The sequence below is a fragment of the Schistocerca serialis genome, chromosome 2, assembly GCF_023864345.2.
Source record: "Schistocerca serialis cubense isolate TAMUIC-IGC-003099 chromosome 2, iqSchSeri2.2, whole genome shotgun sequence".
Taxonomy (NCBI): domain Eukaryota; kingdom Metazoa; phylum Arthropoda; class Insecta; order Orthoptera; family Acrididae; genus Schistocerca; species Schistocerca serialis.
Window position 1 is genome coordinate 614,814,883 of NC_064639.1, and position 121,896 is coordinate 614,936,778.

At 43.1% G+C, this 121,896-nt stretch overlaps 1 protein-coding gene and 1 non-coding gene across 2 annotated transcripts; one reads left to right on the top strand and one right to left on the bottom strand.

The window, feature by feature from the left end:
* Nucleotides 1-2,798: 2,798 nt before the first annotated feature.
* Nucleotides 2,799-120,240, bottom strand: LOC126455644 (cytochrome b5-related protein-like). Its single transcript, XM_050091411.1, has 7 exons — nt 120,103-120,240; nt 37,752-37,956; nt 24,388-24,600; nt 14,342-14,529; nt 14,072-14,263; nt 13,752-13,973; nt 2,799-3,718 (listed from the first exon to the last, which is right to left on the bottom strand). The coding sequence occupies exons 1-7, from the start codon at nt 120,123-120,125 to the stop codon at nt 3,427-3,429; spliced, it is 1,335 nt and encodes a 444-aa protein (XP_049947368.1). The 5' UTR covers nt 120,126-120,240; the 3' UTR covers nt 2,799-3,426.
* Nucleotides 81,230-81,336, top strand: LOC126458760 (U6 spliceosomal RNA). The gene has a single exon (XR_007585727.1). It is a non-coding gene; the product is annotated as a U6 spliceosomal RNA (small nuclear RNA).
* Nucleotides 120,241-121,896: the final 1,656 nt, after the last annotated feature.

Sequence of the window (121,896 nt, forward strand, 5' to 3'; positions counted from 1 at the left end):
GTAGTGAAGCAACGGGGTCTTCAAACCAATCATTAAGTTGAGGACAACATTCCTTTTCATCATGTAATACCAGACGATTATTTACTCTGGCTCTTTACATACAAAACAGTTATAGCAGATTTTAGCTTCATGCATCCAATGCATGCTGACTGCGAATAACAGTGCACGTGGAGCTTCATCCAGCAAAATATTCGGTAGCGAAACAAATACTCCTGCGACTTTCTCTGATTAGCTGCGATAAGGCAACCTTCTCAGGCAGTGACATCTATACATCAGACCATTCAGTTATCATTTCTTGCAGGAATCAGTCTGCCTATGAGAAAAACGCCTAAGTGATATGCTTTATAATAACTTTAATTTGCGATAGTTTTTACGCGTTGAGTCTGTTTCCTTGTCTATTGTTTAAAAAGGAGTCCTGATACTGCTGTAAAGTTACTTAAGAAATTACCTGCAAAGGTAAGGAAAAAATCGAGAATCCTTAAAAAGGCCAAAGAAAATTAAAATCGTATCTTCTCTGCTACTTGTGTAAGTTGTTTGCTTATGTATATAAGCTGTTTGCTTATGTAGATACAAAATTGTAGAGTCCCCTTAGGAGCTGAGAAGTTTTGCTGTTCGTTGTTAATAATTTCTCTTCCAATTAACGAAGTACACAACCAGTCGCGGCCGAACTCGCCAAGCGGTTCTAGGCGGTTCAGTCTGGAACCGCGCGACCGCTACGGTCGCAGGTTCGACTCCTGCCTCGAGCATGGGTGTGTCTGATGTCTTTAGGTTCGTTAGGCTTAAGTAGTTCTGAGTTCTAGGGGACTGATGACCTCAGATGTTAAGTCCCATAGTGCTCAGAAAAAAAATGGTTCAAATGGCTCTGAGCACTATGGGACTTAACTTCTGTGGTCATCAGTCCCCTAGAACTTAGAACTACTTAAACCTAACCAACCTAAGGACATCACACACATCCATGCCCGAGGCAGGATTCGAACCTGCGACCGTAGCAGTCGCGCGGTTCCGAACTGAGCGCCTTAACCGCGAGACCACCGCGGCCGGCATAGTGCTCAGAGCCAGCCACAACCAGTCAGGTGCCGATTTTTATTTATTTTCAGACTCGTTCAGGTTTCGATACCACTAAGGATATCTTCTTCGTGAGAACAATGAGTTACTCGGATCGCATTACGTAAAACATGTTATTTCCATCACGAGCAGAGGCGCTTAGGTGACACACAGACAATATGATTAAAATCCATTAAAACTGTAAGATTAAAAACAAATATGGCTATTTAGCAGACAAACTAGTTAGTTTGACGTTTGTCTGCTCAATAACCCCACCTGTTCTTAACTTTACAGTTTTAATGGGTTTTAATCATGTAGCCTGTATGTGACTTGAGCGCCTCAGCTCGTCATGGATGTACACGCTTTACGTAATGTAATCCAGGTAACTACTTCTGAAGAACATACCCTTAACGGTATCAAAACCTGGATCAAGCCCAAAAATAAATAAAATCGGCAACTGACTGGCTGTCTACTTTAATAATTGGAGACTTACAGTTGCTGCTAACGGCCACGTTCATGATTGACATTTCTCTTCTTACAAGATGAAGATAACTGCTTAACATGAGCGTTAATCATTGTACTGCTATGTTTCTGGTACGTATTTCCTCTAAGAGTTCTACAGATCCGAAGCATTAATACGGATGTTCTTCTTGGGTATAGCTGATTTCCCTATGATTGTTGACTGTACATAATAACTCGGTGGTAGTAGTTGGTAATTCAGATGTACTTCTGGACGCATTGGCAGCTGCTGTAAATCATGTCTCTCCCCTTGCCACTTCTGGCAGCCTCCATTTAAATTATCTTTTGTCACGAGATATGAACAACTTGCTTACCGATAGTGTAAAAACATCACATCCACTACAAATAACATTTCTTTGGATCAAGTGTACTAATTTCCAAAAAATAAAACACTTCCCTTGAACAAATAAGTAGGTTCACCAAAGTAATGTAAACGACTTAACTCAATATTAATTTGGTTCTCTCTTTTGTACACAGATCAATTCTGGCCATCAAATTTAATGCATACTTGGAAAACCTCAACTTATCTGGCATCTCGTATTCAAAACTTTATATGATGTGACAATGTAAATAGTAAATACGTATTTCTAAGCTAACACTCTGCGACTCCGTCACAGAAACCAGCATCGTTCGCCTCGCACTCCGTCGGATTCTCGTAATAGTAACCGTAAATAACCGTAAATCTGCCCATCGTGTGACGTCCCCAATTTGTAAGCTCTTGTAGGGCTACAGCCATAAACACTAAAGCATGCAGAGGAAGGACAAACAGATATGAGACTAAACAATATTAAATTAGCTGTCTCTTTCTGTCTTTTATCGTTAGGCCTCGTGAGAGCAACCAAAAACATCTTGATTATCTTCACTACCCATCATCTACCTTCCTACCCAGTTTTATCCAGCATTTATGCCAAAAAAAACGTGTTTAATGACATTACTCGTGTAAATATTAATCACGTAGTGATAAATAGACATCATCCAGTACGTTTAATATAGCTGAGGAAGATATTTTCTTCCTTTTTTTAAATTTTAAACTGGCAATATTACCCTGCAGTTACGGTCCTTTTAAGCGCAAATAAATTATCGTAGTTTAATTACACCTAATTGTTAACACAGTCTACAGAATTAGTTTCACTGCCGGTATGTCTTAATGAATGTTGACTTGCCGTATATCTCCGAAGGTCTTCATTCACGATGAAATCTGCAAAAATGAATTAATTAATTAATTAAAACACAAATAAAAATCAACAAAGCTTTATTGAAATCCCAGTGACTCATTCACAGCCGCTTCCTAAATATACGATGAAAACGTACCAGTCACTGCTCTTACTAGACACGTGAGTGGGACGATAAGAATAAATGAATAGTAAAGCTGACAAAGTAAGCATCCATTGATACTGATGAACTGCAACTAAAAGTAGGATGGCCAACTGCCTATAAGATTAAGTGTACCAATATGGATTTCCATTTTTAAGAGATGCTCGAGAACGTTACTTTACCAACACTCGAGTTGATATAGCTAGTGCTCTAGTTGACAGCACTTAACATTTTTATGTTGGTTGTAAAACATATTTACAGTTTTAACAAACGACTTGATATTTGAATCACATTATCATTACATATTTCAGTCTCACGCAATGCTTTTAGCAAATATACATTTTTTTTCATTTCTCTTTCAAACCAGGATACATTTTATAGTAATAAGGAGAAGAGAAAAGGCTGTATCGTGTCGTCGACTAAATCATCATACTAACACCCTCCATTTTTTCTTCGACAGTTACAGCTACGAAAACAACACAGTGTTACCCCAGGTAATAAAGGCGCTCTAGGGCTTTACTTAGACGACATCTTATGATTTCGGTGGTACTAGTGCTTTCCTGAACCAGGAGGAACTGTGTTGGGCTTTGTTCTCGCGACCTGTAAATATGCGCCTCGGACCAGTTCACTGAAGCTGGTATCATTGTATTCGATGCCAAACTCGGCACACGTCTTCTGGAACGCAGGGTACAGCTTGTGCAGGATCCTGTGGTCAACTGTAGGAAACAGGTGATGTAAGCCGTGATGTCCGAAGAACGTAAGCGCTAGAATATCCGAGCTGGATATCACAGGCCGGTCTCTTACAGCATCCAGCTGCTGAATACCCCAATCCAGATCAGCCCTGAAAAAGAATAATTTGGTGATGAGTGATACCAGAAACAAGACATATATCTGTCGTTAAGTAATATCAAAATTTTTCTTGTTTAGTTACATTTAATGTTACAAATTGCGCAAAAATATCATTACGCCTGTAAAGGCTGAAGTCGGAATTTTAATTACCACCATAAATCTCTATAGGACTACAAACTACACTTACAAAATTTCGTTGATTACCACTACTAAAATTAATTTGGAAAAGAGATAATTCGTATTTTTTTCGCAACTGCCACAGCACTCGACAGATATAGATATTATTTATTCGTCTTTGTATTCGTGAATCGGATGCGTAGGTAATATTGACTCGTTTACTATATAGTGATTCATTTGAAATGCCTTCCCAGTTGTAGGAATGAATTTTCGGAGGCGTTGTCGACATAAATACCGACAGCGTGTAATTGCATGAAATAATGAAGGTGTTAAGACAAAATCATCCTCTGACAGTATTTTCCTTTTGTGTACCGTGACTACAAGAGTGTTTCATAGTGCAAATGCGTTGATTATTCCGTACGTTACACGTGTTGCTTGACGTCCTTCCTCGTATTCCGTTTTCCCAATGACGGCCTTTCCTGTTCAATGACTCCAGATTATCACGACGAGAAATTGCAGAAAATCATACCAAATTACTTCATTAATGAATTTCATTTCCATCTCAAAATGGTTCAATTGGCTCTGAGCACTATGGGACTTAACTTCTGCGGTCATCAGTCCCCTAGAACTTAGAACTACTTAAACCTAACTAACCTAAGGACATCACATACATCCGAGCCCGAGGCAGGATTCGAACCTGCGACCGTAGCGGTCGCGCGGTTCCAGACTGTAGCGCTTAGAACCGCTCCGCCACTCCCGCCGGCTCACTTCCATCTCATAAGTATTCTTTAGAAAATGTTAACATCCCAAAGCGGAATGTTGTTACGCTTATTCACGGTAAGTTACTCCTAGATGACACTTCTCCACTTCTTTCGATATGTATACGAATATTGAAGCGAATAGTGTCAAACAGCTTCAAAATGAAATCCTGCGTTCACGAACTATAATGAGAGCTACTGAACTGTAAAATGTAAAAATACTAGCGGAGAAACACGTCGTTGCCCAGGTATGTATTTATAGCTGTACGTTCGCGCCGGTACCCGGCTGCGTCTGGCCTTGTGCGCGTAATGGTGCCCCTTAGGGAAATGGCAGCAAGAGAGGGGAAGAAAACCAATGTGCACTCCGTGTTCGTACCGGGGGGAGGCATTCCAGATGTGGAAAGGGTCCTTCCGGATGCCATGAAGGGTACAGGGTGCACCCATCTGCAGGTGGTCGCTATGTCGGCACCAATGATGTGTGTCGCTATGGATCGGAGGAAATCCTCTCTGGCTTCCGGCGGCTATCTGATTTGGTGAAGACTGCCAGTCTCGCTAGCGGGATGAAAGCAGAGCTCACCATCTGCAGCATCGTCGACAGGACTGACTGCGGACCTTTGGTACAGAGCCGAGTGGAGGGTCTGAATCAGAGGCTGAGACGGTTCTGCGACCATGTGGGCTGCAGATTCCTCGACTTGCGCCATAGGGTGGTGGGGTTTCGGGTTCCGCTGGATAGGTCACGAGTCCACTACACGCAACAAGCGGCTACACGGGTAGCAGGGGTTGTGTGGCGTGGGCTGGGCGGTTTTTTAGGTTAGATGGCGTTGGGCAAATACAGAAAGGGCAACAGCCTCAACGGGTGCGGGGCAAAGTCAGGACATGCGGGGACCAAGCAGCAATCGGTATTGTAATTGTCAACTGTCGAAGCTGCGTTGGTAAAGTTCCGGAACTTCAAGCGCTGATAGAAAGCACCGAAGCTGAAATCGTTATAGGTACAGAAAGCTGGCTGAAGCCAGATATAAATTCTGCCGAAATTTTTACAAAGGTACAGACGGTGTTTAGAAAGGATAGATTGCATGCAAACGGTGGTGGAGTGTTCGTCGCTGTTAGTAGTAGTTTATCCTGTAGTGAAGTAGAAGTGGATAGTTCCTGTGAATTATTATGGGTGGAGGTTACACTCAACAACCGATCTAGGTTAATAATTGGCTCCTTTTACTGACCTCCAGACTCAGCAGCATTAGTGGCAGAACAACTGAGAGAAAATTTGGAATACATTTCACATAAATTTTCTCAGTATGTTATAGTCTTAGGTGGAGATTTCAATTTACCAGATATAGACTGGGACACTCAGATGTTTAGGACGGGTGGTAGGGACAGAGCATCGAGTGACATTATACTGAGTGCACTATCCGAAAATTACCTCGAGCAATTAAACAGAGAACCGACTCGTGGAGATAACATCTTGGACCTACTGATAACAAACAGACCCGAACTTTTCGACTCTGTATGTGCAGAACAGGGAATCAGTGATGATAAGGCCGTTGCAGCATCCCTGAATATCGAAGTTAATAGGAATATAAAAAAAGGAAGGAAGGTTTATCTGTTTAGCAAGAGTAATAGAAGGCAGATTTCAGACTACCTAACAGATCAAAACGAAAATTTCTGTTCCGACACTGACAATGTTGAGTGTTTATGGAAAAAGTTCAAGGCAATCGTAAAATGCGTTTTAGACAGGTACGTGCCGAGTAAAACTGAGGGACGGGAAAAACCCACCGTGGTAAAACAACAAAGTTAGGAAACTACTGCGAAATCAAAGAGAGCTTCACTCCAAGTTTAAACGCAGCCAAAACCTCTTAGACAAACAGAAGCTAAACGATGTCAAAGTTAGCGTAAGGAGGGCTATGCGTGAAGCGTTCAGTGAATTCGAAAGTAAAATTCTATGTACCGACTTGACAGAAAATCCTAGGAAGTTCTGGTCTTACGTTAAATCAGTAAGTGGCTCGAAACAGCATATCCAGACACTCCGGGATGATGATGGCATTGAAACAGAGGATGACACGCGTAAAGCTGAAATACTAAACACCTTTTCCAAAGCTGTTTCACAGAGGAAGACCGCACTGCAGTTCCTTCTCTAAATCCTCGCACTAACGAAAAAATGGCTGACATCGAAATAAGTGTCCAAGGAATAGAAAAGCAACTGGAATCACTCAACAGAGGAAAGTCCACTGGACCTGACGGGATACCAATTCGATTCTACGCAGAGTACTCGAAAGAACTTGCCCCCCTTCTAACAGCCGTGTACCGCAAGTCTCTAGAGGAACGGATGGTTCCAAATGATTGGAAAAGAGCACAGGTAGTCCCAGTCTTCAAGAAGGGTCGTCGAGCAGATGCGCAAAACTATAGACCTATATCTCTGACGTCGATCTGTTGTAGAATTTTAGAACATGTTTTTTGCTCGAGTATAATGTCGTTTTTGGAAACCCAGAATCTACTATGTAGGAATCAACATGGTTTCCGGAAACATCGATCGTGTGAGACCCAACTCGCTATATTTGTTCATGAGACCCAGAAAATATTAGATACAGGCTCCCAAGTAGATGCTGTTTTTCTTGACTTCCGGAAGGCGTTCGATAGAGTTCCGCAATGTCGCCTGATAAACAAAGTAAGAGCCTACGGAATATCAGACCAGCTGCGTGGCTGGATTGAAGAGTTTTTAGCAAACAGAACACAGCATGTTGTTATCAATGGAGAGAAGTCTACAGACGTTAAAGTAACCTCTGGCGTGCCACAGGGGAGTGTTATGGGACCATTGCTTTTCACAATATATATAAATGACCTAGTAGATAGTGTTGGAAGTTCCATGCGGCTTTTCGCGGATGATGCTGTAGTATACAGAGAAGTTGCAGCATTAGAAAATTGACGCGAAATGCAGGAAGATCTGCAGCGGATAGGCACTTGGTGCAGGGAGTGGCAACTGTCCCTTAACATAGACAAATGTAATATATTGCGAATACATAGAAAGAAGGATCCTTTATTGTATGATTATATGATAGCGGAACAAACACTGGTAGCAGTTACTTCTGTAAAATATCTGGGAGTATGCGTGCGGAACGATTTGAAGTTGAATGATCATATAAAATTAATTGTTGGTAAGGCGGGTACCAGATTGAGATTCATTGGGAGAGTGCTTAGAAAATGTAGTCCATCAACAAAGGAGGTGGCTTACAAAACACTCGTTCGACCTATTCTTGAGTATTGCTCATCAGTGTGGGATCCGTACCAGATCGGGTTGACGGAGGAGGTAGAGAAGATCCAAAGAAGAGCGGCGCGTTTCGTCACAGGGTTATTTGGTAACCGTGATAGCGTTACAGAGATGTTTAATAAACTCAAGTGGCAGACTCTGCAAGAGAGGCGCTCTGCATCGCGGTGTAGCTTGCTCGTCAGGTTTCGAGAGGGTGCGTTTCTGGATGAGGTATCGAATATATTGCTTCCCCCTACTTATACCTCCCGAGGAGATCACGAATGTAAAATTAGAGAGATTAGAGCGCGCACGGAGGCTTTCAGACAGTCGTTCTTCCCGCGAACCATACGCGACTGGAACAGGAAAGGGAGGTAATGACAGTGGCACGTAAAGTGCCCTCCGCCACACACCGTTGGGTGGCTTGCGGAGTATAAATCTAGATGTGGATGTAGATGTAGATAATGTTTATGACGTCGTATCTTCTGAACCATGTGTCTTACAATGATATAATATTGAAGGTTCATTCATCGGTATACTTGGTTACTGTGTGCGATATTTATTGCGAATACAGTTAATAGCAAAGAAGTAATAAACTTAATAGTCATGCATAATGCCGCAGTTTTTCACGCATATCACTGCTTATGACGTTATGTCTCCTGGACTATATGCCGTACAATGATATAATATTGTACAATATCCGGATATTGCCTGCTTAATTTATTGCGAACAGAGTTAGTATCAAAGAAGTAATAAATTTAAACGTCATACACAATGCGGTAGTTCTTCATGCATTTCACTGTTTACGACGTCATATCTCTTGAGCTATGTGCGGTACAATAATATAATTTTGCGTTTATATTCAGTGCTGTATTCGCATAATGTCTGTAAATGTGTCTTGCGTACAGTTAGTAGTAAAGAAGTAACAAATTATAACGTCATGCCTCATGAGGTACTTTTACTGCATGAACAACGGAAAAATGGAAAGGGATAAACAGTTTTCATTTCATCATTTTCTAGGGGTTGTCATCGAGAAAAAATTTAGTAAATGTTTGAAATAATGTGTTAAGTTGCAAGGCTCTAAATGCTATCATTCTCAAATACTGGATGAATCAAGTCTGGTAATTCACGCGTCGCAGGCCACGCTTCTTTTTCACCCCCTACCCCTTTGACAAGTAGTGGACCTTAACCCCTCACGGCGATTGTCGCCTGACAGTAATATATATATATATATATATATATATATATATATATATATATATATATATATATATATGCACCAAGTTTAGTTGGAATCGATCCTGTGGTTTAGGAGAGAGATGGAACAATCATACAAACACACACATAAACACCATACCCATTTTTATAATATGTACGAATTCATTCGACAGTGCTTTAAGAGTACGCTCTCTTAGGTATATGAAGCTGTCCATTTGTAGGCTACACGGAGTGGTGACAACCAGTTTCAAGTCACACACAGGACACGAACTAAACTACTCGGACAGCACAGATGCAGAAATGATTAACTTTTGTAGTTATCACTTTCTGGAGACAGTGTACTTTATTTATACACTGAAGAGAAAAAAAATACGATCACCTGCTTAATAGCGCGTTGGTTCATCTTTGCACCGCAATAGCTTAGCGATTCTGCGTGGTATGGATTCGACAACTGTTTGGTAGGTGTCCAAAGGCACCGAATGTCTACGCACAGTTCATGCAATTCCCGTAAATTACGGGCCGGTGGTTTCTGAGTACAGAGATAGCGCCTGATATAGTCCCAGATGTGTCCCGTCGGGTTCAGATCAGGTGAATTTGGCGGTCAAATCATCAAGTTCTTCAAATCAATGAAGCGCATTGCCGTTGCTGTTGGCGAGGACATCAGGAAGAAGGATGGTCCGCAGTAATGTTCACCTACTCCACAGCTGTCATGGTGCTTTCGAATACTACCACAAGTCCCACGGAACCCAAAGTGATGGTCCTCCATAGCACAATACTGTCCCCACCGACTTGTGCCCGTGGCGCGGTGCATGTTTCGCACAGCCTTTCACCTAGATAATGGCATGTTCGGACACGGCCATTGACTTGTTGTAGCAAGAAACCCTTCCACTGATCCACGGTCCATCCTCTACGATCAAGCGCCCACTGCAGTAGTAACTGACTGTGTCGTTGGGTTAATATGGGAACACGTAGCATTCGTCTGCTGCCGAGTCCCATATTGAACAATGTGCGCTGAACGTTGCGCTCCGAAACAATTGTGTTTGCACTAGAATTATACTTTCTCATCTGATCTGCAAAAGATCGCCGCCCATTATGCTTTACACAGCGGACAAACCTCTGACCTCAATGCTCTGTGATGAGGCGTGGACGCCTAACACCTTGGCACTTGGTCGTGGTTTTAGCGTCCTTCAACCACTTTCCACAGACGCTCACGACAGTAGCAAGAAAACAGCCTACCAGCTTCGCCGTTTCCGAGACGTTCGTTCCAGGCGTCGGGCCGTAACAAACTGCCCTTAAATAGATTTTTCCATTTGCGGCCAGCATCGTCGTTGGAATGGTTCATCATTCGACTGTGCTCAGCTTATATATAGTCCGTTAATATCGGAAAACGTACAGATTCACGGAATAATGTACGTACATACCTGAGATGACACAAGACTACATTGAAATAAAACCGGCCAGCAGATGGCGCTGGACAGCAACACATCAGTAACTCCGCACGAGAATCGAGTATAAAATGAGCTACAGTGAGAGAGGGAGACAGATATGCCAGCAATCGCGGTATGTCGACTTTACCAGAAGAGGCACTGTTAGTGAAGCTTTACTATCAGAATGGAGAATCTGCCACTGCAGCTTTAAGATCCTGTCATCGCCGTAAGAAGAGTATTCGAACAGGTAGAAGTCCTGTGACAAATGTCATTGTGAGGAAAATGATAACGAAGTTCGAAGTTTGTTTAGACATACGGCCTCGCAGTCTACTGCTGCTCGAACACTTACGGAATAAATCGAGACTTTAACGGTTTCATGTTCGTATGGTCAAATCAGCGCTCGTGAATTTGCACGTCACTCCAGTAGCCCACGCACTAGTGTTTGGAGAGCACTAACGCGTACCCTCCAATATTATACGTAAGAAAATCCAGCGTCATCACGAACTCTTAGCCAACGATTCTGCAAGGCGGAGAGCATTTGGGTGGGGAAGATGACAACTGGTTGTCTAAAGTGTTGTGGATCGACCGAAGCCCATTTCCAAGGGTCTGTCAACATCCACAACACAGAATCTGGGCTACCGAAAGTCCTGTAACTATCGTGGAAACCCCATTGCATGACGAGAAGTTCAGTGTTTGGTGTGAATTTATCACATCAGTCGTGGTTGGACCGTTTCTCTTCGAGGAACTGTGGGTGTCATTCTCAAATTGTCAGCGTGACGGGTGCAAGGTACGCCGGTATGTTATAGAATCGCATTGTCCCTAGCCTGGCTGATAAACACCTGCTGGAAGGTACGACTTTTATGTAGGATGGCTGGTACACGTGTGAAAAATTTCTCCCGCGTATCTTTTGGTGAGGATCGCATGCTGAGCCCCCACTTCCGTCGTGCTTGGTCTCCCAGATCAGCAGACCTCAATCCGGGTGATTATTATTGGTTGCGGGGTTACCTGAAGGCGCAAGTCTACTGCGATCGTCCGATCTCATTAGGGATGCTAAAGGCCAAGTTCCGACAAAATTTCTCAACCATACTTAGTGATGTGATGTGATGTACAGTGCTGTTCACAACATCATCACTCGACTACAGGTGTTGTTGATGAATGGCGGCCGGTAGGTTGAGTATTTGTTATAAATAACATTGCTTTGATAAAAATCAATCGTTGTGCTAATTACCGCTTTTGCATCATAAGAAGCGCCATCTGTCGATCATTTTGTGCAATTTTTTGTTTCAATAAAGCCCTATGTCATTACAAGCATGTGTGTCAATTTTTACCTCTCTACCTACATATTCCGTGAAGTCACTACAGTCGACATAATCGTCCTGAGAGATTCAGCAAATGTTTGGACGATTAAGGTAATTCACATTTATTGTTCCGTCTCAGTTGTTCACTTTTTTGTTTGATTACATGTTTCGAGCAATCTGGATAATCTTCAGATCTGAAACAAAGCAAAACTAAATATGTATTAACTAATATTTTACAATGAATAGACAAGACAAGATAACCCCCCTTCCGTAATTTTACGATCTTCATTTTCCTGACTGTTTACAAATGGTGCAAATAGTTCTGAGCACTATGCGACTTAACTTCTGAGGTCATCAGTCGCCTAGAACTTAGAACTAATTAAACCTAACTAACCTAAGGACATCACACACATCCATGCCCGAGGCAGGATTCGAACCTGCGACCGTAGCGGTCGCTCGGCTCCAGACTGTAGCGCCCAGAACCGCACGGCCACTCCGGCCGGCGACTGTTTACACATCCATTGTTCTGGGCCTATACTTCTAATACTTTAGCTGAAAAAATTGTTATACAATTTTATTTTTAGATTTTCAGACCAAGAACTTGTGACTTTATAATTTTAAAGCTGCACCCTTTGGATATCTTTAAATATACATTCAGTTTTCGCTGCTTTATTTCCACTTTTATAATCTATTGTTTTATCCCTTTTTACAGTTTAACGCATCCACTCTGGTATCTTAACAGAAGGTTTTTTACGTTACTGACGTTTTGCAACTTTAGTTAAGACCCTGTCTTGTTAAACTCATAGCATCCCTGCCACTATCCCTCCCTCCCTAATTCCCCCGTCCCTCGCCTTCCCAATCCCCCTTCCCTCCATTTCGTAATTTCACTGGTTTATGCCATTTACATTTTACATATCCATTGTTCTGCACTATAAGTCTTTCGACGAGAATTTTCAAATAATTATAAGTTCTATAATTATAGCACGATCTTTTTTGTTAAATTCATGTCATCCCCACCACCCACCTACCCTGCTTCCTCTCCCTGCCTCAGTCAGTTTCACTCCATTTCCCCTTCTCCCTAACTCTAACATATACCTGTTCAAAACACTGGCCGTAGTTGCAAAACACAGCACTTTAGTGTGTGGTTCTGAGTAGACAAGACGGGTTGCTCACGCAACTACTTAGGAAAATTCTACGGTTGTGAACCATTCTTTTCTTTTCTACTTATTGCAAGATATTAGACTCTACATATTTGGTTTTAAATCTGAAGATGATCCACACTGATCGAAACATGCAATCTAACTAAAAAAATGTTCAGCTGAGACGGAACAATAAATGAGAATTATCTTAATTCCTTGAAGTATTAGATTTTCAAATGTTAACGGCATTTTACGTTACCAAGCACTTTCGTTAGCGTGTCACTTGGCTGCAACGCCACCAAGCGTTACTGAATCTCAGGCCGAGCAATGATTGTTAGCGTCCAAGCAACTATTATCCGTCCTATGATCAAACAGTGATCTCTTGCAAAGAATTCCAGAAATACGCTACTTACTAGTTCGTATTGTTTCTCATTCAATGCCGTTTCTCTGTCTGATACAACGAAGGTGTACAAATCCGTCTAACGAACTTAGTGCATACCGCCAAAGAGACAGGTAAATGACAAAATAGAAAGGTAGCTCTAGTATGACTGTGTCTAGTTTGTCAGAAAAACGCACGCGTGTATTTATAACTAGCATCCCCCTCTTGTCTTTACATTTGTTAGCATCTGAGGATGGAGCTCTACTGCTCTGAAGCCCGCCATGTAGTTAGACAAATAAATTCTCATTACAACTGAAGCGGATTCTTACTTTACGAATATTCCTGTGGACCGCTTCTCTGCTTGTGGCTGGTTGTATCCTACAACAAGCTCTACTGTAACCCATTAAAAAAAATTCCGTCAGTATAAAGCGATGCACCCTGCCAGAAGACTTACCGTGGAGTATCTCCATCGTGGAAGATCAATGGATGGTGATGAGCTGCAGTAAGTCCGATAAAAACGAAAAACAGACTTCCACAAACTGTAATATACGTCCACATGTAAAGCGCTTCCAGCAATGATGCCCCAGCAATGAAGACCATTGACGCAGGTATTATCAGTGGGATAAGGTCTGATTTCCTCATTTCAAGTTTGCTGCCTCTAAATCTGTCAACCACCCTGAAAAACGATAGCATGTACCGGTGCCTATAGTACTAGAGTACAATTCATATACAGTAAATATGTAGTTTGCTGCCACGTTCATTCTCATGACTCACCTGGATATACAGCAAACATGGAAACTAATCGCCCCCACGATAGGAGAATAAATCCAACTGACATAACGAGTAAAAAAGTTCTTCTCTTCAAATGGTAAGAATTTGAACCATGGTTCAAACATGGATACCTCGAGATCGAGAAGAGTGTTGGTGTACAAATGGTGGCTCAGTACGTGACTGATACGCCAATCTCTGAAAAACACAGTAGCAGAAGGTAAGATGTATCGATTAACGTACTGGGTTTATTCGATGCACAGGTGGCCCTAGTACCTGGATGACATCATCGAGAAGTCGAAGTAGTACATTCGCAGGTTGTCCTTGAGATGCGTGAAGTTGTGGGCGCAGATGGCGGTGAAGGCGAGCAGCAGGCCCGCCAACATGGCCACCGCGAAACTGTGTGTCCAGGCGGCCACGACGCTCAGCGCAAGCATTGACGTCACCAGCGAGTCGGCCAATATCTGAGAAACAAGCAGCCGTGTTAGCCTATGAAAAAACTCGTATTTGCTGGCTAGCAAACAGACGAACACGGAGACCTCATCCACAGTTTCAAATCCACCCTAATGTCAAAAAGTTGTAACTGCAAAAGTTATCTAACAAAATACACTACTGGCCATTAAAATTGCTACACCAAGAAGAAATGCACATGATAAACGGGTATTCGTTGGACATATATATTATACTAGAACTGACATGTGATTACATTTTCACACAATTTGGGTGCATAGATCCTGAGAAATCATAGATCCTTACACGAGGCATCACAACAATGTTTCACCAGGCAACGCCGGTCAACTACCGTTTGTGTATGAGAAATCGGTTGGAAACTTTCCTCATGTCAGCACGTTGTAGGTGTTGCCACCGGCACCAACCTTGTGTGAATGCTCTGAAAAGCTAATCATTTGCATATTACAGCATCTTTTTCCTGTCGGTTAAATTTCGTGTCTGTAGCACGTCATCTTCGTGGTGTAGCAATTTTAATGGCCAGTAGTGTATCACAGTCTTCTAGATGCATCCATATATGTTTTCTTGAAAGTAATCCACGGAAAGTAATTCAACGAGCTAATATTGAAGTGTTGCTTAAAAAAGTGGGTGTGGCAGGAATATCGCGTCACACATTTAATTATTTTTCAACCACTTTGGATGTGATTCATAATTGAAACTTTGGGAACTTATTCTCCATAAGTTCTACTAATGAATAAAAAATGAAAACTAACATTTTCGGTTAATTTCATGAACGTTCCCCCTTAAAATTAGTCGAGTATGTATCGATATTTTTACATGCTACCGGGTTCTGCCACGAAAATTAGTCTCTCTATAAGTGTCACAACAAAATATAAAATACAGTCTTATTCTCACTTTTGTTTTCATTAAATCAATGTAACATCACTTATGAGAGAAGCCCCTTATATTTATTTAATTTACTAACCTGTATTATGTTGAATTTATGACTTCGAATAATATCCGTACGCCCATAATATTTTCATAGTATTTTTTCGTGAAAAACATGGTCTAATTTTGATGTGTGTTAAATATTAAAAGCGGAAGTTTAGCCATTCAACGGAAGTTCTGGATGCTTCTAGCACAATATGTAATTGATATACACTGTAATTCTGGAAACAAAATCCAGGACCAATTTTTACTTTCGTTAAGGTTATCAACTCAATCTGCCGCCCAGATGCTGATGCCAACTGCAAGATAAGTAACCTATTCTTCGTTATACAGTTTTCCTCATAGATTTTCTCTATATATATTGCTAAATAGTGTTGGTCACTAACATGCAATAAATTTAGACTTCTAATATACACCAATAAACACTAATTGGGAACATCATAAAGGAAGACCCAGAAAAGTCTCATCTGTGTACCTCTGGGCGTTAACATCATTATTGCGATCAAGGACGTAGATGTGGCTATCTTTTGTTAAACATGAAACATTAAAGCAACATATGAAAATATACAGACTATGCTGATGTTACTTAAAGAAAACAGAAAACCCTCACCATAGATGGATACAACAAAAACTGAAACAAATCTACTCTCGGAGTTGTTGCTGTTATGGTCTTCAGTCCAGAGACTGGTTTGATGCAGCTCTCCATGCTACTCTAACTTGTGCAAGTCTCTTCATTTCTGAGTAAATACTGCAACCTACATCCTTCTGTATCTGCTTAGTGTATTCATTTCTTGGTCTCCCCCTATGATTTTTACCCTCCACGCTTCCCTCCAATACTAAATTGGTGATTCCTTGATGCCTCAGAACATGTCCTACCAACCGATCCCTCCTTCTTGTCAAGTTGTGCCACCAATACCTCTTCTCCCCAATTCTATTCAATACCTCCTCATTAGTTACGTGATCTACCCATCTAATCTTCAGCATTCTTCTGTAGCACCACATTCCGAAAGCTTCTATTCTCTTCTTGTCTAAATTATTTATCGTCCATGTTTCACTACCATACATGGCTACACTCAATACAAATACTTTCAGGAAAGACTTCCTCACACTTAAATCTATACTCGATGTTAACAAATTTCTGTTCTTCAGAAACGCTTTCCTTGCCATTGCCGGTCTACATTTTATACCCTCTCTACTTCGACCATCATCAGTTACTTTGCTCCCCAAATAGCAAAACCCATCTACTACTTTAAATGTCTCATTTCCTAATATAATTCCGTCAGCATCACCTGATTTAATGCGATTTCATTCCATTATCCTCGTTTTGTTTTTGTTGATGTTCATCTTATAGCCTCCTTTCAAGACAATGTCCATTCCGTTCAACTGCTCTTCCAAGTCCTTTGCTGTCTCTGACAGAATTACAATGTCATCGGCAAACCTCAAAGTTTTTGTTTCTTCTCCATGTATTTTAATTCGTACTCCAAATTTTTCTTTTGTTTCCTTTACTGCTTGCTCAGTATGCAGATTGAATAACATCGGAGATAGGTTACAACTTGCTCAGTATGCAGATTGAATAACATCGGGGATAGGCTACAACTCTGTCTCACTCCCTTCTCAACCACTGCTTCCCTTTCATGCCTCTCGGCTCTTATAACTGCCGTCTGGTTTCTGTACAACCTTCTTTCATGATTCTTAAACCAAGTGTTAGCCATGATTAACTTATGCTCTGTACAAAATCCTATCACGCGGCTTCCTCTTTCATTCCTTATCCCATTCCATATTCACCTACTACTTTTCCTTCCCTTCCTTTTCCTACTATCGAATTCCAGTCCCCCTTTACTATTAAATTTTCGTCTCCCTTCACTATCTGAATAATTTAGATTTCTTCAATCTCTTCATCATCTGCGGAGCTAGCTCGCATAAAAACTTGTACTACTGTGGTAGGCGTGGGCTTCGTATCTATCTTGACTACAAAAATGCGTTCACTTTATTGTTTGTAGTATCTTACCCGCGCTCCTATTTTTTATTCATTATTAAATCTACTCCTGCATTTACCCCTATTCGATTTTGTATTTATAACCCAGTACTCACCTAACCAGAACTCTTGTTTCTCCTGCCACCGACCTTCACTAATTCCCACTATATCCAACTTCAACCTATCCATTTCCGTTTTTAAATTTTCTAAACTACCTGCCCGATTAAGGGGTCTGACATTTCACACTCCTATCCATACAACCCCAGTTTTCTTTCTCCTGATAACAACGTCTTCCTGTGTAGCCTTCGCCCGGAAATCCGAATATAGGACTATTTCACCTCCGGAATATTTTACCCAATAGGATGCCGTCATCATTTTAACCATACAGTAAAGTTGCATGCCCTCGGGAAAAATTATGGCTGTAGTTTCCCTTTGCTTTCAGCCATCCGCAGTACCAGCACAGTAAGGCCATTTTGGTTAATGTTAGAAGGCCAGATCGGTCAGTCATCGATACTGTTGCCCCTTCAACTACTGAAAATGTTGCTGCCCCCCGTTTGTCTGGCCTCTCAGCAGATACCCCTCCGTTGTGGTTGCACCTACGGTACGGCTTCCTGTATCGCTGAGGCACGCAAGCCTCCCCAGCAAACGGCAAGGTCCATGGTTCATGGGGAGGGGGGGGGGGGGGAGGCCCTCAAAGACATATGGTGAAACTACATGATCTGTTATTACCCCACCCATCCCTCAAAACAGTGAGGCGTCTGCAGGACATCCAGTTTCTCCGTCAATACGGTTTGCAGGTCCGAAAGTGTCCGAGGTAGAAGTATCACCTGTCCAACAGTACCTGCAGGCGCTCCAATCGCGTAATGCCCCCTTCTTCAGTCTCTCAGCACTGTGGCTAAGAACGTTGTCGCTCACATAAATGAAAGCTGCCACTCCACCGTGGAAGAGTCCAACATATCCCTCCTCAGTTTCGGAAGAATATCATTCTTCTGTGATCGACCCCGCTTACAAGAAACGCGGTGATGTACTTACAGTGATCATTATACCCTCTTACAGCATGAATCTACAACCACAGTAATTGACACATAATGTTACATTTAGGCAACTCCAAGCACGGATCAATCGGAGGACAGTATCCCTGCCCTTTCCCATTGATCCTAATCGCAATCAATGCTGCATTATGGCACATCGGTGGGTGAGAAGCATTGGATTGGCGCACACCGCATGCGCATTCTAGCTTGTAGAACGGCATCGTGCAGGTTTCACTAGGTGCTTCTTAAAAAAGTGGGGGCGCCTGAAGTCTGGAGCAGTTTGTACAAAAGAAGCGGATTTGTTCCTTTACGCCAAATATGTAATTAATTGTCCTCTGTTTCTTTCAAACCCTTCGCGACCTTCTAATATATACATGCACAGTTGTTCCTCCAATAGCAAAAATAGCAAGCAGAGAAATTTCTCCCCACACATGTTTCTTATTATCAACTATCGAAAACAATAATGACTGGGAAACTCTACAGTGATTGATTAATCTACATAGAGTATTGATTGCCTTGTGGTCCTGCTAGGTCATTGTGTATGTTGATCAATGTAGTTCGCGACGACTACAATGAAAATTGTTCCTCAAATTTTAATTGTTATTTTATGGGTTCTTCCTGATCACTCGTTATCGTTAAAATTTAATCTGTCCAGTTATACTCAGTGTTTGTATTTTGCTGAGTATTTTAAAGTTCAAAAGACTGTGACTGCCTCTTGCAAAGTATAGTTAAATGGAAAATAAGATACAGATTGTACGAAATAATAAAAGAGATAGTAAAAGGCAATACAGATGGGCTCTTATTTGAGAGCTTCACAACAAACAAAAAGTAATTTTGGTATCCGGATGCATCCAAGTTTTGCTAAACGATCCAGTAGAACACGTCCTATCGTACTTTTTGTGGCGTAGTTTGTTCACCCCTTCAAATGTGATAAAGTTTCAAGAGCTAATAACTTCTTCTTTCAAGCTCTTTCAAGCGTGTCTAAATAAATAACCCAGATATTCCGATGAGTTGAACATGGAGGCCATAACATTGCACCACATGGATCGTTCCACTTTACTGGAAATATTGTTACTTAAATACTACTTTCTGCATTTTCCAGAATGTTCTGGAAACGTAATCAGCACCAAACATGGAGTGAAGAGTTGTTGGCTTCTGTCTCGGGTTCTTCGGCCGAAATTTGTTTGACGATTTTTCTGATGACATCGCCAAAGCTTCACCCTTCATTGCTAGTGGTTTTTTCTGCGGTGGTTTCTTCGTTATCTAGTATCTACATTAGAAATGAGAGATCAATTAAAGAAGAAAACTTGACGCAACACCGGAAATCAATGCTCCAGAAGTGGAAAAATGTTATTATGTGAATGGTGTGACCCAGCTCGTCGCAGTAAGCTTACTAGGAATTGCTGTCACACGATCATATACATAGCGTTGCAGTAATCAAGGAAAATTTTGAAAATCAATGTTTGTACTGTTCTTCAGAGGCAGAATTTAAAATACTGAACACAAGACGGAGACTTCTGGTGCAGCTCAGGGAAATATGTTTGGTTGTTTAGTTGGGGGGAGGGGATCAAAAAGCGAGGTCATCGGTCCCATCGGGTTAGGGAAGGAAGTCGGCAGTGCCCTTTCAAAGGAACCATCCCAGTATTTGCTTGAACCGATTTGGTGAAATCACGGAAAACCTAAATCAGGATGGTCGAACGCGGGTTTCAACCGTCGTCCTCCCGAATACGAGTCCAGTGTGAGTATGTTTGGACTGCTGCCGCCTACACTTACAATTTGTGATGAGTGAACCCACGTCTGATGTGCGCTGGGAACGACAGTGTGCACACCACAGTATACGCCATATCTCCGATCTTCTTGACAACATTTAAGTTTGTCAACGCTCTATACTCACGCACTATTCTTAGATATCAGCATAACCATAAGAAAGAGCAGTATTTTAAAGAAAGAGAGGACGCAGAATATTATCTTGGACGTAGAGATTTAACGACAGCCACAGATGTAACTTTAGGAATGTCCCCCGGGAAATATATCGAGATTGTTTCTGTTCATCTTGCCAGATAATGTTAACAGTAACCTCAGTTTTTTGCAGACGATGCAGTTATCTGTATTGGATTACCATCTGAAAAAGCTGCAGAAATATTCAGTCAGATTTTGACAACATTTCCAATTGCCCTTCTCCACCATCCCTGAAAGTTTGTAACATCATTACGCAATCGCGTACTGTTAATCAAAAACTAAACAACAGTATTTCCAAATATTAACCCTTCAATTAATTGGTTTCCACTGTGAGCTTGTTTGCATAATCATATTAATATACCGGGTGATCAAAAAGTCAGTATAAATTTGAAAACTGAATAAATCATGAAATAATGTAGATAGAGAGGTACCAATTGACACACATGCTTGGAATGACATGGGGTATTATTAGAACCATAAAAATACAAATGTTCAAAAAATGTCCGACAGATGGCGCTTCATCTGATCAGAATAGCAGTAATTAGTATAACAAAGTAAGACAAAGTAGAGATGATGTTCTTTATAGGAAATGCTCAATATGTCCACCATCATACTGTAACGTCTAGTAAGAAACAAAAACAACATATTATGTAGTAACGAGAAAATTATATGTATCATATTGTGTTATTGTATAAAATTATGTATTTTTTTTTATTATTTATTTTTGAGAATATCTGCGTCGGCGAGTAATGAAACCGCCACAGACGATAAATGTCGAACAAAGATTAAAATAAGTAACTAGTATATAATACGTGACGAATAGCAATTTCTTTGTCTTCTTCATCTGGGAGTCGAACGAGTAAGATATCCTGTGTCGTAGTAGCGAACGCTAGTGTAGCATTCTTTTGTCGAGACTAAGCAATGTACGCCATTACGTGTGAATTCACAAGGTCTGTAATCACTGAGATATTTAAAGGTTTTAATAGAGGTGTTTAAATGAAAACTTGTATTATTTATTGTTAAGCTTGCTTGCATATTATCCCATCCTGTTGAGACATTTTTCAGTTATATAAATATTATCTGTGGTGCTGAGCTGCGTGGAGAACGAAGAGCCGCTGCCGCGGCGTATTTAAACGACTTACAATATAGTCGAGCATACCGCAAGGAAGCGGTAAAATAATAGTAAAAATAATATTATTTCTTTTAGCTCCCAGACTGGCAGTGAAGATCAGCAGATTTTATGATGTGTTGCAGATTGACGCGGGCTGTTGATAGGATATAATTTACAGTGCAAATAATTTAATGTACCTTCAGGATCTGATAGGAATCTTGCTGTGCTCCGTTCTGATCTGGCAAACTTTATAGTGACAACGTATTTTTTAATGAGAGTCTCATGTTCTTGGGCTAGTCGTGGTATGAAATAGCATTTTAACGAGAAATAAAATCCACTGCGAACTTGTGTTTTTGAACGATCACACGGACTGTAACATCAGTGCTCATAACAAAGTAATTTCAACTTTTAATCACTATGAAGTAGGGAAGATATATTGATTCTTAGCATGAGTTGCAGTTACGAAAAATCGTTCCTTAAATTGTAGGCCAGATACAGAACAATAAGACTTCCATATATACATTTTATTCCGCTAAAGGGTAATGATGATAAAGAAAAGCAAAGCACAGCATTATTAACAGATATTTCGCGGCTCTTTTCGTATATGCAATAATAAAAAACGTGAAAATACCTCAACAATAGCTGTAGTCGAGGAATAATGTTGTGAACAGCACTGTAAAGCATGTCCGGAGTTATGGTGAGGCATTGGCGTCGGATGTTGTCTTTCAGCATCCCTAGAGATGTCGGTCAATCACGATACACTTGCGGCTTCAGGTAACCCCAAAGACAATAATCGCACGGACTGAGTTTGAGGTCTGGGGACCTGGGAGGCCAAGCATGACGAAAGTGGCGGCTTAGCATACGATCATCACGAAACGACGCACGCAAGAGATCTTTCACGCGTCTAGCAATATGGGGTGGAGCACCATCCTGCATAAACGTCGTACGTTCCAGCAGGTGTTTATCAGCCAGGCTGGGGATGATGCGATTCTGTAACATATCGGCGTACCTCTCACCCGTCATGGTAGCAGTTTTGCTGTCCAGCGCCATCTGTCGGACGTTTTGTGAACTTTGTTTTATTTTTTTGTTCTAATAAAACCCCATGTCATTCCAAGCATGTGTGTCAATTTTTACCTCTCTATCTACATTATTCCGTGGTTTATTAAGTTTTCAAGTTTGTACTGACTTTTTGATCACTCGGTATGTATCAAAGATTAATTTATACATTTTGGCGCCCATCTTGGGGTAGTTAGCATTTCATTAACTCAAACCTTACTCTGGCAAAATCTTGGGGCGTTTTCCAAGTATGGTCTTGGATTAAATAAGACACTATGGTTTCGTTACAAATCAATATGGAAACCACAAAAAACATAACACTGGATATAACAAAATAACTAAAAAAATACCCTGTGGAGAATTTTATAAACAACGCGATTTGCTACTTTAATTATGTTTAATACCAATATTTCCTTTAGTACGACTCGTTTCGGCAGCATTATCAGATACATCTCGGGTAATTATGCATTATTTTGTTTGACAACATGCACCATAAGTGCGACATTTTTGTTAGTGTGTGTGCGAGTGGAATTAAATACCGAAGTTTTTCTATTTAACAGTTGTATTTGGATCGTATCCCCCTGTAAATTACTTCGCAGAATTTAGCAGCTAATCTCACCGGCACACTCACCAACAAAACTATCGTACCTCTGGCATATGCAGACATAAAAAACATATAAATGGTGTCCTATGAAGAACTGAGTGCATAATAACATATAAATTTATTGACGAAATTAAGTAATTCACATTATATTGCAGTGTACGCCACCTGCGTGGTGTATGAAATATGTTGTAACTCAAAGGTTCTGCATGTGCCCTCTCGTTCTTTCGATGAAATTTTACATAATTTTTCAACGTACTTACACCTATAGTTCTGAAACCAAACTCTGAATTTGACCTTGAGCTCTGGAAGAGGTCGTGGTTTCTTCGTGTGCAGATAAGACTTCAAAAATAATCCACAGAAAGGAATCACATGGTGTCAAATCAAAAGATTTTGGTGGCCAGTTCACGTCATCATTGCGAGAAATCACCCGGCCAGGGAATCTCTCTCGTCACTAGTCCATTGTTACAATCGACACCCGGCCGTCTTGTTGAAGCCGAACTACTTCAGCATTCACTCGGTCCAGTTCAGACCACGAAATCTCTCTCTTGCGTTTGGTTCGCCGACCACTGTTAATGCGCTTCCACCATCATCTTTGAAGAAGTGCGGCCCAGCTATTTCCTCGGCCCAAATGCCACACCACATAGTCATTCGTTGTGGATGTGATGGCATCTCCACAATTACTCGAAAGTTTTCTGTGCCGTAAATCCTAAAATTTTGCTTGTTCGCGAGGTCATTCAGCACAGAGTGCGTCTCATCAGTGAACATTATTTTCAATATGACATTGTTGTCTCCTCTTTGTTTCGCAAGCACCCAATGGGTAAATGCTCGGCGCTTGAGTTGAAACTAGCTATCTGCACAATATTAGTCACCTTCGTAATACGTTTTCACTACAACAGCATGCTGTCCTATCGTGAAGCACTCTATTGCTAACCACAAAGGAAACAGATCTCCCAACTTGTGGAACAAGAATGGCAGGCATTTCAAAAGTTGCGTTCTTTATGGGACGCCCTTTATAATTAATAGATGGGCACTCGATGACAGCAGCATGTTCCCACAACGCTTCGTACAGAAGTAAATATTGATATTAAATGAGACTGAAATAGCTAATTGTGTTGATTATAAAATATACCTCTTACCTCGATATACTTTGCATGCTGTTCAGCTAAGTCCAATAGCAGCTACGTGTCTTACCTTAGAGTACATGGTACCTGTTGATCCGACGTATTTTTCATTCGCTAATGCTTCACGTGCTCGAGCCTTGAGCGTGCGATAAAAACCGTTCTCCTTAAAAGTGTACGGTGAGTTTCGTCGTGTCCTCGCATCCCTGACGTAGAACTGCTTCAACATGACGTCCGCGACGTTGCGGATGTGGTGTACTTCGAAAGCCTCGGTGATGTCCGTTCCCTGCGAGTAGGCGATAGGGGCGTTATGACTGTGTGCTTTCATGTCCACATCATTTGTTACATAGAAGCTAGCAAAACAAGACATCATCATAATGAGTATGTAAATACACTACACAAGAGAATATGTCTTTTAGTGGATGTGCCCAGTAATGTTACAAGTTTACTTCTTTATCAACGTTATCAATTCATTTTAAAGGATGTAAAAAAATAGTTATTGTGGTGAGGAAATTAATTTTATCTAATACAGTCTACTTGGACTACAGATTTTTGAACACAGTTTTCGGAATATAACAGATCTAATAATCCGTAATTTTAAATGAACTGCCATCCACAACAAAATCCCTCGCATTTTTAAGCCATCGTAAATGATATTCCGCAGACGCATGGCCAGCACTTTCTAAACCTGACAATAATGTCCCCTCAACATTGATTCTATGGCAACTGGTAACGTTGACATTTTCTTTATTTTGACAATACCAGCTTTATCCATTACGCCATGTTTTTTGAAGAGTTAAGAATTGTATTTACGGTTCAGTTACTCGTGACTGACACAGACTTGAAATTCCATCATTCTAATTCAGCAATATTCCCAACAAAAGCAAACTATAATCTGTGAGCTACACTATGTGATCAGAAGTATGCGGACAACTGTTATTGGACATTAATATGGGCTGTGTCCACTCTTCGCCTTTGTGACTGCTTGAACTTCGCTGAGAACATTTTCAGTGTTGTGTCTGAATCTCCGTGAAGGAATGGCAGCCTATTATTCCTCAAGAGCCGAAACAAGAGAAGTTAGTGATGGGTGCTGGGGCCTGGAGCGAATTAGACGTTTTGATTCATCCCAAAGATGTTCAGGTAAGGACTTTCGCAGGCCAGTCCATTTCACAAATTCCAATGCACACAAACCATTGCCCCACAGATGCTGCTTTATGACAGGGTGCACTCTCATGGCGATACGTACTGTGACGAAAGAGAAGGTGGAAGGGCTGCGTTGAGTGGTGAGTGATCATAATTTTAAAACTTTTACACTGACGGAAAAAAATCGCAACACCAAAAAAATAGCTAATGTAGAGTAATGAAATTTCGGGATTACATATGTCTAGGCAACACATTTAAGTGATTAATACACTAAGATCACAGATTAACGTAAGCGCGAGATAACCCATTGCAAATGTGAAATGCTGGTAAATTAACAACAGGTGTGACCGCCAGAATGTTGAACACAACCATGCAAACGTGCCTGAATTGTGCTGTACAAGTGCCGATGTTAAATATAAACGTAGGCTTCCTCGGCTGTTGTCACAGTCAATAAAATTCTTCTGGGTTTGAGGCCGCATTGTCATCTGTAAAATTCCGACGTTTCGGCGACTGTTGCAAGGCACCTTCCTTAAGGTGTATTGCTAACTGCTGAATGAGCACTAGTTTGGATACTCATATACTATGGAGGAGTGCTGTCATTGGATGTGACGGCGAGGAGGAAGGGTATTAGGAGTTCATTTTATAGGTCTTTGCATTGCTTGCTGTCACTGGCGGAAATAGGCGTTTTCCATTGGAGTTTCCTTTACTGCTTGCCATTGGTGGAAATCGGCGAATAGGAGACTGAGCGGAGTCTACAGATGACAATACGGCCTCAAACCCAGAAGATTTTATTGACTGTGCCAGATGTTAGTTTGTGAGATGGAGTTCCATGACTGTTGTGCTTGGCTGCTCACTATAGGGATGATTAATGCCATTTGTAGATGACGCTGGAATCGTCCTCCGGTTACGTCCCATATGTGCTCGATTGGAGACACATCTGGTGATCGAGTAGGCCAAGGTAACCTGTCGACACTCTGTACGGCGTGTTGGGTTACAATAGCGGTATGTGGGCGGGCGTTATCCTGTTGAAAAGCATCCCATCGAATGCTGTTCCGAATAGTAGCATAACAGGTCGAATCACCAGACTGACGTACAAATGTGCAGTCAGGATGCTTGGGGTTTCCACGAGAGTGCTCTTGCTGTCATACAAAATCGCACCCCGGACCATAATCCCACTATAGTTTCAGTGTACCTAGCACGCAGACAGGTTGGTTGCAGCCCCTCAGCTGGCCTGCTGCTAACAAACACACGGCCATCACCGGCACCGAGATAGAAAAAGCTTTCATCTATAAACACAACAGACCTCCACATTTCCCTCCAATGAGTCTCACTTGACACCAATGATGTCGCAAATGCTGGTGGTTTGGGGTCAGAGGAATACACGCTACAGAGCGTCTGGCTCAAAGCTGTCCTAGAAACAGTTCGTTGTGTCACTATGGTGCGAATTGCTGCTGCAGATGCAGTACGATGCGCCAGAGTCATACGCCGAACGCAATGGCTTCCCTCTCGGTAGTGCCACGTGGCAACCCGGGGCCCTTTCTTCTTGTAACCGTGCATTTTTGTGACCGCCGCTGCCAGCAACTATGTACAGTGGCTACATTCCTGCCATGCCTTTCTGCGGTATCGCAGAAGGAACATCCAGCTTCTTATAGCTCTATTACACGATCTCGTTCAAATTCAATGAGGTTTTGATAATGGTGTCTTTGTTGTCTTAAAGGCATTCTTGACTATCAACGCACCACGCTCAATCTCAAAGGTAACTAACGCTCACGACCGTTGCTGCGTGTATTTAAAGCAAACCTGATTTGCATCCTCATAGTGGCACTACTAGCGCCACTCTTATACGATTAGTGCGAAATTCTCATAGTCATCATCTTTCAGTGTAGAATTACGTTTACCAACTTTAGTTTATGTCGCACAAACCCTTCTTAGTGTTACGACTTTTTTCCGTCAGTATATTTAACAACATGGCAGAAATTTTCTTTCATAATTACTATTAAAACTTATAAGAATATTGCCTTAAAATCCAACAACAAATGTCTAACAAGAAATATTCAATAGCAGAAAAATGACCTTTAAATTGAGGCAAAATGCAACAACTACTTCAATTACTTAAATCCAAATCCATGTAATACGCCACAAGGATAGTAACCATAATATCGAAAGCTAATTACATGATAAAGCTATACTGGGGCCATTCGCAGAATGAGAACAATTTGAAAACAGACATCGCGTTCAAAAATTAATTGACTGCACACAGGCCAGAGCACCAAATATAATTTTGTTATAACAGTGAGAACAGGTATGTGAAAGTTCGCTCTGAATAATCGTGCCCACAGTCTCTGCCAAATAACACAAAGACAAGAAATTTGAAATATAACAAGATGCGAGGAATTTCGTTTCAATTCAAAATTAGAACAGGATGAGAGAGCGTTTTCAAATAACTTCCCAAAATAGCTTTAAGGTCTTGTACACGAAACTGGCAATATGAGCAACAACATTAACAAGAATACGCAAGGTTCATGACTCGCTCATTGCCTAAGGAACCAGAGCGTACTACAACAGCACTAGACCGAAGGCACCAAAATATGCCAATGGTTTACTTTACTTAATTGTGTTAAAAGGATACGATAAAATAACCCAATGGTTCACTGAGTACTATTGCACAATTGGCTGGAATGGTTATGATACAAGTAGGGATACTCTATTATACTGTAAAACCAACACCCAATAATAAATAATCACCTCAGTACAGTCTAAGAACCTGTGTATTCACCAATAAGACAGTCTGCTCAGTCGTATAAGGATTGTACCGGTCGTATAAAGAACACAGTGCACAACAACTTGAGCCAAAAGTGAGGGGAGCGCTGTAAGACAACACACTCGCACAGCTCAAGACGCTACCCCAATTCGCGCTTTCCTGAAACCACCAGGAACAGACTGCTCTATAGGAAACAGCACCGGGCTTGCCATACTCCCGCTGTTCGGAAAGCACACTCAGCTTATGGGCCGCCGACGAGACCACGGCCACTCCACTGTCCGATGAAATCCGTCCTGTTCGGCTGCTCGGTGGCACTCAGGTTGCCTCTCATGTTGCTTGCTTAGTCGTGCCCCCCATTCTCCCAATGCGTCCAGCCGGTCTCACACGCTGACTCTCGCCAGCTCTGGTGTCGCCGTGGCGCTCTCGCTGGCAGCGCCCTCGTGGAGTCGCACTGCTGCAATCACAACTCTAAATTTGCTGCTTTTCAATCTGCCGTGGCTGAGTGTGATGGAACACATACAATCATCGTCTCCCAACTCGTTCTCAACTGTACAACTGTACTGAATGTTGTAAAATTTGTTCATGTCCTTCCACATTTAGCATTTTCTTAAACGCAATAAGGGGACCACACCCAAACTACAAAAAGACGCCCACACCCAACACCACCTCCTGTTTACTTCTCCGTTCACACTACACACGATGGCAGGTAACGTCCTCCAGTTATTCGCCAACCCAAACCCTTCCAGAAGGTATAGCGTGATTCATCGTTCCAAATCTCTCGTTTCCATCCACCAACACACCAGTGACTTCGCTCTCTACGCCATCTCAAGTGTCATTTCTCATTGACTACAGAGCTCTGTAGCTTGCGAGGCACTGTTCGACCATTGTGCTCCAATCTTTTTAACGTTCTCCACAGAGTCATTGTGCAAGGTGGACTGCTGGTAGCACTTTGGAATTTACGAATGATTCCTTCCGCTGATTTCAGGCGATTTTCTACAACCACCCTCTGCAGTCCTTCGATGGAAAGGTTTACTATTGAAATTCTGAGAGATTACGTTCCAGGAAGGGTCGGACAACATTTTTCTTCGTCCCACACATAGCAAAATGATCACAATGAGAAAATTCAATAAATTAAAGTTAACAGAGAGGTTTACCGGTAATCATTCTTCCCACGCATCATTCGCGAATGGAACAAGACATAAAGCATCAGTTAATGCTACCAGAAAAAATAGCCTTTGATACACGCCGTCTGGTGGCTTGCCGAGTATTGTTGCAGAAGTAGATGTAGGCGGCCACTGTCCGTCAGTATATAATAACTGCGTGGTGTTGATTTAGGTGGGGTTGTTCGTTCCCGTTTCCACTTCACGGTCACATCGCCAACGGTCGATTTGGGCAGCTCTAGAAGGGTTGAAATTTCCCTAATGGATTTATTATTCAGCTAGCCTTTACTCCGCGGCTTCACGAGCGTACATGTTCGATACATACATATTGCACATATCACTTCTTCTCCCCTCCCTACTAACAGCTGTTTCTCCTGCCACCTCTCTGTGTGCCTCTTCTTCCCGCCTCTGCCTGTCCACCTCCTCCTCCCCAGTCTCTCTGTCTCTCCATCTTCTAAAACCCCCTTCTCTTTGTCCATCTTCTCCATCCCATCTCTCAACACATATCTTCCTCTGCTTTTCTCTGTCCATACCCTCATCTACCTCTCTCTGTCCATCTCCTCACCATTCTTCTCTTTTCACCTGTTATCTATGTCTTCCACCTGCCTCCTGCATGTCCCTCTCTTTTTCCCTTTCTCTGTCTACTTCCTTCTCTCCCTCTCTGACCATTTGCCCCACTCCCCTCTTCTGTACATCTCCTGCTCCCTCTCTCTCTGTAATCCCATGCTCCTTCACACACACTCTGTCCGTCTCATCCTCCTTTACACTCTGTGTATTTCCTCCTCCCCTCTCTCTACGTCTCATCCTCCTTCCCACTCCCACTGTCCAACTCATCCCCTCCTCTCTCACTATCTTCTCCCACCTATCTCTCTAATGAGCTTTGATCATCTATATGTGGTGCTCCTGTAAAGTATGCCAATACTAGTTACACAAAATGCCTCCTCCCCAACTCTCTGACCATCTCCTCTTCCCACTCTCCCTGTACATCCCCTCTCTTTTCCCTTCTCGCCCCTCTCTATGTACATCTGTCACCTCTCTATCTCTCTCCATCCCATCCATGCACCTCTCTCTGTACATATCCTCCACCCCCTTTCATGTCCATATCGCCTGCTTCACGCTCTATCCAACTCCTCCTCCCCTCTCTCTACATCCACCATCCACTTCCACCTTCCCCCTTTCTCTGTCCACCTGATCCCCCCCCCCCCTCTCTCACTATCCACCCCACCCCCCCTGCACTGCTGTTCAGCAGTTCAAAACAGATCAATGAAGCATGCTGATACTACTCTCACAACGTGTTTGTTACGTCAGACAGCCAACATGTCAGAGGCATGAATACCATTTCTTGCCACTGATGTGAACACTGTCCTACAAATCAAGTCGATAAGGCAGGCAATACCATTGCAACACAAGCCTGTTGTGCAGGGCAGCCTATACATCAGGGTCTGTACATATATATATATATATATATATATATATATATATATATATATATATATATATATATATATATATACACACATGCACTGCTTTGTATATACGAGAAATTTTACCTCATGGATCTGCTCACGTACACATTTGATACTTATATTGCACACTTCACCTTCTCTCCCTTTCGGTGTTCAGCTTTTCCTTCCCCAGTCTATCTGGCTGCCCCTCCTCGACTGCCTCAGTGTCCCTCCCCACTGCCCACCTCTCTCTGCCTATCCCATCTTTCTCCCCTGTCAATCTTCTCCTACCCTCTGTCCATGTCCCCTTCCCCACTCACTCTGTCCATCTCATCCTCCTCCACATATTCTCGGTCCACCTCATCCTCTCCTGTCCCACAATATTCATCTATTCCCACCACTTCTCTTTGCTCAGCCAAGTCCATCTGTGCATGTAGTCCCTACAAGTTAGGCCAATACTACTTGCACAGCTCACCACCTCCCCTCACCTCCCTATCTCTCTGTCCATCAACTTCTCCCCCTTCTCTATCTGTCCACCTCCTTCTCCACCCCTTTCTCTGAACACTTCATCCTCCTCGCTCTCTCACTATTCAACTCCTCTCTCCCTCTCTCTGCTCATATCTACATATCTGCATTTCTTGGCCCTGTAAAACGAATCGGTGGAGTGGGTCAATACTATTCCCAAAACATGCTGGACATGCAGAGCAACCTGTATGTCAACAGCTGGAAAATCGTTAGCTGCCCTGCAAAGCAGATTGATAAGTCAGGCTGATACTATTCCCACAGAACATGTCTGTCATGCAGGGCAGCCTATATTGCAGGTGAATCTATAAAAGGGCTTGGGAGCAGATCTGGGAGATACATACTTAATGTCTGCTATATATATTTTACAATTTGCCCTGTAACAACTCAATTGAAGTCTATTCTTTCTTTATGAATATATATAGAGAATAGATTTCAATTGATCTGTTACAGGTAAATTATAAAAGTCAGAAACACTCGATGGAGGAAAGTTCGATGTTTTTATCGAGATGTGGTGGTGTTTGCTTGTAGATACATCACGACTACACCATAAGACCATCAGAAAGACTCTCATATAGACAATGTAGTAACAAGCATCACTAACATAGAGAAACAATTGAAAGATTTGAAAGCAAGTAAGTCACCAGATGGAATCACAATTCGGTTTTACCAAGAGTACTCCAAGGCACTGGCCCCTTACTGTGGTGTGCGTACTGTAAGACCTTCAGTATGCACACGATCAGATTATTTGACTTGTCGCTCTAACGAAGTAGGCGAGTGTCAGCAATATGTCTCGTGGTCTTATCATGGCATGTTTATCTTCTGCCGTTAGGTCAGACGATAGAAATGCCACTTGCACGCTTAGAGAAGCAGATTGACGGCGACCAAAATTGACAATCTGAAGTTCCTTTGCTATTGGTACGTTAATCTTATCCTCACATATATCTCTGATACTTGACAAAAGTGTCTATACGTTTATCTTCACGGCTATGTACAGGAATATGGTAATCTTATTAGGCGCAGACTGAAACTTGACTATAGACTGGTACAGACAAATGTAGAACTCGTACAGACTGGTACAGACTAATGCAGACTGGTGCAGACAAATGCAGACTGACTAATCGGAGGTCTGTACACTCGTTATAATACCTCGCGCGTTCGTGTATCACTGCGCGAGTGTGATCCGCGAGGAAAACAGGTTCTACGTTAGCAGCAATCTCATTGGCTGCGTTACATATTAATACGCGGATCGGCGGAAGCAGAATTTGGTCCGTCTCTATGGCAGCGCTTTCTCGTAGTGCGGAGACGGACGAGCGCTGCGCCTGCACTGTTGTGTTTAGCGGGGCGCGCTCTAGTGGGAAAGTTGTGTACGCACTGACTACGTGGAAGTATGTACACAACACTTACCTAGCTTGAATTTATCGTGAATCTCTCGCCCAGCACAAATCCCAGGCGACCGGAAAATAGTGCAGGTGACTCCTATCTATAGGAAGGATAAAAGAACGGACCCGCATAATTACAGACCAGTACCCCTAACTTCGGTTTCCTGCAGAATCCTTGAACATATTCTCAGTACGAATACAATAAATTTTCTTGTGATTGAGAAGCTTATGTCCAAGAATTGCTCGTGTGAAACTCAGGTTGCCCTTTCTCACATGATAAACTGCGAACTATGGATGAAGGACAACAGGCAGATTCCATATTTTTAGATTTCCGGGAAGCACTTGACACGGTGTCCCATTGCAGTATACGGAATAAGTTCACAGTTACGTGTGTGCCTCTAAGACTTTGTAAGTAATAGGACCCAGCATGCTGTTCTCAACGGCGCGTATTCATCAGAGACCAGGGTATTGTCAGGAGCGCCCCAGGAAAGTGTGATAGGACCGCTGTTGTTCTCTATACACATAAATGATTTGGTGGACGGGGTGACAGCAATCTGCAGTTTTTTGCTGATGGTGCTGTGGTGTATGGCAATATGTCGAATCTGAGTGACCGTAGGAAGATACAAAACGACTTAGACAAAATTTCTAGAGGTGTGATGAATGACAGCTAGATCTGAATGTGGGGAAATGTAAGTTAACGCGGGTTAGTAGGAAAAACTAACCTGTAATGTTCGGATACAGTACTAGCCACGTACTGCTTGACGCAGTCAAATCGTGGAAATATCTGGGTGTAACGTTGCAAAGCGATATGAAATGGAACGAGCACGTGAGAACTGTGGTGGAGAAGCGAATGGTCGACTACAGCCCATTGGGAGAATTTGGGAAACAATGTTTCATCTGTGAAGAAGATCGCATATGTAACGGTGGTGCGACCTATTCTTGAATACCGCTCGAGTGTTTGGGATCCGTACCAGGTTGGATTGAAGGAGGACATCGAAGCAATTCAGAGTCGGGCTGCTAGATTTATTACCGATAGGTTTGAACAACACGTAAGTTTTACGAAAATGCTTCGGGAACACAAATGGGAATCCCTGGAGCGAAGGCGACGTTCTTCTCGAAGAACACTGTTGAGAAAATTTAGAGAACCGGCATTTGAAGCTGACTGCCGAATGATTCTACTGCCGCCAACATACATTGCGCTTAAGGACCACGGAGATAAGATACGAGAGATTAGGGCTCATACGCAGGTATATAGATAGTAGTTTTTCCCTCGTTCTGCTTGCGAGCGGAACAGGAAAGGAAATTACTAGTAGTGGTAGGGGGAATTCTCCGCCACGCACCGTACGACGGCTTGCGGAGTATCGATGTAGTTCTAAGAGAAATAATTTTGTGTGCTGGAATTTGCGCGAAGTCAGTCCATTGCTCAAGTGTAACATGTACCCTCCCATCGATTTTGCAGCAGCCGCCAATGAACAAGCAGATTTATAGCTGGCATGGAAAATTCTCGGAAGTCGGTTGCATACACAAAGGGAAGTGGTCGGCTACACACGTCAGATGAAAATGTCGAGCGCATCCGAGATGCATTCACACGGAGCACTCGGAAGTCTACAACATGGGCTGGCCAGGAACTTCAGTTTCCTAAAACAACAATGTGGCTTGTTCTTTAACGACGCCTGGATATGAATACTTACAAGTTGGAGTTACTGCAGCAGTTGTATCCCGGTGACCATAACAGATTGCAAAGGACAATTTTTCCGAAGGACTCATCTTTTCGGATGAATCGACGCTTTAGCTATTGGGTAAAGTAAACAACCACAATGTAAGAATTTTGGGATCACAAAATCCTGGCGTCGTCGTTGAACATAAAGGAGACTCGCCGATACTGAATGTGTCATGTGCCGTTTCTGTTCACAAAGTTTATGGACCTTTCTGGAAGTGCCGCAAAAATGTTTGTTTCCTCAACTTCACAAAGATTCTAATGATTTCATTTTTATGTGTGATAGCGCCTAACTTTCACCTTGAGATGCGGCGTTATGTAACCAACAGCATCCCACAACGTTGGGTTGGAAGAGATGGACAAGATGATGTTCTTCATTGCTTTTGGCCTCCCAAGTCACCAGACCTCTGACCTCTGACCTGAAGCGGTAGATAAAAGACAAAGTACACTCCTGGAAATTGAAATAAGAACACCGTGAATTCATTGTCCCAGGAAGGGGAAACTTTATTGACACATTCCTGGGGTCAGATACATCACATGATCACACTGACAGAACCACAGGCACATAGACACAGGCAACAGAGCATGCACAATGTCGGCACTAGTACAGTGTATATCCACCTTTCGCAGCAATGCAGGCTGCTATTCTCCCATGGAGACGATCGTAGAGATGCTGGATGTAGTCCTGTGGAACGGCTTGCCATGCCATTTCCACCTGGCGCCTCAGTTGGAAGAGCGTTCGTGCTGGACGTGCAGACCGCGTGAGACGGCGCTTCATCCAGTCCCAAACATGCTCAATGGGGGACAGATCCGGAGATCTTGCTGGCCAGGGTAGTTGACTTACACCTTCTAGAGCACGTTGGGTGGCATGGGATACATGCGGACGTGCATTGTCCTGTTGGAACAGCAAGTTCCCTTGCCGGTCTAGGAATGGTAGAACGATGGGTTCGATGACGGTTTGGATGTACCGTGCACTATTCAGTGTCCCCTCGACGATCACCAGTGGTGTACGGCCAGTGTAGGAGATCGCTCCCCACACCATGATGCCGGGTGTTGGCCCTGTGTGCCTCGGTCGTATGCAGTCCTGATTGTGGCGCTCACCTGCACGGCGCCAAACACGCATACGACCATCATTGGCACCAAGGCAGAAGCGACTCTCATCGCTGAAGACGACACGTCTCCATTCGTCCCTCCATTCACGCCTGTCGCGACACCACTGGAGGCGGGCTGCACGATGTTGGGGCGTGAGCGGAAGACGGCCTAACGGTGTGCGGGACCGTAGCTCAGCTTCATGGAGACGGTTGCGAATGGTCCTCGCCGATACCCCAGGAGCAACAGTGTCCCTAATTTGCTGGGAAGTGGCGGTGCGGTCCCCTACGGCACTGCGTAGGATCCTACGGTCTTGGCGTGCACCCGTGCGTCGCTGCGGTCCGTTGCCAGGTCGACGGGCACGTGCACCTTCCGCCGACCACTGGCGACAACATCGATGTACTGTGGAGCCCCACGTGTTGAGCAATTCGGCGGTACGTCCACCCGGCCTCCCGCATGCCCACTATACGCCCTCGCTCAAAGTCCGTCAACTGCACATACGGTTCACGTCCACGCTGTCGCGGCATGCTACCAGTGTTAAAGACTGCGATGGAGCTCCGTATGCCACGGCAAACTGGCTGACACTGACGGCGGCGGTGCACAAATGCTGCGCAACTAGCGCCATTCGACGGCCAACACCGCGGTTCCTGGTGTGTCCGCTGTGCCGTGCGTGTGATCATTGCTTGTACAGCCCTCTCGCAGTGTCCGGAGCAAGTATGGTGGGTCTGACACACCGGTGTCAATGTGTTCTTTTTTCCATTTCCAGGAGTGTATTTGTCCACCCGCCCCCCTTTCCCCTGTGGCAGCTACTCAGCAAGAGCTGAGAAATCGAATTGTTGAAACTATCGATTCGACTACGTAGACAAGTAGCTGGAAGGTTTAGCTAAATTTTGAAAATGAAACGTTTTTAACTGTCACTGTGGTTTCCATTTCGCGACCGATCGGACCTTGATAGAAAAATATCCCTCGTAAAATAACGTATCGTACGGTAATTCGTCTTCTCCATTTAAAAGGGAAAAACATTACCACTATCCAAGCTGAGTTTGTAGAACTATACAGCAACAATGCGTCATCATTTTATCCAGTGGTTAGATGGCGCAGACCCTTCCAGCGCGATCGAACAAGTCAGGACGACGAGAAAGATGTGGCAGATCATCTCTGTGGAGAACCAGCGATCGCAAACGAAGTCGAGACTATATGCTCAAGACTGGTAGACTGGTGTATCACAATCCAGGAAATAGTGAAAAAACTTAAAATCAAATATTAATCAGTTTTCAGTGTACTGCACGATATTTTGGATATGACATAGGTCGCACTCTGTGGATTTCGTGACTGCTCTCGCCCATTCAAAAAGTTCGTCAAACCGAGGCAGCAGCAAATGTGTTAACATATGTGTCAGGACAGTTCAAAATGGTTCAAATGGCTCTGAGCACTATGGGACTTAACTGCTGTGGCCATCAGCCCCCTAGAACTTAGAACTACTTAAAACTAACTAACCTAAGGACATCACACACATCCATGCCCGAGGCAGGATTCGAACCTGCGACCGCTGCGGTCGTGCGGTTCCAGACTGTAGCGCCTAGAACCGCTCGGCCACTCCAGCCGACGTCAGCACAGTGACTGGACATTCTCTGTTAATTCTGTGGCTAGGTGATCGATGCTACTATTAGTGATTTTGCAAGACTGCAGCCATTATGCATTTACGAGTGCTTTATTTCCTTTTAATGCGTTGCTTAAATTACGTATCTGAATAAATCGATAGCGTTCTGATTGCCAAGTAGTCGAGCCGGCATGGGACATTAAACAGACAAGTTATGTTTTCTGCTCTCGCCTGGTGCCTTGTAATAGTTGCAACTTAGTGACTGATTCTCATAGTTACTTGTGCTTGCAACGCTCTGTAGTGAACCGACGAAAGAGGTTCCCTGATAGTTGCAGTACTCTTGGTGCGGCTATCTCGCGCGGTCATTAATGTGATTTTGCGTGTTTCTCTACGTGCTGCCAACTGCGAGGGATCAATTCTCACCGACTGTACTACAGTCACGTGGGAAATAAAAACAGACTCATACGGCAAACGCATAATCCCGTGTCTATTGTGTCCACAAGCTACTGCTGACGACATTGCACTGTATGGTCGTATTTCGTATGAAACTGAGACCCTACTAAATGAGTTAGATCACGAGTCAAGGTGTGTGCGGTTGGTGGAGACTGTTGGGTATACCTTGGTGAGAGTGATCCAGTCCGCGCCACCAGGGTGGGACTTTTCCCAGCCGGACAGATCGTAGAGGCGGTCGTGGACGCGCCACAGGCCCTCGGCGCCATCATCCTCCCGCCGGCCCTGCAGCCACATGCCTCCCGTGTGGAGAGGCCCATCGCGGAGGGACGGGTACTTCCACAGGCCCGGCAGCGACGACCTGGACTTTTCCCTGCGGACACAGAAACAGTTTTCCGTATTCGACATATCACGGCTGCGTCTTTTGTTTTGGAATATGTTAATCATCAGACTACAGAACGCTATAAGAGTGAACCAGAAAAAACCTCACGTTATCAGGAACGGCTATAAAGCAATATTATATAAATTCCGTAGAATTTTTGGAACACGTGAGGCAATACTGACCTTATGACTTATCTTAGAAGCTAGGTTAAGGAAAGGCAAACCTACGTTTCTAGCATTTGTAGACTTAGAGAAAGCTTTTGACAATGTTGACTGGAATACTCTCTTTCAAATTCTGAAGGTGGCAGGGGTAAAATACAGGAAGCGAAAGCCTATTTACACTTTGTACAGATACCAGATGGCAGTTATAAGAGTCGAGGGGCATGAAAGGGAAGCAGCGGTTGGGAAGGGAGTGAGACAGGGTTGTAGCCTAACCCCGATGTTATTCAATCTGTATATTGAGCAAGCAGTGATGGAAACAAAAGAAAAATTCGGAGGAGGTATTAAAATAAATGGAGAAGAAATAAAAACTTTGAGGTTCGCCGATGACATTGTAATTCTGTCAGAGACAGCAAAGGACTTGGAAGAGCAGTTGAACGGAATGGACATTGTCTTGAAAGGAGGCTACAAAATGAACATCAACAAAAGAAAAACGAGGATAATGGAATGTAGTCGAATTAAGTCGGGTGATGCTGAGATAATTAGATTAGGTAATGAGACACTTATAGTAGTAAAGGAGTTTTGCTATTTGGGGAGCAAAATAACTGATCATGGTCGAAGTAGAGAGGATACAAAATGTATACTGGCAATGGCAAGGAAAGCGTTTCTGAAGAAGAGAAATTTATTAACATCGAGTATAGATTTAAATGTCAGGAAGTCGTTTCTGAAAGTATTTGTATGTAGTGCAGCCATGTATGGAAGTGAAACATGGACGATAACTAGTTTGGACAAGAAGAGAATAGAAGCTTTCGAAATGTGGTGCTACAGAAGAATGCTAAAGATTAGCTGGGTAGATCATATATCTAATGAGGAGGTATTGAATAGGATTGGGGAGAAGAGGAGTTTGTGGCACAACTTGACTAGAAGAAGGGATCGGTTGGTAGGACATGTTCTGAGGCACCAAGGGATCACCAATTTAGTACTGGAGGGCAGCGTGGAGGGTAAAAATCGTAGAGGGAGACCAAGAGATGAATACACTAACCAGATATAGAAGGATGTAGGTTGCAGTATGTACTGGGAGATGAAGAAGCTTGCACAGGATAGAGTAGCATTGAGAGCTGCATCAAAGCAGTCTTAGGACTGAAGACCAAACAACAACAACAACATGGCATTTAAAAAAATTAAATATGTTAGATGATTTTGTTAAATTGTCTATATCACAAATACGATGGGCGTTCAATAAGGAATGCAACACTTTTTTCTTGGTAAATTTCAGTTGGAAAAGTGCGAAATTTGTTGTGTGGCATCGTGGAAAATTCCCGCTTCAGCCACTATAGTTTCACGAAGTTCCCATGGGTGGCGGAGCTATGCCTAGCCTTTCCAAGCAGACAGCTGTCATTGAGTTTCTTTTCGCGAAAAACCAGAGCATCACAGGTATAATAGGGGCTTGCAAAACGTTTAGGGAGACCTGATGGTGAACGAAAGCACAGTGAGTCATGGGCGAGGCGTCTGTCATAATTGCAACAAGGTCGCGTAAACTGTCCGATCTCCCGTGTGCCAGCCCGTTGCACACACCTATGATTCCTGCATTGTTGGAACATGCCGACACTCTTATTCGAGGAGATCAACGAATCACAAACACCTCACTGCTGGACGTCTCTGTTGGTAGTGTTGTCTGATGTCCCCCCTTGGGCTGCAACGATCAACTCCGAAGTGTATTTTGCTACTCGCAGGAAACTGAAGAAACAGCTTCAACGTGTTCGTCATCACAAAAATGCAAACGAAATTCTCTTTCTCCATGACGCCGAACGGCGTCACAGAAGTCTGTGTAGCCGAGTAGAGCTCACAAAACTTCATTTGACTGTTCTTCAAAAAAAATGGCTCTGAGCACTATGGGACTTAACAGCTGTGGTCATCAGTCCCCAAGAACTTAGAACTACTTAAACCTAACTAACCTAAGGACATCACACACATCCATGCCCGAGGCAGGATTCGAACCTGCGACCGTAGCAGTCGCACGGTTCCGGACTGCGCGCCTAGAACCGCGAGACCACCGCGGCCGGCGACTGTTCTTCCTTAACCACTTTACAGCCCGGATCTCGCACCTTCCGAGTTCCATCTGTTTGGCCGAATGAAGTATGCTCTCCACGATAAGCATTCCGTAGATGACGAGGTGGTTATTGATGCAACAAGACGTTGGCTGCGATGTCGACCAGTACAGTGGTATCTTGTAGGCGTACACAGCCTTCCAATAACGTAGAGTAAGGCCGTCGCACTGATCTGAGATTATGTTGAAAAACAGTTCATTGCAGCCACAAGAGTGGGGAATAATATGAGGTATTGACATCGTGAATAAAACCGACCTGCTTTTAGAAAAAAGAGTGTTGCATTACTTATACAAGAACCCTCTTAATATACGATGTTAAAATTTGATAACTGCAAGGTCGAAACAAATTAATATGGCGACTGCCCATGTTCGACGAAAACGTGCAATAACTACCAACACATTACATGTGGCAGCACTAGCAGTGGAGGGTATATAAAGCATGTGGGGGGGAAACAGTGCAGTCGTTGTCGTAATGCGGAAACAGAGCAATTTATCTGACGTCCAAATGGGCTTGAGCATGAGCTCTCGAGCCGAGAGTGGAAGCAAGTGCGAAACGGCTAAGTCTGTAAACTGTTCGCGTGCCGCCGTGGTTAAACTATATGGTTACAGAGATGTGGATGGACGAACAGACGTGCAGCCGTTGAGCAACTGACCGCTCAGACGAACTAAGGAGCTACCCACAGTGTCTCCTCAAAGACCAGTCAGCGAACTTTGCTGGGTATGGCCCTCCACAGCAGGCGCCTGGTTCACGTACCCATGCTGACTGTGTTGCTCATCAGTGACGAAGGTTGGGATTCGCACGCCAGTATCCAACTGGACGTCCACTGTGTGGCGAAAAGTGGCCTTTCAGATGAATCATGTTTTTTGTTCCATAGAACATATGGCCGTTGACGGGTACGGCGTATAACGCGTGAAAGCAAAGAGTCCAGGCTGGAGGAGGGAGCGTTATAGTCTGAGGAATGTTTTCTGTGACATTCCCTGGGTGATCTCGTCATTCTGGAAGGCACAATGGATCGACACAAGCATGCATCTATCCTTGCGGAGCATGTCCAACCCCACCTGCAGTTTTGTTTTCTTTTCCTCGGCATGATGCCATCGACCAGCAGGTTGAGTTTACCGTACTGCCCTGGCCAACAAAATCGCCGGATTTACACCCAATCGAGAAACTGTGAGACCGTCATGATCGGGCTGCTTGCGACATGGTTCCTCAACAGAGGAACCTAGCGCAGTTGGCCACAACACTGCAATCGGAATAGCGCCACATTGCTATCGATATCTTCCAGAACCTCTTTAACTCTGTTCCTGCACACCTCTCAGCCGTCCGCGCTGCAAAATGTGATTATTCAGCCTTTTGACAGGTGGTCACGTTAATACGACTGGACAGTGCGGTTTCGGCTGTTCATACAACCATCTTCAGATCAGTCATGTTAAAGTATTATGTCAGCGTATAGAATAACTTGTGAAAACCAAAGAAATAAAATGTAAGTAGATCATGCTGCTCAAATTTGAATGTCACCTACACAAAACCATAACAAGTCTTGTTTTTGTTTTGTTCTGATAAGTTATATTTTGTAACGACGAAGTATAAATATTTTATAGTCGACTGAAATTTTATTAAGCACGGTCTAGGATCAGCCTTTTATTACGTTGGTATAGCCAGCATCTTATTGACGTTGTCTCTTATATGAGCATCTACCACTTAGAGAGACCATTCGGTCAATCCATATTCTATACACAGATATAATACTTTACCGTGATTGATCTGAAGATGATTATCTGAACAACCGAAACTAGTTATCAAATTTTAATAAACATATTATTTGTCATCCAAATAAACTTAAAAATTTTATAGTTAGTTTTTATTTTTTTATTTTAATTTCATAGATTCTTAAGGAGTTTTTTCTGAGTACCTTGGTAAAAGGCAAACGTAGTCTTCTGTGGCTCGTTAAAGTCCAACTGCAGTTCGTTTGATTTCTTACCTCCATATACATTTCTATTGCTCTGAAAATATATGCACAACAGTGCAAACATCGACGGTCTTTTTGGAAACAAACTCGTTTCATGCAATAACGGTATTTGTCGCTGACAACAGTTATGCCCACATTATTCTTCGCCCTCAAGCTTGCACTCAGAACTAGTTAGTTCTCTCTCTCCTTCTCTCTCTTTCTCTGTTCCTTCTTTCTTTCTTTTTTCTAACAGGGGAAACTGTCCATCGCGACCCCCTCAGGTTTAATGGTAAGAGGGCCCAGTGCACAGCTCTTCAAAAGTTGAACACAGATCAACACCAGGAAGAACGTGTACGGAACAATAAAAAAAAGTAAAATTGAAACAGGAGAAGAAGTGGAATTATAGGGTAGCTCGAAACAGTAACGGCGTCTTGGTGAAGTAGTCATGGTGTTGGACTGACAAGTAGGCGAGTCCTGTTCAAACCTCCCTGGTATCATTTTTTTTTTTTTTTTTCAAATTTGTGTCTGTGTCGTGGTGTAAAGTACGTTTGCAACAGCGGGGAGTAAAGAAGAAACCTATAATGTCAGTTGATTCTGCACAACTACTCTGTTAGCAGCCGAAAGGAATTGGCATTCGAATGGGAACCGCAAACGTTTGATGACAAGGCGACAGGTCAACCGAACCCTCCATCGGAAAACACGTCTGGTGTGTCATACACGGCATTAATGTCAGTACGTGTGTCGTATGATAGGAATCTCTTATCAACGCACGTAATTTGTACCCCTGGTAAGTGACTGAGATATGCCTCCTTGCCCAAATTAGGTGTTCGAATGAATGTGAATGTGATCACTCCCAAGGAAATGAGTAAAACACAGCAGTTTGTCACATAAGGTGCAAAAAATGAACGCAACGGTTTCAGAGTCACACAGTTTCTCTGTGCTCTGTCAAAACAAATGTTTTTAATGTTTTTAAGTTGCATTCCGTTTTAGGAATTTTGACTGTTGAATTCCTTTGTTGTATTGTAGTTCACACCCGTTTATTTATTGTTTTCGTTTCTGTGAGACGTCTATGCAGCATCTCGCCTGCTCTCACTATTAATCACGTTTACTTGCGACTGTAACGTATTCTTACCACGTGATTCACATTCTATAACCAATGTATAGTATGATAACTCCTAAGACTACAGAGATGATGATGATGATGTTTGGTTTGTGGGGCGCTCAACTGCGTGGTCATCAGCGCCCGTACAATTATCCAGTCTTTGCTCAGTCCAATTTCGCCACTTTCCTGCATGATGATGAAATGATGAGGACAACACAAACACCCAGTCATCTCGAGGCAGGTGAAAATCCCTGACCCCGCCAGGAATCGAACCCGGGACCCCGTGCTCGGGAAGCGAGAACGCTACCGCGAAACCACGAGCGGCGGACTAGGACTACAGAGAGAGAACAAACATTTCAATGACAATACGGACAATTCATAATGTTGTGAAAAAAAAGAAAATAAAATTTATGGCGCGAGGGTGTTCTGAACAGGGCTCGTCTACTTGACAGTACAACACTTTGACCGCTTAACCACGACACCACGGCTGATCACTTTCGTTCAATATTGCACTTCTTAGCTTGGACCGTTCAGTGCTTTTATTTAGCTTTTTTTTCACAGTTCAGTATAATTTCTTCCTGTTTTTGTGCTTGATCTGTGGTCAGGTTTATGCGGGCTATCCACTCGCCCATCTTACCAGTAAAACAGAGGGGTGTGCGGTGGAGAGCTTCCCTTCTAAGCAATGTTAGTTGTATGTCAAATGTGGTATACAGGCCAGCACGAGCCTTATATTACATTGAGGAGTTAAGAGTTAGCTGGGGGAGGTGCTGATCGATCAAATGGAGTTATCTAGAGTCATGCAGTGGAGTCACTTCGCCTTTCCGAGGTTACCGGTAACATGGGTATCGAAATAAAATGGTTCAAATGGCTCTGAGCACTATGGGACTTAACATCTATGGTCATCAGTCCCCTAGAACTTAGAACTACTTAAACCTAACTAACCCAAGGACAGCACACAACACCCAGCCATCACGAGGCAGAGAAAATCCCTGACCCCGCCGGGAATCGAACCCGGGAACCCGGGCGTGGGAAGCGAGAACGCTACCGCACGACCACGAGATGCGGGCAGGTATCGAAATAAACTGAAGTATTCATATCCTTGGTCACATTTTGATTTATTTAAACTGATAACTGGTTTCGGTTTTACATCCATCATCAAGTCTTAGAAAGTACTGAGGCGCATAGGATACGAAGTTGTAACAGCAAAGTGAGCCTGGTAGAGCTATATAGGTTTGAACGAAGCGGTATGGCCAAACTTACAGGAAACATTCCTCACACATAGACAAAGAAAATATGTTACTTGGATATGATCCGAAGACGCTTTATTTCCATGTTAGGTCTCATTTTCTACTTCTCTTCACAGTCACATTAATCGTGGGAAACACACAGAAACATAACGTACCAGCACTGCATGAAACATTTTATTACATGAAATGTTCAAAGCAGGCCCTACCCTCTTGCTTATATTATACACTCCTGGAAATGGAAAAAAGAACACATTGACACCGGTGTGTCAGACCCACCATACTTGCTCCGGACACTGCGAGAGGGCTGTACAAGCAATGATCACACGCACGGCACAGCGCACACACCAGGAACCGCGGTGTTGGCCGTCGAATGGCGCTAGCTGCGCAGCATTTGTGCACCGCCGCCGTCAGTGTCAGCCAGTTTGCCGTGGCATACGGAGCTCCATCGCAGTCTTTAACACTGGTAGCATGCCGCGACAGCGTGGACGTGAACCGTATGTGCAGTTAACGGACTTTGAGCGAGGGCGTATAGTGGGCATGCGGGAGGCCGGGTGGACTTACCGCCGAATTGCTCAACACGTGGGGCGTGAGGTCTCCACAGTACATCGATGTTGTCGCCAGTGGTCGGCGGAAGGTGCACGTGCCCGTCGACCTGGGACCGGACCGCAGCGACGCACGGATGCACGCCAAGACCGTAGGATCCTACGCAGTGCCGTAGGGGACCGCACCGCCACTTCCCAGCAAATTAGGGACACTGTTGCTCCTGGGGTATCGGCGAGGACCATTCGCAACCGTCTCCATGAAGCTGGGCTACGGTCCCGCACACCGTTAGGCCGTCTTCCGCTCACGCCCCAACATCGTGCAGCCCGCCTCCAGTGGTGTCGCGACAGGCGTGAATGGAGGGACGAATGGAGACGTGTCGTCTTCAGCGATGAGAGTCGCTTCTGCCTTGGTGCCAATGATGGTCGTATGCGTGTTTGGCGCCGTGCAGGTGAGCGCCACAATCAGGACTGCATACGACCGAGGCACACAGGGCCAACACCCGGCATCATGGTGTGGGGAGCGATCTCCTACACTGGCCGTACACCACTGGTGATCGTCGAGGGGACACTGAATAGTGCACGGTACATCCAAACCGTCATCGAACCCATCGTTCTACCATTCCTAGCCCGGCAAGGGAACTTGCTGTTCCAACAGGACAATGCACGTCCGCATGTATCCCGTGCCACCCAACGTGCTCTAGAAGGTGTAAGTCAACTACCCTGGCCAGCAAGATCTCCGGATCTGTCCCCCATTGAGCATGTTTGGGACTGGATGAAGCGTCGTCTCACGCGGTCTGCACGTCCAGCACGAACGCTGGTCCAACTGAGGCGCCAGGTGGAAATGGCATGGCAGGCCGTTCCACAGGACTACATCCAGCATCTCTACGATCGTCTCCATGGGAGAATAGCAGCCTGCATTGCTGCGAAAGGTGGATATACACTGTACTAGTGCCGACATTGTGCATGCTCTGTTGCCTGTGTCTATGTGCCTGTGGTTCTGTCAGTGTGATCATGTGATGTATCTGACCCCAGGAATGTGTCAATAAAGTTTCCCCTTCCTGGGACAATGAATTCACGGTGTTCTTATTTCAATTTCCAGGAGTGTAGAACACTTTCCTAAATGAAATGTTCAAAATGCCCTCCGTTGTACACTAAGGTAACAAAGTCACCGGATACCTCCTAATATACCTCCTTTTTCCCGGCTTAGTGCAGCAATTCGACATGGCTTGGACTCAACAAGTCATTGGAAGTCCCCGGAAGAAATATTGAACCATGCTACCTGTACAACCGTCAATAGTTGTGGAAATGTTGCCAGTGCAGGATTTTTTGCACGAATTGAACTCTCGATTATGTCTCCTAAATGTTCAATGGGATTCATGTCTGGCGTTCCGGGTGGCCAAATCATTCGTTCTAATCACCAGAATGCTCTTCAAACCAGTCGCGAATAACTATGGCCAGTGACGTGGCGTATTGTCATCCATAAAAATTCCTTCATTGTTTGGGAACATAAAGTCCATGAATGGGTGCAATGGTCTCTAAGTAGCCAAACATAACCAGGATACAGTCCGTTCCACGTAAACACACCCCCCACCATTATGGAGCCATCGCCAGCTTGCAGAGTGCCTTGTTGACAACTTGGGTCCGTGGCTTCGTGGGGACTGTGCCACGATCTTACCAACTGAAATGGAGACTCGTCTGACCAGACCACGGTTTTCCAGTCGTCTAGGCTCCAAATGATATGGTCACGAGCCCAGGAGAGGGGCTGCAGGTGATGTGCTGTTAGCAAAGGCACACAGGTCGGTCGTCTACTGCCATAGCCCATTAACGCCACATTTCGCCGCACTGTCCTGAAGGATACGTTTATCGTATGTCCCACATTGAGTCCTGTGCTTATTTCACCTAGTGTTACTTGTCTGTTAGCACCTACAATTCTACGCCGCCTCTCTAGGTCGTCAAGTGTCGGCCATCGGCCACTGCGTTCTCCGTGGTGAGAGTAATGCCTGAAATTTGGTTTTCTCGGCACACTCTTGACATTGAGGATCTCGGAATACTGAATTCCTAACGATTTCCGGAATGATCTCTCCTTTGCGTCTACCTCCAACTACGATTCAACATTCAAAGTCTGTTAATTGCCATCGTGCGGCCATAATCACGAGTGAAACCTTTTCACGTAAACCAGTGGGGTACAAATGACAGCTCCGCCAATGCACTGCCTTTTTGTGCCTCGTGTACGCGATACTACCGCCATCTGTATAGGTGCATACCGCTACCCCATGACTTCTGTCACCTCAGTGTACATGCATCAACTCGTCGTCGCATGAATCCTCATGGGCTGATGTATCCCTGGAGAACCACATCATCAACAAAGATTTTCTGTCATCGTTTGGGACGGCATTATCGGTGACAGTTAGAGCCTTGTGATCTTCCACCCAGGCACGACGTAGTAACTTACCAGATTTTTCTAAAGAATACTCTACCTGTTCTGCTACAACATGTCCCTTTACGAGTACGAGAAAACATGTGCTTCATGCATGATGGAGCCCCTCTTCATTTCAGTGTTAAGGTTCGTAGACTTCCAAATAGCGCCTTCGGTAACACCTTGTATGATGATGATGGTATGGCATTGAAGGCGAGGAGCAGCCTTCCTCTCCGACTCCACGTGGGTGAACCAGTTTCTTGGCCTCCACGCTCTCCGGACCTCAACCCACAGTAATTCCATTCGTGCGGGCATTAGAAAGCTCTTGTGTACAGAACCACAGTGCGGATGTACAGAGCCCTCGTGCCCGTCCTGTGGAAGGCTGTAAAACAATACTCAGTTCTCCAGGCATACGTCAATGTATTAGATATTCACTGTGACGTCTGGCTGATGCATGCATCCTTGCTAATGAAGGGTATTTCGAACAATTCATTTAGGAAAGCGTTTCATACTGTAACCTAGAGGGTAGGGCCTATTTTGAACATTTCATGTAACGCTGCTACGATCTATTTCTGTTTGTTTTCCACGAGAAAAGTGATTATGAAGAGAAGAAGAAAGGGGGCCCTAACGAGGAAATAAAACGATATTTTTTTTTCTATGTATGAGCAATGTTTCCTGAAAGTTTAGGTACACCTGTGTGTCACACCTTGTATGATGATGATGGTATGGCATTGAAGGCGAGGAGCAGCCTTCCTCTCCGAGTCCAGTCGCCGAGTTGCGCAGATGCAAGTCTTTGCAGCTGACACCACATAGAGTAACTTGCATGTCCATGATGATGAGGACAACACAACACAATGTCTCCGAGCGGAGAAAATCTCCGACCCGGCATTGAATCGAACCTGGACCTGCTGCATGGCAATGCGATGCGATGAGTACTCATCTAAGGATGTGGACTACATCTTTATGATTCCACCCCACAGATCGTATCTTCGAATTTCTGTTAAAGCAATCGAACTGTTGCACTGCCGAAATCAGCGGTGTAATAGTTGTACTTTTTAACTTTATCTCGTGGGTTAAATCCTTATAAACATGACAGAGATAGTAAGGCAAAGTACTGATCGCTATCAGTATTGCAGTTATTTCGGTATCACGATTATGTGAGTCATGAAAGTCTAGACATCATTGCTAGCATCTCAAACGTGGTATCGTGACGTTGTGAGACCTACAAGGCAAGCAAGGGATTGTTACATTTGATGAATCTGTCACTATTGAAATTATATCATGGGACCTCCGCACCACAAACCGGAAACATCAAAAATGGCTGGTTGAAATGGCTCTGAGCACTATGCGACTTAACTTATGAGGTCATCAGTCGCCTAGAACTTAGAACTAATTAAACCTAACTAACCTAAGGACAACACACACATCCATTCCCGAGGCAGGATTCGAACCTGCGACCGTAGCGGTCACGCGGAAACATCAATCATTGGCTGCAGAGAAACTCTGCAACTTAAGTGCGACGATCTGGCATGGTTCACCACGACTTTATGAGTGGTGAGAGTGCCTGGTTGCGTTTATGTGCAAGCTGTTGGCCAAAAGTGCTGCGATCTCCAGAAATTTGTGCATGACCTCATCGGCCTACAGAGGTAATGTGCCGTAGTGTAGTTGGGGCATCTCTAAACTGTTGATTACTGCCGAGCGTATGGTGACGGTAAATTAGTGATCACTGAAGAAAAAAAGGATGAAAGGATGTATTCAGCAGGTAGAGACGAGAAAATGCCGGAAATTATGAAAGTAGAATATGAAGCTAGGAAAACGGAGAAATAACTTCTTTGAGGCATGGCGCTGCGAAAGCGTATCCATGCTACAGTCCACGAGCTCTACGTCGTTGCAAGCACGCAATCCCGCTACACAATATATCTGCACTACCATCAACAAAGGAAATGTTAATCGGCAAACATGGACCAACTTTCCGCAGTGCTAGTTACATAGTTCATAAAAAATCATCCGCCTCACTTTAACCCGCTAGAGAAGTTTAAAAAATCACAGCCCTGACACTATTGATCGCAAACCTGTGGCAATCCAATTGCACTCAGATAGATATCAAGATCCTACTTCTGGACCTGAAATATAAGATACTGACAGTCTCCGTTGAACCTATAGGTAACTCCTTCCAACATCGCTGCAACGTTAGCAATTAAAAAATCTTGGGAAAATATGAAGTACGACAAACCACATCAATACGCGACACTTCAGTGTTCGCTGTAACAAAACAATTTACTTATACTTCAACAATCTTTTTCGAGTTCGTTTCTTCGACGAGCACCACCTCCACCAAACTATTAGCTCCGCAACCTAACCACGAGGCTGCCGCTCTATAATGATTCCCATTTGCACTAAATAAAAGTACACTCGACTGTGAAAGTCAAAATTGTCGATCATCAAAGTTGTTACCATAAAATTACGTACGCCTGCACTTAAATGACAACGTCCATACACAAAACTTGCAATCCCTGCTAACACTACAACTCCTAGTATTGACCACGCTGGTGCTGCTTCTTCCCTTCATGAGGCTCCATAACCAACTCTTCAACTTTCCGAGTTCCAAGCAGTCTCGAAAATTCGTTAAATATGTAAGGCCTTTTAACAAATCAGCGCTGTGGCTACAGAATATCACTTACGGACGTTCTCGCTGACTAAGTCTCTCGTCAACTATAATCTATTTCGTTCTGTCGCCCGACAGAACGGCAAAACAAATCGTAACGTAATTTTCCTAACTAACGAATAGAAACGATCGTGTGATGTCATGGCTCAACATACTGATCGTATCACGGAATGTATATCGGAGGCACGCCAATGTCTGGATCCTGAACAGAAATTGGACTCGAATTATTCGAAATAATATAGACGAGACGTAAAATTATTATCCAACAGTTTTCATACTGTTTGAGGTAAATCGATGTTTATGATACAACAGTATTACATTTACAATGGGACAGTGTGCTTTCTATGATATTTCAAGCCAGAATCCTTTATTCTACATTAATAGCCTTCTGTTTCTTCGCTTCTTTCAACGATACAGACGACAAAATAGGAGAGCGAACACAAGAGACTTCTCTGCTTCGTCACCTGCAAAAATAACTAGCTGGACAAACTGAAACGCTCAGAACCTTTCACTATGGCAAAAGTATTCCCGCCGCTGATGGGAATGGTGTGATGATAAGGAGTCCCTACAGAGGCAAACATCAGTCTAGTAGATTTATTTTTGGTGCAATTTACGCCTCTGTCATCGATAAACTGCCAATATTGTGCCTGCGTTTTATACAGACACCATTGACTGAAGCATGCCTTAGCTATGCAAAAACTTCGCCTCTTGAATGGATTGATTTTTGATAAACCCTAAAATGATAACATACATCAAACAATTGTATAGAACACATAATTTTTTTCAGATACGTAAAACGTAGTTACAAATTTCGTTCACGTGTCCTTGATTTATATTTAAATATGTGTAAAATTAGAAAACTGTGTCTCGCCCTATCATAAGTGAAGTTAAATGATAACGTCTTAAGTAGTGAACACTGATATAAATATTGTCTTAGCTAACGTAAGTAACTTTTGTAATAGTGTGTCATATATGGGAATTTTACCAAGGTTACTAATAAAGCATCGTTTTTCAGTCTGTTATGTACATTAAGGGTGTAATGGAATGTAGTCGAATTAAATCGGGTGATGCTGAGGGAATTAGATTAGGAAATGAGACGCATGAAATAGTAAATGAGTTTTACTATTTTGGGAGCAAAATAACTCATGATGGTCGAAGTAGAGAGGATATAAAATGTAGACTGGCAATGGCAAAGAAAGCGTTTCTGAAGAAGAGAAATTTGTTAACATCAAGTATAGATTCAAGTGTCAGGAAGTCGTTTCTGAAAGTATTTGTATGGAGTGTAGCCATGTATGGATGTGAAACATGGACGATAAATAGTTTAGACAAGAAGAGAATAGAAGCTTTCGAAATGTGGTACTACAGAAGAATGCTGAAGATTAGATGGATAGATCACATAACTAATGATGAGGTATTGAATAGAATTGGGGAGAAGAGGAGTTTGTGGCACAGCTTGACTAGAAGAAGGGATCGCTTGGTAGGACGTATTCTGAGGCATCAAGGGATCGCCAATTTAGTATTGGAGGGAAGCCTTGAGGGTAAAAATCGTAGAGGGAGACCAGGAGATGAATACACTAAACAGAGTCAGAAGGATGTAGGTTGCAGTAGGTACTGGGAGATAAAGAAGCTTGCACAGGATAGGGTAGCATGGAGAGCTGCATCAAACCAGTCTCAGACCACAACAACAACAACGCTACGCAGAGCGTCCTCAAGGTCTCTGCCGTCACTGTTCGCTACATTACAGTGTCCGCATACAGTCGGTTACGTCACACACTCCACAACCAAGTTCGGCGCTAGGTCATTGTCCTCAGCTACTTCAAAGTATGCCATTCATTCTCACTGTTTACACACAGTCTGAGATCATAGCGCCGCGCGCAGGGACCGAGCAGGGTCCTTGCTGTGTCACTACTCACGCGTAGGTTGAAGCAAATGTATTGAGACTCAAGTTGACCACCATGGCTCTCAAGAGTCACTACTTTAGTTTACTGTACTTGGTACTAAATGTTCCGCGCTGTGCCGCTGGATTGTGTTCAGAACACACTCACAGTTTTGCACATACTAGCACGCTTCCATCAAACGCTGTCACAGTTTCGTTCGTGCTATATAAAACAATGCTGATTTGGGCAAGCTTCCCCGCTTCTGTCAGATTGTGCTGAAGCCATGACATAACGCCGACCCTCAGTTGTACAGTGGTAAGCTCCGTAGGTTCAAATAGTTCCCTGGATTACACTGAGGAAAGGACTATATTCAGCACTTCCTAATACTAACCTGCAATAATTTCGAACAGCAAAAATAAATCTAAGTATCTACCCACTTCGAAAATCCTAAACTCGTACCTCAGCCACCTTTATTATGCCCATTAAAGGACCCACTTTATCTCGTTAAACTAGTACACGTCCATACATTACACGCTCCTTACAATTCCCGATGGCAGATAACGAATAAGACTATCATCAGGTATATGTCTGATTAACACATTCGTCTGTGTCCTGGAGAGATGAGAAACGATAGTAACTTCCAACCGAAATGTATGTTAACATGTTTCTTATCATTCTGCTAACTAAATTCGTACATCCGGTCTAAACCTCTGTAAATTCTGCTAACTAAATTCCTACGTCCGGTCTAAACGTCAGTAAAGTTAATGCCTGAATAGCACGACGCATCAATCCCGCATTAACCTACGAACATAAACTTATTTCTAAGCAAACACGTGAATGCAGGTAAACCTGAAACAAAGGGTATTCCTACATCTAAGACAAGCATACATAACATGAATGTAGCACTTACTCCTAACTTCTAACATGCGAGACATGTGTGACGTGGGATACACACACATTGTATATGTATGATTGGTGATACAAGAACTCCACCGACCCTAACTATCATGTGTTGTTTAGAGACACCTTCTGAGAATTTTGGTACAAGGGACCCACGGAATCCAGCGGCTCGTTACAGAGCAACAACCTAGTCGAGATTTATTCGGTTTATTACCACAATCACCCTTGTTTGTGTGAAAATGCCTTAACAACAGTGAAGAAGCCTGCAATATCCAATAACCAAAAGGTACACCACACAACACAGAATAACGCAACAACCCGCAGACGAAACGCTGTAATTTGATGTTGCCGTCATACCGGGGACAGCTTAACATAGCGTCGTTGTATCGCTCGTATATTGCGTACAGTGAACCCATACACGAGGTGCATATCGACCAACTCTTCAGCAGTAAATCTATTCACATACTGTGTCACTGTTAACGTACAACTAACACTGCGGTAAACACAAACCCAAGACAAAACAGGACAACGCTGAAGGCAAGCTTGAAGGCGAAGAGTGCTGTTGTCGACAGCAGCTACCATGAGAGAATGGAAATAAGACACACTGTGCACACCGTCGACATTTGCACTGTTGTGCAGTGTTTTCTGTGCAGCACAGGTTCGAAGCTAACTGGGGCAAAAAACCAAACTATTTGCAGCAACTCGGCAACGAGCCGCCGGAGACCACGAGTCCCTCATACGAAAACGCTAAGCTATCCCTGAACAAGCTCTGAATGTTTGTAGCTAAGCTCTGATTCACCCTGTGTATACAGTGAGCTTCAAAGTTTTTGCGATAACCGTCACGGGGTGATAAACCACGTCATGATGAACAACTTTTGTTAGAGACAAAATGTTCACTGAAGCTTCAGGGCGACATCTGCATACTACCTACCCCAGTAAACTGATAGAACCATTTTCAACACGAAAACCTTAAGAATGAGTGTCTCAGGAAAAAGATATTCGAGACGCTCAGCCTAACCCCACTCACGGAGAGCAGGTAATTCGCTTGTAAGTAACAACACATTGCACACATGGAGTTCATAGTGCCTACGTCTTGCCACCTGTCAAGGGCATAATCAATTATGAAAGACGCCTAGTGTCGCCGAGAAGCTTCAGCGAAAATTTTTTCGCTAACAAAAGCTGTTCCCTGTGACGTGATCTAACCTCCACTAGACGTTTGATGCAAAGATTTTGAAACACACAGTATATTTTTGCAGGTACATTAAGTGACGGATATAGATATTGCATGCAAAACGTATAATAAAGAAGTGAAAAATTAAAATACGAATTACAGACAATGGCTGCGAGTGGGCGTTGATCTAAATCAATGGGGGAAGTTGAAACTTTGTGCCAGACTAGGTTTAGAACCCATGTCTCCTCCTTACTACGCAGATGTGCAGACCACTGCGCCGTCTGGACACCATGGTCATCACATCTGTACGGGCTATCCTGTCCCGTCAGATCCAAATCCTCAACTTATCCGCACACTACTAGTGTAGTGCCCCTTGTCCATTATCGTCATTAGTCGCTGAATTTCGCCGATTCCCGTAAGAGTTCGACCCTGGGGTACATCTCCACTGAAGAGATCATTGGCCGTCCTCGCCTAATATATACGTGATGACTGGGCATGTCAGAAAGAGAGTTAAGGCGTCATACCTGCTGCTGAAGTTTTGCTGCATCAACAGCGAAAATGTAGTAAACGATAAACTTTTTTTCATTTCATCACTTTGGGGGGGGGGGGGGGGGGGGCCGGCCGAAGTGGCCGTGCGGTTAAAGGCGCTGCAGTCTGGAACCGCAAGACCGCTACGGTCGCAGGTTCGACTCCTGCCTCGGGCATGGATGTTTGTGATGTCCTTAGGTTAGTTAGGTTTAACTAGTTCTAAGTTCTAGGGGACTAATGACCTCAGCAGTTGAGTCCCATAGTGCTCAGAGCCATTTTTGAACTTTGGGGGGTGTCAGCGAAAACAAGTTTCGTAAAAGTTTGAAATTTTCTTTAAACTTCTTTGGACGTCGCTAAGTGCTCTCATTCTCAATTATGGATGAATATAATGTGGGCAATTTCCGCGCCATGAATTTGGCTGTCTCCAGATATACCCACAGTTTCTAAGTGCAAGTATTGCTGAGTTAGATCTTTAACGTAATATTATATGTAATAATAAGTAGATTATGACAGCATTTTCAGTTAGAAACTTCGGTCAATAACTACACGAAATATTGAAAATAGATTTTTACTACCCCTACGCTGCAACTGGTAGCGAATTCCGGGACAGCGCGTTGAAAAGGAAAGATGACTGATTGACTGAAAGACCAAGTGTTAAGGAATTTTCTGGAGTTGTTATAGAATATTGAGCATCCGATGACGGGCCGTCACTATGTGTGAAGGCAGGCATTGGCGTTTTGTGGTATGTGGGCCGAAATTATAGTTTTTGTCAGTTTTTCTCTTTATAAAGTTATATTTTGGTGTCCACAGAGTGGGATCTTTTAGCCGCAGACTTGTGTTTAGTTGTTAGACTAACAACTATCTGAAAGTGTTCCTGTCGTATCAATGGACTCGGTGACATTCATTAGCAAGTTAGAGCACAAAATACACAGAAGAACCAAACAGACTGGTGCATCTGCCTAATATCGTATAGGGCCCCCGCGAGTACGCAGAAGTGCCGCAACACGATGTGGCATGGACTCGACTAATGTCTGAAGTAGTGCTGGAGAGAGCTGACACCATGAATCCTGCAGGGCTGTCCATAAATCCGTAAGAGTACGAGAGAGTGGAGATCTCTTCTGAACAGCACGTTGCAAGGCATCCCAGATACGCTCAACAGTGTCCATGTCTGGGGTGTTTGGTGGCCAGCGAAAGTGTTTAAACTCAGAATAGTGCTCCTGGGTCCACTCTGGAGCAATTCTGGACGTGTGGGGTGACGCATTGTCTTACTGGAACTGCCCAAGTCCGTCAGAATGCACCATTGAACATTAATGTATCGCTGGTGATGAGACAGTATGCTTACGTACGTGTCTCCTCTCAGAGTCGTATCTAGACGTATCAAGGGGTCCCACATCACTCCAACTACACGCGCCACACACCATTACAGAACCTCCACCAACCTGAACAATCCCCTGCTTAAATTCAGGGTCCATGGATTCATGAGGTTGTCTCCATACCCGTACACGTCCATCCGCTCGATACAATTTGAAGCGAGACTCGTCCGACCAGGCAACATGTTTCCAGTCGTCAACAGTCCAATGTGAGTGTTGACAGGCCTAGGCGAGGCGTAAAGCTTTGTGTCGTGCAGTCATCAAGTGTACACGAGTGGGCCTTCGGCTCCGAAAGCCCATATAGATGATGTTTCGTTGAATTGTTCGCATGCTGATACTTGTTGCTGGCCCAGCATTGAAATCTGCAGCTATTTGCTGGATGGTTGTACTTCTGTCACGTTGAACGATTCTCTTCAGTCGTCGTTGGTCCCGTTCTTGCTGGGTCTTTCTCCTACCGCAGCGATGACGGAGTTCTGATGTTATACCGGATTTCTGATATTCACTGTATACTCATGAAATGGTTGTACGGGAAAATCCCCACTTCATCGGTACCTCGGAGGTTCTGTGTCCCCTCGCTCGTGAGCCGAATGTAACACCACGTTCAAACTCACTGAAATCTTGATAAGCTTCCATTGCTGCAGCAGCAACCGATCTAACAACTGCGCCAGACACTTGTTGTCCTATATAGACGTTGCCGATCGCAGCGCCGTATTCTGCCTGTTTACATATCTCTGTATTTGTATACGCATGCCTACACCAATTTCTTTGGCGCTTCAGTGTAGAATGTTTGATATTTAGTGACAGTTTTACGCGAATAGTTTTTAACTGCTATCGAGAGATTGAACTTTTCTGATATTCCAGGTACATTATGAGGAACTAACTGCGAGGTTACCTGAAAATTATTTTCAGCATATACTATCCAGTCCAGTGGTTGGATCAGCTGTTGCTCTGATCCAAGCAGATACTGAAATGACTTAAAATCTGCAAGGCTAATGACGATTATTAAAAGTGTTTTACACGTATAGGAGTGCAAGCGGGTCATCCATGTCTGCAAGTAAAACGCTACCTACATAAGTAGACACGTAATTACGCCACGCAATAGATTCATGTGCGTCCCATATCACGTGTCCACATGGACAATGGCAGTGGACTTTTCTACTAGACTTCGCGAGATGAATGGGATACGGAATACTAAAAATGTTATGCTTGATCTCGAAAAATGGAGGTGGGTAAGGTCCACAAGATGCTCATGTAGATAGCAGCCAAAAATAGAAAAGTTTATGAAGGCTATACTTGATTAAAAATTATTGGATATTAAGAAACAAGTTCGTAGGTTCTAAAAAATTCTACATCTGGCTAAACAAATGGAACAGCATGAAAAAGTCACGAGAAGACGATGAAAAATGGTTTATGTGGTATAAGCAAACTAATGATGTTTCAGTCCCAAGCTTTATCAAGAACACATACTATGTTGAGAATCTACCGAAAGCTGAAATAAGAACTTCTAACCGTCAAACCCGTCTACAGCTAAGAAGAGTGCATGCGGGTGGTGAATTGAAGTGTGAGGAAAATGACCTTCCAATCTCTCTCTTCTTCCCCGCAGCCGCCTGTGGACAGCGGTATTAGTCGGACGAAAAGTTTTGCCCAATTAACCAAGTTCATAATCAACCTTACTCAGTCGTGTTTTGTTGTTACGTTCATCCTGCATACGCATAAATGGTTCAAATGGCTCTGAGCACTATGGGACTCAACTGCTGAGGTCATTAGTCCCCTAGAACTTAGAACTAGTTAAACCTAACTAACCTAAGGACATCACACACATCCATGCCCGAGGCAGGATTCGAACCTGCGACCGTAGCGGTCTCGCGGTTCCAGACTGCAGCGCCAGAACCGCGCGGCCACTTCGGCCGGCTTGCATACGCATAAAATGGCAGTGTATCGTGCACACTGACTGATGTGAATACTGTTTTCGTAGTAATGACTGTGTATACAAACTACACCTCCTACAATGCGTTGATTCGATACAATACTCGTCACATCTTATTCACTTAAAACTTGTTAATGCACGTGTTCTTCCATCTGTTTGTCGCTTAAGAAGGCATGTGTTGTCTGCTTGCGGGTTTCACACGAATTTTACCTTCCCCACTGGTTTTCTTCTCATTTTTTTTATTTACAGCGCCAGTGTGAAAGGTGACAATTCTTGTGAAACGTGCATACAAACATCATAACTTCATTGTAAGCAAGAAACAGATGAGAACCACCTTTCTCCTCCAAAGATCTTTTAACTAAATAAGATGAAACTTATGTCGTAACAGCAAAACGAATTCATGTGTACATGCACATTACCAACATTAATAAACTATTTATCCAACAGCTACCGATACCATTGCAACACAAGAGAAGAAGCTGATCGTTATTATGTGGAAGTATTAGATGTTCTAAATGTATGATGACTTAACACATTTACGTCACCTGTATGAAAGGAAGTAAGTCACGTTATGTTGATGCAATTTCATCCAGATGATGTTTTTAGAACGGCGCTTGCTACTCTGCTCTAGACTACGTCACAATGCACAATCACTGGCAGCCACATTCCTGCCATAGGCATTCTCCTCATCTGCAGACAGCACATAAAGAAGCACCTAATGTGTTTCTGAAGTAATATTTACAGGTCATTTCCAGATCGCTGTTAGTTGCTACCCCCTCCAGAAAACGGGCGATGTAATGACTTGATCTCATAAAAGATAAATGTCAAATCTATGACAGTCATGGTGCGGTCTACGAAAATGATTTTCCGTTCTGCTGCGAAGAGCGGAAAATCATGAAATCCTTTTACTCCGTTGTAATGTGCTAAATGGGACGTTTCATTCTCGCCTTTACATAATCCGTGAAGTAACAGCTGGAAACGGGAAATAATTGAATAGATTTATAAAATCTATTGCAACATAAAAAGTGTCCTTAAATTCCGTTTCAGCTCCATAATAGAATTATTTTCTGCTCAAAATAGTAGCAAGAGATCACTCCACAGGGGAGTCCTGTTACACAAACGTCTGCACAAAACGCCAGCATCCCCAGGAACAGGGAAACTGACATGCAGAAAAGCTGTCAGACCAGGATGAACGTGGGAGAGCAACTGACCAGTTACAGAGAAATGCCAAAAGGCAAGGACTGACCAGCAACTACCATTCCTATGGGATTTGCTTATGCGAGAGCAGGTGCTTGAGGCTTCAGGTGAATAGACAGGGACCGACCGCAGCAAGCTGTACGAGAGAAGAGGCCATTCAACCTGTAGGCGCAGGAGGATGAGTGAATGATGTTGAGAGATCCTTTATGCAGTTTCGTTCTCTATAATGTAAGTTAACTGCCAGTAGCGCAATTATTCCACGCCCACACGCATTGTCGTCATGCCCAGGAGCTACAATCTGCAAAATATAACGACACATGGCACAAGAGGAAACATCCAACAAGTGCCAGACGTAGTGCAGTGATAAATGCAAGGGAAGAAAGGAATTTCAAAGTTTAACGTAAAGTCGAAAACCAGAACATTAAGGCGGAGCACAAGCTCAATTTTCGGAAGGATGGGGAAGGAATTATGCTGTGCCTTTCAAAGGAACGATCCCGACAGTTACGTTAAACGATTTAGTGAAAGTGTGGAAAACTTCAACCTGCTTTATTGAGCATCTAAACTGCCCCCCCCCCCCCCCCCCCAACCATCACCAGGTATTGGCGGAAAGCGGTTCAAAGCCCCGTCCGATAATTCAGGTTAAGTCTAGTGTCTTACCACTGTGTCACATTGTTCAATACTGCGGTGATTAAAGGGTGCTTTCTATAAACGTAAGAGGTCCGCCCATATACACTGGTGTCCAAAATTAAAGCATCAAATTGCTATTTCCACGTCAACAGATGTGTTCGTGTTCTGCACGGGAGATGGCATTCGGATCAACGGACAACCACGCCAGCAATGACGTCAGGACACCTACCAAGCGGGGTAGTGTTTGCAGGGTAGTCCCACATCCAGAATCACTGTGTACGCTGTCACAGACGGTGCAGTATGGTACAGAGAAGACACCTATAGATTCTGTGCCGTAGTGGGCCACAGGAAGAATGGAAGCAGTAGACTCGCACACTGATGTGGCCGATGGCTTAATGTGAATCGTTCTGCTGTTTCTCAGATGAGGCGACAGTTTCTAGAGACAACAACTGTATGCCGGAGACCAGGAGGACAGGACTGACCACGAAAGAATGGACCGTTATTTGGCTGTAAGGGCACGGTGGTACGGCCTTAGTACTGCACTGCAACTGACATCTGATCACGCAGCATCGCCAGGACGTGTTGTATCGGTCAAACGGTGTACAGAGGGCTTCAGCAGAATGGCCTTTATTGTTGGAGAACTGCTGTCTGTTTATTTCTGGCGTGTCTTCACAGAAGGGATCGTCTAGAGTGGAGTCGTGACATGCCACGAGGACGGTCGAATAGTGGGCCAATGTTCTTTTCACAGATGAGTCCAGATTTGGTCTGGGGAGTATTGCTGGACGGATTCGCATCTGTAGGGCACGTAGAACACGATTTCGGGACCCACACATTGTGGAAAGAGACCGATATCGAGGAGGATCCCTAATGGTGTGGACGGGGATTATGTTCACGACTTGGACATCTCATCATCAAACTATACGGGTGAATCAGCAGGATTTAACTAATGGCATGTACCGTGAGGAGCTCTTGGGTCTCAAGCGCGGTTGCTGCGAGGTGCTTTGGGCCGAGACTTCGTACTGATGGACGATAGTGTTCGACCTCAAACAGCACGGGTAGTTGACTTTTTCTTTCTTTTTTTGAAACGGAAGGTATCGCACGCATGGCGTGGCCTGCTCGTTCTCACAATTTGAATCCCATAGCTGGGCTGCATTAGGAAGACGGGTTACATCACCTCAGCTTCCACCTACCACTCTCAAAGACTTGCGAGAAGCTCTTCAAGTAGAATGGGCGTTATTGTCTCAACATGAGATTGATGACATCATTCACACAGCATGTCCCGCAGTTGTCAGACCTGTATTGCAACCAGACGTGGTGTCACACACCATACTGACCACATTAATCGGTTGTCAGAATGTGTGTGCAAATCCGTTAAGTTGAAAAAAAAAACGAAGAACATTTTCGTCTGCCATTATGCATGTTGCAGTTGATTTCGTTTACTATCACCTGTTTATACTGTTTTGTGACAAAATAAACGCAACCTTGTAAAGTTCCGTTTGTTGGTTTAATTTTGGACACCAGTGTGTGATATCCGGGACGTTGAATTATGAGCACTGAGAGATGAGAACAACATCTGCCATCATGTCCATGACTGGTCAGACCTGAAAATGCAATAATAACCGCCGCCAACTGCCAAGGGAGCACATCAGAGCAGCGTACACTCTTGCCAGAAAGCGCGACGATGCTTGCACGTCAATGACTGCCACCGACGCATCACTGAGCAGTTGCAGCCGGCCCGAATGCCTCCGAAAACGTCTGTTTCGGCAATGACATCACGACTTACGTATGTAGGGACCTGCACAGCGCAGCAGAACCGATATCTCTTTCTACGGAAGGGGACAAACATGCAAAACGCCTAAAGTAATATGGAGTAGCGCCTGAAAAAGTATAAAAACGCTTGCTAATAGGACATGTTGTAGTCACCAACAGCAGCACTTTATTAGTTATTTATTCTCCTATACATATTTTTAGTATTGCCCAGTTTTTCATGGGAGACATAAAACAGTGCATGCTTACAGTGATGCTTTTCCTCAGTGCCCAAAACACGTCCGGATGAATAAATAAATAATAAAATAAAAGAGACATAAAATACAGGAAACAAAATGATATCTACAACTTGACAGAAGCTAGATTACAGTTATAAGAGTCGAAGGACATTAAAAGGTGACAGTAGTTGAGAAGGGAGTGTTATTGAGTCTGTTCATTGAGTAAGTAGTAAAGGAAGTTAAGAGGAAATTTCGAAAGGGAGTCGAGAGGGAAGAAATATAAAACTTATGTTTGCCGACAACATTCTAACTCTGGCATAGACGGCACAGCACTTGGAGGAGCAGTTGAACGGTACGGATAGTGTCTTGAAAAGAGGTTATAAGATGAACACCAATAAAAGTAAAACAAGGATAATGGAATGCAGTCGCGCGAAGCGATGTTGAGGGAATTAGAGTAGGAAATGAGACACTAATAGAAGAGTTGTAGTGTTTGGGCAGCAAAATAACTGACGATGGCCGTAGTAGAAAGGGTACAAAACTCAGAATAGGTGTAGCAAGAAAAGCGTTTCTGAAAAATTGGTGCCAAAAATCGTGGTTTTTCGGATATATCATGACAACTGATACGGATTTTCGAAAATGAGAAAATATCGTATTTAGAAGAATATCTAAAGAATCTACCGTGAAAAATTAGAGCCATTTGCTATGGTTTGTTACTTAGATAATTGCGGGCCACTGTGCAAAAACGGTTAAAAACCGGTTTTGATGTTTTCTGAAAAGTACGGTAACTTTGAATCTCAGTATTCGGCAACGGATTATAATACCGAAAAAACTTTCGACGTTCTTCGAGAACATTCGGTTAAGAACATACGCTAAACATTTCGACGATCTGCTATGAATAGAAATTATATAAGGTGCCATCTCCACAATTCGTACTTCTCGTACCCAAAACGCATAGATTTTCGAGGTTTTCTCAGGAACCACCGACGAGCAAATGGTGATTTTACAAGCTGCCTAAGGTCCACCCTAGACCACACCTAATGCAAAAGAACCAAGCGATTTACTCCATTTGCATCGCGGTGGACTGGTTATCTGACCGGTGTACCAAGCCAATAGTTAGACTATGGGCGAATTGTAATCCTTGACTTCATCAAGACGTAGGGAGAGTTTGATTGGCGAAGGTCAATCCAGATAGAACGAGAGTTATCTCATTTGTCAGCAGCGAGCGGCGCAGACAGCAGTCATCGCAGCTTACGGTATTGTGCGCTACAGCTATTGCGAGCCCCATATTTCTTCCACAACAGTACACTTCACTGCATTTCACACGCGACAGCCTCGACCATACCTAGCAACATTCTAAAGGATAATATTCAAATTGAGTAGGCGCGCCTCTCAGCCGTTCTGCCAAGTCAATAACAATCTTAAACTTTGTATAGAAATTTCATTAGCGAATCCTATCCCTGAGAAGTAACTTCACATTCCGAAAAGAACCAGGATATAACTTGTTCAATTCATAACTAAAAGTGCCATTGTGATTTCTCAGAATTTTTGCAAAATAAATAATAATTTTCGTTAGTTTCATGTTTTTCTTACACTAACTAGCACTACTCCAGTACCCAAGTATCCCGCCGGCCGAAGTGGCCGTGCGGTTAAACGCGCTGCAGTCTGGAACCGCAAGACCGCTACGGTCGCAGGTTCGAATCCTGCCTCGGGCATGGGTGTTTGTGATGTCCTTAGGTTACTTAGGTTTAACTAGTTCTAAGTTCTAGGGGACTAATGACCTCAGCAGTTGAGTCCCATAGTGCTCAGAGCCATTTGAACCCAAGTATCCCACTAGTTACGTAAGAAATTTTTGTGAATTTTTGTGTCATTTTCTTACAGCGGACGACTCCAGAAGATATTTATTGCTCAAAGTTTTTCAGGCATTTCACTTTTGAACATTAGTAGCGTCTGTCTGACTCCTGTAGTAGTGTGGGGGTGGAAACTGCATCTTGCAGGAGCCACAGGGTAAGGGGTACATCTCAGATTAATCCGTTGCGCAGAATAACAGAATAGCAGATCAACCCCACACACACCACAATGTGATCTACCCATCTAATCTACAGCGCTCTTCTGTAGCACCACATTTCAAAAGCTTCTATTCTCTTCTTGTCTAAATTATTTATCGTTTACGTTTCACTTCCATACAAATACTTTCAGAAACGACTTCCTGACATTTAAATCTATACTCGATGTTAACAAATTTCTCTTCTTCAGAAACGCTTTCCTTGCCATTGCCAGCCTACATTTTATATCCTATCTACTTCGACCATCATCAGTTATTTTGCTCCCCAAATAGCAGAACTCATGTACTACATCAAGTGTCTAATTTCTCATCTAATTCCCGCAGCATCACCCGATTTAATTCAGCTACATTCCATTATCCTAGTTTTGCTCTTGTTAATGTTCATCTTATATCCTCCCTTCAAGACATTGTCCATTTCGTTCAGCTCCTCTTCCAGGTCCTTTGCTGTCTCTGACAGAATTACAATGGCATCGGCGAACCTCAAAGATTTTATTTCTTCTTCATGGATTTTAATTCCTACTCCGAATTTTTCTTTTGTTTCCTTTACTGCTTGCTCAATATACAGATTGAATAACATCGGGGATAGGCTACAACCCTGTCTCACTCCCTTCCCAATCGCTGCTTCCCTTTCATACCCCTCAATTCTTATAACTGCCATCTGGTTTCTGTACAAATTGTAAATAGCCTTTCGCTCTCTGTATTTTACCCCTGCCACCTTCAGAATTTGAAAGAGAGTATTCCATTCAACGATGTCAAAAGCTAAGTCTACAAATGCTAGAAACGTAGATTTGCCTTTCCTTAATGTATTTTCTAAGATAAGTCGTAGGGTCAGTATTGCCTCACGTGTTCCAACATTTCTACGGAATCCAAATTGATCTTCCCCGAGGTCAGCTTCTACCAGTTCTCCCATTCGTCTGTAAAGAATTCGTGTTAGTATTTTGCAGCCGTGGCTTATTAAACTGATAGTTCGGTAATTTTCACATCTGTCAACACCTGCTTTCTTTGGGATTGGAATTATTATATTCTTCTTGAAGTCTGAGGGAATTTCGCCTGTCTCATACATCTTGCTCACTAGATGATAGAGTTTTGTTAGGCCTGGCTCTCCCAAGGTTGTCAGTAGTTCTAATGGAGTGTTGTCTACTCCCGGGGCCTTGTTTCGACTTACGCCTTTCAGTGCTCTGTCAGACTCTTCACGCAGTATCATATCTCCTACTTCTATAATATTATCCTCAAGAACATTGCCCTTGTGTAGCGATGTATATGTATATGCGATATATCACACAAAAAACACTGTGATTCGACTTGTCACGCAAAACATTGTCAGTGCTAAATGGAATTAGAACCCATCACGACAGATGTGTGTATTTTTTACACGAATGGGGTAAATAACGATCCCCACTTTATGACTGTGGAGAACCACATACTATCAGACACATCACAGAAGAATGCCCCACAAGATCATTTTATAATGTTAGACCAGAAGAGTTCCTTCTGGTGAATCCAATGACATACAATTATACACTCCTGGAAATTGAAATAAGAACACCGTGAATTCATTGTCCCAGGAAGGGGAAACTTTATTGACACATTCCTGGGGTCAGATACATCACATGATCACACTGACAGAACCACAGGCACATAGACACAGGCAACAGAGCATGCACAATGTCGGCACTAGTACAGTGTATATCCACCTTTCGCAGCAATGCAGGCTGCTATTCTCCCATGGAGACGATCGTAGAGATGCTGGATGTAGTCCTGTGGAACGGCTTGCCATGCCATTTCCACCTGGCGCCTCAGTTGGACCAGCGTTCGTGCTGGACGTGCAGACCGCGTGAGACGACGCTTCATCCAGTCTCAAACATGCTCAATGGGGGACAGATCCGGAGATCTTGCTGGCCAGGGTAGTTGACTTACACCTTCTAGAGCACGTTGGGTGGCACGGGATACATGCGGACGTGCATTATCCTGTTGGAACAGCAAGTTCCCTTGCCGGTCTAGGAATGGTAGAACGATGGGTTCGATGACGGTTTGGATGTACCGTGCACTATTCAGTGTCCCGTCGACGATCACCAGTGGTGTACGGCCAGTGTAGGAGATCGCTCCCCACACCATGATGCCGGGTGTTGGCCCTGTGTGCCTCGGTCGTATGTAGTCCTGATTGTGGCGCTCACCTGCACGGCGCCAAACACGCATACGACCATCATTGGCACCAAGGCAGAAGCGACTCTCATCGCTGAGGACGACACGTCTCCATTCGTCCCTCCATTCACGCCTGTCGCGACACCACTGGAGGCGGGCGCACGATGTTGGGGCGTGAGCGGAAGACGGCCTAACGGTGTGCGGGACCGTAGCCCAGCTTCATGGAGACGGTTGCGAATGGTCCTCGCCGATACCCCAGGAGCAACAGTGTCCCTAATTTGCTGGGAAGTGGCGGTGCGGTCCCCTGCGGCACTGCGTAGGATCCTACGGTCTTGGCGTGCATCCGTGCGTCGCTGCGGTCCGGTCCCAGGTCGACGGGCACGTGCACCTTCCGCCGACGACTGGCGACAACATCGATGTACTGTGGAGACCTCACGCCCCACGTGTTGAGCAATTCGGCGGTACGTCCACCTGGCCTCCCGCATGCCCACTATACGCTCTCGCTCAAAGTCCGTCAACTGCACATACGGTTCACGTCCACGCTGTCGCGGCATGCTACCAGTGTTAAAGACTGCGATGGAGCTCCGTATGCCACGGCAAACTGGCTGACACTGACGGCGGCGGTGCACAAATGCTGCGCAGCTAGCGCCATTCGACGGCCAACACCGCGGTTCCTGGTGTGTCCGCTGTGCCGTGCGTGTGATCATTACTTGTACAGCGCTCTCGCAGTGTCAGGAGCAAGTATGGTGGGTCTGACGGACCGGTGTCAATGTGTTCTTTTTTCCATTTCCAGGAGTGTATGTGTGGTCTGTGTTCACTAGGGCACATCCGAAAAACAGACACCACATATACAATTGTATAGACACACTCTACCGATGTAAGACTATTTCAGTGTGGATGCATACCCTCGTTCGTCCCCTGCAGTGAGGCTGCAAGGAATGGGGAAAATGAACAAGGACACAACATCTGTGGTCAGCAGCACTTGAGAATTTGGATCGGGTGGGAAGCGCGTCCGGTTGGCCGAAGCGCTTAAGGCAACGGTTCTAAGGAAATGGAGCAATCGGGTTCGAGAAATTTTCAGTTGCAGCTGTTGAATTATTTCAACGACCCAATTAGGTATGTCATACAGATTTCCCTTTCGTTAGACTCCGAAGTCGATAGATTATGTAAATACTCTAAATATTTCTTTAAAAGATTTTATATCGTAAATATTGTGCTCTACACACTATGTATTTTTTCAGTGTGTTAAAAAGCCATACGATAAATAAATAAATAAATCTATAAATTTAATCGGGTATTCTTCCTACTATACTGACTATGCCCAATAAGGGAAATTTCATTATTTGGCATCCATTGTTTTTTTAATGTTAACAGACACCATTGCAAATCGATTAAGCTAAGCTCACCTTCAGTCAACTGTATTTACTTCCGAGCATACAGAGCAAAACAGATAATTATTGCCTAGCAAATGGAAAAGCTCAGCGAAGACGTGTACCTGCGCAAGCACTTCAAGGATTGTCGGAACTTCTTCGTGAGATGACTGTAATCACGAAGAAGCGTTGCAAAGACGGAATACCAGAATACCAGTTCCCCACCGATGACACTCATTCGATGCTGTTGCGCAAGAAGTAAGTGAGCACGCATCCTCTTGGAAGGAAACTCGTGTTACGTAGTACGTATTGTAATGGGAAGAGCATACGAGCCAACAAAATGTTAGCTATACACGCAAAATTTCTGTGTCAGAAAACCGGAAACCATTTGTAGACAAAGTAGGGCGCAGAGGGTGGGAAGAAACCTAGAATTAACATAATAATTCACTCATTTAAAGGAGTACCTATCAAAAGTTTAATATCAACATGGGTAAAAGGCAGGTGAAATTTCTCTCAGCAAATTATGCATGCAGCAGGTAAGCTAGAGGATAGAAATTCGTGTGTGAGATATCGAGGGAGGTGGCGCCATGGCTGGGCACGGGACTCGCAGTAAGGCAGAGTGGCGTTCTAATTCCTGTGTGGTCATCCAAATTAAAGTTATCTTTGCATTATCCAAATCGCTTTATGCATATTTCGGAAAGATTCCTGTCAAAAATCACAGCTGAGTTTGTGCTCTTGGTGTAAGACTATCCCTGCCGTTGACAAGGCATACTCTATACTCTCCTTCTTTTACTACCTGAAATAGTAAGGTATACTTCTCTTCGCCTACAGCGGCTAGTACCATAAAGAAGTCTATTGTCTGAGCGAGTATAGAAGAGAAAAGTCATGGACTGTGGGAAATCCTCAAATGAAGAGAATCGAGGTGTTTCATATGTGTTATTACAAAGGATACGAAAAATTAAACGAACTGATAAGAAATAACGTCATCAATAAGATCGACGAGGAAAGGCATGTGTGTTTCCGGCAATCGATCACAGCGGGGGGGGGGGGGGGGGGGGGGGGGGAGAGCGACATAGTGACAAATATGGCAGCATCTAATTAAAACGATGACCTAAAGGGAATTACGGAAATTATAAATGTGCTCCAACTTGAGGTCGGATCAACCTTCTATAACTATTGCACAAAAGCGGACGAAAAGCGCATCGAAGAAGCAGAGCAGCGGATGACAGAAGCTACCAAAGAGGCCCACAGGACTATCATGGCCATGAAGAAAATGGAGGAGGACCTCCTTCTGGGCCTGGAAGGATTGCTGTATGGTCCAGGCATCGCTGACTAGAGCTACAGGGTGTTTCAAAAATGACCGGTATATCTGAAACGGCAATAAAAACTAAACGAGCAGCGATAGAAATACACCGTTTGTTGCAATATGCTTGGGACAACAGTACATTTTCAGGCAGACAAACTTTCGAAATTACAGTAGTTACAATTTTCAACAACAGATGGCGCTGCGGTCTGGGAAACTCTATAGTACTATATTTTCCACATATCCACCATGCGTAGCAATAATATGGCGTAGTCTCTGAATGAAATTACCCGAAACCTATGACAACGTGTCTGGCGGAATGGCTTCACATGCAGATGAGATGTACTGCTTCAGCTGTTCAATTGTTTCTGGATTCTGGTGGTACACCTGGTCTTTCAAGTGTCCCCACAGAAAGAAGTCACAGCGGTTCATGTCTGGCGGATAGGGAGGCCAATCCACGCCGCCTCCTGTATGTTTCGGATAGCCCAAAGCAATCACACGATCATCGAAATATTCATTCAGGAAATTAAAGACGTCGGCCGTGCGATGTGGCCGGGCACCATCTTGCATAAACCACGAGGTGTTCGCAGTGTCATCTAAGGCAGTTTGTACCGCCACAAATTCACGAAGAATGTCCAGATAGCGTGATGCAGTAATCGTTTCGGATCTGAAAAATGGGCCAGTGATTCCTTTGGAAGAAATGGCGGCCCAGACCAGTACTTTTTGAGGATGCAGGGACGATGGGACTGCAACATGGGGCGTTTTTCGGTTCCCCATATGCGCCAGTTCTGTTTATTGACGAAGCCGTCCAGGTAAAAATAAGCTTCGTCAGTAAACCAAATGCTGCCCACATGCATATCGCCGTCATCAATCCTGTGCACTAGATCGTCAGCGAATGTCTCTCGTGCAGCAATGGTAGCGGCGCTCAGGGGTTGCCGCGTTTGAATTTTGTATGGATAGAGTTGTAAACTCTGGCGCATGAGACGATACGTGGACGTTGGCGTCATTTGGACCGCAGCTGCAATACGGCGAACGGAAACCCGAGGCCGCTGTTGGATCACCTGCTGCCTAGCTGCGCGTTGCCCTCTGTGGTTGCCGTACGCGGTCGCCCTACCTTTCCAGCACGTTCATCCGTCACGTTCCCAGTCCGTTGAAATTTTTCAAACAGATCCTTTATTGTATCGCTTTTCGGTCCTTTGGTTACATTAAATCTCCGTTGAAAACTTCGTCTTGTTGCAACAACACTGTGTTCTAGGCGGTGGAATTCCAACACCAGAAAAATCCTCTGTTCTAAGGAATAAACCATGTTGTCTACAGCACACTTGCACGTTGTGAACAGCACACGCTTACAGCAGAAAGACGACGTACAGAATGGCGCGCCCACAGACTGCGTTGTCTTCTATATCTTTCACATCACTTGCAGCGCCATCTGTTGTTGAAAATTGTAACTACTGTAATTTCGAAAGTTTGTCCGCCTGAAAATGTGCTGTTGTCCCAAGCATATTGCAACAAACGGTGTATTTCTATCGCTGCTCGTTTAGTTTCTATTGCCGTTTCAAATATACCGGTCATTTTTGAAACACCCTGTATGTGTAAGTTAACTGAAAAAAATGTAACCCAAAACTTTCAACGTCTTCTCAAAACCGTATTTTTCAAATTAGCCGACAGCATAACTCTAAAACGGTACATGTCTCAACACGTAACATATCACGACTTAGCATTTTACAATTATCCGATTTATGCTAATTGAAAGTGTTTAAAAACGAATAATACTAAATTATTTTGTTACATGTTCAATACGACGATTTCGGGAATTGCAGCCGACAACCAATGTTCCATCTGCAAGAGGTCCTTCCATCTGGTGCAGCGGTTATAGAGAGCATCCGATATGAACACAAAAAAGATTTCTTACAGGCAAAAGTGTAAGGAATAAAACTATATCATAAGATTTAGAACTGCTTCTTATTTAACTTGAAAAAATGCAAAAATAATCTTTTTCCATGCGTTCAAAGAAGACTACCCCTCTAAGGCATGAAGAATATCTTCTATGATACTAGAGGAAGTCGTAGAGGGAAAAAACTGCAGAGCAAGCTGAAGACTGGAATGCATCCAATAAATAATTGAGGACGTTATTATTACACTCTGAGACGAAGAAGTTGGCGCAGTAAAGGAAGTCGTAACTCGCCGCATCAAGCCCGTCAGAAGACTGAAAAAAAATCGAAATTTGATTACCAGTGATTTCCTATGTACTTATGCCATCACTATGTGCTTATACCATCTAGAAATGGCCCTTTGTACGCCGCCAAAGACAGATAGTAGGCTCCCATAATTGCTGACGACGTGGCTACGTTGAGACACACGCAGCGTGGGGTAGCCGAGCGGTCTAGGGCGCATTGTCACAGTCCGCGCGGCTTCCCCCATCGGAGGTTCGAGTCCTCCCTCGGGTATGGGTGTTGTTCTTAGCATAAGTTAGTTTAAGTTACATTAAGTAGTGTGTAAGCTTAGGGACCGATGACCTAAGGAGTTTGGTTCCATAAGACCTTACCACAAATTACCAAATTTTTGAGACACAAAATCGGAATGGTAGGTACGGTGATACATGCCAACCGGCGGTCGTCGACTTGGACGTACTTACAATTATCTGCAGTACTTGTGAAGGATCGTATAACGCAACATAAAATAAAACAGATATGTATCAAGAGGAAATAGGCTTGCGAATTAGAAGTGTTCAAAAAATGGTTCAAATGGCTCTGAGCACTATGGGACCTAACTTCTGAGGTCATCAGTCCCCTAGAACTTAGAACTACTTAAACCTAACTAACCTAAGGACATCACACAACACCCAGTCATCACGAGGCAGAGAAAATCCCTGACCCCGCCGGGAATCGAACCCGAGAACAATTTTTCATCTGTAAGATATTATATCTATTTACAACAACGAGTGTAATACCTAAATACAAGCTGCAAGATGAATTTTCACGAGCAGCATAAATTGCAAATCGAGAAGGCACAGCCACCGACTGAACATCAGTAACATGTCAGTGGAAAGCGATGCAGCAAGTATGAGAGTCACGATGGTCGGATATTATCCTCAGAGATCAGAGCAGTCACTCAGAGGAACAAAGCATAAATAATTACACGATAACGCGCCGGTATTTGAAAGGTGCATGCACGATACCTGATAACGTGGTCCGTATCTGACATCTCTACAGCTCACACTATCGTAACTCACTCCAGAAACCCGTAGCAGAGAAGTGATTGTGGAGCTGATTGTAAAGATAGCGGAGTCAATTCGATTAGATATCACAAGGACGACAATGGAAAAATTGAGAGTATGCATACTCTCGGTGACGCACACAACTTACAGTATATTACTGCAGAACGTAGAATCGCATGGGACTGCGAAACAATCTTATACTTGTCTAATAAAACCGTGTGCAACTGATAGGAATACTTCAGCAACGATAGCATTAAAACATATTACCAGATTCGGAATGGTGGCCATTATGCTGGCACGATCATCGTAAGGACTTAGAAGAGAACAGTAAACAACACAAATATGAGTGCTATAGAAACACACAGTTCTCGATTTCCTTAGAGTACAAAGTACCCATGCATAAGATATAGAGGCAAGTAAGGACGATAACTAGTATTAAATTACATGCACTGTAAGACCTGTGAATGTAGAGAAGAAAGGCAGAGGCCATATGATACCTGTGAAAGCAACGTAATCTGAAACGAGACATTACCAGATGATGATTTCACTATAAGAATTTAAAAGCCGTTACCTTGAACTCGAGAGATTACTTAACAGTCGCATCGGTAAATTCGGCGGTAAGCACGCGACAACAAGTTCAAGAGAACTCCACATAGGCGGATAATCCGCAGTACTGTTCCTAAATCTACATCTACATCTGTACTCTGCGAATTATTGTGCAGTGCGTGACTGGGGGCACTTTTTCATTGTTCCATATCTTAAGGTTAGGAATTATAGTATTTACAGAAGAATGGAAAATCTGTAGAGCGCAGACCCAGGAGAGGTCAGATTGGATTCTGGTGAAATGTAGGAATACATGAGGTAATACTGACCCTGCGATGGATATTAGAAGATAAACTGATGAAAATCAAAACTACGTTCATAGAATTTGTAGATTTAAAGAAAAATTTTGATAATGTTGACTGGAATACATTCTTGGAAATTGTGGAGGTAACGGGTATAAAATACAGGGAGAGAATGGCTATCTACAGCTTGTACAGAAACTAGATTCCAGTTATAAGAGTCTAAGGACATGAAATGGACGTAAGAGTTCAGAAGGGAATGGAACAGGATTGTAGGCTATCACAGATGTTATTCAATCTATATACAGAGCAAGCAGTAAAGGAAGCCAAGAGAAATGTTGAATAGGAAAGAAAGTTCAGGGGCAATAAATAAAAACTTTGACATTTGCTGATTAGATTGTAAAGACTTGGAAAAGAAGTTGAACGGAGCGGATAGCGTCTTGGGAAATCATATACAGAAGTAAAACAAGGATAATGCAATGCAGTAAATTAAATAAAGTGAGGCTGAGGGAAATAGTATTGGGGATGAACCATGGTATTAAGGTCGAAATACAGAGCATATAAAAAGCAGATATGCAAATAGCAAGAAAAACATAACTGAAAGAGAGTTACCTGCTGACATCAAAAATAAATTTAAATGTGAGGAAGTCATTCTTGAACGTTTATGTGTGGAGTATAGCCTTGTATGGAACTGAAACGTCGGCGATAAACAGTTCAGACAAGAAGAGCATACAATTTTTTGCATTCTACATCTATGCCGGCCGATGTGGCCGAGCGGTTCTAGGCGATTCAGTCTGGAACCGCGCGACCGCTAGGTCGCAGGTTCGAATCCTGCCTCGGGCATGGATGTGTGTGATGTCCCTAGGTTAGTTAGGTTTAAGTAGTTCTAAGTTCTATGGGACTGATGACCTCAGATGTTAAGCCCCATAGTGCTCAGAGCCATTCTACATTCACGTGATTACTCTGCTATTCACAATAAAGTGCCTGGCAGAGGGTTCAAGGAACCACCTTCAAGCTGTCTCTCTACCGTTCCACTCTCGAACGGCGCGCGGAAAAAACAAGCACTTAAATTTTTCTGTCCAAGCCCTGATTTCTCTTATTTTGTCGTGATGATCATTTCTCCCTATGTATGTGGGTGACAACACAATATTGTGCTACAGGGGAATGTTGACGAGATACCTACAATAGAATGCCATCTCCCATGCCAACCAGTATGGTCATGTGACATTCAACTCGCACTTTTTTTTTGTTTGATGTACTGAAAGCCATGGATCCAGGCAAGCAAGAGAATGAAGCACTTCTCGATTTCCGAAGAGCGTAAATGTACCACTGACATCATGAGGCCTTCAATGAATCGTCAGTTCGATACTCTACGGAAGCTTAGGTTGAGACTACGGCTTAAGTAGACTAAGCAGATCAAATGGATGTAAATTGCAATAGTTATGAAGTGATGGAGAGATCTGTACAGAATAGGCTAGCATGAACAATTGCTGCAGAACATAATTGATCAGAAACGATGATGGAACCCAATATAATTTAATGATACGTCCAAATAAAAAATGCGAAAGCCTAATGTGACTTGTGAGTGTGTTTGTTTATGTGCACACAAAGTAAAATCGATGGCTAGTTCGACATGTGCCGTGCAGCTTGCAGTTGTGTCGCTGCCGATCGCAGGTGGTGAGACCGACGGCCAGTGTGTGCTGGTCGCTTTCACTCCCTATTAGCTACACGTGACTCTAGGAATTCACAGTCAATCTACAACAAAACCAAGGTAAGAGGGAAAATATTAGTACTGTCATCTATCACAAAAAATGTGTCCTTTCGCAGGTTGTTCATCACGGATTTTTGGCTACTGAGTTTTAATATGACTCTGGTTCCCAGTCGTTAGATGCACTGCTACGCTCACACATACACTACTGGCCATTAAAATTGCTACACCAAGAAGAAATGCAGATGATAAACGGGTATTCATTCGACAAATATATTATACTAGAACTGACATGTGATTACATTTTCACGCAGTTTGGGTGCATAGATCCTGAGCAATCAGTACCCAGAACAACCATCTCTGGCCGTAATAACGGCCTTGATACGCCTGGCCATTGAGTCAAATAGAGCTTGGATGGCGGGTACAGGTACAACTGCCCATGCAACTTCAACACGATACCACAGTTCATCAGGAGTAGTGACTGGCCTATTCTGACGAGCCAGTTGTTCGGCCCCCATTGAGCAGACATTTTCAATTGGTGAGAGATCTGGAGAATGTGCTGGCCAGGGCAGCAGTCGAACATTTTCTGTGTCCAGAAAGGCTCGTATAGGACCTGCAACATGCGGTCGTGCATTATCCTGCTGAAATGTAGAGTTTCACAGGGATCGAATGAAGGGTAGAGACACAGGTCGTAACACATCTGAAACGTAACGTCCACTGTTCAAAGTGCCGTCAATGCGAACAAGAGGTGACCGAGACGAGTAATCAATGGCACTCCATACCATCACTCCGGGTGATACGCCAGTATGGCGATGACGAATATATGCTTCCAATGTGCGTTCACCGCGATGTCGCTAAACACGGATGAGACCATCATGATGCTGTAAACAGAACCTGGATTCATCCGAAAAAAAAATGTCGTTTTGCCATTCGTGCACCCAGGTTCGTCCTTGAGCACACCATCGCAGGCGCTCCTGTCGGTGATGCAGCGTCAGGGGTAACCGCAGCCATGGTCTCCGAGCTGATAGTCCATGCTGCTGCAAACGTTGTCGAACTGTTCGTGCAGATGGTTGTTGTCTTGCAAACGTCGCCATCTGTTGGCTCAGGGATCGAGACGAGTCCGCACGATGCGTTACAGCCATGCGGATAAGATGCCTGTCATCTAGACCGCTAGTGATACGAGGCAGTTGGGATCCAGCACGGCGTTTCGTATTACCCTCCTGAACCCACCGATTCCATATTCTGCTAACAGTCATTGGATCTCGACCAACACGAGCAGCAATGTCGCGATACGATAAACCGCAATCGCGATAGGCTACAATCCGACCTTTATGAAAGTCGGTAACGTGATGGTACGCATTTCTCCTCCTTACACGAGGCATCACAACAACGTTTCACCAGGCAATGCCGGTCAACTGCTGTTTGTGTATGAGAAATCGGTTGGAAACTTTCCTCGTGTCAGTACGTTGTAGGTGTCGCCACCGGCCCCAACCTTGTGTGGATGCTCTGAAAAGCTAATCATTTGCATATCACAGCATCTTTTTCCTGTCGGTTAAATTTCGCGTCTGTAGCACGTCATCTTCCTGTTCCGGTGCGACATCGCAATTCGGGGGAAACTTGACAGCTGATGCTGTGTGCACGTGCGTCCAAAAAGTTCCGAGACTGATTTTATTCCCGGCATATAAGTAACGGTAGCCCAGTAACTACGGTGGCAGCTTGAACTAACATCTGTAAACAACAGATGTGCATTCCACCAGATAGTGGACTGCGTTAAGCAGTGGACGTGAAAACGTATTGTGTCAACGTTGTGTCACAAATCACAGTGGAGCAACATCTCTAAATCGAGTGTACAAGGCGCTCTCCAAAAAGTTTTGCAGAAGAGAAAAGTCCGTGAGAAGTTCTTCCGCACATCGTGATTCGTTAGCAAAAACAACGATACGTGCACGCCTGCTGCGACTTGACTGAAATGCAAAACGCAGACAATTCTTTTCTAGAAAAAAATCATCACAGGTGACGAGACTTAGTGTTATCAGTACGAAACTACCACAAAACGACGACCTGCAGAAATTCACGAGAAACATCAACGCTTTGACCACAGAATCTGCGTTCAAGCCAGTGTGACGCGCGAGTTGAACAACATCCCAAAGAGAAACTTTTCTGTGAGTTTCACGTAGTTGTATGAACGTTCTGCGTGTTTGAAGTTCATAGGCTTCTGTGCGATTTACTGAAGTGGAGAGAGCCTATGTAGAATACCTGAAGCATTAAAACAACCATCTTAACGTTTCTCTGTTTTTCCTCAATACGGTCTCGAAACTGTTTGCACTGACAGGATGCAAAGATATTTTAAAAAATTGGAATTATGTGACAATTTAAGAAACATACAATAAAGAGTGGATCATCACTGCAGTGTTGCAGTAGCCTGTATAACGTCATTCCTCCAAGGCCAGAAATTAGGTGAAACACAAACTGCTCGAGCATTTTAGAAGTGAACATGTGCACTTCAGCCCCAATGAGGAAAGGCCACAGCAAAAATCATATATATTCACGTCACACAAACAGCGAATACAATGGCTGAGATTGTACGTTTAACTCTGCTGATATGAGCTATTAACTGCCAAAGGAAGTGCGCACTATGACAGAAGGCCGGCCGCGGTGGTCTAGCGGTTCTAGGCGCTCAGTCCGGAACCGCGCGACTGCTACGGTCGCAGGTTCGAATCCTGCCTCGGGCATGGATGTGTGTGATGTCCTTAGGTTAGTTAGGTTTAAGTAGTTCTAAGTTATAGGGGACTGATGACCACAGATGTTAAGTCCCATAGTGCTCAGAGCCATTTGAACCATTTTGGACTATGACAGAAAAGCCAGTAACGAGAACTGAGATAGTGAAATCCACAGGATTATGTTTTGAATACATTGCCGCTGAAAATATTGAAGCACTAGCCATTGCGTAGTGGTGTAAGACGAAGTGCACTCAGTTCGCGTGTTGTTATCGAAAATAAAGTATCTACAAGGGTCTAAGTAACTGATCTGCAGTGTTCATGCAAATAAGGGCGGATGACATGAGAAAAAAAGATTTTAACTTTTTTTGTAGGAGATCGCTAACAGCTGGTATATATTTTAGCAAGTGCATGACACACAGCTTCGTATTTCATTATTAGAACCGGTTTCGGATATCTACCATCTTCACCTAAAAAAGAAATGATAGTTACAGAATGCGTGCAGTGCCTGTACTAAATAATCAGAATCTACCAAAGACAGTGGGAGTAATAAAATCAGAGTTCTTCCCATTGTCCTTTCGCAACAATGACACAACAAGCAGTAACGAGATCCAGGTGCAGAAAGAAAAGCTACTGCACCACTGACGATTCAAGTATGTTTATGAACACGGTACAGCGAACGCTATAAACATTGAAAATTCTACAAAATATGATTAATCCTTCGTACCTTAATGTAGGCGAGACTTGTGCCTTTTATTTACGAATAGCCCAATAATGATTAAAACAAATGTCACATAAATAAAATTTATATGGAAGGTAGAGCTATGAATCTTCTGTTGGTGTCTATGGGCGCGAAGTAACGGTTTACAAAACCATACGCAGGGAACGCCTACGTTGAATCAGCGATAGAATTCATTAATAATACGAAAAAAAAATTATCCTATAATACTTGCTTCTCACCTGTCAAGTCAGTGCTTTAAATTACAGGGCACACTTACCAGCATAATCCTTTCTCTCATTACAGTCACTGGCTTAATTCGACCTAAAATACACGCCAGTAGTTACTAAACACAAACTGCTCCACTATCAAGTGATGTTACTACAGTGGACGTATTCCTGAAATGATACTGGTAGTACTTACTTCATCTGGTCACAGTTTATTTTCGCCAATATAAAACAAATATCCTCCTGCGGCGCAGCCAAAGTTCACACTAAAACAACGCACCGACTGACCAGCTGTATCAACAAGATAAGGCGCCGTATCTAAGAACAGCTCTCAGACAGGCGGCTGAAAATTATAGCAGTTCAGTGCAGACAGCAGGCATCTCGTCTCTGCTTAGACTAACTAAGCCTGAGTCACATTCTGGCGCAGCTCCTGTAGCAGTCTGAAATAAACTGTCATCGACATACAGGATGAATCCGTGATGAAGTTACGAACCTTTACGGATGATGAAGAAGCGTCAGTGTATCAGTTTGAGGTAATGGCCCCTGGTCCGCAAACGAATGAGTCGAAAGCTACATGCGAAAATCTTTCTGATACCTCTGACAGAGGACGTCTTCTAGTGCAAGCTTTTTGCTTTCTATATTGCATTAGAACGTAGTATGGACCAAAACAAGAAAACATGTCCAGTAACCATGCCTCTAAAGTGTATAAATTAAGAGCTTTGAGTACTTGATCATCTTCGCTACTCTGAAACACATCTTTTCTACTGAACTAGTGCTGCTAGCTCTGAACAACTGCTTATAGCTCTTAGGGTATACATTGTAGAGTCCTTGTTTACAACATTTTTTTCTTGTTTTGATCCACACTACCTCCTGCCAAAATATGGAGAGCAACAAGCCTGCAGTAGTAGAAGTTCACCGCCAAGTAGATAAAAACGATTTTCGCTTATAACTTTCTATTCGGTCGTCGCCGGACCAGGGATCCTTACCTCAGATTGCTACATTTACCCTTCTCCCCATCACTGGAAGTTCGTAACATCATTACGGAATCACTTTGTACAAAAAGCGCCACCGCTGTTTTCCAAAAGAATGCAGTAGATGGTTATACATAACAGGCCTGCGCGGATAAGAAAACTGAGATCATCATCCGCACAGCATCCGAAATTAGTTTATCGACATCAACATCCGCAAATATTAAACTTTTTCTAGACCCCTTTAACCTGTTCGGTACAGCGGATGTCTTACAGTGGAGTGCCCTAAGTTTTCGTCTGATGAGGAACTTGAAGGCCGAATATGACCGACTTTTAACACAGCACAGCCTATCATATGTTTGATACGTTCTCTAAGTTAATACTAACTGTCGTGATCAATGAAAAGAATTTTGTGAAATTTTTTACTGATAATTTCTGGAACATTAGGAAGACAAGTAATATCGAGCTACAAGCTGTCTCACACTGCATGCTGTTTAAAGTTATTATCAAATTCAAAGAAACAGTGAACCAGGTTAACTCGTTACTGGTGGCGTTGTGGTTTTCTGCCGGCACGGTAACCCATCGTGTTCGGTCAGGGAATTGGCAACCCTCTGCAATAAAAAATTTAAAAAAACTGAGCAAAGTTCTCATCGATAGAATCTGAGAGATGTCATGCGACAGCCGCATAGAAACGCAGAAGAAAAACTATGAAAAAGAAATAGAAGCAAAATACAAAAATAAAGTAGTAAAATGTATGACTGGAAGCCGAAATGACACGGGATCGAATCCCGGTCGACCACAAATTTTTTCAGTCTCACTTCCACGTAACCTTCACCTCTCAGTGATGTCAAGATCACCAGAAACGACACATGAATGTGATTCTGCGTTAAACAATAGGCCGCCTTTCGCTGGTTGTATAACTGGGGTAGGTTAGGGGCTCGCAAGTCGCCGAAGTATCGTCCGATTGAAAGACATGAACCCGGCCACTGAGCAACTCTAAACTATTGTTTTACTTTTCAATGTTATAAATGCTATGTTGTGTACTTTTAAATATATTTAAAAATAACTCTGGCAGATTCAGTGACATTACTCAGAAGATTATTTAAGACGTGTATGTGACACACGAAGAAACAGCATTCAGAGCGTCAAGATGATGTGGATTCAAACAATGAGGCGAATATTCTGATAGATTATGTATATTAACCTACTATATTGCAGTGCCTATGTTTTTATGACGTACTCCTCAACGTCCTTCAGACATGAAGAAATGTAATCGCAGTTGCGAATGTGATCAAACTCCAGCTGCACAGTGTATTGGTGGCAATGAAAATTCTGCGTGTGCCAGACCGGGACTCAAATCCGGATTTGCCGCTTTACGCGAGCGGTCACCTCAACAGCCATCCGAGGGTGCCTCCAGGAGTGACCCAGACTTCCATACTCTTATGTCACCCTGTGTCTACGTCCTGTACTCGCAAAATTGCCCCGATTCCAGCATTCACGTCATAGTAAAAACACAGGCACTAGAATGAGATTTTCACTCTGCAGCGGAGCGTGCGCTGATAGGAAACTTCCTGGCAGATTAAAACTGTGTGCCGGGCCGAGACTCAAACTCACATCAGCGCACGCTCCGCTGCAGAGTGAAAATCTCATTCTGGAAACATCCCGCAGGCTGTGGCTAAACCATGTCTCCGCAGTATCCTTTCTTTCAGGAGTGCTAGTTTTGCAAGGTTCGCAGGAGAGCTTCTGTAAAGTTTGGAAGGTAGGAGACGAGGTACTGGCAGAAGTAAAGCTGTGAGGACGGGGCGTGAGTCGTGCTTGGCTAGCTCAGTTGGTAGAGCACTTGCCCGCGGAAGGCAAATGTCCCGAGTTCGAGTCTCAGCCCGGCACACAGTTTTAATCTGCCAGGAAGTTTCAACACAGGCACTGCAATGTAGTATTTCATGCCACGACAAGGCCGCTACGATAACCGTAAGTCTCTCCATGTACGGGAATCACAGCAGTTACATTTTCTGCCTCGTGATGACTGGGTGTTGTGTGGTGTCCTTAGGCTAGTTAGGTTTAAGTAGTTCTAAGTTCTAGGGGACTGATGACCATAGATGTTAACTCCCATAGTGCTCAGAGCCATTTGAACCATTTTTGAACAGCAATTACAGGAGTACGGAACGTAGACACACGGTGGCATACGTAAGTTTGGGACAGTATTGGAGGAGTGCTCGTGTGGTCGAGGTGTACCCGCTTCAGCGGTACGTAGTCAAAAATTAGAACAATACAGAGAAGATTAACATGGCCCCTGCGCAAGGATTGCACTCAAAATAATAAATAATAATAGCAAAAAAGGCGATTAAGGAGACCGCTCGATTGAAATGCGAAATCCGGGTTCGAATCCCAGTCTGGAAAAGATTTCCATTGTCATCAGTACATTGTGCAGCTGAAGTCTGATCACAATTCATAACTGCGAATACATTTCTTGTATATTAAAAGGGGCTTCAAGTAGCTCTGTGGCAGCTTTCGGTAATTGCGTAACTGACCTCTGTTATTGCAAGCGAAACATGAATGATTCAAGAGTGAAGCAGCTGCTGGTACGTTGGAAACTGGATGCACGTGTTATTGTGCAGAAAATCAGGAAGAAGGACCTTGTAGGTGTCTACCCCATCTATGTCACTGTACATTGAAACCAATACAGCGGTAACAATACTGACTTAAAACAATAATAAAAGTTATTATCTTAATACTCGCACTTTCCTCTAATTTTTAGCCGCAAAGTAATTATTAATATGGTTATCCGCAGATGTACCTGCGGATGTCCGAATTGGATCAGGCTTTTATTCTCAAACTCCTCATTACCGTCCGCGCATATCTACACAGTGTTAGAACCAATCGTGACGATACAGGTTGCAGCTTAGGCGGTGGCCAAGAGGAGATGCTCTTGTTATTTATTTATTCTGATATTTTTCCGCGATGTGGAGTGCTTGCTGTGTCGCCTTGACTGAAAGTAGAACACCAAGGGAATTTTTACACCCCTACGTTGGCTTAGGGCCAGCAGTGATCAGTGAAGCATGGAATGGCTTTTTCTGTTGGAATATATTTTTCCGTCCGGTATTGGTGCTGACTGGAGGTGTTCGTCAGCTATAAGAATACTGTGTGATTGAATATTCTCGTCTTTTAGAATGTTAATCATGATTAACTTCGCAGGCATAAAGAGGTGTATGAACATGAGGTACTTCATTCCCATAGGCCCACAAAGGGTTGACACGGAAATACGCAGAGATGTGCGATTCCACTAAAACATATACTGGTACAAAAGGCAGTGAAATGGAAACGGTACAGATGGAAAACAGTAAGTAAACTATTTGTTTATTCAAAAACAGTTCAAATGGTTCAAATGGCTCTGAGCACTATAGGGCTTAACATCTGAGGTCATCAGTCCCCTAGAACTTAGGACTACTTAAACCTAACTAACCTAAGGACATCACACACATCCATGCCCGAGGCAGGATTCGAACCAACCGTAGCGGACGCGCGGTTCCAAACTGTAGCGCCTAGAACCGCTCGGTCACTCCAGCCGGCTCAAAAATAGTTGCCATAACTGTTAATACATATATCCCACTGTGAGATAAGACGGCCAAGGCCTTCATGGAAAAATGTTTTGCGATTGCCTACGAAATCATGATCGTATCCAGGCATGCACCTCGTCGTCGAAACAAATCGACGGCCACTAATATCTTTCTTCCGGGCTCCGAAAATATGAGAATGGCGGTGTGAGAGATGGGGACTGTATGGAGGATGGGCAAGGGCTTCCCAACGAAACTGGAACACGGCGCCACAGTCAACGCACAGGGGTACGCGCGCCATCACGTCGAAACACCCAGGATTGTTGACGGATGGCATCATTCTGTTGCGGGGTAACGCCTGCTCACACGTTGTCAGGTTGTTTTGACTGCGCCGGCCTCTGTGGCCGAGCGGTTCTAGGCGCTTCAGTCCGGAACCGCGCTGCTGCTACGGTCGCAGGTTCGAATCTTACCTCGGGCATGGATGTGTGTGATGTCAGGTTAGTTAGGTTTCAGTAGCTCTAAGTCTACGGGACTGATGACCTCAAATGTTAAGTCCCATATTGCTTAGAGCCATTTGAACCAATTTGTTTTGACTGCGCTACGGAACTTTCGCTGGGAAGCCCTTACACATCCTCCATACAGTCCCGACCTCTCCGCATGCGATTTCCATATTTTTGGAGCCCAGAAGATAGATATTCGATTTGCTTTTGACAAAGTGATGGATACCTGGGTTCAAACATGGCTCCGTAGGCAGCCCCAAACTTTTTATATGAAGGCACTAACCGTGTTGTCTCACAATGGGTTAAACATGTTAACAGTTGTGGCGATTACCTTTGAAATTATAAACAGTTTACTTACTTTTTCCGTGGGTACTATATTGCTCAACCTGTGTTGTTCTAATGTACCTTGCAATGTCCTTCAGATATGCATGCATTTCTGAAGGACATTGCGAACTACCTTAGAACATCATAGGCACTACAATATAGTGTTTCACACATAATGACTGGGCTTTCACATGTGGAATTTGGGTCGGTCCTGAGAGCGTGCTCGTGTGACCGATGCGGTCCAGACGAGTCCCGGTCCGTGCACAGATTTTCATTGTCATCAGTGCATAGAGCAGCCAAAGTTTAGCAATATTTGCAAATGCGAATAAGGCTCTCGTACTCCATCTGTCTCGTTTTCATTGACGTACAGAAACTCCCTCGACCGAAGATAATCCTTGCATGGATTTTTTAATGATGATACCTTTCAGCATCTCGCTCATTCATAACCGTCTGCTGTCGCCTTCGAAACCAGCTGGTGCTCATCTTTAAAAGGGACAAGTGTCCAGTGATCACTTGCTCAGCAAGGCGTTGGTCGCCACCTGTAAGTGCTCCCTCATCTTACGTATTGTGACTTTTTTACTCGAAGAAGGTCACCTCACTTTCGTATAAAGTCTCTTGCGTAATTGGTCAACGTGTACACTTTCGGTGGATGCACCAACAACAGGTGATATTTTTCGAGTGTCCGACTTCACAATTCATAATCGGCATCTGTTGCGAACTCTTGCGTTTCGTCCCTGGACCTCGTGGTCACAATACCCTGGCACAACATACAGGTTGTCCGAGAAGGAATGGTCAGTGATCAGATATATGACACAAAAGATCACTCGAACCAAGAAAGTTTAGTAAATATGGACTCTAAAAAGCATACCTTAAGAGTTCAGTAGTACATATGTGTTTCGTAGTAGCGAAGATGAACAACTGCTCATAGCTCTTAAGGTATGCACTTTAGAGCCCATGTCCACCGGAAATTTTTTTCTTGTTTTGATCCATACTACCGCCTCTCAAAGTACAGCAAGGAAAGAACCCGCAGTAGAAGAAAGCTGTTTCAAGCTATCGAAGATGAAGAAGCTCTCATAGTTCTTGAGGCATATATTTTTGAGCCCTTGTTTACTAGATTTTTTGCTTCGAATTATCGTTCCTGTCATATTCATGAATATTGACCATACCTCCTGGGACACCCTGTATTCGCAAAATGCAGCCAAGCATTTAATCAACTAGCAATCTCTGTGTTATTTTGACCTGTCCCTGCAGTCTGTCCGTGGTTCTCTGTAGCAGTTCATATCCGACCGAATACTTAAGACACTGGATTTGTTTTCCGCGGTACGGAGATTCAGATGCCTGTCAGGACAGGTAGATTTTGGTTTTCTGTAGTTTCCCTAAATCGCTTAAGGAGACTACCAGGACGGTTGGTGTGTGAACGGGCACTGCCGTATTTCACGCCCATTTCGAAGTTAGAGCTTGTGCTCCCTCTGTAAGGACTCCGTCGTCGACAGAACGTTAAACTCTCATCTCTAAAGGAGATTGTAAGGTGCCTCTTACGTGAGGAAGACATTTTTACCGGTTTTAATGAATTATTGTCTCTCATTGATGTATTCACGATAGTTACGAAGTGCTGTAGTCCGTATACGGCCATGAATCGGAGAGCATTTCCGGCGCCTGCTGGCTAGGTGACGAAGCGCCCATATAGTAGGTGGGGCTCGGCGCTGGACCGTAGCAACAAGCGTTAGCCTGGAAAATATACATGTCGGGAAGTACCGCCATCTTGGCGCCAAAGTCACCGATATTGTTTATTTATATTTAATAATTAAAGTCATTTATGACAACATGAACACTAGGAAGAGCCTCTGGATGTTTAAAACTATTTATCATAAATTTGCCTCGTTAAAATTCGCACCCGTTCATTAACAAATGTATATCTTAGTAAGTACGAACGTGGTCGGAAATCCACGAACGGTGACGAAACTAGTAAGAGATACAGACTGCGCGCCAGAGTCAGCAGTCGGCGTTAAGAGCTCTTCCTGTCTTGTTCGATGGTAGCCATGCTCTCGGTTACGAGTAGTTTGTGACATGAGTGTTTCATTATTGATCTAATATGAATAAAAGTGATATTACGGTATTCTGAATGTTAATTTCGAGTAAGTAGATACCCCAAAGTTGACCGACAGCAATTTCAGATAATTAGCTTCCACCGATCGAGACATCCAATGCGCCAATGAAGAATCTGCTCGGGACGACATTTACGAGAGCTGCATCGCGCACAGGTAGCAGGAAATCCGACGACACGACCCACCAAGGCGGATCAAGGAAGGTCCGACTTACACTCGTAAATTCCGAGTGGAAATGCTGACCAGTCATACTGTACGTCACATATACCACCCTCTACGGACTCGCGGCTGAGCTGAGTAATAACAGTATCAGTTTAGAAGTGAGAGGATCTTGTATTTGGCACCGCTGGTGGGGAAATAAAACTGCCTGGGAGGAAGAGCATTAAGAAGACAGTTACCAAATCTTGCATTTGGCGTCCATTTCGGTGGCATAAAGCTGTGTGAGAGGAAGAGCATTAAGAAGACAGATGCCAAGTTTGCACTTGGCGTCCATGACGTCGGATAAAAGGGCGTAGGCGGAGGAATACTATCAAGAAGATTGTTATTGAAGATACCAAATTTGCATTCGAGAGTGCCGACTTTTAAAAAGTATTACGAACAGCAAGTAATAGTGATTTAAAGTGACTGAAACGGAAGCAGGAAGTGAATAGTGAACATACAACTGGTAGAGGGTAGCAACATTAAAAGTGAACGGTACGCGTCGCGGAGTGCGTAATTGGTGTCGCGAAACGCAATAAAGTCGTGTTGTGGAAAAATCGCGTATAAGGATTAGGAACATTTCGCGGTCACGAGTGGAACGATCGATCGTCGGGAAGACATCGAGGAAAAGGAGGCGGCAGCAACGGACGTCGCAAGAACCGCCACAGATACAGAGGAGGCAGCAGCGCGCGGCAGGCAGATCGCAGGAGCGGCGTAACAGGAGTGCGCCGGAGGCGCGCTCGCGGCAGTTCGGTGTTCGACACTCGGGCGCAGCGGTCGGGCCAGCCTCAAATTAATGCCACGGCTGGAGAACAACGAAATTTACCTAACGTAAGTGGAACTTTAAACATTCTAGGGGTGATCGATTCGAGATTCGGGTGCAGAAGGGTATGTTGTTGCGAAACGAGAAAACGTTAAAATGAGTGACTTAACAGAAAATATAGAGCAAAATATGGCCCAAGCCAACGCAAATTTAGTGGAGAGTAGCGATGAATTGTTAACACTTGCTAGGTCTAAAGAGCGACCGGAAAGTGAAATGGTTGGGGTAGTAGGGAATGATGAGCAGGGAAAGATGGTAGAAAGTTTAGAAACGACAGAAACAGGGGCTTAGTCTCCCACTGGAAACGTTGTTAGAGAGGGTGCAAACACAGTACCGGAGGCTATACAGGGTAGAGGTGAAGAAATGGGCGTCAGGGAAATGTTGATAGCTATAATGAATGGTAACAAAGCGTTGAGTAAGAAAATAGAGGAAATTAAGAAAAATGCTAATAGGCTAGATGAGTATATCAAAAAAGCTGACAATAAATTCACTGACATAGAGGGAAGGATATCAACAATAGTAAAAGAGCAGAAAACGGTAGCAAGTGATTTGTCAAAGAGGATAACCACAAGTGAGACTGCAATAGTGCATCACAATAGAGATATCAGTGAACTTAAACAAAGTACCACAACTTTCGATAAATATGTTACTAAGGAGATTAAAAAGCAAGAAGGGGAAATATCCAAAGTAAACGAGAGAGTGGAGGAAGTAAAGTCAGAATTGTCGGATTTGGTAGAGAATAATACTAAAGAGATATCTGACAGGGTAGCTAGTATTCAGCAAGAAGTCAGTGATTTTAAAAACAGTGACACTGATATCTTTGCTGAAAAGGTAGAAAAGAAATTAGATGCTAAATTTAAAAATCTAAGGGAACAGGTAATAATAGTGGAAAAATTAATAATGAGGACCACTATCTCAGGGTGTGTACTTTCCATAATTTCGATGCGAGAGGGAAGTTACATCCCAAAGCATTTATAAAGCAATTTAAAGGGGTTTTGCCAGAAAATCGAGACGACAGAAGAAAAATAGGTTGTGTCAGTAGCGGAATGGAAGGGGACGCTCTGTCGAGGGGAATGAGAGCAGGAGAAGCATGCCAAAGTTATGACGAATTTATTAAGAAATTTTTGGACAAATATTGGTCTAATAGTACACAAGGTAATGTGCGTTTTCTTGGGAGTGGGTACGATAGTTACAAAGATTATTTCCGGAGTTTACGTAAAAAAAAATTGTATTTAGATAATCCAGTGAGTGAGGAGGATCTTATTGAAGTAGTGTTGGTGAAACTGCCGATATCTGTGCAAGAAAAGCTGATAGGCATACCTAAAAAGAAAACTGAGGACATATTACAAGCACTTGATCAGTTAGATGCTTTATCAGCGGAGGAAACATCCAGTAACGGCTGGAGTGGTGAAAATTGGAGGCCAAAGGAAAATGAGAACTGGAGAGAGCGTAACAGGAATCACAATAACATGAGGGATAACGAGAGGCGTGATAACGGGCATAACAGACGTGGTAGAAGAGGCTGGAACCGAGGAGGTTCGAACAGCCATGGTAATAGACGGTACGAAGAACAGGGAGAGAGATATGAGGGTGGCAGGACCGAAAGAGGTCCCGAAAGAGAAATTACCGAGCTGAAAAACTAGAGGGGAGTTCGTGTGGAATCCAAGCACGAACTCAAATGAACAGTGGACCAATACAGATCAAAAGGGTAATAAAAGAGGATTGGTGCGATATTAAAGAAACTCTTTTAGAGGAAGATGAAATGGTGAGTAAGGAAGAGTATCAACTGATAATAGATGTGGATATTAATGGTATCGAAGCAGTAGCAGTCATTGATACAGGTAGTGAGTTGTGCGCCATAGCAGAGAGCCTTTATGACCAAATAAGAGATCAGGAAGAGGTACCTATGTTACCGTTACAAGGTGTTAAGAGTCGTGGGTGCAGTATGAGGAAAAAGTAAGGTAATAAAAAACCAAGTGTTATTGGAAGTGAGATTTCAAGGAACTGTGTTGGAAGTTAATGCTGTAATGGTACCTGACCTATGCGTAGGGCTTATATTAGGGATGGATTTATTGGTATACCATGCAGCTGCTGTAGATTTAAAAAGGGGTAGTGTGATCCTGACGGTAAATGGTACTAGAAACGAGTTTAAGTTTGGCAAGCCATTCAAGCTAAAGAGACGGCGCAGGGAAAATTCTACCTGAAAATAATGCGTGAGTGTTCCCAACGGGGAGCAGATTCGAAGGGGAGTGACTAGGAAAGAGAGACGAGAGCCACTTGAGGCAGAATGGTCAGTAGAAGATATCAAAGCTAAATTAAGTAATATCGATGATATGGACCAAGGTGCAAAAAAAGATCTAGGAGAGTTGCTGGTAAAGTATCAGAAAGTATTTTCAAATAGACCTGGGTTAATGAAAGGAGAACCTTATGAGTTTGAAGTCAAACCGTACCAACCATTCAAACTGAGACCCCATGTGATACCTTTGGCAAGAAGGGAGGCAATAGAAAAAGAGTTACAAAGGATGATAAAATTGCAAATTATCGAAAGATCGACGAGTCAATATTGCAATCCGTTAGTATATGTGACAAAGAAAGATGGTTCAGTGATAGTAACCCTGGATGCTAAGATATTGAATAAGATAATAGAGCCTCAGAATGATAGGCTAGAATCTCTTGAAGAATTGTTGCAAAAGTTCGAAGGGGCCAGTAAATTATTTAGCCTCGATATGACTGCCGGGTACTGGCAAATAAAATTGTCTGAGAAATGTAAACAGTACACAGCTTTTGTATATAGAGGCAGGTGTTATCATTTCAAAGTTCTCCCATTCGGATTGAATATATCGGTAGCAGCGTTCATAAGGGTGTTGGATAACATACTGGGAGAAGAATTATTGTCTAGAATCACCGTTTATGTGGACGACATCCTGATTGCTGCCAGTGATTGGCAAGAGCACAATAGATTCTGGCAGACGTGTTGAAAGCGTTTCAAGAGGGCAATGTTACCGTGAATTTAACTAAGTCCGAATTCGGAAAGAGCGAAATACAATTTTTAGGGCATATTATAACAGCAGAGGGTATTAAGCCGAATCCTAAGAATTTGGAGTCTATCAAAGAATTCCCACAGCCAAGAAACAAGAAACAAATAAAGTCGTTTCTCGGTTTGTGTAATTTTTACCGAAAATTCGTGGATAAACAGGTATTAAGTGCAAAGTCACTGCATCATTTAACCGGAAAGAATGTACCTTGGGTGTGGACAGAATAGTGTCAGAAAAAGTTCGATAACATAAAAGAAGCTCTATGTCTGTCAGCAGATAGTTCAGACTTTGTAATTGGTGCCCACCTATTCCAAGAGACGGAAGAGGGGGTAGAACATCGAACTATCGGACTCGCGAGTAGATTGTTGACAAAATGCGAGCGTAACTATACCGTTACTGAAAAGGAGGCACTGGCCATAGTATGGGCCTTCAAAAAGTTCAGATACTATTTAATGGGTAGAAAATTAAAAGTATATACAGACCACAAGGCTTTATCTTTTATGAAAATCTGCAGATTAACACACGGCAGACTCACTCGTTGGACTATAGCTCTCCAGGAATACCGATATGAGATACATTACAGACCTGGTAAAGACAACGTAGTAGCGGACGCGGTGTCCAGATTGCCATTGGGGATGAACCAGGAGAATCAAGATTTGTCGGATTCTCGAGAAATCCATTTGTTATATATGAAAGGGGTGGAATATGAGGATAAGATTAAAGGGTATCTGAGGAATATATCACAGGAACAAGAGAACGACGAAAGGTTGCGTAAGGCAAAGGAGAAATGGGAAGAAAATCAAGAACCACAAGTGAGGCAATATTACCTAGTAGAAAAGGGAATACTATATCGCAGGACTAACCTGGTGTGGAAAAATTGGAAGTTGTGTTTGCCTGAAAATACCATAAATGATTTTCTCTGGTATATTCACATGAGCTATAGACATTTCGGACCTAAAAAGTGTTCTGAAAAATTGGCAGAAACATGTATTTTCAGTAATCTGGTGAAGATGGCTTGAAAGGTACTGGAAAGATGCGAGAAGTGTCAGAAAACGATGACACCTACAACTAGTAGCAGGGGGCGGATGTATTGTATTATGCCGGTAGAAATAGGAGAGATGGCATCGGTGGATGTATTCGGGCCACTAACGATCTCAAGAGGGTGGTTTAAATACGTTTTGGTGATAATGGATGTATTTTCGAAATTTTTGAGGCTGTATCCCTTAAGGAGATGTACAGGGAAAATAATGGCAAATGCGTTAGAATAGGATTACGTTCGCACCGTGGGTAAACAAAAAAAATGCTCAGTGATAATGGGTCTCAATTCGTATCCAGAGTATGGAAGAAGATGCTGGAGAAGTTGGACATCAAACCATATATATAACAAGATTTCACCCAGCTTCGAACCCGGTAGAGAGAGTGATGAAAGAGCTGGGACGGATTTGTAGGGCTTACTGCCACGACCATCACACTGCTTGGGGAATGTATATTAAAGAGTTTGAGGAGATACTGAACGAACTGCCACATTCGACAACTGAGGTATCTCCATATGAGTTGTTAACGGGCAAAAAGCCTAGAAATATGCTTGAGAATGTAGTGAAATTCCCAAAGAGATCAGACATGACTGTAGAAGAAAAACGGGAATTGGTGTTAAGCTGGATGAAAGAAAAAGGGGCTTATCGGAAGGCAAGGCATGATAGGAATATTATACCCAAGGAATATGTAGCGGGAGACGTAGTACTGGTTAGAGCTCACAGGAAATCGTCCAAAATTGACGCCGAAATAAAGAAATTTTATGAGATTTTTGAAGGTCTTTATGTGGTAAGTAGGGTACCACACCCTAATGTCGTGGAAGTGGCTCACCCTGAGTCGAAAGTAGTCAGAGAAATTTACAATGTAGTGGATGTAAAACGATATCGTTGTAGTTACAGGGAAGCCTCATAAGTTGACGAGCATGAATAGTAGCTGCCAGGCAGATATCTCTTTAGCGTAAAAAGAAAAAAAAAATGAAAAACACTCTAATCTGGCGTAGCAACTAACTTATTTGTGTATTAAATATAGAAAGACATGATATTATGGAAAGAATCTGTAATAAACATAAGGGGAACGAGGAAATCATAATATTTACTTTGAGAGTAGGTCAGTAGTTGAATGACCCAGTGTCGATGAATGAGAGGCGGGGTGTTACGTCACGCGAGGCACCTGTTGGACTTAATGAGCTTTTCTCTAACCGGCCCAGCTGACGGGTCGGTGCCCTAGCGTCTGAGAGTGACGTCATGAGGATGTGTCTACGACTTTGTTTACAAACGAAGGCTTACATACTGACACAGTGGTGTTTAGCAGGATGAACTGTAATGAAATGTGGTACATAAATCTTAGTATTATTATTGCTTTATAGCTTTGTTATTTGATTCCCCAGGAACTGTCGCAAAATAATGTTTTGGAAACTGTATTGTATAACAAATTGCCTTGTATCTTGGTTATTCATTTTGTATTGGTGTTATTTGGGAAATGTTTATACTCTTTCACTATTTCAATTACTCATTTATATATTGTGCTTTATCTGGAAGTATAGGTGTTCATAAGGAGAGCATGGGAATTAATATTCTAATAATATGGTGACATAGAAGAGCAATAATACAGAACGATTAATAATCTTGTAATGAAAATTTTAAAAAAAATTTGTTTACGTCCAATTAAAAGAAAAAAGAAATACTGAGTTAAAGGAAAAGTTAAAGATCTCAATGGAAAGCAAATGACCAAAATGTAAAGGCTACTCCTAGAATTTTGCAATACCACGATTTTGTTATTTCCAAAATTGCGATTTTGTCTCACTAAAAAAGCACAATTCTGGAAAGAAACAACGGAGGGAATATGTAAGGTGCCTCTTACGTGAGGAAGATATTTTTACCAGTTTTTATAAATTATTGTCTCTCACTGATGCATTCACAATAGTTAGGAAGTGATGTATAATTAAAGTCATTTATGACAACATGAACACTAGGAGAAGCCTCTGTATGTTTAAAACTGTTTATCACAATTTTGCCTCGTTAAAAAACACACCCGTTCATTAGCAAATGCTAATCTTAGTAAGTACAAACTTGATCGGAAATCCACGAACGGTGACGAAACTAGTAAGAGATGCGGACTGCGCACCAAAGCCGGCAGTCGGCGTTAAGAGCTCTTCCTGTCTTGTTCGATGGTAGCCATGCTCTCGGTTACGAGTAGTTTGTGACAGGATTGTTTCCTTATTGATCTAATAGGAATAAAACTGATATTACGGCATTCTGAATGTTAATTTCGAGTAAATAGATACCCCAAAGTTGACCGACAGCAATTTCAGATAGTTAGCTTCCACCGACAGAGACATCCAATGTGCCAATGAATAATCTGCACGGGACGACATTTACGAGAGCTGCACCGCGCACAGGTAGGAGGATATCCGACGACACGACTTACCAAGGCGGATCAAGGAAGGTCCGACTTACACTCGCAAATTCCGAGTATAAATACTGACCAGTCATACTGTACGTCACATATACCACCTTCTACGGACTCGCGGCTAAGCTGAGTAATAACAGTATCAGTTTAGAAGCGAGGGGATCTTGCAAGATTGCTTAGAGAACAACTGTGCAACTCATTTTTTCAGTACAGCACGCGTGCTGGTTTCCCCAATAGGTCGGATTAAAGGAAGACGTCGAAGTAATTTAGAGGCTTGTTGCTAGATTTTTTACCGGTAGGTTGTATCAACTCGCACACGCCCGGAAAGCCGATCGCGCTTACTGCACCAGCCGTAATGCCACAGTATTGTGACAGTGCACTTGAGCGGCCGAAGTGGCGAAGTTCTCGGACGACGGTCTCATGCTGTTTGCTGTGATTCTGGATGAATAAAAGGAAAAAAAATGAAAAACGGAAGTGGGTTCATCAGGCGTTGAAAAAAAAAGTAACAGAAGGGGAATTAGCGACTCTGTGCAGTATGAGGCGAAGTATTATGAATATTTCAATACGTCAGAAAATTCGTTCAACACTGAACAAGTAGTCAGTTCATTAGAGAAAGCGAACACACAATGGAGAAAAGGCATTACACCAAGAGAACGACTCGCCATTTGCTTGATGTTTGTTAGTGTATAATATAATTATCTCATACTTGGACAGTTTATTGGTAAATAATTACACTAGTCAACAGCCATTTTGCATCTGGGATGTGATACATCAACTATTATGTATTTTGGTGTGTAGAATCCGAATATACCTTTCAAAATGTTCTAGCACGTATCATTTTTTAGTTTTTAAAGGTTTTTTATTTTTCGTATTCAGTATTTCGCTTTTTTCTGTTTTTATGTGTAATTGTTGTTGGATTTTTTTTTCTTTTTTGCCGAGGAGAGCTAGAAGATCTACAAATTGTCGGTAAATGGTTGGTGTGGTAATCCAGTGGTGTGAAAGAGATCCTCAGTGAGTGTTTCCTTTGAAAGATAGTGCAAACTTTCTGTTTTTTGATCTTACCCTAAGAAAAATGGCAACTAGTAAATCTCGTTGCTGCCTAAGCCTCCTCGACAACTTTTGTTATATGCGTGGAAACTCACTCCAAAAGCCCAAAGAAAAACCAATCACTAATTTGGTTAAGAAGCATTTAAATTGCATTTTCATTGTCCTGTTGGTAATCAAGATAAAAATTTTGCACCTCGTATTGACTGCGTAGCCTGTACTACAACCTTAACCGAGTGGTTGAAAGGAAAACGCCGAGCCATGCCATTCGCTGTTCCGACGGTGTGGTGTGAGCCTAATGACCATTATTCAGACTGTTACTTCTGTCTTACAAATATTTCGGAACATTCAAGCAAAACTAGACATAAAATAAAGTATCCAAAAGTATCTTCAATGCATTTACCTGTGATTTAAAAGTTTTGCACTCCTTACGGGTTCACAGGCTTGATTCACGAAATACTGCTGCTTTTTGTGCCTTTGTGACAACTTTGACACCAAGAACCATTATGCCGTTTCTAGAAACGTAGATGTGAATAACACCCCATTGGTTGAGCTCGATCAAATCATTTTGCCTCCCCTTCGTATCAAGCTGAGCCTTATCAAGAACTGGTCCCTTTAATCCCACAAACCAACCAACCTTATCAAGAACTTTGTAAAAGTTCTGTATAAAGAAGGTGAGGCCTTCAATCACTTAAGAGAAAAGTTTCCCAAATTAAGTGAGGCAAAGCTCAAAGAGGGCATATTTGTTGGACCACAAATAAGAAAATTTCTGAAAAATCCAACCTCTGGTACCAAACTCACAGATATCCAGTTAGCTGCTTGGTCTTCTTTTAAAGCAATTGTGGAGGGCTGTTGGACAACTATAAGAACATGGGGTATAGAATGTCGCTTAAAATTCACTTTTTACATTCTCACCTAGATTTCTTCCCGGAAAATTTGGGAGCCGAAAGCGATGAGCATGGTGAACGCTTTCACCAAGACATTCTTACCATGGAACACCTTTACCATGGCCATTCGAACCCTTAGATGATGGGTGACTACTGCTGGGATCTTTTTAGGGAGAGTGATGAAACGGCAAACAAAAGAAGAGCTCCGTCGTCGCATTTTTCAAAGACGATTAAAGGTGAAACTATCTTCTGAACTAATTTGTACCTTTTATTAGCATCATGCCCGTATATACATACAAAATAGCATTGATTTCAAACGTTCTGAATGTGTATTTTCGTTTGACTTAATTTTGTCAATTTTCGCTGTTACAATTTTTTATTTTGCTGTGTATCTAGGAAATGATGACGTCATAGAGAAAAACTGATTTTACCAGTGTATTCAGCACCCCAAAATTAGACAATTCCATCCATTTACAAACCAGATGCAAAAAAAGTTTAAATTTGTTAACTAGTGTTGTATGAAATCAACAGTTATTATTATTCACTTCTGCTGTATAGGCTTGTGTGTTTCCTTGTGTTTCACTCGATATTGGTTTATTACCGCTAAGACCACCTGTGAAATTTTCGTTTGTAATATACCTACTGTTTACCTTTATCCAGATATGTGGCCTCTGGAGATGCGCTAAATACGATTACATTTGGCCATGGCGTGGCGCACAGTGCAGTTCACAAAATCGTATTGAAACCTGTAAGATTATTGTACCCAATATGATGAGTAAATTGTGCCTTCTCCGGCAAAAGAAATGTGGAAGAAAATCGCTAAGGGTTTTTATGAAATGTGGCACTTTTCCCAACTTTTTGATGGGCTAGACTTTGGGTGAGAAGGACTTTTATGTTCAAGCACCACCGAATATCGGATCACTATTCTTTAATTGCATAAAGACATCGTCCATAAGTTTGTTGCCTTTTATAGACGTTTAGTGTAATTATATTGCTATTGATGTTGGGCCATGTGGAAACAAAATGTTGAAGCTCTAGCCAATACTTTCAAAGAAAACCTTTTACCTAGCTGACTGTGTTTATTAATGTAAAACCAGAAATATATACGTATGCACGTACCAGTTGTTTTTATTTCTGCTGCTGTTTTATTCCAGACTATATTCTTCAGCTCTGTGTCCATGTATTTGGGATTGGAGAGATCATACGACACAGGATAGTTCCGCACTAACTCAATAAGTTTTTTGTCATTCATGTTTACGATGATAAACTACCGGCCGACAACGCAACACGCCATGTACAGGCAGTGAAGTGAGAAAATATCGGCCCCAAGATACGGTGTCGGCGGGAGCACCGTTTGCTCTGTCATGGCCACACCGCGGGCAAGTGTGAGCACTGCCTCGTAACTTCCCAGAACAATACCTTCAAATACGTTGACGGTATAACGGGTAACTCCGGGCACAGTCGCGTAATTGATGCGTGTGAAGCGGCTTTAATACAGGTCTGGCAACGCCTTCTGTTTTCCAGTTACTGCAGGTAGGGAACTAGTGTGGGACATATTAGTGATGGATGACGTTGATCAACCCATAGAGCATTACATTACGAGAAATCAGGCCTGCAGTGGTGAAGTTTGAATATTGTGCCAGGCCTTTTTTTAACGGTTAGATCTTTTTTCAGTTGATTTTATTTGTGATTCGAAATATCTGCCGGCCGGAGTGGCCGAGCGGTTCTAGGCACTACAGCCTGGAACCGCGCGACAGCTACGGTCGCAGGTTCGAATCCTATCTTGGGCATGGATGTGTGTGATGTCCTTAGGTTAGTTAGGTTTAAGTAGTTTTAAGTTCTAGGCGACTGATGACCTCAGAAGTTAAGTCCCATAGTGCTCAGAGCCATTTGAACCATTTTTTCGAAATATCTATTGTTTTACATGGTTCAGTTTTTTATATATTCTTGTCTTTAGATATTGATTTGAATATGAGTGTCATGTTTTTGGGATCTATTTTTTTAACACAGTGACATACATGATAACAAAAACATACATTTACATACAAAAATACAAGCACATTACAATATACACACGATATATTGATCAAGGGGCAAAAATAGAATGTGATACCTAGGAAATTAGGGACACGCATAAGAATAATAATAAAAATGAGCAAATTACATTTAGGGACATTATAAATTTTTGGAGAGGCAAAGAACAGATGGAAAAGACACAGTGCATTTTAACAAAGTATACTTGTGCTTAAGAAAGAAAGAAGAAGGAGAATGCGAGGAAGAGGAAAGGAAGGGAGAGGGGGGGAGGGAGGGTTGAGGGAGGGATGTAGAACATTTCTTTCTAAAGACCTTATTTAAAATAAGTGGCACAAAATAGTACAAAATTTATTTGCATTGCTTCTCTGTAAAGAGAGAGTCCGCCCCCGGTAGCTGAGTGGTCAGCAAGACAAAATGTCAATCCTAAGGGTCCGGGTTTGATTCCCGGCTGGGTCGGAGATTTTCTCCGCTCAGAGACTGGCTGTTGTGTTGTCCGTATCATCATCATTTCATCCCCATCAACGCGCAAGTCGCCGAAGTGGCGTCCAATCGAAAGACTTGCATCCGGCGAACAGTCTACCCGACGGGAGGCCCTAGTTACACGACATTTTATTTTTGTAAAGAGAGCATTTTGTTTTTGCATATTTTGTTTTCATACGATAAACTGAAACACATGAAACAAAAACAAACTGGAAACACATAAATATTAAACACTGTTTCACAATAAATTTATACACGAAAAAATAAAACACACAATGTTTAAACTGATTCGAAATGTTGTAGAATGGTCTTTGGCGACACGTAGCACTTACGTATCGGGACTCGAACCCAGATGCCCCGCTATTTCCATAACGGTGTCAGCCATCTGCACACGCTTCCCGTCCATTCCATATTCTCAATCTGTCGCGCGCTACTAGCGATCCCATCCATTAGCCTCGCTGCTCGTACCATTTGCCAAGTTCCACCGTGGGCCGGAAGATGTGGTGCATCCGCACTGAAAGTACCTGGAGCCGTCCTCTCTAATACAAAGGATGTCTCTCCTACAAGTCCTCAGGCGCATTTTTTCTGTTGTTTTGGCAGATATTGGCAATTTTGATTTGCGACGTGTAGCTGGAGTCTGTCCCAACAAATGCTGCACGTCACGTCTTTCATGTGTCGATTTGTTTCCCGTTACGTACAAAATAATTTTTAAAGTGTAATTTTACCTGTCCATTCGACGGAGCGGCCCCAGATTAGCCCAGCGCGATATTCGTTTTACCGGTGTGTATTAACAGGGACAGTAAAACACGAGGAACAACCAGTCCTGCAACAGCGACAGCTCCGACCTTGACCGCTCTGACTCCACCGCACTGGTCAGTGGCTGCTGGAGCACCGGTTATTCCTCGTGGTTTACTGCCCCTGTTAATACACATCAGTGAAACGAATATCGCACTGGGCTAATCTGGGACCCCTCTGTCGAATGTAATTCCGATTAAAAAATCATTTCGTTTGAAACGGGAAACTAACCGACACATTCCGTTGTCGCTAGCGTCGCATGAAGTATGTGATGAGCAGCATTTGTCTGGGCTGACGCCAGCTACACGTCGCATAACGGTAATCACAGATACTGGCGAAGCACCATACAAAATTCGCCTAAAGACTCTTCAGAGAGATACCCGGTATATATCGACATGTGGTATCTGTGCTGTCGGACATGTCCGTCAGAACAGACACCACATATCAGCATCATAAACCATGACTCAAAAAGCGATAATAAGTTTTGCATTAACATGAAGTTGGGTTCTTTTATCGACTGCAGTTCCTTCTGGCCTACATTCTATAAAAGAACCTGCTGAGCGATGATTCTTACGGTAGAGTCGTTCATAGGCACTTGAAACGGCTTCTCACTACTTCAAAATACCATGAGATGAACTTTCCAGCTGAGAATCTTCATAGTGTTACGTGCATCATGAACACTGCTGGCCTATAGGCTGAGGAAAGCTGTACAACCTTAGGAGCTCCTTTCAAAGAAAGACTATATATAGGTAATGTCCATAAATAACAACAAAATGGATTGCATCAAGAAATCTTTTGTCTGTATCGCACAACACAAGAACCACTTTTGGATTTCAGTTACAGCGTGGCCGACAACAACAGCATCTCGATATGTAGAAGAAAGTAACTGATTGTGAGAAACGCAACCTTGCAAAAAGTCAAAAATTATTCAGAAATACGTAACAAACAATAAACATATGGACTGATGTGCAATTCTATTTAAAACAAGTTTAACGCCGGAAATGCATATGCTCCTATTTCCATCTATTGTACTATAAATTTTTTTCCTTATTTTGCTACCTGAAGATATGACATTTCTGTGTCTTTATATATTGTAATTGGTTTACTATTTGTATATATATATATATATATATATATATATATATATATATATATATATATATATATAATTATGCATTTATGTCGATGTATAATTGGTTTGTTTTGTAAAACCTAGGGAAAACTATGCTATCGAACGACTACATCGATAGGTCGTGTGGAGAACCAAAGTGTTTAGGATCTTTGGTAGGGTTAACTCTGCCCAGGCTGTGGCTAAGCCATGTCTCCGCAATATCCTTTTTCTTTCAGGAGTGCTAGTTCTGCAAGGTTTGCAGGAGAGCTTCTGTAAAGTTTGTAAGGTAGGAGACGAGGTACTGGCAGAAGTAAGGCTGTAAGTACCGGGTGTGAGTCGTGCTTCGGTAGCTCAGTTGGAGCCGGCACGGTAGCTCAGCGTGTTCGGTCAGAGGGTTAGCAGCCCTCTGCAATAAAAAAAACAGAGTTAATCGATCAACAACGAACTTAAACGGATGTCTTACGACGTCCGCCCCGAGCAGATGCAACGAACAAAAGCGAACAAAAAAAAAAAAGTTGGTAGAGCACTTGCCCGCGAAAGGCAAAGGTCACGAGTTCCAGTCTCGGTCGGGCACAAAGTTTTAATCTGCCAGGAAATTTCATATCAGCGCACACTCCGCTGCAGAGTGAAAATCTCGTTCTGTTAATTTCCACCAGTTTCATTTGCATTTTTCCTTTCACTTAGATGTAACCCTTTCCTCCCTCTTTACCGACAGATTGCCTTCGGTGACGATTGCTTTTCCCAAATTTCCATTAGGTACACGCGGTTTAATTTTTCACTGTCATTAAGGTCGATAAATGAGGGGGAGGTTACAAAGTATTTAACCGTAAAATTAAATTGATAGTTCAGTGCGCTGCAGAAAGGAAACATTTCCAGCACCAAAAAATTGTCCTGCTCTTTTGCCTTACGTCATATTTGACTTTTATATTTATAAAGTAAGCAAATATAGCTACATCAAGAAACAAGAAACAAAAATCAGGAGATAAGTCGCATTAAACCGGTTTAATTCAGTTCTTCGTCTCTACTATAAAAGCTGGAAATGTGGACATGTTGCCTTTATGCAGTAAGCGGTGCATCTACACTATGAGATCAAAAGTATCCGGACACCCCCAAAAACATACGTTTTTCATATTAGTTGCATTCTGCTGCCACCTACTGCCAAGTACTCCATATCAGCGACCTCAGTAGTCATTAGACATTGTGAGAGAAAAGAATGGGGTGCTCCGCGGAACTCATGGATTTCGAACGTGGTCAGGTGATTAGGTGTCACTCGTGTCATACATCTGTACACGAGATTTCCATACTCCTAAACATCCCTAGGTCCACGGAAGTGGAAACGTGAAGGGACACGTACAGCACAAAGGCGTACAGGCCGAACTCGTCTGTTGACTGAGAGAGACCGCCGACAGTTCAAAAAATGGTTCAAATGGCTCTGAGCACTATGAGACTTAACATCTTAGGTCATCAGTCCCCTAGAACTTAAAACTACTTAAACCTAACTAACCTAAGGACATCACGCACATCCACGCCCGAGGCAGGAGTCGAACCTGCGACCGTAGCAGTCCCGTGGTTCCGGACTGCAGCGTCTAGAACCGCACGGCCACCGCGGCCGGCCCCGCCGACAGTTGAACAGTGCCCTAATGTGTAGTAGGCAGACGTCTATCCAGACCATCATACAGGAATTCCAAACTGCATCAGGATCCACTGCCAGTATTATGACAGGCGGGAGGTGAGAAAACTCGGATTTCACAAGCGAGCAGCTGATCATAAGCCACACATCACGCCGGTAAATGCCAAACGACGCCTCGCTTGGTGTAAGGAGCGTAAACATTGGAATATTGAACAGTGGGAAAACGTTGTGTGGAGTGACGAATCACGGTACACAACGTGGCGATCCAATGGCAGTGTGTGTAGTGCCAACAGTAAAATTCGGAGGCGGTGGTGTTATGGTGTTGTCGTGTTTTTCATGGCGGAGGCTTGCACCCCTTGTTGTTTTGCGTGGCACTATCACAGCACAGACCAACATTGATGTTTTAAGCACCTTCTTGCTTCCCACTGTTGAAGAGCAATTCGGGGAAGGCGATTGCATCTTTCAACACGATCGAGCACCTGTTGACAATGCTCAGCCTGTGGCGGAGTGGTTAGCGACAATAACATCCCTGTAATGGACTGGCCTGCACGGAGTCCTGACCTGAATCCTATAGAACACCTTTGGGACGTTTTGGAACGCAGACGTCGTGCCAGACCTCACCGACCGACATTGATACCTCTGGAAAGAGGACCAAGGCAACGTCCCGTCGACGAGGCGGTCATAAAGATATAGCACTCGCTCGTATTGGGAGAAAATGGGAGACGAAAATTTGCAGTTTCCTACTCACAACAACGACTGCAGGATTTGCCTTAAGCGATTTATAGAAACCGTAGGAAACATAAATATGGATGACCGAACGTAGACTTAAAGTGCCACATTCCCTTCTAAGACTCCAGCGCCCCTACCACTGCACCACCTGGATCGGTTCCACCGTCCAACTCTCCTATGTTAATCGCTTTACATTACCCAGGCTGTTACTTGGTTCAAATGGCTCTGAGCACTATGGGACTTAACATCTGTGGTCATCAGTCCCCTAGAACTTTGAACTACTTAAACCTAACTAACCTAGTGACATCACACACATCCATGCCCGAGGCAGGATTCGAACCTGCGACCGTAGCGGTCACGCGGTTCCAGACTGAAGCGCCTAGAACCGCACGCCCACACCGGCCGGCAGGCTGTTACTGTTATTTTTTTTTTCCTGAGACAAATTGCTGAGTTATCTAGGCACATGTTAAGCAAATTACTATTACGAGTGCTTCAAAAGGAAGATTACGTAAAGGGAAGTGCCGAGTTCCACTTCCCGCTAGCATCGAGGTCATTAGAAGCTGTGCCCAAGTACAGACGGGAAGGAAACTCGCCCTTCACTTATTGAAGATACCATACCGACATTTACTTTATTCAGCGGCATTCATCCCAGTATGAGACCAGTGTTTGGAGAGTGCCGTAAGCAATATGGTTTATTCTCGGTACCCAGATATTTCATAAAAGAACTTCTGGAGTGTTGTTGTCCTGTTTGTTTCTCCACAAGTGTCCAGCCCCATTTAAACAAAAAAAGTTGTATTTAAGATGGAAGTTGTTAAAAGGAATTTTTCCTGAAGCATTTTTGTAGTGTTAACTGTAACTTATAGTGAGAAGCTAAGTGGGAAGTATGGGTGGTCGCGACCCTCTGTGATTGCTCTGCTCGAGTTATCCTACTATACGAGCGTAAACACCAGATAGGAACATCGTTTTACAGTGCATTCTGGGAACATACGCCTGGGAGAAGGATACAGAGTTGTAACGTCCGTCTGTGGGGTGAATATCGCTTTTCCTGAAATATGTTAAGTCAGCGACGAATATTGAGATTTATCTGAAAGTTTAAAATAACTGAAGTGTTGAAATTCGAAGATTTTAATTTTTTATGCAGTTTCAGAAAGAAAATCCACGAGTCTCAAACGAAGTTTTAGCAGTCTTGTACAATATTTCAGCTATACAGAAAAGAGGAATTTGGAACATATGGTGAATCTGGAGTGTCACATTCTGTGTTTATCAGATCTGACACATCAACATCAGAATTGAGATAGCTTACTTTTTCGGTTGGATTCATTTTCGGATATGTCTGAGCCTGTGTCCTGTTCTACCGCTGACAGATCGTTTTCTTCAGGATTGTATGCATGACAAGAGTCACCTTCAGGACCAGACTCTTCAGAAAACATCTCTTCTGTCGTCTGCATATTGAATGTAATTGATGAAATGGGTTGTTACAAAGTATCAAACAATTACGAAAAACGTTAAAATGAATGAGCTATAATCAATTAAATCAGAACCTGTATGAGTGAAATACATACCTATGAACATCAAATATTTCAAACGAGTAAAACTGTAGTTTATAAAGGAAGAGAACTACACTAAAACTCCACTTGAAAATAAGTAGTTTTGGAGTTGTGATTTTATGGAAAAAGTTATTCACTCAAAATTCCTTTAAGCAAACTCACTTACACATTAATCTGTAGAGTAGACACGTAATTAAGAATTCATGTGGTTGGTTGGTTTGGGGAAGGAGACCAGACGGCGTGGTCATCGGTCTCATCGTATTAGGGAAGGATGGGGAAGGAAGTCGGCCGTGCCCTTTCAGAGGAACCATCCCGGCATCTGCCTAGACTGATTTAGGGAAATCACGGAAAACCTAAATCAGGATGGCCGGACGCGGGATTGAACCGTCGTCCTCCCGAATGCGAGTCCAGTGTCTAACCACTACGCCACCTCGCTCGGTAAGAATTCATGTGAAAGAAGTTGAACATTAAGTTGGATTATCAGCCTGCGAGGCACAATAGTGCTAGTACCGGAACAGCAGCCTGTGAGGCGAGTGAATATTTTGGTCTTACCTCGGACACTCGCCTATGAGGCGATGTGGGTCTGGAATGGAAGCAAGGACTGTTGGGTAAATCGGCACGACGAGGTGTGTGACCTTTACTGCACTACAACTAAACACCAAATGAGCGCCGACAGGGGTGGCCGAGCGGTTCTAGGCGCTACAGTCTGGAATCGCGCGACCGCTTCGGTCGCAGTTTCGAATCCTGCCTCGGGCATGGATGTGTGTGCTGTCCTTAGGTTGGTTAGGTTTAAGTAGTTCTAAGTTCTAGGGGACTGATGACCTCAGAAGTTAAGTCCCGTAGTGCTCAGAGCCATTTGAACCATTCTGAACCAAATGAGGGTCGCGTAGCCGGCTAGAACCGAAGGCCGATTTTTAGCGCCTCTAGCGGAACAAACGTAAATGTATCCACGTGTGAGACGAAAGTTCCGTTCTAAGCGTAAAGGTACTTACTATATGTTATTATTTTATCCCTATTCACAGCAACAATGACTAAGTTGTGTGTTCTTCTTTCTCTCTTGTGTGTTCCTCCCTCTCTGTCTCTGTCTCTCTCTCTCTCTCTCTCTCTCTCTCTCTCTCTCTCTCTCTCTTCCAATCGTATTTATTCCGTAGTACGGGGTCCACTGTTTTAATGATTTGGCAAATTTATTTGATTTCAGCTTTGTGGTCGGTCGACCAACTTAAGAGAGGCTAAAGCTCTGATAGAGCAGTAGGGGAAAGCAGTCTTGTGCGACATACGCCAATCAATTGCGGAAAACCGGGACCGGCCGTGGCGTGCCAGACTTGACGCGTGCAGGGTGTGCGGGCCCCGGTCCTGTCAATGGTCGGCCATCTCGGCTTTGCTCGTTCCTTCCCTGAAGTACCCGGTAAAGCGCGACATTTCGTTCAATGTTGCGGTGTGGCATTTTTCAGTCGGCAAAACTCTCTCTAGTCCGCCAAAATCCTGATGTCAGCCCTGTTTACCCTTCGTTATTTGTTCGTGATATGAAGGACGTTCACACGTCCAGAGGCTGTTTGCACAGAAAGAGGCAATCTGGCATTCTATTCTCACAAGCTTTTAAGAAGAGTGGGAATGGGAAGGACAGAAGAGACGGATGAGAGTTCTAGATATATATTTTGCAGTCACATAAGAAACGGGTACTCCGAATTTGCTATGAAACGACATTATCACACCGTGCAGAAAGAATTTGAAGATTTAGTTGGCGATGGAAGACCAAGTACTACAACAATGGACAGACAGTATTCATTGCTCTATACATAAAGAAGCATTTTGAGCTAAATTAGCAGGCACGGAGCACGAGAAAAAATTGAGGCGAAACGTCTTTTCTTCCATCCCAGCGTGGAAATGACTCGTCAAGGCAGTTATTTCAAGCCAGGTTGAATTCAGACCATGGAGGACCGCAGTATTTTTTTTAATCCTTAAAAGGAACAGAGCCGTGTCAGGAGTGAAAGTCGTGTTAATAGACAGAAAAGAGTCGAGCGACTGACCGGAAGCCCACCTCCAAATCCCTGTACTTGTAGCCAGACCTCGGCCATTGAGCTTAGCTAACTCGTAACATATAAAGGGAGGGGGGGGGGGGGGGTCAAATGAAAACCAAACACCCCGACAATGGCCACATTGCATTCGAAAGTAATCACCACACGTGTTAAGACATTTACCCCATTGGGAGGCAAGATGACCAACTCCGGTTTTGTAGCATGCGGGCGGCCTCTGATAGGTCCACTGCCGCACTAACTCTTCCACTTCCTCGTCCGGCTGATACCGACGTTCGCGCATGTCTTCTTCAGGGCACCAAAGACGTAAAAATCACACAGTGAAAGTTCCAGGCCGAACGGAAGATGCTGCATTGTTTCCAAGCAAATCGTTGAAGCTTAGCCTTAGCACAATTGGCAGTGCGTGAGCATGTGTTGTAGTCAACAGAATGATCCCATCCGACAGCATTCCTGAACGTTTTGCACGTTGCAGTTTCCGCAAATTGTCTTCATAGCGCTGCGCACTGATAGTGATTCTACGTTCGTGGAACTGAGAGAGTAGAGCCCTATGCAATCGGAGAAGAAGGCCATAACGACCTTGTGTGAACAGCTTTGGATTTCTTGGTGGGGAGAGGTGGGATGTTTCCAATGTTGCCTTTGCCGTTTGCCTTCGGGCTGTCGGTATGCTGTCGGTCGGAAATATCCTGTTGCACATCACGATCACGCCTGCCCCCACACTGCCCATCGGACGAATGCTACGCTTCAGCGATTTGGTTGTTAAACGCAGAAACATCTCCGTATAGCGAGGTTCTTTCATCATTTGATTTTCATATCTTTGATGACCTGAAGAAAGACATGCGAGGATGCCGGTTTCAGTGGGACGAGGAAGTGCTGCAGCGGGTTCGATTGCGGACCCATCAGCGGCGGACCGCATACTACGAATCAGAAACTAATCTTGTCGTCTCCTAGTGGAATAAATGTCTTAACGCGCGTGTTGATTACTTTTGAATGGAACCAGTCCACGTTTCCGTTGTGGAGGTGATCGGTTTTCATTTGACTGCTTTTCATGCGTTCATTTAGAAATTTAAAGATTTTCTACGTGAAGTACGCAATGTATTCACATTCTCAGACAGGTAGGTGAACAAACTTTTTTGCACGTAATTTGGTTCTTTGCTTTTGATGGTTATGGTAGATGTATTCAGACATAAAAATTTCTCTTATTACGAGGGCATGCTGAGAAGTAATGCCTCCGAATTTTTTCACGAGAAAATTGTTAAAACTTTTAAAATAAAATAACCTTTTGAGATCAGAACAGGGGACCGACAAGGGGATGGTCTTTCACCCCTGCTGTTTAGCTGTGCACTCGAAAAAGTTGTGAGGGAATGGAGTGCAAGAACGAGAGGGGAAATAAGACTTGGAACAAAAAACAAAGGAATCACGATTAAGTGTTAAGCATTTGCTGACGACATGGGGCTGCTCGCGGAAACGTGGAAGGAAGCTAAAGAACAAATCGCCGAGGTACAAGAGCAGGCAGGGAAGACAGGACTTAAGATTTCTTACGAAAAAACGAAGATTATGTCGAGCATACTAGATACTCCTAAGAGAATTAAAGTAGGAACTCAAGAAGTAGAAGTGGTAAGGAGTTTCAAGTACCTAGGGGAATGGATTGAATGGAACAGCCTTGAAGGGAAAGCAATGGAAGAAAGAACGACCAAAATGGAATTAGCTTTCCAGAAAACTAAAAACACATACAATAAGAAATCCCTCTCTTGGAACACCAAAATAAGGCATTATAACACAGTAATTAAGCCGGAAGCACTCTATGCGGCAGAGACACTAGTCATGGGGACGAAAGGGCAAATGGAGAAATTCGAAATCAAGAGGAGGAAAATTCTGAGGAAGATCATGGGTCCTAAATTCCAAAATAACAAACAAGTTTTCTATAGAAACGAAGACCTCTGTGCAAAGTCAGAGAGACTCTCGGAAACCATGAGGAAAAGGAGCATCGATTTCTATGGACACATACTCCAAATGAATTCCAACACAGTAACTAAACATATCTTTGACTACTGTTACAAAAAAGACTACACTTAATTGGTTTAAGGAAATGGAAAGGGATTGGAGAGAACTCCAGATTACCGAAGTCATGTTAAAGAACGGGACAAACAAACTAAGATGTTCCAAGTTAAGATCAACACCAGGAAACCGACTCAGGTACCAGAGGACCAAAGAAAGAAAAGATTAGATAGAATGAGGAACTATTCGGAGAAAAAGAGAGCACAAGCATCTAAGAAGTAATGGATCTGACGTGCCCCAAAGATGGGTGATTCGAAGTGAAAAAAATAAACGGTATTTACATTCTATATCATTATTCTTCGTACCTATATATTTGCAGCCCTCTGGCGCTAGATGGCTCAGAACTGTAGTGTGCAACACAGCGGTGTGTAACGTGACTTTGTCGGTGCGTGAGAAACAGCGTGCTGCAATCGAGTCTCGAACTGGAAGAGTTGGTCCACACGTGGGACACCCTCTCCTTCAGCAAGACAACGACAGACCACACACGAGCGCTGCGACATCTGCAACAGTCCGACGTCTTGGGTTCCACTGTCATCGATCATTCTCTGTACAGTCCCGACTTGGCCCAAACCGATTTTCATCTGTCTCCAAAACTTAAAGAACACCTTCGTGCACGTCACTTCGACAGTGATGAAGCGATGTAAGAGGAGGTGACGTTGTGGCTGCGTCAACAAATTCAAACATTCTAGACTGACGGTCTCAACAAACTGATCACTCTTTAGGTAATGTGTTCGTCACCAGGGTGACTGCGTTGTGATATAAACATGTAAACATGAAGAAGAAAGATAAGACTGTTAATAACGTCTGTTTTATCTAAAAAGCTTTAAGAGTTTTCACATAAAAGATTCGGAAGTACTCCTTTTTAGCAAACTCTCGCATTTACTATCAGTAGTCATTTTCAGGAGAACATTATTTTGATGCGGAAAGGTTTATTTTATTCTCCACCTTCGATCTTCAGCAAAATATAACTACACTCTTCCTAGTTTCACCATTGCATGACAAATGAAGTAATAAAACTTCGGTTTCCCAGCCGAAATGATGTTTACTACGGAATGAAAAGCACAAGCACTTCAACGCAACAGTTAATTCTAAATCGTTTATATTGCTCTCAATCTTTCGTACTTGTGACAAGTTGCAAATACCGAGTACCTGTGTGCGATGGTGTAGAATTACGTAGCCACAGAACAGCAAGATATTTACAACTCCGGGTCTGGCTAATTAACCTTTCTGTCTCGTATACCAACGCACTGCCAATTACGTGAAATCGGCTGTTTTTAACTGAATGCCGCGAACTTTTGTATTTGCTCAGCTCTTGAATGAAAACATCTTGAATTTGAAAAAAATTGACTAATATTAGATTTGTGGTTAGCGCTACAAGCCAAAAGCTGCTTTACAATGTTTGTCGACAAGAAAGCTCAAACTTAGTAATGGCGGTTTTGGTTCAGTCGTGCTCGAACAAGTTCCTGAGAGCTTGGCGGCGCACTGGTGGGACACTGGTTCCGCTCTTGAGAAGACCGGAATTCAGTTCTTCGTCCGACCGTTCTCACTTAGGTTTCCTTGATTTCCCTAGATCGCCTAAGTTGAACGCTAAGACAGTTACTTTGGAAAGGGCACACCGATTTCCTTTCTCATCCTTCCAGAATGCGACCACATGCTTCGTTTTTAAGGACCCCACGTCAGTGGGACATTAAACCCTGAACTTTCCTGATCAATAGCGAAGCCTCAAAATCCACACACACACACACACACACACACACACACACACCACACATACACACACACACACACACACACACACACATATATATATATATATATATATATATATATATATATATATATTTGTATAATTGTTGTTGTGGTCTTCAGTCCAGAGACTGGTTTGACGCAGCTTTCCATGATACTCTATCCTGTGCAAGCTTTTTCATCTCCCAGTGTCTACTGCAACCAACGTCCTTCTGAATCTTCTTAGTGTATTCATCTCTTGGTCTCCCTCTACGATTTTTACCCTCCACGCTGCCCCCTCCAGCACTAAATTGGCGATCCCTTGATGCCTCAGAACATCTCATACCAACCGATTCCTTCTTCTGGTCAAGCTGTGCCACAAATTTCTCTTCTCCCCAATTCTATTCATTATCTCCTCATTAGCTATCTAATCTACCCATCTAATCTTCAGCATTCTTCTGTAGCACCACACTGCGAAAGCTTCTATTTTCTTCTTGCCTGAACTATTTACCGTCCATGTTTCACTTCCATACATGGCTACACTCCATACAAATACTTTCAGAAACGACTTCCTGACACTTAAATCTATAATCAATGTTAACAAATTTCTCTTCTTCAGAAACGCTTTCCTTGCCATTGCCAGTCAACATTTTATATCCTCTCTACTTCGACCATCGTTAATTATTTTGCTTTCCAAATAGTAAAACTCATTTACTACTTTAAGTGTCTCATTCCCTAATATAATTCCCTCAGCATCACCCGATTCCATTATCCTCGTTTTGCTTTTGTTGATGTTCATCTTATATCCTCCTTTCAAGACACTGTCCATTCCGTTCAATTGTTCTTCCAGGTCCTTTGCTGTCTCTGACAGAATTACAATGTCATCGGGAAACCTCAAAGTTTTTATTTCTTCTCCATGGATTTTAATTCCAACTCCGAATTTTTCTTTTGTTTCCTTTGCTGCTTGCTCAATATACAGATTGAATAACATCGGGGATAGGCTACAACCCTGTCTCACTGCCTTCCCAACCACTGCTTCCCTTTCATGCCCCTCGACTCTTATAACTGCCATCTGGTTTCTGTACAAATTGTAAATAGCCTTTCGCTCCCTGTATTTGACCCCTGCCACCTTCAGAATTTGAAACAGTATTCCAATCAACATTGTCAAAAGCTTTCTCTAAATCTATAAATGCTAGAAACGTAGGTTTGCCTTTTCTTAATCTTTCTTCTAAGATAAGTCATAAGGGTCAGTATTGCCTCACGTGTTCCAACATTTCGACGTAATCCAAACTGATCTTCCCCGAGGTCGTCTTCTACCAGTTTTCCATTCGTCTGTAAAGAATTCGTGTTAGTATTTTGCAGCTGTGACTTATTAAATTGATAGTTCGGTAATTTTCACACCTTTCAACACCTGCATTTTATGGGATTGGAATTATTATATTCATCTTGAAGTCTGAAGGTATTTCGCCTGTCTCATACATCTTGCTCACCAGATGGTACAGTTTTATGATGGTTGGCTTTCCCAAGGCTAACAGTAGTTCTAATGCAATGTTGTTTACTCCCGGAGCCTTGTTTTGAGTTAGATCTTTCAGTGTTCTTTGTCAAATTCTTCACGCAGTAACATATCTCCCATTTCTTCTTGATCCCCGTCCTCTTCCATTCTCATAATATTACGCTAAAGTACATTGCCCTTGTATAGACCCTCTATATACTCCTTCCACCTTCTTGTTTTCCCTTCTTTGCTTATAACCGGTTTTCCACATGAGCTCTTGATATTCATACAAGTGGTTCTCTTTTCTCCAAAGGTCTCTTTAATTTTCCTGTAGGCAGTATCTATCTTACCCCTAGTGAGATATGCCTCTACATCCTTACATTTGTCCTCTAGCTATCCCTGCTTAGCCATTTTGCACTTCCTGTCGATCTCATTTTTGAGACGTTTGTATTCCTTTTTCCCTGCTGCATTTACTGCATTTTTATATTTTCTCCTTTCATCAATTAAATTCAATATTTCTTCTGTTACCCAAGGATTTCTACTAGCCCTCGTCTTTTAACCTACTTGATTCTCTGCTGCCTTCACTATTTCATCTCTCAAAGCTACCCATTCTTCTTCTACTGTATTTCTTTCCAGCGTTCTCGTCAATCGTTCCCTAATGCTCTCCCTGCAATTCTCTACAACCTCTCGCTGTTTCAGTTTATCCAGGTCCCATCTCCTTAAATTCCCACCTTTTTGCAGTTTCTTCAGTTTTAATCTACAGTTCATACCCAAGTCAGAGTCCACATCTGCCCCTGGAAATGTCTTACAATTTAAAACCTGGTTCCTGAATCTCTGTCTTATCATTATATAATCTATCTGAAATGTTCCAGTATCTCCAGGTCTCTTCCATCTATACAAGAATAATTTCTTCTATATCATCATACATTTCATCAATCTCTTCGCCATCTGCGGAGATAGTTGGCATATAAAATTGTACTACGGTGGTAGGCGTGGGCTTCGTGTCTATCTTGGCCACAATAATGCGTTCACTATGCTGTTTGTAGTAGCTTACCCGCACTCCTATTTTTTATTCATTATTAAACCTACTCCTGCATTACCCCTATTTGATTTTGTATTTATAGCCCTGTATTCACCTGACCAGAAGTCTTGTTCCTTCTGCCACCGAACTTCACTAATTCCCACTATATCTAACTTTAACCTATCCATTTCCCTTTTTAAATTTTTTAACCTACATGACCGATTAAGGGATCTGACATTCCACGCTCCGATCCGTAGAACGCCAGTTTTCTTTCTCCTGATAACGACGTCCTCTTGAGTAGTCCCCGCCCGGAAATCCGAATGGGGGATTATTTTACCTCCGGAATATTTTACCCAAGAGGACGCCATCATCATTTAACCCATTTAACCATACAGTAAAGCTGGATGCCCTCGGGAAAAATTACGACTACAGTTTCCCCTTGCTTTCAGCCGTTCGTAGTAACAGCACAGCAAGGCCGTTTTGGTTAATGTTACAAGGCCAAATCGGTCAATCACCCAGACTCTTGGCCTTCAACTACTGAAAATGCTGCTGCCCCCCTTCAGGAACCACACGTTTGTCTGTCTGCTCAACAGATACCCCTCCGTTGTGGTTGCACCTACGCTACAGCAATCTGTATCGCTGAGACACGCAAGCCTCCCCACCAACGGCAAGGTTCATAGTTCGTGGGGGGGGATGGGGGGCTTGGAAAAACTACCGCATTGTGCATGACGTTTGAATTTATTATTCCTTTGCTACTAACTCTATTAGAAATGTATTTCGCAGACACCATGCAGATACGCCGCTGAATGCTCCAACACAAATACATTATTGTACGACACATAAGTTCAAGAGGTATGACGACATAAACACTGAGACGCGTAAACAATTGCTGCACCTTGCATGGGTTTTAATACGTTTATTCTTAGAAGCGTTGCCATAGAGTCGATTGCAAAATCTCATTGTAGATACGCGAAGCTACTGCGCCCAGCGAGCAGAAACTGTTCGGAATCAAGTTTCTTAATTAGGATACTTTACCTCTACATTTGTACATTATACAGGTTGCTATGGGCAATTGTTCTATAATTTCAGAGGTCTTTTCACGCGTACGTGGAAATGAAATTTTTACGATACTGCACTACAAACACTGTCCATTATTTGTTTCCGTTTCTAATAGAAAAATTGCCAAACGAATACAGCGGCAACGTCAGTTTCGTTAACTAATATGCATATAGAACGGAAATACATTCGACTGTTTGGAAGTCCACTGTGATCTGTCATCAGTCATTTGTTGCAAATTTTGGAAATTTGTGGTAATGTCTTATGGGACCAAACTGCTGAGGTCATCGGTCCCTAAGCTTACGCACTGCTTAATCTAACTTACGCTAAGGACAACAAACCCATGTCCGAGGGAGGACGCTAACCTCCGGAGGGGGGGGGGGGGGGGGGGGGGAGCTGCGCGGACCGTGACGCGACGCCGTAGACCGCGCGGCTACCCCGCGCGGCTGTCATTTATTGCGATCGACTCAGTACAGTATTGACAAATAAACGACATAGTCTATTAGAAATCACGACCCTGGCGATATTTGAATAGCTGTTTGCAACATTCTGTTAAGAATGTTACTAGTCTTGAAATGCTTTTTTCTGTGTAACACATTTTTGTGATGATCGACATTTATATATCCGATGTCACCCTCTCTTCATGGCAACTACGTACGCGAATATATATTTGACCCTGCTTTTTCTTACAGATCCCTATATTAACACTTTTGTTTTCTTCTCACAATCAGTATGATGTATACGATGGTGTAATTAATACAGTGTTAATGATAGGTATATTTTCTTTTTCAACATAACACAGGTAAAGCAAGAAGACTAAAAGGTGAGAAGAGGTCTGAATATAACGCCGAAACTGCCATAAAATAGCATCGAAATCGGCGAAAAATAGTAACGAATTTGAACATTAAACATCGCGCTGATTTGCCAAATCTTCATTGTGTAGAAGAAACAGCCCCTCTACCTGAATTCGAAAAAATAAGCCACGCCGCCTTCATTGAGATAATAGTAAACTGGAGGTTAAGTTATCATCTTTTGACATTTGACGGCGTCAATAATTTCTAAGATTCACAGCCTACAACGTACAGAGACGATCAGCATATTACAGAATGAAGAGGAGCGTCGGTTACCACACCACTTTGGACTCGTTTAAGGAGAAAAATGGTTCATATCCTGGTCAGAACCGTCGTGATTAACCGTTTAGTAGGGTGGCGGCGTGGTTGCACTGGGGTCGCATTGCGAATGAATATGGTTCAAATTCCTATTCAGCCATCCAAGTTTAGGTTCTCCATGGCAATTTACTTTGGATGAAAACTGTAATACTTACTTTGAAAATAAGGTTTCCTTCCTGAATTTCGTCCAGTTCGCGTTTGTGTTTCGTTTCTTATGACCTCGACGTCCACAGTGGCACTAAAACTTAATCTTCCGTCATTTTGATTTAGATTATCCGAGATGTTTTAAAAAGACTTCTGGAGTTGTTAACATGACACTTGAAGAGGAAAAGCAATTGGCAGCTGAACCATAATTGCTTTAAATACTATTCAAAAACCTACACGTTTTCAATAACCACCGATGGAACTGAAAGTTGAAAGCAACAAACTTCGGATGCTTTGACCTAGCGTTACTCGAGCTACACTATTTGTTCTTTGCTGGAATCTTGCACTGTGGTCCATTACAAAGACGTGTAGTCTAGTGTCATGTTTTGTCTATAATGTGTTCCTAAAAACAATTAGTTCGATACATGTACCTTGAATTGAAGGGTAATATATATAAACATGGATGTACGTGCGTACGTTTCGTCATAGTTCTAGGAGTAAGACAGTAGTCACGTGTAAAGCATAACTCTGGAATGCCTAGAGAAACTTCAACAAAACCTGGCTACATACACGACTTACTATCTGGAAAAAATACTGTCGAGATAAAACACCCAAACTCTCATCTCCACATACAGAGTTGCTAGGGGTGTGTCATCCCTAAGGTAATTGTGTCCTGGTACTTAATGACATCTGCGTCAATTGTGTCCTGCTACTGAATGACATCTGTGTCAAGTTTAGTCGAATGTTCGAAGTGTTCCACAACTGTTCTGCATATTACCCTCATACTTCCGCGTTTACATGAGGTGTATGAGAGGATGAGGTTGGGATGAGAAGGTAAAACCGAAAACAAGTTAGAGTGTATTAGATCTAAAACCAGTTGCTGGCCTGAAGGCGAAAGTCGCGATTACGTAACTGTAACTCTGGAACGCTTGGAGCTATTTCAACCAAATTTTGGGCACATATGACTTGCAAACTGGAGAAATAGCTCTGTGGAATTAGAAGATTGCTAGGAACTGGATTAGGGATAAAGGAGAGAAGCATAGCTTTGGAGCGTGTAGAGATATTTCAACGAAACTTACTACCCGGACAGCTCACTATCTCGAAAAAAAAAAAAAAAAAATGCTACGGCAGGAAGTCTAGCACGCCTAGGAGTGGTTCAAGTGGCTCTGAGCACTATGGGACTTAACTGCTGAGCACTATGGGACTTAACTGCTGAGCACTATGGGACTTAACTGCTGAGGTCATCAGTCCCTAGGAGTGGTGCGGGGTGAAAGCGGGTAACACGTAAACGTAACCTAAAACCATCGGTATGTGTCGAATACGTAGTTTCGTTTCTTGCGAGCTGACTAATGATAGTCGCGAAAACATTTCCCCCTTAGTGGTGTAGTTACTGGTTGAAAGAGAGAGAGGTGTAAAAATCTTAAGAACATCCTTCAAAAATGGTTTCATGTAAAAATTATTAGTTCTTGCGCTTGTAGGGGGAAATAAATGACCCTTTTTTTAAGTCTTCTTACTGATTTGATGGGGGCCGCTACGAATTAGTCTCCTGTTTCAACCTCTTCATCTCAGATTACCACTTGCAACCCACATCCTCAATTATTTGCTGGGTGTATTCCAAATCCCGCTTCCTTCTACAATTTTTCATCTATAGCTGCGTCTTAGTATCATGGAAGTCAATCCATGATGTCTTGACAGATGTCCTAGCATCCTGTCTTATATATAAGCAAATTTCCTGACCCGCCTGGATAGCTGGGGGTGTTAAAACGCTGCTTCCGGGACGGGGAGGTGCGCCGGCCCTGGATCGAATCCTCCCGGCGGATTAACGACGAGGGTCGGTGTGCCGGCCAAATTGGATGTGGGTTTTAGGCGGTTTGCCACATCCCAGCAGGTAAATACTGGGACTGTACCCAAGTCCTGCCTCAGTTACACGATTCACGAACATCCAGAACACTTTCCAGTACTTTCACATCAATCACACTACATGCAGACAGCTGGGGTGAACACATTTCGTCCCTGCACGTAACGGGGTGACGACAGGAAGAGCATCAGGCCACCCCTTAAACTAACTACGCCATATCCGTTCATAACCATGCCGATCCAGCACCAATGTGGGACAAGTGCACAAGAAAAAAGAAGAATATAATGAAATTTCATATTAAACTAATATTACAATGACTTTCTTAAAGATTTCGCTTTATAATTTGCCTTTTTTATGTACATTTTTAAAAACGTGTAAATAAAATAAGTTTGTTAATATGTTTCTTTGCATGGTCATCTTCCGCACCAGCTGTTGAAATCAGTTATTATTCATTTCTCCGTCTTATAAACTTAGTTACAGATCTTGCATCGGAATGTCAGCTGGTTGGCTTTAATATGAACCTTTCCAAAACAAAAGTAATGTCCAACAAATGGCTCCCAGCTGGAGATGTGAAAGTCAAGGACAGTCTACTAGAAGAGGTCAGTGAATATGTCTACCCTGGCCAGATTATAAATATGAAGGGAGACATAAGGCCAGTAATCTATCGACGCATCAAGCTTGGCTGGCAAGCATTTGGGAAGAATTCAAAAGTATTCAGATAAAAAATGCCAGTAAATTTGAAGAAAGCAGTATTTGATCAATGCATTCTTCCTGTGATGACGTATGGCTGCGAGACATGGAGACTGAACTCATTTACAACATGGAAACTTAGGACAGCACAGAGAGCGATGGAGAGATCAATGCTGGGCTATACAAGGAAGGACAGGAAAAGAGCAGATGACATCCGGTCTGTGACGAAGGGTAATGACTTCTTAGAGACAGTAGGTTCCTTGAAATGGCAATGAGCTGGCCACGTCGCAAGAAGAAAAGACAACAGATGGACGAAGGTAGTACTGGAGTGGATTCCGAGAGAGCACCGGAGGCCTAGAGGAAGACCACCAGACAGACGGGACAAAGACATCAAAACGATCGCTGGTAACACCTGGCAGAAAACTGCCCAAGACCGTCCCATTGGAGAAGAATGCTGAAAGCCTACCTGAATCCACGACTCGAAGAGGCCACATCATTTAATGATTGAATTGGCTGATGATGATGACATATATATATATATATATATATATATATATATATATATATATATATATATATATATATACTGATCAGCCAGGACATTATGACCACCTATCCAATAGCCAGTATGTCCATGTTTGGCACGGGCACGGATAACAGCGGCTACGTGTTGTGGCATGGAAGCAGTGAAGCCTTGGTAGATGGTTGGAAAGCACTGGCACCACATCTGCACACACAAGTCACCTAATTCCCGTTAATTCCGGGAAGGGGGGCGACGAGCTCCGCCGCCACGTTCAATCACATCCCGGATGTGTTCGATTGGGTCCAGATCTGGCTTGCTGTGGAGGGAGGGAGGGGCATCACATCAATTGGAGCTCGCCACTGTGTTCCTCGACCCACTCCATGGCACTCTTGGCCTTGTGACGTGGTGCATTATCTTGTTGAAAAATGCCACTGCCATTGTGAAACATGATCGCCATGAAGGGATGTACGTAGTCTGCAACCAGTTTACTATACTCTTTGGCCGTCACGGTGTCATGCACGAACTCCACTGCACCCGTGAATGCCCACGTGAAATGTTTCCCAGAGCATAATTGAGCCGTCGCCAGCTTGACTCAGTCCCGCAGTACAGGTGTCAAGGAGCTGTTCCCTTGGAAGATGACGGATTCGCGCCCTCCCATCGGCATGATTAAGAAGGTGTCGAGATTCATGACACCATGCAACGCTCTGTCCCTGCGCCAACATCCAGTGCCGATGGCCACGTGCCCATTTCAGTAGTAATTGCCGATGTCATGGTCATAACGTTGGCGTATGTATGGGTCGTTGGCTGCGGAGGCCTATCGTTAGGAGTGTTCGGTGCACTGCGTGTTCAGACAAACTTTTACTCAGCCCAGCATTAAATTTTGATGTTAGTTTCGCCACAGTTCGCCCCCTGTCCTGTTTTACCACTCTGTCCAACCTACGACGTCCGACATCTGTAATGAAGGGGGTCGCCCAACCCCGCGAGGCCTGGATGTGATTTAACCTTGGTTTCGTCACGTGTTGAAGACATACACCACAGCACTCCTCGAACACACAAATTGTACAGTTTCCGATACCCTCGTGCCAGGCCTCCAGACCATCACTCAAACAGATCGCGCGATTTCCCCATTCTACACATGGACAGCACGCTCACTTATTCTATGTGCAGTGTGCGTGTGTCTGACTAGCAGTTATTCCTCCCCAGGTGACGCTGCTATCGCCTAGACGGGTTCATATCGATAGTGGGTCGCTGGTCATAATGTTCTGGCTGATCATTACATATAAGAGACATAACACAGTAAGTAAAGAGTACATCAGTTTTATAAACAAAAATGCTAATTTTAATCTAAAACAACCAAAATGTACAAAGATATGTATCGAATTTTCTGAATAACCACAGAAGATGCTTCATAAATAAAAGCGAATCGCGTCTGGTGTAAAACTCTCTTTAATTAAATTACGATAAGCTCATGACAGAGAAACCAACAATAACTGAAACTGAGGTCGTTTTGACACTACAGACAGATCTATTTTTCTATCTAATAGGAGAGTGGGATAAACATGTTGCCGGCATCGCCGAGTAATCAGCCCCTTCGTTATCGAAGGACTAAACCCGTTGATATTTCATGGTGCAGTCTTGCAGTTGCAGGATGCCAGTCTAACGGCTCCCACGAGAAAAAAAAGTATTTTCAGTATTTCTTATAATTACCAACCGAATATAAAAATTTAAAATCCTGTCATAATGGCAGATGAGTAAGACGGACAACCAGTTGTAATATTTTTATTGCAACTGGTTGACTGTCTTATTTACCTGCTATTCCGTAACCGTTACTGAAATACAGCCATGCTCAAAATATCCCGTTATAATCTACTTATTAGCCGGCCGGAGTGGCCGAGCGGTTATAGGCACTACAGTCTGGAACTGCGCCACCGCTACGGTCGCAGGTTCGAATCCTGCCTCGGGCATGGATGTGTGTGATGTTCTTAGGTTAGTTAGGTTTAAGTAGTTCTAAGTTCTAGGGGACTAATGACCTTAGAAGTTAAGTCCCATAGTGCTCAGAGCCATAATCTACTTATTATGAGGTACAACTTTATGTTAAAGGTTTAACACATTAGGGGAAGTATTCTACCTGAAATTTTGTGTATTTCTGGAGGCAGCCTAACTCAATTACCCAGATTATTTTCACCCAGATTTGAGAATGCGAGCACTTAGCGCTTTCCAACAAACTTTACACAGTTCCAAACCTTTCTCTCGCTGACACCCCTCTCGCAACGACGAAAGGAGAAAGGTTTATTGATTATTATATTTTCACTGTTCATGTAGTAAATTTTTCAGCATCAAGCATGACGTTCTAATATATATTACTTCTTTACTACTAATTCTATCCGTAACACATTTTGCAGACAGTATCAATATATACAACTTAATGTACCACTCAATTGTATTATTCTGCGACACATAGTTCAGGAGTTATGACATCATAAATAGTGAGATACGTAAAAAACTAGCTTTTACTTCAAACGGAGCGCGTATTACCCGAACTATACTCATCCAGTCCTTGATAAAGAGAGCACTTAGCGACTTTCAGCAAACTTTACACATGATTTCAAACTTATTTCTAATTATCGCTTACATGTTTAATGTCAAATATTTAACACATTATCTCATTTGTTAAGTAATCAGACATGGGACATCGATTCTTCTAAGGAATCGGTGTTGGGGTTTACTGCTTCATACTAAAAGACTGTCACGATCATCGCAGAACTACGCGAATATTTCCTACAACATACAAACTTGAAATATTTGTCTTGACTGTGTTCCTATGAGCTTACTCACTGAGCGTTTATACACTGACCCGTTCCTCGGCTGGCACCAGCAACCTCGCTACACAATTACAAATAACAATAACATCTAGTGCTACTCACAGTGTGAAGAATAAAGTACACACCAAAGTGAATTCGACGTTTTACTCGGTAAGCTGTATGGAAAGAACTGCTTCAATGCCTTGTACTATCTGGCGGCAACTTTGTTTCAGGCGCCTACGAAACCAGACTTTAAATTCCTGTTGACGATATCAAATTTTCTAAAAGTCCGTAGACACTTACCGAATCTCCACGATCGGTCCCATAGTACTCGCGTGCCAAACTCTTGGGTTCGCCTCTAAACTACTTCTTCTAGGTCATTGCGTAAGCGTTACGCGTTGTCAAGGCTTGAGAACGAACCAGCCGCCGCGCAAAGCGGAAGCAAAGCCCACAGTCTGCTGCGTCATGCTGTCTTAGTTAAGCGCCAGCGTTAGTTTTTTGTCAATTAAAATCACCGAAATTGACGATGATAATGCTACCTGTGAAGAGAAATATTAGTCGAGTCTCTTGCGCATTTGCAGAAATATGATAGGATTAAGTATAAAATTTTGTTGTTTATTCAGTTCACTTTGTGTAGTTGGCAACGTGAGTTAGTTAATGTCAAGGACATCGTCATCTGAAGATCTGGTTCTCGGTCTCTCGTAGCTGGCTCACCTAAGTCATATACAGTCTTCCACACAATTCTCGCAGTTTGTAATTGTAATGTACGTCCTGACCGCGTATGTCTACATTTCGTTCTTATCATAAAGTTTTCGCTTCATTTCCAAAATAATTTTAGCAGAAAAAATTCTTATTCAATGTGAAGACCCAGTGCTTCTCACACAGCCAAAAGAAAGTCGTATTACCCGCATGGATATTTTAGCGAATGGTTTCGTTTTTGCGTTGTAATGAGTAGAGAATACGTAACGACATAGAACCAAAGGAACATCTCACGTTCATGATGTTGTGTGTTGCAACCAGCGTTAGGAAAAGAAAACAAGTGAGAAAATATTTCACTTATCAAAATTTCGATATATATTGAGCGAACATTGATTTAGAATTTAGAACAAATTACAGTCTGAAAACCTGTTCCAGTTATCGAAGTACAGTCTATCTTCCTTTTCTTTTTGTCTGCATTCCACTAAAACCTGGATCGATCTAGATCAGTTAGAGAACAAAGTAATTTATACTCAGAAGTGGCCAACACAGAAAGCATCACGTCCTACGTTAAAAAAAAAAAAAAAAAAAAAAAAAAAAAAAACACGGTTAAGGAATGGAAACTAAAATGGGAAATCAAAGTGTTCTACTCAATATTTGAATCAATTTTTTTCATCCATTTGCAGATTTTCATGCTGTTGCAGATACGAATGCATTACCTTAGATCGCAAGAATGCTACCCTTTCTTTACTTCTTCTCAGATTTATTTCTATTTATTTTTAACGAACTAGACCTCTACCACATAATCTCTGTTTGTCCATCATGGACAGGGAAGTAATTGCCAATGTCAATGAAATTCTCCAACAGTCACGTAAGTTAAGATGTTAAAACGTGTGAAATCGTATGGGACTTAACTGCTAAGGTCATCAGTCCCTAAGCTTACACACTACTTAACCTAAGTTATCCTAAGGACAAACACACACACCCATGCCCGAGGGAGGACTCGAACCTCCGCCGGGATCAGCCGCACAGTCCACGACTGCAGCGTCTTAGACCGCTCGGATAATCCCGCGCGGCTAAGATGTTATTTTATTTCATTTTACTACCATAAATCCCTGGATGTTGTGAATTCAATCGTTTCACTAATGCTTCATTCGAAGTTATATGACATTTTCGTTTATTTGGAGAGATGCATAAGGGCGTGAAGATGGCATAGTGAAATGCTGAAACTGGTAGCCTCCAAAATAAAATAACATCTAAAGTTACTCGCCTGTTGGAGAATTTCATTGACATTGATGTCTTCCACATCAAGTCTGTTGCTGTAACTTTCCGCTCATTTTGTATGATGGCCAACACAAACACACTTCACTGACTCTCGGAAACTGAACGGAGAGGTACGGA

Coding starts and splice junctions, on each gene's coding strand:
- LOC126455644 (XM_050091411.1), bottom strand. CDS start 120,125: ATGGGACCGATCGTGGAGATTCG. Junction 37,957..120,102: donor GGACCGATCGTGGAGATTCG/GTAAGTGTCTAC, acceptor CTGTGTCCGCAG/GGAAAAGTCCAGGTCGTCGC. Junction 14,530..24,387: donor CAGGTACCATGTACTCTAAG/GTAAGACACGTA, acceptor CTTGTTTCTCAG/ATATTGGCCGACTCGCTGGT.